The following is a 102,329-nucleotide window of genomic DNA, read 5'->3' as shown; positions in this document are numbered from 1 at the left end:
CCTATTTTGACGCCATAGGGGAGGGGTGATACCTCACCCCATCTCCTCACCTCATGTGAGCCTCATGTTTAACTCATGTGGCGGAAGTATGATGTAGCAGAATAATATAAAACTGTGGTCTGTGAGAGGGAGGGCAGCTCTCTCTTGCAGACGCTCTTGAGTGTGTGTAACTGAGATCTCTGGATCGATCCATCTTTCTATTTTTCTATCTTTTGTGCTATAATAAACTTTGTATTTTACTTTGATACTATACCCAACTGCTGTTGACTGTTCTTTGCTCACCATTAAGGTTCAAATTTCCACGACACCCAACTGTCTCTGAAGGCAGATAAACAGACTGAGGTGGTGTTTAGCTGTTGTGGTAGTTGAGGGGTGGTTTGGCATTTTTAAAAATGCTGACAATAGTAATAAATGATGTTAAATGCTGTTTAGATGTAAAAATTAAACTCTGAAATATGGTTAAAATTTGTAAACAGAAAAATACACAGAATAATAAGAAGAAAGAGAAGAATATAATGTTATCTTTGTCAAACTAATGTTTGAAACAAGTAGGGACCGTCGGGCTGGGCCAGGCAGGAGTGTTGCCTAGCAGGGGCAGAGCTATATCACAGGTCTCCTGCCTGTTCTTTCAAACTTTGGCAGTACAGAATTATGGAACTTTGAAGGGAGCCGTATTTTTTGGCTTCGTTCCTTTTAAAGAGCGGTTCTTTCTTCTTTTCAGACAGCAAGAGGCATTATACTGTGTATACTGGTGCATGTCAGTAAATTAGAATATCATCAAAAAGTTAATTTATTTCAGTAATTCAATACAAAAAGTGAAACTCAAGGCCTATGCTGTTCTCACTAAAGGTTGTTGCAGGCAACATATTTTTAGCTATACAGCTAGCTTAACATTATATTCTCCAGCCATGCATCCTCCAAGGAACAGACACGTTGTTGAATTCGATTGTCAGAGCGATTGTCAGAGAGGACTGAACCTGTGTCACCGCCATTTTGAGAGCTTTTTACTATGTCTTCAGCTGGAATCTCTACTGACTTGACTGTGGTTTCCATGGAGATAAAGTGCACTGAAGCTTGTCTACGTTAAAATCCTTCTTAAGTTCCACAGCGAATGGTCGTCTTTTTACTATGCTGTTCTCACTAAAGGTTGTTGCAGGCAACATATTTTTAGCTATACAGCTAGCTTAACATTATATTCTCCAGCCATGCATCCTCCAAGGAACAGACACGTTGTTGAATTCGGCAGGATTTTATGTAGGAAAATATGTAATTTGTAAAACTGCAAAAAAGGACGCAAAATACAAACTGGTAAGTATCTGAGTAAATACTAAGACAACTAAACACCAATACACCTATATGAATCGACAGCAAACTGACTATTTCCAAAAGCTGTACTCAACTCAAATATTAACATAAACAGGTTAATATTAGTGTAAACAAAGTAAAACTTACAGACGAAGCCGTTTTGTGGGCTTTAAGGCACAGGATTGAAAGGATTGCAGAGCTGAACTGGTCACGCTAAGAGTCCACAGAGAAACAAAGGCATTCCTGACACTACTTCCTGTTCAATAAAGTTATCTGCAATCACCACTAGGTGGTGCTAAAGAGTATACAAAAGAACTACTCTAACGAATCCAATACACTCCCCGCCTGGCATGTTAAGAAATATGCCACTACACATATTGACAAATGTTCTTCAGAGTCTGTACATGAGTACATCTGCGTTGCGAGCTGATGACTGTATAAATGTCATTGTTAAGATGCCACCTCACTCAGCTACTCTGTTATTGAACCCCATACTGAAGAGGCAGTTGAATTAAAGGAGAGCCTGTTGGGGTTTCTTGTCCCCCTGGGAGAGAAGCAGAACTACCTCAGAAATGGGTCTGGAGAATATCTTGACCATCTGATTTCTTGTCACTTTTACTTCCACCTTTCTTACCAGTCCATCTTTACTGGGAATGGCCTTTACAATAATTCCCATTGGCCACTGATTTCTTTTTGCTTGATTGTCCTTCAACAGAACTATATCTCCTTCTTTGAGGTTGGGTTTTTGTGATTGCCACTTTTGTCGACTCTGAAGTGTGCTCAGATATTCTTGCCGCCACCTAGCCCAGAAGGTCTCAGCCAAAGCTTGAACTCTCTTCCACTGGTTCTTGAGCAAATCTCCTTTTGAGAACTCAATAGCTGGAGAAAGAGATGTGCCTGTTTTCTGTGTCAGCAGCATAGAAGGGGTTAGAATTAGAGGAGCCTCTGGGTCGGAAGATACGGATATTAATGGCCTCGCATTCACAATAGCACTGACCTCTGCCATAAAGGTGATGAGGACTTCATGAGTGAGTTTTTGAGGTCCAACTTGGAGGAGCATGGAATCCAGAATTCATCGTGCAACTCCAATCATGCGCTCCCAAGCGCCACCCATGTGAGAGGAGTGTGGGGGGTTGAAAACCCAGGTGCATTTTTGTTGAAGGAGGTAGTTTTCTATGCTTGAAGGACTGGGACATTGTGAATCCATTTTCAGCTCCTTAACTGCTCCAATAAAATTGGTCCCACAGTCAGATCGAAGCTGTTTGGCATAGCCTCTGATGGAGAAAAATCTCCTGAGTGCATTTATGAAACTTGAGGAATTCATGGTTTCAATTACCTCAATGTGAATAGCACGCGTAGACATACATGTAAATAAAACTGCCCACCTTTTATCCTTGGCTTGGCCACCCCTAGTACGACGCATGAGGACTTCCCATGGCCCAAACACATCAAGGCCCACATAGGAAAATGGGGGGTCTATTTGCAGGCGTTCGGTAGGTAAATCGGACATCCGTTGTTGCTCCATTCTTCCTCGCAGCTTTTTGCATGTGATGCACTTGTGAATGCAGCTGCTGATGAGACGTTTTCCTCCCATTAACCACAGACCACTGGCACGGATTGCACCTTCAGTAAAGTGTCTGCCCTGATGTTTCACACATTCATGATGGTGGCGGACGAGCAGAGTTGCTATGTGGTGACGGCTTGGGATAATGAGAGGATGAGCTTCACAGCTTTCAAGTTGTGACAGTTCGATGCGTCCACCTATTCTCAGCATGCATTCGCTGTCAATAATTGGCCGAAGTTTATGAAGAGAGCTGGTTTTGGGTATGTCAGACTTTGACTTGATGCATTTCAGCTCTTCTGAATAGCTTTCGTGTTGCACACACTTTATGATGACATGCTCTGCTTTGGCAATGTCAGCAACAGATAACCCATTCTTGCACATGTGCCAGCCATCACAACCAGGATTGCCTGATGAGAGTGAGAAGCATTGAGCAATGTGAGAAAGGCGAGCCACAGCTTTGGTAAGTGAGCTCCAACTGGAGAAATGCTCGAACCTCCCTGAACCCAGCTTGTCCTCTGTAATTTGCGTGGTGAGGGATATTACCTTGGAACGAATCTCAGCATCACAATCTGGATCTACGAGGTCATATGTCATCTCATCTCCAGTGTTGACTTCTGAACTTTCTGGCTTGGTCAAGAAGGCTGGTCCAGTAAGCCACGTAGTGCCTGCAAGCTTAGCAGCTGGAAGGGACCGGGACCCATGATCTGCTGGGTTTAGCTCAGAAGGAACATAATTCCACTGTTCTGGTCGTGTTGACCGACGGATACGTTGTACACGATTATTCACGTAGACGTAAAATCTTCTTGTCTCATTGTGTATGTATCCTAAAACAACTTTGCTGTCGGTGTTGTCGGTCAACAGCCAATACAGCTGCACACAGCTCTAACCTAGGAATTGTCAGGTCAGGCTGGGGAGCAAGCTTGGACTTGCCAAAGACAAAGCCTACCTCACCGCAACCATGCTCATTTGTGACCTTCAGATAAGCCACTGCGGATATTGCTTTGACAGAGGCATCGGAAAAGACACAGAGTTCTGTGTGCCGTCCTTTGGAGACCGGGAAAGAAACATGTACGTGGGATGTGTACCTCCTTCAGTGCTGACAATGATTCTTGCCATCTTCTCCAATCTTCAAATTTGGCCTCAGGAAGACATGTGTCCCACTCTGTGTCTTGTGTCGAAAGCTCTCTGAGGAGCAGTCTACCTTCAATAGTGACAGGAGCTAAGAAACCCAGTGGATCAAACAGACTGTTCACTGTTGATAAGACACCTCGACGTGTGAATGGTTTTTGACTCTCCGGGACATGGAAAGTGAAGGTGTCAGACATAATGTTCCAGTTGACCCCAAGGCTTCGTTGGACAGGTAGGTCATCTACAGAGAGGTTGAGATTTTTGATATTGTTTGCTCTTTCCTCTGCAGGAAATGCATTCATCACTTCCGTACGATTTGAGGCTATTTTGTGCAGCGTTATGTTTGACATAGCCAACATTTGCTGTGTTCGACGCAGAATATCAATTGCCTCAGCCTCGGTTGCGAATGATCGAAGACCATCATCAACATAAAAATCCCTTTCAACAAAGTGCCTAGCATCACTACCATAATCATCTTCTTGCTTGGTGTTTTGCTGCCCTCCTCAGGCCAAAGATTGCTACTGCAGGTGATGGGCTATTCCCAAAAACATGAACTCGCATGCGGTACTCCACTACTTCTTTGCTAAGATCATTTTCCCGGTACCACAAGAATCGTAAGAAGTCCCTGCAGTCTTCACGCACCACAAAACAGTAGAACATATGCCGTATGTCTGCTGTCACTGCAACAGATTCTCTTCTGAATCTGAGGAGCACCCCAATGAGGCTGTTGTTAAGGTCTGGTCCAGAAAGCAACACTTCATTCAGTGAGATTCCATCGTACTGCGCACTGGAATCGAACACCACACGAATCTGGTCTTGTTTTTGGGGGTGGTAAACTCCAAAGGTAGGGAGACACCAACATTCTGTCCCTTCTGTGAGTGGTGGTGCATACTCAGCATGTTCATTGTCAAGCATTTTTTGCATGAACTCGGTGAAGTGCACTTTCATTTCAGGCTTCTTCTCTAACATCCGTCGCAGTGACATCAGGCGGCTGTGAGCATAGTCTCTGTTGTTAGGGAGACGTCTCCGTGGGTGGCGAAAAGGGAGAGGAGCAAACCAAGTGTTTGTGTCATCTTGGTAGAACTCCTGTTCCATGATCTGAAGGAAGTTTAGATCCTCAATGGAGTGAGCGAGCAGGTTGTCATTCTCTGTTGTACAGAAGACTGTTTTTCCCAGGTTATCTTTGTTTGATACCACTGAGTTTCTTTGTAGGGGTCTGTGCTGTGGAGGATTTTTGCCATTACTGTCGATACTATAAATTTCTTTCACTCGTATCTGATTCTCACATGGAGTAAGGCAGGTTGGCCTTCCATTGTCAAGGATGCAGGTCTTTATGGCACTCGCTATGTTTGTTTTGTGAGCGCCTCCTATACATACATCCCCTATTATGACCCACCCAAGGTCCAGCCGTTGTGCATATGGTGCATTGTGAGGACCATTGTATTGTTTACGAACCTTATGGGCCCTAATAATGTCTCTTCCCAATAGCAGCAAGATGTCAGCGACTGGATCAATTGGTGGGATCTTGTTTGCTATCCGTCTTAGATGGTAGTGATGGTACGCAGCCCGTGGTGTCGGGATCTCCGATCTATTGTCGGGAATTTCATTACACTCAATGAGTGTAGGTAGTGGGATGTTTATTGTTTCATCTATAGATTCTACCGTGAATCCATGGGCTCTTCTGCCAGCTGTTTCCACCCTCCCCGCACAGGTTTTGAGTGTGTAAGTCACTGGTGTTCCCTTAATGCCGAATATTTCGAAAAACTCTGATCTAGCCAAAGACATGTTGCTTTGCTCATCTAAAATTGCATACATTTTTCTTTTTAGCCTGCGATTACCATTGGGGTACACATTTACGAGGCAAATCTTTGAGCAGGATTTGCCTTTGAAGTCTTCACCGCATACCTTGGTGCACCTTGATGTGACATCTGGCTGCTCCGTGTCCTCTTTCTCCCCGCCGTTCTCTGATGAAGGGGGTAAACCTGGCTGTGACTGAGGAGCAGGACCAGGGTGAAGAGCAGCAAGATGTTTATTGCTGTCACATTCCGTACATTTGATGGGCATTTCACAGGATTTTGCTTGGTGAGCAGTAGAAGCACAGCAGCGAAAGCATATACTGTTCTCTTTTAAGAACTTCTTTCTATCATCAATGCTCATTTTTCTGAACCCTCTGCATCTCTTTAGAGAGTGGGGTTTGTTATGCATGGGGCATAGTTTATCAGGATTTTCTGTTTTGCTCACTGTATCCGAAGATGATATGCTTGTTTTATGTACAGAGATAGGTTTCATTTGAACTAACTTTTCTTTCTTGTAAGAGGTTGCACAGAGAGTGGACAGGTTGAAGCTGGGGTCATTTCTCTCTTCAGCCTCCCTGCTGATGAACTCTTTAAAAAAACAGAAAGGAGGAAAGGCAACACCATATTCTCTTTTGTATCTGCACCCTTGAGACAACCACTTATCTTGGAGATGTAAAGGCAGCTTCTCGACAATAGGCTGCACTCCCCTTGCAGTGTCAAGGTAAGCTAGCCCTGGCAAGTACCCATCTTTCTTGGCAACATCCAATTCCATAAGTAGGTCTGCCAGCTCCTGAAGTTTTTTACTGTCTCTGTTATGGATCTTCGGAAAGTTCTCTATTTTACTAAACAAGACGCTTTCTATCACTTCTGGAGATCCATATGTTTTGTTCAATTTCTCCCAAATGGTTTTAAGACCAAGTGAGGGTTGTCTGACATTTACAGATCTAATTCTAAGTGCTTGTTCACTTGAATCCTTACCCAGCCATTTGATCAGCAAATCCATCTCTTCACTTGCTGACAGCTCAAGGTTCTCAATTGTGTTGATGAAGGTCTCCCTCCAGGCTTGGAAGTGTTCGGGTAAGTCATCGAACCTTGTCAATCCTGAAGAAACAAGCTGATTCTTGGCAAGGAACTTGGCAAGGTCTGCTGCTGTAGCGTTATGAATCGTGTTGGCTGAGTGAGCTGGGTTGTTGGGAACAGCACTGTGCTGATGGCCATAATTGCTCTGCTGCAATAAATCTGCGTGAAGCTGTTTTGTGTCCCTATGTTGATACATTGGTCTCCTATTGATGATCTGCGACTGGGCTCCACTCTCGCCAGCGTAGTCTTGATGGGCTGTGAGTATTGGAGGGAAGGGGCAGTAAACATTTTTCTCCTCTCTAGGTGCCTGAGTGCACGATTGAGGTGTAAGCACTGGAAGTGGAGGGTGGTAAACATCCTTCTCCTCTCTAGGTGCCTGGGCGAAGTGATGCAGGGCATGATGGGTGACAGTCATCAGTTCTTTTTAGTGAACTCTCTTGAAGGGGTAGGAACTCAAATTCTTTAATGTGATCGGAACTACTCATATCTGCTGCTGCTGCTGCTGCTGTTTCCAGCACTATAGCTTCTGCATGGGCAGCTTCAGCTTCTCGCTGAAGATTGATGTGATCAATTCTGGCTTCCAGCTTGGCTTTCTCAATCTTGAGTTCACTCTCCTTTTCTGTGAAGGCCAGCCTGGTTTTGGCTGCCTCTGCTTTAGCACGGGCTCGTGCTGCTTCCAAGCTGACTCTAGAGCTTGTTGATGAGCGTACAGAGCGTGATTTTCTGGAGCGATTGTCAGAGAGGACTGAACCTGTGTCACCGCCATTTTGAGAGCTTTTTACTTTGTCTTCAGCTGGAATCTCTACTGACTTGACTGTGGTTTCCATGGAGATAAAGTGCACTGAAGCTTGTCTACGTTAAAATCCTTCTTAAGTTCCACAGCGAATGGTCGTCTTTTTACTATGCTGTTCTCACTAAAGGTTGTTGCAGGCAACATATTTTTAGCTATACAGCTAGCTTAACATTATATTCTCCAGCCATGCATCCTCCAAGGAACAGACACGTTGTTGAATTCGGCAGGATTTTATGTAGGAAAATATGTAATTTGTAAAACTGCAAAAAAGGACGCAAAATACAAACTGGTAAGTATCTGAGTAAATACTAAGACAACTAAACACCAATACACCTATATGAATCGACAGCAAACTGACTATTTCCAAAAGCTGTACTCAACTCAAATATTAACATAAATATTAACATAAACAGGTTAATATTAGTGTAAACAATGTAAAACTTACAGACGAAGCCGTTTTGTGGGCTTTAAGGCACAGGATTGAAAGGATTGCAGAGCTGAGCTGGTCACGCTAAGAGTCCACAGAGAAACAAAGGCATTCCTGACACTACTTCCTGTTCAATAAAGTTATCTGCAATCACCACTAGGTGGTGCTAAAGAGTATACAAAAGAACTACTCTAACGAATCCAATACAAGGCCTATGTTATATAGATTCATGACAAATAGATTGATCTATTTCATGTGTTTTTTTTCTGTTAATGTCGATGATTATGGATTACAGCCATTGAAAACACAAAGTCATTATCTCAGAAAATTTGATTATATAAGACCAACTGAAATAAATATTTTTAAAATGTTGGCCTACTAAAACGTATGGCCTAATTTCACCTTTTTGTATTTAATTACTGAAAAAAATAAACTTTTTGATGATATTCTAATATACTGAGATGCACCTGCGATGGTCTTTATGCACATTATGCACATTCTGAATATTCTCTGTTGCTCGATTACATCTCTCTGCACGTGGAGGTGGGCAATACTGAAAGTGTTTCCAAATTTTTATTTCAACAATAAACAGCTCTCACTATGAATATTTCTGTTTTTCATATTGGCTGTAATCCACCCTTTCCGCTTTCACATCAGTAGAGGGAATCATATCGAAGAAAATTCGTTTTAGATTTTTTTATTTAAACTCCATTGAATTTCTAGCGCTGATTTTTTATTTTTTGCATTCAGATTATGTAGGCAAATCTATATATATATATTTGCCTCTGAAATTTTACATCTTGTGTTTTTCAATGTAAAATTAATTCAGAGTAAAAAATTTCACTTGCTGAAATTCACATGCTAAAATTAAGATGCAAAAATTTACTGTACAAAATTCAGATAACACATCCGGGACACTATGGATAAAATTGTGTACTTTTTAATCGCTGCTTATATCACGGGTAAGTTAAATGCTCTTTGCAAAACGCTATAACATTAGACCATTTTAAAAAATGACCGTCCAAGAAACTTTTGGAGGATGGAGGGATTAATGGAAGGATAGAAAGCGTAGACAGATGAGTGCTGTCGGTATGAATTAACTGTTGAATCTTTTTACCAATTTGTATGGCTATAGATTGGAAAATTGAGACTTACAATCTATGGTTTCCTATGGGGGGATGGAGGGATGAAATAAAGCATAGAAAGGGGCAATAGATGAGTGATAAGTATGAAGTGCGGTTTGGTGACAAGAAATAATAGCTCATTCATCAAATTTAGTTTTTTAGAGTTATAAAATAAATTGGTTCCTGGATAAAGGTATAAATGAAAAAAAGATTGAGTGGAGAAAAATAATAGTACGAGATGGATAGTTGAGACCCTAAATTAGGGGATATTTAGTTGAGGCCTAATTGAGTGTTATAGGTAGTTGTGGTTGAAGACCTGCTGTTGTTGCTGGTAGTCGTTGAAGGTTTTTGCTGTTGGGCTAGTTGTGACTAAGAGGCTGTGGGGTAGTTGTGGTTGATGGGTATTTAGTTGTTAGGATAGTTTTGGTTGATGGCTATTAGATTGACGAGGTCTTCATAAACATTCCGCCATTTATAACCAATGTAAAAAATTGACTTTGTGGGCCCGTCAAGGGAAAACCGGAAACCCAAACTTTCCCAAAAGCCTAATCACACTATTCCCGCATGACATCTGTGTAAACGTAAAAAAATTGCGAATATAATTAATAATAACAGTAGTAATAATAATACGAAGAAGAAGAAAAAACGAAGAACATAATGTGGGCTTTGATAAACCAACGTAACTTCGGGAGCTTTTATTGTGTAAAGCAGTTGGACGAGCGTGTTGTCAATCATCGAGTAGTGGGCGGGCCGAGAGGAAAATGGCGACCCTGTCTGTAAGCGAGCCTCAAGAGATGGAGGGTGAGATTAAAAACACTCAGTTATTACGATATTTGTTGTTGACGTGGTGGAGAGCGAGTGCTGTCTTGTTCGCGTCGCCATTGTATGTAAACTCGGGGCGTTTTTTCTGTCGCTGTCAGTGTTGAAGTAAATTTAACGCCATTCATTCGCGCGGTTGTTTACGTTCAGAGGCTAGCTAGCTAAGCCACATTAGCTACGCCAGCTACACACTGTTTAATACGGTTCAGCTGCACATATTTACAGAAACGAGACGCGCCGAATAAATTGGTTGCATTGCCGCTCAGTTAGATAACTATAGCTGTGTGCATATATATAATATAGGTTAAAGTTATAAAACTGTAGCCAGCTATATTGGGTCCACATTCTGCTAGCTAGCAGCTAGCTAATTGTCATAGCGTGGGGTAGATTTAAACGCTATATAACTAACCTGGTGCATTCAGGTCGTTTCTAGCCATAAAGAATCTTATCTTGGATTGACTTGTGAAATAAAATAAACCTCGGGACAGAAATGTGAGCTGTATGGGTTCAGTTAGTTAAAGTGTTCGCTGTTTTGATGTCAAGTTGACAGAAGGGGAGAATCCGAGGAGTCTGGAGATGATGAGACCAAGAGGAAGAGCCTTAATGGAGAGATTGACCCCCAGCAAGCCTCCACAGGTGACTACACCTTAATCCTGTGTCCGTACTGTGGGGGAATCGCCTTCTTCATGTTCTGTTATTCAACTCTTATGGCACTTCCTTAGCTCCAGAGGAGTCGCCTGTTGACATGGATACCATAACCCTTGACCCCAACGAAGAGGTAAGCTGGAAAGAAACATTAAAATTCATTTTAATAATTGAGCCTCTATTTAATATATCTATTATTAAAAATACTAGAATCTCCTACTAAGGGGATGCTGAACACTGCAAAATGTCAGATGATGAGTAGAAGAACGGAGGGAATATAGCTAAGTGTGGGTCCATTTAATAGAAAAAAGTTGTGGGTGTACAATAGGAAGAATACAAGACAATGACAAAGAAGACAATTAAAACATTTTATCCAAATAGTTATGGGTGTAACAAATTTATTCCCATAATTTCAGGATGTGGATCTGGTACACTGTCGAATTGGAAAGATTGAGGGTCTTGAAGTCTTGCAGAAGGCTAAGGTGAGTGCTTTAGTGCTGGCCAGCCATCAATTGAAGGTTCAGAAGACAGAATCTGCATTTAAAATATTTAACATGTTTGTATGTGTACACTCAATAAATTTTGTAAAAAGTTTCAATTGACTAATCAAGTAAGTTTAATAATCAAGAAAAAAACAGGATTTGAAATTTTAGGTGTATTATTTTTTGTTTCTGGTGGAAGACTCTTTCTCTTAGACAAAACCTCATAAAAAAGATTGAGAACTTGGAGAGCCTCATCTTACTCCATGAACTGGACCTCTACGACAACCAGATCCGAAAACTGGAGAATCTGCAGGCCCTGACGGAGCTTGAGTGAGTTGCTTTGCTCAACTTCATGCACAGATTTGACAGCAAGTGGGACGCACCAAATTGAGGACTTCGTTCATAACAGTATTTTACGGTATTTTGCAAAGTGTCTTTAATATTAATCTTCTGACTGCCAATGTGACAGGCAGCTAGATGTATCCTTTAACCTCATAAGAAAGATCGAAGGTTTGGAACGTCTGACGAAGATCAAGAAGCTCTTCCTGCTGCACAATAAGATAGCGAACATCAACAACCTCGAACACCTCACTGACCTTCAAATGCTGGAGCTTGGATCCAATCGCATCAGGGTGAGGAGCTTTAAAAATGGCTGCTTTTGAGCTACTTTATTTAAGCCAGTGTGGGTAAACAGGAGGTGGGGACATACCTGACTATGTCTGTGGGTGTGTGTGTGTTCTTTCTAGATTATTGAGAATCTAGATAGTCTTACCACTTTGGACAGCTTGTTTCTTGGCACCAATAAGATCACTCAGCTCCAGAATCTGGATGGGCTGCACAGTCTGACGGTCCTCAGTATTCAGGTACGGTCTGCCACTCAGAGTTACAGGGCAGCTGTGGCATTGTGAAATGTTGCTTTTTTGTTTTTCCCTGCATCTAACACCTCTTCCTGCTTCACAGAGCAATCGTATCACAAAGCTGGAGGGACTTCAAAACCTGGTTAATCTGAGGGAGCTCTATTTGAGCCATAACGGCATTGAGGTCATTGAAGGCCTGGAGAACAATGTAGGTTTAGCTTGGGCCCGCTGTGTGGCTGGATTTATGGTGAATTCGTGGAAGTTGCACTGACTTCATCTTTCTTCTTGGACACAGGGCACCCCTGACTGTAGTCATTAAAAGCTTTATTTCTGGATGATTGCACAAGATAATTGCATGTTGTCATTTATGTGTTGATAACAGATTTGTTCTAGATCTTAAACTAAAACAAAAAATATATCAAAGTTGTAAAGTAGGACACAAGGCCACCACATCTTTTCACAATTGTAATCTTTCTCTCTTATTAGAAATAATCTACAGCAACATGACTCCCAAAGGGAATTCATGTCACTTTAAACCTGTCTTCATGTCCAGAATTTTTATTATTTGGGTTCCGATTGACTATTTACAAAGTGAATGTCATTTATTTCTTCTGTGGGTGAGTTTCTCTGTTCCTGCTGCTCTTTCTCCAGAAAAAGCTGACAACTCTGGACATCGCAGCGAACCGAGTAAAGAAAATTGAGAACATAAGTCACCTCACGGAACTACAGGAATTTTGGGTGAGAATGCACTGACAGAATTGTTGTCAGGTGGAATTTCCCTGAGATTTGTATGGTTAATGGTTCTTCAGAAACATCTCTACTATCTGTGAGCCATGAGCTAGACACTTTCCTGCTACACTTCAGCAGTATTGCACTAGGCATGAGAGCCTGTTTCTCAGAGGTGGGGACTCGAGTCACATGACTTGGACTCGAGTCAGACTCGAGTCATTAATATTAAGACTTTTGACTTGACTTGAAAAAATATTCAGAGACTTAGACTTGACTTGGACTTTTACACCAATAACTTGGGACTTGAATTGGACTTGAACCTGTTTACTTGCAAAGACTTGATTTTTTTTACCCCAAATCTAAATTTTAAAATATTAATATTTATTAATACGCAGACCGGCGTTACACCAGATTCTGTGACCGGCGAGTTTTGTGACCACAGGGGGAGCTATTTCACAGTTTCTGTTCAGAGGCACAAACGCTTTACGAATGCTACGTAAACTACGCTGATGCACTTTCTTTACTCGTTTTGTTGGTGTCCACGAGCCAAAATATGACAGATGTTTATATTTACATTTATCGTCTCTTAATTACATAAATGTACTTAAACAAGATTTACCATCCCCTCACCATTGCAGCCAAAAAAGAAATCATGAATGGGATGTACAGGTGAGCCTTTTTAACTGGGGTCACCAATTCTGACGGCAGCCATCAGAATATGTGACCCCACTGAATCTCCAGGTAACTATAGTAGCCTACACCGTGACCCCACAATAACAGAAAACAATGAAAAAATAACCCTAACCTTTTATTAGTCTATATTTAAACATTTAATCCAAATGTTTAGAATAACCATTCGTAATGACAGCATCTTGCTTACGATGAAGCTTGCTATTTTCGTGTAAAATGATGTAACGAAACATTCTTGTTTAAGTACATTTATGTAATTAAGAGAAGATAAAATGTAAATGATCTGTCATCTTTTGGCTGGCGGACACCAACAAAACGAGTAAAGAAACGCATCAGCGTAGCATTCGTAAAGCGTTGGTGCCTGTAAAAAAAAAAAAAAAAAGACTCGAAAGGACTTGAAATTCCAAGTTTCAGACTTGGGACTTGACGGTTGCCTGTCTTGACTCGAGACTTGACTTGAGTTGACTGTCTTTGCTTGAGACTTGACTCGGGACTTGAGGATAAAGACTTGGACTTACTTGAGACTTGCAAAACACTGACTTGGTCCCACCTCTGCTGTTTCTAAGATACATCATTGATTAACTGAGTGTCAAGCTGGCTATTGTTCCTGATTATCTGCAGGAATCACATAAAAATCTTCAGAATGAAGGCATTTATAATGAATGTTTATAGAAGGTATCAGCGAATGATTGTGGAATAGTGTTCTGTGCATTATATGTATGGTATGTTTATGCTGAACTGCAAAAGCTGTTTCTTCTTTCGTTATCTTTGATGCCCTATTGTATTACATTGTTCATGTGTACATGGGAATTTCAAATGATTGACATCTAAAATCAGTGTTTTCTATATCTTCATATCTTTACACCCCCCCCCCCCCCCCATTCAATAATATCTTTATCTGTCTCAGATGAATGACAACCAGATTGAAAACTGGAGTGACCTAGATGAGCTGAAGAATGCCAAGAGCCTCCAGACGGTGTACCTGGAACGAAACCCCCTGCAGAAAGACCCTCAGTACAGGCGCAAGATCATGCTGGCTCTGCCCAGCGTCAGGCAGATCGACGCCACCTTCATCCGCTTCTGACCTCCTGACCTCCTGCCCTCTGGCCCCTGACACCCAGTGCCAGTACTCTCCCTCCATAAGCCTCTCGCTCCGCTCCTTGGTGTTCAGCTTCCCCTCACACACTCGCATCAGCTGATCGGCCTCTCGGTGCCCCCCTCTTCCCCCAGGTCCCTGCTTCTCTTCACATCTAGTCAAATACAACACACACAGCACGCTTATGGTGGCCCATATATGACCACGCATTGGTACCCTTTACTTACTGACAGACACACACACACACACCTTTCTTGACTTATGCTGTTTTCTGCTTGATCGTTTAATTTGGCTTCAGGGCCATGACCCTGCTCAGTATAACCTGAGCAGAGAAAGTAGCTGGTGGCTGCAGATGGTCAGAATGGTGGGCATCTTTTTCCTTGCGTGCTGGGAAACGACTACACTCTCATCGACTCTCACACATGCACCTTTGTCTTACCACACAGTTTAGCAACTACGTCTCGATTTGTCACCACAGAAGGGTTTCCTGCCGTAACTGTTCCATCAAGTTTGATGGTCTCTTTGACCAGGTTTTACAGATCAAAGAAAGGTTCATCAAGGCTTTGCTCAGTTCATGTGTAGATACATTGGATAAGAATTTAACATTGAGTGTTTTGTCTGTGTCTCTCTGCAGGCGTGTGTGAATGTGTGTATGATATCCATATGATTTGGTGGACAGTATTGTAATGTGATTGAAGATATGGGTTAAAATGTGTCACACTACATAGCTAAAAAGCACTCGCAATTGCTGTGACTCAATGGATTTGGCCAAGTTCACTAATAATTGGCTTTCATGTGAAGTCTTGCATCAGGTTTGACAAAAATGGCGTTCTTTGCTCTGGACCTGTCCAACTGTTTCTTACTTGATTCCCTAATAATTCAATAATACTGCATTAAACTGCAATGAGAATTTAAATATTTTAAAGCTACAATCAGTAACTTAGATTGTCAGGCTGGTAGCTTTTATAGTGATAATGCTGCTAGGGATGAAGTTCAGGTTTCTCACTGTAAATTGTCACAGTATTTGTGTTTGGTCCATAATTATTGAAATCATCTAGAATATTTCAGTCTCTTTTTTTCATTGTAGACTTTATAGATGTAAATACATGCAATAGTGCATATTAAATAAAAAATAGGGTCTTATTGGTCTATATAAGTCTACTTGAGAAATGTAAAATGCACTGATTGTGGCTTTAAAAATATTTGAGGTCCAAGATAGGTCTTAAGAATAATTGGTTAGGGCACATACAGTAAAATATCTTAGGAATGGAGGAATTTGTTTTTCTAGTAGATGAACACAGGAGATGTCTTCAGAGGGTAATTTCTACTCTAATGTTCCTACTGAAAATGACTCCACTGAACAAAGGGAATGATCTAAAAGGCTTGCTTATTGCTGGTGCTTTTGTAAAGATGGTCAATTAAAAAATAACTGGTTTGTTGAGTATCAAAGTTTTTTGCCAGTCTGTGCAGAATCACAGATTTGCTATGACACTGACTGATATTCTCCATGATCACAGCCTAGATTCCAGGGCCTGCAGTGTGTTACTGAAGCAAATCAGTTATGTTTAAGATTTGTTTGATTCAGCCTTTCTTTTTCTTACATTTATTTGTTTTTTTTAATTGTTTTACAGTTGCTTGTTTTGAACTGAATGTATTATAAGCAACACAATAATAAAACTTAATTTAAAAGTGCACGTAGAGGTTTCACTGAATATGATACTAATGTTAGAAATATGAAGATGGCACGGTCTGAACATGACATATTGAATAACGGGACACACATACATAAATCTATGACGGTGGTAAAGTAGTTATGTTGAAATGAATAAAGCGATATCGTAATCAACACAGTTTTTAATCACGTTTGTATGAAGTTGGTTCCTTGTATATACCTCCCGCTCTCAAAGTTGTGTCGGTTCAAACGCTGTGTGCTGAAAGGAACTGTCTGTGTTATTTGGAAACGTCTTATCGTTGAATTTAATAACCCGCCGTCGCGGCTTGTCTATGCTGGCATACGCGAAAGGTATTTTATGAAAAGCCGCATGCCCTCTTTCCTGGAATTTATAGTAAATGAGGTGGCACGGCAACCATTTTGTTACCCTATTGCAGTAGTTTAAGTTCTATTAAATCTGGGTTATTGTGTTTTTCCTGTGGGACTACGTTACCCAGAATACCATCGCGGTGACGTTGATGGGTACGTGCGCTAAGAGGCTGTCCTCATTGGTCAGCTGCCCGCCTGCGTACTGTTCTGTTGTTGACAGTGGCGGCAAGATGGCTACTCTCGGAGACGCATCAGCCCCGGGGCTGAATGGGTTAATTCAACAGTTCACTGCCATAACGGGTAAATATTGGGATTTTTTTCACTCGTCGGGATTTTATGCTTTCGTAATATTGTAGTTGTGGAGCAAAACGGTACAAAAAAATTAGTAAACAGTTGAAGGGAACCAGGAGGGGCATCAGTGCCTACTGCCCCCTCTGTCATACACGGGGAAAAATACCTGGCTGTGTAATGAAGGCAGCTAGCTAAGGCTAACAGCTAACCTACTTGATATAAATACAAGCAAGCAAACCTTATAAATAAAACGGGAAGCGAGCGACCATACGTAAAGTGTAATAGCAAAGATGTGTCTAATCCACACATTAATACATCCTTGAAACTAAACTTGGAGAGGCGTCCATTCTGGTGAAACTGACGTAGCTAGCTGTGTGTGCATCACTTTCTGAAAATACAGTTGCCGCCAAGTTAAAACACATCGGCGGCAGGTTCTGGGGGCAAGACGGTTCTGTGGCCGGCTAGATGATGCTACAGGTTGACTATGGTCGCCCTGCGCGTTGAAATCGCGTTGTGCATTTAGCAACTTCCCCCCCAACTGCAGAGATTTAGTGAGTGGGGAATGCAGCCAACGCACAACATGGCGGGTTTGTAAAGGCTGATAAATACAATCACCCAGTTTGTGTGGGCTTCCTAAACTAAAGTCTGAAGTCTATGAGCACCACGTGCCGTCTAATGTGCTCAGACGCCGTCGGCGAGGCAGTCCTGCGGATTTGCGTGCATAGAGAAACGTGTGGTTAAAAAAATAAACACAGTATGCTTCAGTTGGAACTTTCACTTGTGTTGTTGGTCCAAAAAAATATGAAGCCATGTTCTGCTACTCGCCACTTCTTTTCGAGAGGGGAAACGCTGCGGTGGTTGTGCGCATGCGCCGGGCAAAGGGGCGGGTGCTAGTCCATAGAAAGAAGAAAAAAAGGAGGCATGTGTATTTCGTCCGTGCAGGGGAGGGAGTAGGGACAGTAGTCGTTCATTTTTTCTCCTGGATTCTCCCATACTATTATAACCCTTCCAATTTATTAGTGCTATGTGAAGTGAAGAGTAAGGTGTTCTTGAAAACACCACAGCATCATGGTGGTAAACGAAACAATAATAGTAATAACATTAAAAGTTGTTATGCACATACCATTTTCCTCTTGCAGCTTTAACACCATCAGGTGAACCCAATGTGATTTTCATGTGTACGTCTGCGTTTGTTCGTAGGAGCCACAGAGAGTGTAGGAAGACACATGTTGGAGGCGTGCAACAATAACCTAGAGATGGCAGTCACCATGTTTTTAGATGGAGGGGGCATCACGGAAGAGCCCAGTACAAGCTCCAGTTCAGCTGGTTCGTCTAGCAGCAGACATCTTCCTGTAGGGTAAGGCCATCATTCACCGTATGGTACCAGCATCTGATTTTCCAGTGGTGGGTGTGTGTTTTGTGGTGAGATGCTGCTGACTGTAATCAAACGCAGTTTGAATTATGTCCCGCGTCCCAACAGGGATGATGTACGAGCACCGATCCCTCAGAAACAAGACATCTTAGTTGAGCCAGAGCCTTTATTTGGAGGTATACGTCCTCTCTGTCTCTCAGTAATAAGCCGACTTGAGGTCTACATTGTTTATTTACCTTTTTCTCTCTTACGGATGTCTTCTGAAGTACCAAAGAGGCGTAGACCGGCGCGGTCCATATTCGACGGTTTTCGGGACTTCCAGACTGAAACCAGTAAGTTCAGGAGCTGGTAAGAAAAAGCTCTCATTGACTTATTATGTAACATCAAAATGGCCTGGAGCTTGTGTGCATGTGCTAAACTGTCTGTGGAACAGACACGCACACTTCCACTCACACCGAGTTGGATCAGTGTTTAATCGTTGCTGCTGTATGTGTCACTCCAGTCAGGCAAGAACAGGAACTGAGGAACGGAGGTGCCGTGGATAAGAAGCTCAGCACCCTGGCCGACCTGTTCCGCCCCCCCATCGAGCTCATGCATAAGGGCAGCTTTGAGACGGTCAGGCAGTCATAACCGGCTTTTTCACATGCACTTGCTCATTTAGCCACCTTAAGCACACCTTTGTGTGTTAGCTCAGCATCTCAAAAGCACAAATATTAAATTGGGAATTTTCAGTGTGTTTCTGGTTCATGTGCCTTGCGGATGTTTTGTAGACTCATCAGACTCTCTTTTAGACACGTTTGTGTGTCGCGTGTTTGAGGAATGCCGTGTCATGCTCCCGATTCACGCTCGACTTTTGTAAAACCGCCAGGCGAAAGACTCTGGTCAGCTGGAGAACAAATGGCTCATGATAAACATCCAGAACGTTCAGGACTTCGCCTGCCAGTGTCTAAACAGGGACGTATGGAGCAACGAGGCGGTCAAAACCATCATCAGAGAACATTTCATCTTCTGGCAGGTATGCAGTAAATACCCAAGCACAGTCTTTAGTAGTAACTTTAACGTGGATCTTTCTCATACACCTAATCGTGATTTCACCCCACGTATCATGTGAGTAAACGGCTGCCTCATACGTCCACCAAGCTTCCATTCTGATTGGATGACTAAGGTTCCATCTCCGCATCATCATAGATAGAGTGCATAATAATGTTTCTCTTACTAGAACCTGCTAGTTCTTTTCAAAAGCCCAGATGCCATCGAGCAATTGAAATGTGGCTCAAAGTTATGTGCACCCACAATGACACCACATACACTATAAAATATTGCATTACTATGACATTCAAAATAAGATGTATGGAGATACCTGATCATAAAGAGCTTAAAAACAGTAGAATTTTAAAATCACCATGACATGAAAATAACATTTTTTTTCTGTCAGTAATGTATACAACAGATGTATGAATAATTGACATGTATATGCTCAGAATTATGTACACACGTGACTCACATGTATATACACACATACGTATCGGTCATTTCATTCCAAAACCATGCAGCCTGTCCTCTCTTTGTTGTCTGGGACGACAAAGCTTGGCTCAAAATCTCTGCTCCAGCTCTCATAAAATGTGTTCGGTGGGGTCGTCGAGGTCAGGGTCTGTGCACAACTCAGAAACTCCTCCACGCATAACCTGACAACCCATACCTTCACGGACCATCATGCTGGAACAGGAAAGGAGCCTCCCCAAACAAAATTTCCACAAGCTTGCATATAAATGCCTAAAACATTGGTAGTAACATTACCCTTCACTGGAACTAAGGATCCTAGTTCAAACCCCAGTCCATTATCATGCACCAAAGTGTCCCAGTAGCTAGAATTTGTCCATCACTGCCAAATGTTGAACCATGATTAATTTCTTCTGAGAACACGTTTCCACAGTTACAGTGATGGCACACTTCACACCCCACCTGCTGATGCCAGGCATTGTGCATCGTGATCTTAAGCATGTGTGGAACTGCTTAGCTACTTGGCCAAAGGCATATTGATACAAATTTACAAAAAAGCAAGATTTGTCCAACTGATAAATTGTTTACAATGATGAATTGTATGATGAGGGACATGAGCTAAAGGTAAATTAAAGCAGTGTTTGCCGTGGTGCGAACATGATTCCATAGTTTACTTATTATGTTTAGATGATTTGTGTTGGTAACAGATGTTTTTCCCTTATGTAGATTCGTTATTTTGGTTGCAACTCAATATTAAGTTCAGACCAAATGAGTCCAGTCTCATAATGTACATCGGTGATACAATAACAACTTCTTGCATTCATATTGATGGTCTGAATATTCAGTAGGTTTTATTTGACCACCATTTTCGCTTGTTTGTGTTAGTGTGTAATGTGAAAAACTGAACTGTTTATTTTCCAAGGTCTACCATGACAGTGAGGAGGGTCAGCGTTACATCCAGTTCTACAAGCTCAACAAGTTCCCTTACATCTCCATTTTAGACCCCCGTACAGGTGAGGCACATGATGCAAAACTGGAGGTCTGTACCGTATTACATATTACCCTGGACACGTGGGGTGTTCGTGTTTTATGCAGTACCAAGCTGGTGAAGGCCTGTATCCACTGGCTGTGTCAAGCCATTTTCATGGTTGTATTCTCTGCCCTGATCATTTTTGTGACTTGCTGTGATGAACAGGTCAGAAGATGGTGGAGTGGAACCAGCTGGACGTGTCTGCGTTCTTGGACCAAGTGACGGGGTTTTTGACAGAGCACGGGCAGTTGGACGGGTTGTCCTCTCAGCCGCCTGCCAAACGAGCCCGCTCTGTAAGTCCAAAATCACTGAACTTTGAGCTGCATCGGTGTGGGATTGCAAACGTGTGTATGGCTCGTGCTTTGATTTTAAGCAGTCTCCATCGGTGTTCAGGTTAAGCGCTCTGACTGTGGGTCCTCGATGTCTTCCCCCGACACCCATCATTGTTTCTCCTCGCAGGAGAGTTTAATTGATGCGAGTGAAGACAGTCAGCTTGAGGCCGCGATCCGAGCGTCCCTGCAGGAGACGCACTACGAGTCCACCCACGTTAAGCATGAATCGCGCTCCGACGACGAATCAGACGCCGAGGCCTTCTCCGACAGCGAAGGCCTCATCTCTGTGGACGGCTCGGACAATGAGGTTGTGGGCGGGGAGGACTCTTTGGATGGGCGTGCGTCGTCAGACCCGGCTCCTCCCATTGCTCCGCCCAGCAAGCAAGACAGCCCTGCCCACCACAGGAAGAGCCCACACAAAGAGTCGAACCACAGAAAAGAGGAGAGCAAGAAGAACCAGCTGGAACCTCCCGGGCCCAGCCACAGACAGCCAGAGGCCCAGCGACCGCAGAGCCACAACTCCACAGCGCCACACACCTCCCAGTCTGTCAGCATCAGCAGTTCAAAGGTCGAAGACAACGGTATGTGCCCTGTTCTCCTCTCCCTTAATAAGTCCAGAGCATCAAATTCTACTGATTAGGGGTTATACAGCTTCTTACTTTTGGTTGTGTTTTGACTGTAGGTCCAAAAGCCCGCCTAATGCTGAGGTATCCAGATGGCCGAAGGGAACAGATAGCATTGTCTGCTAATGCTAAGCTCTTGGTGAGTATGAGTTCAGCGTTTTTGTGCAGCGTTTTGTTGTGTGTCCTTGAGGTAACGGCTTTATGTCATGTTGTACATCATGTAGCTGTTGAATGAATTTGGGTGAGCGTGGCTTAATCTGAATCACAAAAATGATCACAACCAACAAGAAAAAAACTGGATGAGACAAAATAACCCCATTATTTGTAGAGGTCACATCACAGCTTTTGCCCTGTTTGCTGATAAGTATGTTTGTGGAGAGGGAAATGATCAAAATTTACAAACAAAAGCTGTAGTGTGACTCATCTGTACAATTCCATTGAAAAACAATCTTAAAAATTCTGAGAGTTGTACTTTTAGAGTGGAAAAATTCCTCTTCATTTTCAGCTTTTTAGCAGAGGCATGAAGGTTTTGTGCCAAACCTGACTGATATTTGGAGCTGTTTGGGGAATAATTTCCTCCACATGACGAAAGCACCAAACACAAACCCCCAAAGAGTAGCGCACCAAGCGTAACGCACCAAGCGTAAGCTTCACCGTGGGCATGGTGTTCTTTTGATGATGTGCGGTGTTGGCTTTGCGCCAAACATGCATACATGGAATTATGGCCAAAAAAGTTCAATCTTGGTCTCATCAGACCATAACGTTTTCCCACTAAACTTTGTTTTGGCAAAGCAAAGCTGGCCTTGTATGTTTTGTTTTTTTTTTTTTGGAAAATGCTTCTGTGTCTCCCGAACCAATTTTCCTCTTGTCTTTTCATCAATTTTTGAGGGACATCCAGTTCTTGGTAATGTCAGTGGTGTGCCAAAATGTAATCCACCTCTGGATTACCATCATCGCTAAGGTCCATGGTATATCTAATGCCTTGAAAATGTTTTTCTACTCTTCTCCTGACTTCTCCTCCCTTTGATGTATGTGATCTGTTGGTCTATGTGGCTTTTGCTGTGAATTGCAAGAACTGACCTTTACATGGGGTTAATCAATATCACATGCCCAATTATGAGGGAGTTCACACTTATGAAACCACATTATTTTAGTTTTGTCTTTATTTTTCCTCTCTGATTTCAGTTTGCTTGGTTATTAAAAGTCAAAATCAATATGAAATTATTCATCTTGATTTGTTTATTTATATATATATAGTGTGTGTGTGTGTTTGTGTGTCCCTGTCAAGAACTTGGCATTTTAACAGGTGTATCAATGTTTTATATACACTACATAGTGAAGCACATATTCATTGTAATATTATGAGTGGGTAATCTAGTGCTGGAGTGTGTGCAGGTGATGTATGTGCCATGTTCACGTTAGTAGGTGGCTGTGTTAATCATACATGCATCTGCAGCGTACTAGTGAGCTACAGCTCTAATTCTCTGCCTCATTCCCATGTCCTTATACACCAGAGTAAATGCCTGTCCATTCTGGTTATACTCGCCTGTCATTCAGACCTTCTGAAGGCCGCCGACACAGTTTGACCTTGTTAATTATTTTAGTGTGTCTATTACTCACTGCATTTCGTTATTGGCACAGATATTCTGCATCAGTGCATCCATTTGTCTTCCTGCTAGTCTCTCCTAGAATTCCTGAGCACTTCAGATGACCTCTAATTTCATGCCGTGTGAGGTGCATTGATGTACAAAAGTCAGACTGTCTTTGTTGCTTATAATAACTGTGGTATTCTCTCCTTGTCCCCTGTAGGCCTTGGTGAGGCATGTCCAGTCCAAGGGTTACCCAAACGAACGATTCGAGCTTGTCACCAACTTCCCTCGACGGAAACTTGCCCACTTGGACTACGAGATTACGCTGCAGGATGCAGGGCTGTGTCCACAGGAGACTGTGTTTGTGCAGGAGAGGAACTAGCCCCTCCCCCAGCTAGCCCCTCCCTCTGCTGCCCTGTCCTCGACGCTCTTCAAAGATGGGACGGACCATGCCCTCTTACCGCCGGTCCTCTTCCAAAACGTCCTGGCAAATGGCCCTCTGTAGATGGACCACAGTTCATATTTATTTGTGAATAACTCGACGCCCCCCCACTTGGTCTGTGGCTCCCCCTGCTGGTTTTCAAGCAGTGTGGAACAGGTTGAGAATCGCTCATACTGAAAGCCCAGCAAACAGGAACAGTAAAATAAAAATGTTGATGTTGCCTGGCTCCCGCACCCCCAAAGTGACTTCAGATTGATTGACAGGTGGCTATATTTGGTAGAAGAAACCCCTTGCCCTCTTTTTAAGCGTGAATACACGATTCAAGGGCTTGTGGTCTAAAGCGATGGTTTGTCTGTGACACATCAAGCTGGAGTCTTTGGAAATGGGCTCGGGTAATGTAGGGGTGGGTCTTCAGACCCTCTAATAATGTAGGGGTGGGTCTTCAGACCCTCTTAATAATGTAGGGGTGGGTCTTCAGACCCTCCGATATAAAGTCTGCACTGTGCAGGGAAGGGGTAAGGCGTTACATTTAGTTATAGTGAGTTTCTGTCTGTTTCTCTTTTTATATGCTGCATCATTTCCACACAAAAAAAATGTTGATTCTCAAATATAACCATGAAAAAAGGGACATGCACCCTGTTTGTGTGCCTGTTTGTTTAGTTCCTTCTTTTGTCATGTCTATACACAAGTTCGTAAGAATCTTGGGTGGATCCATTGAATGTCACAAAGAGGTGTGTGAATCCACAGTGGTTATGATATTGCAGTTCTGGGAGCATGTTGCTTAGTGCTTCTGGAATGGCCTGAGGGGTATTTCCCAAATTGAACAGAGCCATATGACTTTTGTCTAAAGTCAACAATGTCCAATATGAGAAGAGGCAATTGAACAATCCTATCTGGATTTAAGGGAAGTATATACACATGGATAATTATTATTATTACATTATTATTTTGACTTCTCTAACTGTGATTGAGTGAAAGTCTTGCATTTTGAATTCCCCCCATAGTTAAATTGCTACCTGTCAACTCTCTTTGCAATCTACACCAAATCCAAGTTACACTGTGCCACAGGTATCTGTTCTTAAATTGATGTGTTCACCTCCAAATGGTTTGAGAGTCATCAGCAGTCCCCCATAACTGGTGCCTTAAATAACTTGATGGCAGGCTTGACATGCCATTAAAGAAGAAATGGGTAGCTGAAATGTCACAGGTCGAAACTGGACACCAAGTGAAGCGTAGAAAAATTCGTTTGCAAGCCCTTGACTAAATTAAAACAAACAACCAAACAAATAATCGTTGTAGACCAGAGTGGCAGTGATCAACAGGATGTTACCATGTTGAACCAACATCACTGAAAGCCTCCAGAGTGCAGAAAGAATCTGCTGTTCACAACATATCTTCTACATAATTACGCATATACATTCCAAGAAATAAAATGTGATGATCTATACTTTTGCCTCATATTCATCTTTATAACTGAAATGTGACCTGCACTGTTAGGTTTCAAAGGGTTATACACATTATCATATCACTTAGGGGCCAATCTGTTGTAGATATATAGATAAATAAAATAAATAAGTGCATGTACTTGCCTGTCAAATAAGTGATGTAATCTGAGTGCCCGTCCCACAGGCCAATGACCTCAGGGGCTTGGGTCGCCCACCCTAAGGAATGTGCTTTCATTAGAAGAAACCAACCAGGCCAGGGCAGAATTGGCACTATAGCGTGATGTCTGGGACTAACTTGATTTTCATTCACCTCTGCAGCCGCTCCAGACGTTAGTGTGCAACGCGAGGAGAGTAGGATCTATTACTGGTGTAATCTAATCTGCAGGTGGTCAAGAGCAAACTGAATCTCGGCTTATGTAAAGGTGTCCCAGACCCAATTCTCTGTGCTCATTCCCAGAAGCCAGTTAATGTGTCACTTCATTTGCTTGCAGGACAGCACGGATCATTAATCACGGTATTAAACTGAAGGTAGACAGGCAAGATGGGAATAATGTCGTGTGCATTGTTTTATAAACAAATACTTTTGAGGTGCATTAATAATATTTTGGCAAATGTCCTAGAGACGTCCTATATTACAAATAGAACAGATGTGCCTGAGCTTGAGGGCTCCTATTGGGTGAACTTTAATCTCTTTAATATGTAAACATCTCCCAAATGCATGACAGTGCATAATGAAAGGATAAGCCATGTACGTTATAGGTAAACCTGATAACCCTTTACATAGGGGACATCATTCAGCAACCTCATGGTACATTATAGATTATAAAATTGCTCACATTTGTATTTCTGCAAAGGCATAGTATTTCATATATAAGCGCATATTTATTTAAATATACCTTTATACATACACTGATCAGTCACAACTTTTAAACCTTGACTGGTTATGTGAATAACAGAATACCTCATTGATGTAATGGCACCTGTGAAGTGTTAGGACATATTACACAGCAAATGTTCAGTAAGTTCTTGAATTTGTTGTATTACAAGCAGGAAACATGGGCAACTAAAATGATCTGCTAAATTTAAATGGTTAGACTATTGGAACAAAGTCCAAAATCGCAGGTCTTGTGGGGTGTTTCCGGTGTGTAGTGATTAGTACCTGTGATCCGAGGAGGAACGTCTGGAGAACTGGCGACAGGGCCGTGGTCGCCCGAGGCTTATTGATGTGCATAGGGAGTGTGAACTGGCATGTTTTAATACCACAGAAAAGCTTCTGTAGCACTAATTGCTGGAAAATGTATGGACTGCAGATTGGTAAGAGTACATGTGGACTCTCGTGCAGTGTTGGGTAAGTTACTTTGAAAAAGTAATTAGTTACAGTTACAAGTTACCTTGTTTAAAATGTAATTGTAGTGTAACTTTTCTGATTACTTTTGAAAAGTAATGTAACTAATTACTTTTGGATTACTTTTTGATTACTTTACGGTTTAAATGAGTATTGACTCATGATCAACATTTAATTTTTGAGAACTAACAGTGTGAACCTTAAAAGAGTACTAAGCTGAGAGGGAATTGCTGACAGGCAATCACAGGAGGTCCACAAGAAGAGATGCCTGCACCAGGCATGTAAGATTCTCAGACTACTGTCATCGGGCCATACTCTCTTCTGCTCCTCCCCCAGGCTCTACCATTTTCACGCAGACTAACACAAGCAGGTTCAGAAACCACTTCTTTCCCACAGCGGTCACCTTATTGAACTCTTCCCAAAGACCATACTTTCCTTCCCCTCTATCCATAACTTACCATCCACACAACATCTGTAGTGTTCCTCTTCGATCCACATCTGTATAGCCCTATCTACAGTGGTATTGGATAATCTGTAGCTATGTTATCTCTGTATGATTCCATATGTATTTATCACATTTATTTATATCATATATTTTTCTTTGCCCTGTGCATTGCCATACATTACACACACATGCATTTCCCTAGGTAATTTATCTACTCTGCACATATATATTAACCATCTTTACTTACACTAGCTGTAACTAACTGCATTGTATCTCTAAATACTGCATTCTATACAATCTGCACGTGTTGCACTTGATTAGATACCAAACTGCATTTCATTACTTCATACAAATTTTAATTTAAATGTATTGCTTGTCGAACTATAGGTCTAAGATAGGTCCAATGATACCAATTGGGTAGGTTAGGTCGTGTATTAGACATCGACAAACGTTTTTACAACACCAAACAGTCATAAATATTCATTTGATACCGTCTGTCATTGTCTATAATAGTCATGTATGATTTCAACGAATACCTGTTTAGGACTTTAAACAGCTAATTTGGTTAGCCTGTAAATCAAGCTAGCATGCTAAAGGACAAACACATTCAAGTGAATGGTAGTAGCTAGCCTAGCAGGTAGCTAACTGTGGAAACCACAGTGTGACGGTCAGCATACTTTGCTGTTAGCTCGCTTACAACCTCAATAGTGGTTGCCTTCTAGGGTTGCCACCTGTCCCGGTTTTCCCGGGACTGTCCTGGTTTTCACGTCGCTGTCTCGGTTTTCCTTCTTTTTAATATTCGGTCCAGGCAAAAAAAATCATTTAATGTCCCAGTTTTCAGTAAGTTAGTTCAAACGACTATTTAGACTGTTTCTGCACACTTTAAATCCGTCTGTTTTTTCTCGCTGTGTCCATTTTACGTTCGCCACCCCCCGTCAACAATTTACGTTCGCGTGTGACGGTGTTCTTGTTTTTTGTCAGACCTAGGTGGCAACTCTTCTGATCGGAAATAAACCTCCAAACTCCGAAATTTACACAAAGGCTTGGCATAATCACAAATAGTTGCCGATGGTGGCACATGGTTCACATTTATTGACAACACGAAAACAAAACAAATGCTCCTTAAATGTCCAGTGCTTGAAGGCGTCTGTCATTATTGCTGCTTGAGCTGAAACTGAACCGCGCGCTTGCTGCTCCAGCACAGAAACAAGCGGAAAACGGCGATATAGGGCGCAAAGCAATAAAAATATCATTAAATATTTCGCAAAGGTTTTTGTTTATATTTAAAAAATGTAACTAAAATTGCAATTTTTCATTTTTCCAGAAGTAACTGTAACTGAATTACATATTTTCTCATTGTAACTGTAACGAATTACAGTTACACTTTTTTTGTAATTAAATTACGTAACGTCGTTACATGTAATTCGTTACTCCCCAACACTGCTCTCGTGTACCACCAGTGTTGGGGAGTAACGAATTACATGTAACGACGTTACGTAATTTAATTACAAAAAAAGTGTAACTGTAATTCGTTACAGTTACAATGAGAAAATATGTAATTCAGTTACAGTTACTTCTGGAAAAATGAAAAATTGCAATTTTAGTTACATTTTTTAAATATAAACAAAAACCTTTGCGAAATATTTAATGATATTTTTATTGCTTTGCGCCCTATATCGCCGTTTTCCGCTTGTTTCTGTGCTGGAGCAGCAAGCGCGCGGTTCAGTTTCAGCTCAAGCAGCAATAATGACAGACGCCTTCAAGCACTGGACATTTAAGGAGCATTTGTTTTGTTTTCGTGTTGTCAATAAATGTGAACCATGTGCCACCATCGGCAACTATTTGTGATTATGCCAAGCCTTTGTGTAAATTTCGGAGTTTGGAGGTTTATTTCCGATCAGAAGAGTTGCCACCTAGGTCTGACAAAAAACAAGAACACCGTCACACGCGAACGTAAATTGTTGACGGGGGGTGGCGAACGTAAAATGGACACAGCGAGAAAAAACAGACGGATTTAAAGTGTGCAGAAACAGTCTAAATAGTCGTTTGAACTAACTTACTGAAAACTGGGACATTAAATGATTTTTTTTGCCTGGACCGAATATTAAAAAGAAGGAAAACCGAGACAGCGACGTGAAAACCAGGACAGTCCCGGGAAAACCGGGACAGGTGGCAACCCTAGAAGGCAACCACTATTGAGGTTGTAAGCGAGCTAACAGCAAAGTATGCTGACCGTCACACTGTGGTTTCCACAGTTAGCTACCTGCTAGGCTAGCTACTACCATTCACTTGAATGTGTTTGTCCTTTAGCATGCTAGCTTGATTTACAGGCTAACCAAATTAGCTGTTTAAAGTCCTAAACAGGTATTCGTTGAAATCATACATGACTATTATAGACAATGACAGACGGTATCAAATGAATATTTATGACTGTTTGGTGTTGTAAAAACGTTTGTCGATGTCTAATACACGACCTAACCTACCCAATTGGTATCATTGGACCTATCTTAGACCTATAGTTCGACAAGCAATACATTTAAATTAAAATTTGTATGAAGTAATGAAATGCAGTTTGGTATCTAATCAAGTGCAACACGTGCAGATTGTATAGAATGCAGTATTTAGAGATACAATGCAGTTAGTTACAGCTAGTGTAAGTAAAGATGGTTAATATATATGTGCAGAGTAGATAAATTACCTAGGGAAATGCATGTGTGTGTAATGTATGGCAATGCACAGGGCAAAGAAAAATATATGATATAAATAAATGTGATAAATACATATGGAATCATACAGAGATAACATAGCTACAGATTATCCAATACCACTGTAGATAGGGCTATACAGATGTGGATCGAAGAGGAACACTACAGATGTTGTGTGGATGGTAAGTTATGGATAGAGGGGAAGGAAAGTATGGTCTTTGGGAAGAGTTCAATAAGGTGACCGCTGTGGGAAAGAAGTGGTTTCTGAACCTGCTTGTGTTAGTCTGCGTGAAAATGGTAGAGCCTGGGGGAGGAGCAGAAGAGAGTATGGCCCGATGACAGTAGTCTGAGAATCTTACATGCCTGGTGCAGGCATCTCTTCTTGTGGACCTCCTGTGATTGCCTGTCAGCAATTCCCTCTCAGCTTAGTACTCTTTTAAGGTTCACACTGTTAGTTCTCAAAAATTAAATGTTGATCATGAGTCAATACTCATTTAAACCGTAAAGTAATCAAAAAGTAATCCAAAAGTAATTAGTTACATTACTTTTCAAAAGTAATCAGAAAAGTTACACTACAATTACATTTTAAACAAGGTAACTTGTAACTGTAACTAATTACTTTTTCAAAGTAACTTACCCAACACTGTGTACCACCAACGTTCATGTGAGCAATAGGAAGTGGACAATGGAAGCAGATGGGCCGGTTTGATAAGTCATGTTTTCTTTTACCTCCTGGAGCATTTGCATCACTTTCCTGTGGAAGAGACACACTATATAGGCAAAGTATTGGGCCGTACCTCTTAATCATCAAATTCAGTCCCACTGCCACAGGTGTGTATAATCAACCAAGTCTAAAAAGCTCACTGGATTCCGGTGTGGCAATATAATAAGCTGCCCCAGTTGCTCAGTAACTGCACAGTTCCAAACCTCTTCAGCACATTTACATCAGCACAAAAACAAGGGTTTTCATGACCAAGCAGCTCCATACAAGCCTTACCAAGCTTCACCAAGCACAATGTCAAGTATTGCATATACAGTATATACAGTGCTGCTTGAAAGTTTTTGTGAACTTTTTGAGTTTTGAGGGAAATGTGTGAGTTGCCAGTAGACTACATGAAACATGGAATCAGAGCATGTGCAAAAATTGCCCTGGTAAAGTCAGTAGGTAAACCCCTCAGGTGAAACACGTGCTCAAGTAATCAATTAAGCAGACCAATCACACTGATTCAAAGGGAGAGGAAACCAACAAACCACGGTCATGTCAAGGAGACATCCAGTGATGGAAGAAGATGGTGACAGCCCATCAGTCTGGGGAAAGCTACAAGACCATCTCCAGAAGATTCCAGCTTCATTCATCTACCGTAAGACAAATCATTTACAAATGGAGGGCGCTCAGCATCACAGAGACTCTGTCCAGATCTGGACGGCCATCAAACTTACACCAAGAAGGACCAGAAAAATAATAATTCAGGTAAGGGCCATCGCACACATCACCTCCTGAGAGTTGTAGACCTCACTGGCAGCGTCTGGGATAAATGTGCATGTGTTTACAATCAGGCGAAAAATCAATAAACATGGTAGTCATGGGAGAGTGGCTATATGGAAGCCTCTGCTCTAAAGAACGAACAAAGTTGCACATTTAATCTTTGCCGAGAGCACTTGGACAAACCAGAGGCTTTCTAGAAGTCCTTTCTCTGTACATGTGAGTCCAAAATGTAATTAATTGGCCACAATCACAGATGCCATGTTTTGAGAAAACTCAATACTGCGTATAAAGAAATAACCTCCTCCCGATAGTGAAGCATGGTGGTGGAAATGTGAAGGTCAAGGCCTGGATGACTTCATGTTATCGAGGGAACCATCAATTCCCAGGCCTATCAATAAAGTCTTCACCAGAATCTCCTGTCATCAGTCAGGGAGTTGAAGCTGGGATGGATGTGTGTTACGCAACAAGACAACGACCCAAAGCACTGCAGCAAAAACTACCAAGCAATGGCTTAAAAGAAAGAAGATTTGCACTCTGGATTGGCCCAGTCAATCTGGACCTCAACAATGTAACGATTGTTGAGCGGGCGAGGGGGCGCCATGTAGCGATTGTTGTAAAATAAATGGGTCTTATTATTTACATTGAGGGGGCGGGACACCTCGCGCGACGCCCCCCAGCCCCCCCCCCCCCCCCCCCCCCCCCCGTGGCGCCGGCCCTTAGTTTGCACATATATTTCCTCTAAAACAGACTACTGTAGTACTTTATAGTTGAGATTAATTAATCTCTTTTACAATGTTTGCAGCTTTTCAAGAATGCTGCATCCAGGTTGACTAGCACCAAGAAAAGAGATCAAATCACATCAGTCTTCCCTCGCATCGCATCATTGGCAAATGGTCCAGTAAAGAATTCAGTTTTAAAGCATTTATTTACTTTTAAAGCACTAATTGGTCTAGCCCCCTCTTATCTTGTCAGTCTGTGATCTCAGATTGTCTTCACAGAATTTTCAGTTTCTAGGACTCATCTGTAAATTAAAGGTGATCAGGCATTTGTGGTATTTGCTCCAAAAGTATGAAACGTCCCTTTTGTCTTTGTCTTGGTCTAAAAACCTACTTATATAAACCTGCATTGTTATATTTTTTGTTATCATCCTATTTATATATATATATATATATATATATATATCGGTGTTGGTGTTCGTTTATACGTTTGGCGGTGTATTCGTCTCTGTGTATTTATGTTTGTGTGTGGTTGATTGTGTGTAGGTGTACAGTAATGTTATTCGTATCACCTGTTCCTTGTCTCGCAAGTGCTATGTGTTGCACTTGTGTATGGTTTAGGTTTGGGTGTTTAAGTGTGAGTGTTGTCAGTGTTCTTCATCAGTCATTGCCTGACTATGTCCCATGCGTGTGTCTTTGTTGTCTGACTATGTCCCATGCGTGTGTCTTTGTTGTCTGACTATGTCCCATGCGTGTGTCTATGTGTTGTCTGACAACGGAGTTTGTCTAATAAATTAGCATCCTGCTTCGTCCCTCGTGTCACAGTTTTATCATGTGTGTTTACTTGTTTTACTTGTTTATTTGTTTTGTTGTATATTCTCATTTGGTAATTGTTTATAGTGTGATTTATAAATAAATCTTACTTACTAACTACAAAGTTTGGTGGAGGAGGGATAATGCTATTGGATTGTTTTTCAAGGGTTGACCAAGGCCCCTTAGTTTCAGGAAAATGTAAATTCCAACATACCAATTTGAACAATTGTATGCTTCCAAATTTGGGAACAGTTTTGAGAAGGTCTTTTTCTCTTCCCGAATGCACAACATCCATGAAGGCATGTACTGGTATGGAAGAACTTGACCAGAGGAGTCTGGGGTATTGTGTTTCAAGCCCGTGCTCATGGGATCACTTCCTCTTTCCCATTTCAGTAGGCGAGGGTGGTGCATGTCAATATTGTAGTGAGAACAGACCAGTTTTGAAGAAAGGGGGTTTGTTTTAGGGTCTGAATAAGGCCATGTGCCAGGTGATTTTGATTTTCACATGCTGGAGTTTTCTTGCACTTTCACGCAACATATAAGAACACAAAATAATCAACATACCGTTTTTCATTTACTTTACATATTTACTTTACGTGTCTGTGTGTTACTGTTTACTTCCATCTGGTATACAGCTTGACGTCATCCATGGTGGCCATATGCATCCATCATTGCTGATGAACGTTCTGCTGCTGAATCTTTACCCACACTAATTGGTGATCTCACTGAAAGGATTCAGGCCTGAATCTCATGTCATTAGTATATATGACACTTTATAGTCACTTGTGCAATTGTCTTTGATTTCGCTTCTAGCGTTTCCCTCCAGAGTTCAGAATGAAGGCCTTTATGGTCTTAATAACTTCATGCAGGGCTAGGTATGCAACTATGTATCAAATATGTGGGGCATTACGTCTTATGCTTATTGTAGTTGGATTGTCTGTCTAGAGTTGCCATTCTGAAGGACAGCTACATCTGTCAGTAGGTGGTGTTTTGAGCCTCTGGTGAGATTACTAATCCCCTTCTGCACAATGCCTGTGTACTCACACATATGCTCAGTCAGCTCGATGGCTAGAACTCTTGGCAAGGGCTTCCATGTTGGGCAAGTTATTGATCTGTAGTTTGGAAGTGTTTGGTCCTTACTGAGGTCCATAATGACTAGTACTGTCCTGCATTGTTCCTGCATGCTGACCATTTCCTGCTCTGGAAGATTGTGCTCTGGTGAACTGGAGACAGGGTCATGGATACCCATGGCTCACTGACGCATGTTGAGAGTGAAGGTTAGTCCATGTGGACTGACTCTATACAGGAGCTGCTGCAGTACGAATTGCTGACTATGATAGAACGGTGTCAGAATATGGCAGTGCTTGCTGTATATGTAGCTGTGTAGCCACAGGCCAGTCAGTATGCCCATGTGACCCCGGTCCGCTGAAAGTGCCTACATAGGGTATTTCTGACAAGCATATATTTTTATGTCTTTGTCTCATCTGTAGGCGATGAATTGATTGCTTATAAATGAATGATGCAGTCTCTGACGTCCTGGATGTTTTTGAAGTAACTACTTTTAATAGTAGGATGTTAAGTGAGCTCAAAGGAATTGTCATCTCATAATACACCACTAATCATACTTTGTCTACAGGACTTTGGTGCAAGTTACTTGGGTCCATGAAGCCATCGTGTGTGGCCAATAGCCACTGAAAAAAGTCCAAGTGGCATCCTGAACCAAAGTTGTCCTTTCATGCCTTTCATGCCTAAAGTTTATCCACACTCAGGAGGACACGTATAATAATACACCAAAGTCACTTATACTGTCACGATACAATTCCAGGAACATAAGACTGAGTTTTCTTTGCATCAGTGGTCTACATAGACCACTGTTCCATTGATCATCTTTGCAGAAGGGTAAAAAGGTCTGATTGCAACACAGTCTGCCTTCCAAACTGCACAATGCAATTGTGTCCTCACCTGTGTTTGCCCAGGGTCATAAACCTGATCAGTTCCAGTTTACCACATCCTGATAATCGTGGCACTTAATGAAGTCTTTAGTGAAACTACATTGCATTGGGAAGGGATATAAACTAACTCAGTGATGCAGTTGTTGGTTTACTTGCTCATTTTTAAGTACTTAGAGCTACAACCTTCTCTCTTTTTTGGTCTTTTAATGAATTCCAAACTGTTAGGTTAACCTATGACTGGTCCCTTATTTTATTTAGCTGCCATCCACTACTGTTGCAAGTTCTATGATTTTTACACCAAATTAAGTCCTCATAGGCCCATTATAAACGTTATTTACAGACACTGCATGAGATTCAAGACATCGGCAAAAAAGCATTCAAACATTTTTAACTAACCCATGCAAAAAGAGTTCTGCTTCTCAGAGATAGTAAGGACATTAGTATTTACATTGTAGGTTTTTCAAATGATCTGTCTGACCTGCTGCCTATTTCTGACACATGAACACTGTGCTGAAAATGTGCTGGTCCCCTATATCACTCACTGATATCAATAGGGAAAAGATTAAAGTTCATGTGATCATGTCGCCTGTGTGGGACGTGCCAAGTGACTAGCAGTCCAATCTATCCAGTTCTCCAGTTGCACGTCAACCATGTGCAGTGCAATGTGGCATTATAGCTTTACAGACCTTAATAAGGAGCAGAACATATGCACATTACCCAATTTATAATCATGTGGGAAATTATAGGCTCCAAATTTACATATCTGCAGATTTCGTGTTTTTACTTACATATCGACTTTTAGTTCATTTGTAATTAATGCTCATTTATTTTGTTGAATTGCAATTTTTACAATGCACTGCGTTCAGTCAAAAATGTTAATTACTTTTAAATGTAGTCAGTTTCTATAAAGATTTCTTTTTATGTCTGAATATTTTTGTTTTTATTATGTTTTATGTGTATGATGTAGGTAAATGTATTTATGTGCAGTATGTATCATGTAAAATTGGCCTTTTATTGATATGTTCATTTTTTCTATAATTTTTTTTTGTTAAATTAGTAGTTCTCCTTTGTAATGTTTTTAACTTCATCAAAAGGAAAATAAGTATAGTAACTGTAACATATAATAACCAGACAAAAGATCAACAGAGAGGAGAGAGGAATTTCCAGTATTCTGCACAATCTAAGCCAACACCCATTAATTCTGGGGATTCCTGACTTGCCTCATACACTATCTTGATCTCATTGTTATGCTCATGGCGCTGCCCGTCGATGTGTTACGCTGGATTTAACTTCATAGGAGGTATTACTGCGGCATGTTGGAGGTTCTAGAAGTCAAACTTTGCTTAGTGAGAATACATCAACAACATCTGAGTTTTCACAAAGTTATTTTTTGTTTTAGTGTCTTACAGTGGTACGTGCACCTCTGCGAATGGTTTCTGAGGCGTGTCCCACGGTTACTTCACTGAAGCTATCAGAGAAGAACCGGGGTTGTTGTCTTACGTTTCAGGCTGATAAAGAACCATCACTTGCTCGGTGATATTTAAATTTGTAATGAGCACTCTGTACTTTCATCTCTTAGATTGAGTAATATTGACCATGTACACAAGTCTGGGTCAGCACTGATTTTCACGCAATGTCATACACAAAAACCCCAGGACAAATATCTGCTCTCTGAATTAAATTTTTGCAAATAGGTTGTTAACAATAGTGAACTACAATTAATTTGTCAGATTGTTAACCCACATTTACCCATAAAACGCCCTGTTCTAAAGCTTTCTGTTGTCATTTTGAAACTGAAGATATAATGAAATTTCACACTCATGAAGTTTTATCAGGAGACTATCGGGAGAATAATGAGAATTCCCAATTCACCTAATTCCCAACTGCAAGCAATGTTAACCTGCTAGCGTTCACTGGGTATGCTACCGCGCATCCACTAATGATGGATATGTAACATTTTCACACTGACGAGGCATGCAGAGGCATATCTGAGCACTTTTTCAGTGAGAGATCAGCACGTTGTAATCTTTTCTATTTTACAAAGGTGCACTTGGAAAGTGCTGGTAACTGAATTATCAGTGAACTATTTAGGCTATAAATTCACTATACGTTTGTAAGGGGAAAATGGACTTGGGAATTTCCAACAACGCCAGTTCCGTCCAGTGGCGTACGCCAGCAATTGGGTAATCGTGAACAAAAGACGATTTTGTCCCCTTTACCTCTGACTCAGCCCCTTCAGGTGTGGGCGTCCTATAAAAACCGTTACTCCCCCAGACCTGCCTGCTGCGCCCATAAGTTACACGGGGAAGCCCAGCGCAAGGAGCCTCGCTATGAACATCATTCTCATCTCTGCGTTCCTAGTGTGCCTCGGTAATGTAACAACAGTCAAAACTATTGTTCGCCGTGTTTTGCATATTTTAGCTACGTTTTAGTGTTAATTTATTGTTATGTGTCATTTCTTTTCGTCTTTAGTGCATGCTGCACCTTCTGCCAATAAGATCAAATGGTGTTTAAAATCGGATCAGGAGCTAGCCAAGTGCTCTAAACTCGCATCGTCAGTGCCGGAGCTCGGATGCGTGAAGCGTGATGGATCGTATGAATGCATCAAGGCTGTGAAGGTGAAACAGTAGTGACTTTGTTAATGAATATTATCTGAAGTGCAACTTATTTACCTTTTTGACATATACGCAATACCATCGGTTTTTTTTAAACTTACGTTTTTTTATTGGCCAGTAAGCAATAAAATATTATTTATATTTCCAGGAAACCAGGAAGACTACTGTACTGACCTCTGCTCTATAATATTCTTTATCAGGACGGTGAAGCAGATGCCATCACTCTAGATGGAGGAGACATCTACACAGCTGGACTCACAAACTACGATCTTCATCCTATCATTGCAGAAGACTATGGAAAAGGTAATAATTTTTAGAATAATTCTAAAAAAAAAATCCTCTGATGATTAATTGGCTGTTTTGGCAAGTGGAATGTGGAATAGGTGATACGTGATGACAGCACCCTTGAAATTGTTTCAGATGGGGAAACCTGCTACTACGCTGTTGCTGTAGTAAAAAAAGGCACAACTTTCAAATTTAGTGAACTTAAAGGGAAGAAGTCTTGCCACACTGGTCTTGGAAAGTCTGCAGGCTGGAACATTCCCATCGGCACTCTCGTTGCACTTGATTATATTAAATGGAGTGGTGCAGCCGACTCCAGTGTGGAGAAATGTGAGTAACTGGGTTAGCAAACCTTCTAGCAGAAATAGCTTTGTCAGTGCATGTTATCATATTTTAGAGAGGCTTATTTATGCTTACATTTATAATTTCCTATTATGCAGTGAGTATCCCAGTTAAGGATCACAGTTAAATATATACTCAGCACATATTGTATTTGAAGAAATAAATGAACTGTACACAGAATTAATACATTAATTAAATAAATTATGTCCACGTTAGGGTGGTAGTGTGGTCAAGAGATACTGGCCTACGCTCAATAAATTAATCCCTCTTTGAGAAATACAGTGTTTACATAACATGCACATGTTTTACAGCGGTGATGGAATTCTTCTCAGCCAGCTGTGCACCTGGAGCAGAAAAAGGTTCCAAACTGTGTGAGCTCTGCAAAGGCGATTGCTCACGATCTCACAATGAGCCCTATTATGATTATGAAGGAGCTTTCCAGTAAGAATCTCAGCATCATCTCATAAAGATATCCTCAATTATCACTATAACTGTGTCACCTTTACTGATCTTTTGTCATGTTGACTGTTGTACACTGGAGCATGTTATGACCTGACCTGTTCTTACAGGTGTTTGAAGGATGGAACTGGAGATGTAGCATTTGTGAAGCACCTTACAGTAAAAGGTGAGATAGTATCCATATCCATGTAGATAGTGAGATAGTATCCATATCCATGTAGATAGTCAGATAGTATCCATATCCATATAGCTAGTCAGATAGTATCCATATCCATATAGTTTCTCATAATTATGACTTAGTATCTCCTAATAATGTATATGGACAGTTTTTTTATTCCAATGGCGGGAATGGGCTTCCATACTGATCTAATCTCTCAGACAAAGAGATTAAAGTGTACTTGGCAAGTTCATGTTTTTTTTCCAAGTTCTCCATCATTCAAAGCTCTTTCCTTATTTTTCTGTGCATTTATCCTTGTTTTCATGTGATCTATTTTTTTTCACATTGTTAATGTTTTCTTGGTGAGTTGTGCTTATATGTTGAGCTTCTATAAAGTAACGTTACATCATTTAGAAAGGAGCTATTTAAATAAAATAGTTTTGCTTGCTTGTTTGTTTATTTTCTTAATTATTTCTATGTTTATGTTAGATGCTGATAAGGCTGACTATGAGCTGCTGTGCAAAGATGGCACCAGGAAGAGCATCGATGAGTATAAGGACTGTCACCTGGCTAAAGTCCCTGCCCATGCTGTCGTTAGTCGCAAGGATCCAGAACTGGCCAAGCAGATCGTTGAGATTCTTACAAAACTTCAGGTATGCTATTGAAAACAGTACAACTAACTGTATTGCTTAATATCCTGTAACTATATTCCACAATTAAGAATACATTTGCCCCAAAACACTTTGAATTACAATGGTGCATGTTTAGAGAATTTGATGCTAACTAACTTTGTGCTCCACAGGGTTATAATCTCTTCTCCTCTGAGGGCTACACTGCAAAGAACCTTCTGTTCAAAGACTCGACCAAAAAGCTGGTGCCGCTGTCTGAGACCACTGACTCTTATTCATATCTCGGAGCAGAGTACATGTCCACAATCAGGTCTCTAAAGAAAGGTGAGGCCTAGTAAACTCACAGATAAAAACAACAACGTAGTGTAATCTATTCTATACCCTCATTTATGTTACAGTGAATGGTGGGGGTTATAGCAGTTTTGCTTTCTTCCTCAGAGATCAGCACAGACAGCAGTCCGGGTGCCATTAAGTGGTGTACTGTGGGCCATGCTGAAACAGTCAAGTGTGATGCGTGGTCGATCAACACAGTGGATGATCAAGGCAATGCCAAGATCGTGTGCACAAATGCCAAAAATGCTGACGATTGCTTACGCAAGATCCTGGTACTGTGGGCTCAAATGCATGGGACATGGTTTCCCACCATGAGTGCTGTTTACAAGATGTTTAACTGAAACAGGCACAGTTATCTCTCCTCTTCACGTTTTGTCTTTGCAGCGTAAAGAAGCTGATGCAGTAGCTATTGATGGAGGGCAGGTTTATACTGCTGGCAAGTGTGGTCTGGTACCAGCCATGGTGGAACAATATGATGAATGTGAGTATACATTCTTGACTTACTGTATATTAAATACTATTTTTTTATTTCAGCAAATGAATACAGTGCATGTAATATAAAGTAGCTAATTAATTTTATTTGTATCTTTCAATAGCAAAGTGTGCATCTGGAGATGGTAGGTGAAGCCTGTTGTACTTATAGTACTGTACTGTAGTACTTATGTTTTAAGTACTTTGTCAAGTGTAAAGTTTGGATCATACCAAACCAATTTATATCCATTATATCCCATCAGCCTCAGATGCTTCCTCATACTACGCTGTGGCTGTAGTGCACAAAGCCTCTGGTCTGACCTGGGAGACACTGAAAGGCAAAAAATCCTGCCACACTGGCTTGGGCCGCACCGCAGGCTGGAACGTTCCCATGGGTCTCATCCACAAGGAAACCAAAGATTGTGACCTCTGTGAGCATTACTGTCATCTTCTGGTCTTACAGTTGCTTGGACTTTCATTTTACTTTTTTTCAGGGTTTTTATTATGTTTTACTGCTAGTGCATCAAATCCATAGTTAGCAATGTCACATCATATTGTTTTTGCATTGGCCCTGAATGAAATAGAATAGATTTCACTTCACATTTAAATGACAAGAAGAGCAGAATAAAACACTGGTGTAATAAATAATAACATACACTGAGCAAAAACTGCCTGACATAATTTAGGTCTACCTGACATGCATTTACATGTTACACATACAATGGCCTTTATTTTGTTTCTTCATACATTTTTTGTTCCACAGCTAAGTTCTTCAGTGAGAGCTGTGTTCCTGGTGCAGACCCCACGTCCAGCCTGTGTGCACAGTGTGCAGGCAGTGGCAAAGGAGTTGGGGGAGATGCGGCCAAATGCAAAGCCAGCTCAGAGGAGCTTTACTTCGGCTATGCTGGGGCATTCCGGTATGGTTCCCATGAAACCAGTAGCACTTTATGTGCTATTATGTGAAGAAACATTCTGGTCAGGTCCAATTATATGTCATGTGTAGATTCTGAAATGGTATTCAGTTAAAGTGTTTGTGACTGTTCTCTCACAGGTGTCTGGCTAAAGGCACTGGTGATGTGGCCTTTGTTAAACATACTACTGTACAGGAAAATACAGATGGTAAGTCTGCCACTCTGGTAATAATAATGTTAGATTATAAGATTAGTCCTTTCTACTTGTGACAGCGAGGGGGTCCTTCTCCTTCTGCTCCTCCTGCTCCACCCCAGGGGGGGTCGCCTGGCCTCGGTCAGGGCGACCACACGCACCCTTGTCAAAGTGCCTCTTTGTATTGGAGGACCGCACCTTGGAGTGAGCACGGCCCCACGGGGGGAAGGGGGGAAGGGGGAGGAGGCACTATTGTCCTTATCCACCTCCATCTCCGAGTTGGCAGGCTCCTCCCTGTCAGAGGCACCCGAAAGGTTCTCCATGTCCTGGTCTCCTGGGAGTGGGGACTCCCCGCTGTAACCACTGCCCTCTTCCAGGGATTCTACCTCCTTTGCGACGAACAGAGTCTCGGAAGAGGACTCAGAATAGTCCCCTATAGTGTCTTCAGTGGCAGACTTAGCAATTTGGGGGCTCAAGGCGAATTTAGCTAGGGGGCCCATCAACATTAATATGCGAGAAATAAGTCAGCTAATCAGGGGGCCCCTACAGTGGGTTGCAGTGGGAGGGGCCCAAGGCAGTTGCCTAGCCACGCCTCTATGCAAACACCGCCTCTGAGTGTGTTGAGACTGATCATCCTCTCCCTCTGACTCCAAGAGGGAGTCAGCTCCGGTGCAGTGAGCCCCCCTATGACCAGGAACAGAGCCTCATTGGTCCTGGTGGAGACTGTTCCCACTCTGCATCCTGGATGGGGTCCAACTCATAGTTGGAGAACCACCCCAAGACCAGGACTGGAGCTGTCTACTCTGAGGACACCCTCTCAGTTCCTCCTCCTCTCTTGATGTCAGCCATGGGGGGAGGACTTGCACCAGAAGTGCTGGCAGACACTATGTATCAAATGACTCGCATAACTTCAATGATCTATATTTTAAGTTAATTAAACATGCCCTTCCACACATTCTGCACTTCCTCTCTAGGAAAAGGTCCAGAGTGGGCTAAATCTCTGAAATCAGCAGACTTTAAGCTGATCTGTCCTGGTAGCTCTGCTGACATCTCCAGCTACAGCACCTGTAACCTTGCCAAGGTGCCAGCCCACGCCATCGTGACTCGACCAGAGAAACGCAATGATGTGGTGTCTGTGCTCAAGGAGCTGCAGGTAAGTGCAGAGCTTTGTGCAAAGAAGATGGAATTAGTCACCCAATGGTAAGATGGTGGTAGTCAACATTACCTTTTCATATAACTCTATTAATTGGCTCCCTTGTTCATGTAGTTCACAGTCCCCACAGTATTACCACTTGACATTGCAGGGGCTCAGTAGATCTTGGAAAAACAATACATATCACGACACCTTCATTTTCTGCTCACTGAAGATGAGTGACTTTGTGCTTTCATTAACTAAATTTCAGGTCAAGTTAGGAGCTACCGCCTCAGAAGCTCCCTTCAAGATGTTCCAGTCAGAAGATGGTTCAAACCTACTCTTCAAAGATTCCACTAAGTGTCTCCAAGAAGTTTCCTCAGCAAATTCCTATAAGGACTTTCTGGGCTCAACCTACGTAGAAACCATGGACTCTCTTCGCGTTTGTTCTGATTATGTCCCAGGTAAAAAAGCTTACAAATGCACATTAAATTGTGTTTGGTCTATACATGTTCCTAGAACAAAGTATCAGTCAATTTTCTTTGCTTTGGTTTTCACAGACTTGGAGAAGGACTGCACATTCAATGAAGGCTGTGGTTCTTCCATCGCTGGCTAGAGCAAATTTTTGTTTTTTCTTCCACCTGTTTCAATGTTATTCTGATGTTACTGGAAAAGGAAGCCTTGGTACTCTTGGTGTTTGTGTTTTTTTTTTTTACAAAGCTGTCACAATTATGTTTTGATTGTTTAGAAACAATCTGTGCTTTCATGTCAGAAAATCATTAAACAGTGGCATATGTAAGTATTTTCATTTGTTGAGTGATATACTATTTTTTATTCATACTTCTATTACAACTGTAATAAACAGCCATATCGTTTAATGTCACAGTGACATATATGCAAAACATCGTCCATTTATCACTTTGTTAAAAATAAGATACATAAGGAAATCAATTGGAATCAGTACCACTGATTTGACTTTCATCAGATATAAACATTGCTAACAGCTCAGTTATGACTTGCTTAATACAAATACAAATGACATTTTTTTAATTTAATGTGGGGTTTTATTAATATTTAAAAGTAAATAGAAAGAAACTAGAATACATTTCTGCAATTGTGGAACCAACTATTGAATAATATGCACTTGACAATTCTCAGTTATACTTGATCTTACTGTGAGATTTATATTTTACTTATCATTTGTCAAGAGAACAATGCTAAAGTTAAAGTGTGAGCAGCTTAATCCAAGAAGTTTCCTGGCCATTGGAGCTAATCGGAAATTACACCATGCATTCAGCAATAAGGAAGTAAAATTTATAGTATTTTTAGACTGAAAAAACCTGAGCTTAAAAAGCACAATTAATATTTTCACCAAATGAGGTGGAAATAATATAATTTTTTTACCAATTAGTAATAAATTAATAATTTATTATCTTAATATAGTATTCACATTGTTTATGTAACCTATTAAGAGTGCTATAGCAGAGCCATATAGAGAGAGAGAGTCGCGACAACGGAAGTTCAAAACGCTTGATGGTCACGTGATTCACGGAGGCTTCAGATAGTTCCATTTGAGCGCATAAACACAGAGACAGAACTGAGATTTGAGGATTATTGTGAACATATAGCGACCAACTTTAGACTAATGTTAGAGCACATTACTGTTTAATGCTTTGATTGTTTTATAATTGTTATATATTACGTTCATTTATATATTTAGAGGGACAGGAAGGGATGAGAAATTCAGATTAGATTAATTTTCTAACATTAACATATCTTTAAATCATGGTGATTTCTGTAATCCCATGGTTTTGGGGACCTAAGTAATCTAAATGACTAATGTAGATTTTCTGACAGAAGGAAATTTTTCTTTGAATTCATTGTGCAGAAATATGCTTTAAAAGGGTACATTAAAACACATTACATTTACATCCAGACAGTATATGACATATTAAAATACATTGATAAATAATATATATCTTGTCTTTTTAATACACTTATTTACAGCAATTAATTCATTAAATAAATCTCTAATAATCTCAAATATGAATGTCAAGCAGTTTTTCTGTGTCCTTTCCTCCGTATTGTTTGTGTAGTGTCCACCATGGTTTGCTGTGCTGCATGGGGATGCTCCAATCGATCAGAGAAAGGAGCAAAAATGTATGGTTTCCCCACTGATACTGAGAGGAGAAAAAAAAATGGTTGTCTCAACTTAGCAGGAGCAATCTTACCCTCACTAAAGATTACAACAGCAAATATATATGTGAGGTAATCATCAAACACTGCATTTGAATTTTCACAATAAACAAACTATTGGAAAGCTTAATGCCTGATTTATTAAAATACAGAATAGTGAACAAAAAAATCAAAGACTCCAGACAGACAGGTGCAGGGTGAGGGTGCTATCTAGTTGCAGGCTCCATTGAATCCCCTATGGTTCTTTGGCTTAAAGAGAGAGAGGAGAAAAAGACAGGAGAAAATGATTATTATGAGTATTGATGTGATATGAATTTGAATTTGTTGCACATCCTTGGTTGTTTTTTATATGTGTAATGAGTGTATACGTATCCAGTAAGTGTTCTCTAATACTGTGTATTCACCCACTATGGGATATGTATATGGGTAGACAAAACTGAGTTGTCATGTGTGAGGAGTAAACTCACATCTGTCAGGGCTGACTCGGCTGCCACTCCCTCTACCACCAGGAGGGGCACCCGAGTCAGTCCTAGACTTGCTGCACGTAATCAGCAATGATTCGTTTCAGCTGTTCTAAGGCTTCTTAAGGAAGCTTTGGGAAACGGATCATTGCTGATTCGTTGTGGTTTCCATGCGCTTTCAGCCGGTATCCTCGGCCTCTGTGGTATTCTTCACACGAGTTACAAGGTGTCTCATCATCTCTCTCTCTCTCTCTTTGTTTGTCTCCTGCTCTCCTTCGAGATTTCTCTCCTGCGTCGCTCCCTGACCTTCCTCAAGTTTTCACAAGCCTTTCTCTTCCTGTCATTTGTTTGTCTTTGTTTTTGTGAAGGGTTTTGTTTTGTTTGCGGCGTTTTCTGCCTGCTGGCCAGCTTCCTTCACTGGCATTTTCAGTTTCGTTTTCGCGTCGCTTTCATCCGCGCTATTTCAGTTACGTTTGTTTTATTTTTTCTCCCGTCTCCTTACGGTTGAGCTTTTGTCACGCGTCGAGTTTTTCCGCGTTCGTTTTGTTTCATTGTTTTTACCGTGCTATCACAGTTTATATTGTTTCCCTTTTCACGCGTTGAGTTTTCCGCGTTTGTTTTGTTTGTTTGGTTCAGCGTGATTACTTTCTTGTGTTTTGTTTTTACATACGCTGGCGTGGTGTTAGACGGCACTTGGGTCCTCCTATTCACACTCACTATACGCGGTGGGTACTTCCCTGTACTCCCGCGTTACAACATCACTCTGCAGGCACATTTTGAGGCAGAGCAGTTCATCAGAACCAAACAGGGCAAGACTAGGCTGAGAGCAGATGCTGTTCCCACCATTTTTGTGCATCGCCCCGCTCTCAGAAAGAGGAAGCCCCCTGCACTACGATGCACCACTGGACCTGTAAAGACAGGGCCCATAGCTGCTGATCACAGCTATAGTGTTGACACAGGTATAATAAGTATGAACTCCTAATAATTATATTATTTCTTTAAGTGATAGAATATTTAAAACTTAATTAAATCTTAATCTTTTATATCCAGCAGTTTCAAAAACTGAGGAAATACATTAATAAAATAAAAAAGAATGAAACAAAATAAAAAGGAAAATAAAATAAATAAAAGGATAAATAAAAGCAAATAAAACGTTAGTTGGTACTCCAAAATGGATATCCTCATTTCACCTCCTCGACCCAACACACTCTACAATCACACTCAAATGTTATATTTAACCAATACTTAGCTACCCTGCAAAAACATCGCGTTTAGGTGAAATGGCATTAAGAGAGGAATTTACAATTAATAAGCTGTCGGTCGTTAATGTGAAATCTCGCTAACCGTTTTTGCGTTGTCTTAGCATAGATTTAGTTCCCTAAATCTGCTTATTAAGAGGTGGATAATTCACTAAAATGCTTTAATGCACATTTTAATGCACATGTTAATTTGATTCTGATGTCCTTATAATACACAATCTGATTTTTTAAGCGTACTAACCTGTAAAAGTGTATCACAGATGGTCCACTGCTCCAGCTTGACTGCGCTGCTAGTATTTGCTGCTAACTTCCGGGAACTATTGACAGGCTCCACGATCCGCCATTGCTGTAAAAAAACTGGTCCATTGGAGTGACCGGAGATGTCGCGACTCTCTCTCTATATGGCTCTGATGTAAACAAATTTGCACGGAAACCCAATGGCCAATTATCGACATCAGCAAAAATGATCGCGATTAAAAAAATTATTGTACGATAAGTCGATAATGTAATTATTGCGACAGGCCTACTACTAGTATAAATAAATGTATACATAAGAATTAAGAGTTGTAAGAATTAAGTGTTGTAGAAGAAATACTTTGAATATTTTGCTGGGCAATCCCAAAATTACCTGTGTTGATGAAGTTTGCAAATAAGGCAGCCTTGCTTGGTTGTATCGGTACTTTGCAAGCTGTTCTTGCATAAAAAGTGTGAGGTAGAATTCTTTTCCACAATCAACTCTTACCGTGTCCCATAACCCAAAGGAGAGAACCACTGGTCTATAACACAACACTTAGGCCTATATTTAGCTGACAAATATATATTTAAATTAAATTCCAGACTGTTGGTTAATAATGCATTGTTCATAATTAACCACATAATGCTCATTACCTGTAGACTTGTCCGTATATTGTTAGGTTATTCTTTACAGGCATTGTAGAATACACCACAATTTTGCTGCTGTATCCATCAACTGCAAGCACATGAGTCACCCCAAACATCACAAGCTTTTCATTTAGGTCCAAATGCATTTTGTGTCCCATGTATTCAGCATTATAGGGCACTGGGCTGAGGTTTCTTGCACCCTGAGTAATAAAGAATGAGGAAGTGTGACATGTCTACTTTTCTCAGGAGGCACGAATGAAGTAAACATCCAAAATCACATGGACATGCCCACATGCACCTTTACCATTCCTAATGCTTGTCAAGTGCTGCATGGAGTTCAAGTGCTGCATGGAGATCCTTCCCGGTTAAAATTATATATAATGTTCATTAGAAACAGTACAAATGTATTGACATCTTGAAAGGTAAGAGTAGGTACAGTTGTGGTCAAAAGTTTACATACACTTGTAAAAAACATAATGTTATGGCTGTCTTGAGTTTTCAATAAGTTCTACAACTCTTATTTTTCTGTGATAGAGTGATCGGAACACATACATGTTTGTCACAAAAAACAGTCATAAAATTTGGTTCTTTCATAAATTTATTATGGGTCTGCTGAAAATGTCACCAAATCTGCTGGGTCAAAAATATACATACAGCAACAAAATTTGTCAATTTTGGTGATGTAGCGAGTTGTCAATCAAATTAGCTTCATGTCATGGCCTCTTCACTTCTTGTAAGTGATTCTGATTGACTACAGCTGTTGACTTCTCATGAGCCCATTTAAATAGGGCTCATTTGACCCAGTGATTAGACTCAGCTACAAAAGCTACAATGGGAAAGTCAAAGGAACTCAGTGTGGATCTGAAAAAGCGAATTATTGACTTGAACAAGTCAGGGAAGTCACTTGGAGCCATTTCAAAGCAGCTACAGGTCCCAAGAGCAACTGTGCAGACAATTATACGCAAGTACAAAGTGCATGGAACAGTTGTGTCACTGCCACGATCAGGAAGAAAACGCAAGCTATCACATGCTGCCGAGAGGAGATTGGTCAGGATGGTCAAGAGTCAACCAAGAATCACCAAGAAGCAGGTCTGCAAGGATTTGGAAGCTGATGGAACACAGGTGTCAGTCTCCACAGTCAAGCGTGTTTTACATCGCCATGGACTGAGAGGCTGCCGTGCAAGAAAGAAGCCCTTGCTCCAGAAAAGGCACCTTAAGACTCGGCTGAAGTTTGCTGCTGATCACATGGACAAAGATAAAACCTTCTGGAGGAAAGTTCTCTGGTCAGACGAAACAAAAATTGAGCTGTTTGGCCACAACACCCAGCAATATGTTTGGAGGAGAAAAGGTGAGGCCTTTAATCCCAGGAACACCATGCCTACTGTCAAGCATGGTGGTGGTAGTATTATGCTCTGGGGATGTTTTGCTGCCAGTGGAACTGGTTCTTTGCAGAAAGTAAATGGGATAATGAAGAAGGAGGATTACCTCCAAATTCTGCAGGAAAACTTAAAACCATCAGCCCGAAGGTTGGGTCTTGGGCGCAGTTGGGTGTTCCAACAAGACAATGACCCAAAACACACATCAAAAGTGGTAAAGGAATGGCTAAACCAGGCTAGAATTAAGGTTTTAGAATGGCCTTCCCAAAGTCCTGACTTAAACCCCATTGAGAACATGTGGACAGTGCTAAAGAAACAGGTTCATGCAAGAAAACCATCACATTTAGCTGAACTGCACCAATTCTGTCAAGAAGAGTGGTCAAACATTCGACCTGAAGCTTGCCAGGAGCTTGTGGATGGCTACCAAAAGCGCCTAGTTGCCGTGAAAATGGCCAAGGGACATGTAACCAAATACTAATGTTGCTGTATGTATATTTTTGACCCAGCAGATTTGGTGACATTTTCAGCAGACCCATAATAAATTTATGAAAGAACCAAATTTTATTTTTTGTGACAAACATGTATGTGTTCCGATCACTCTATCACAGAAAAATAAGAGTTGTAGAACTTATTGAAAACTCAAGACAGCCATAACATTGTTTTTTACAAGTGTATGTAAACTTTTGACCACAACTGTATTTCAAGGACATGTTGTTCCAAATCCTCACTCTCTCTCAAACTCCTATAGAGGGTTGAATTGTAGCAACCTACCAACAACTTTAAACATGGCGAATGGCCAAGACTGGCCTTTAAGAAATATCAAGGGCAGAAGTATCATTTGGGTATGCTGAACGAGTTGTTTAGACTGGCAGGCAGCTCACTTGGCACCGTGCTTCATGATAAGGCTGATGCGTAGCTCGCGGTATTCTCCCCACTCTCCCCTCTGATGCAGGCCTTTAGATGACAGATATCCTGTCATTAATTTGCTGCCAAAAGTTGATCCCGTCTGTGTAAAACAATACAAGAAACCATATCGATGTAAGGACATCAACATGGCTATTTTGTCATAAATGTATGGAACCGACGAAATGAATCATGATTAATCTAACGGTTTCCTCTCTAACAGCTGATACTACGGCCAGCTCAAGAATAAGATGCTTATCTGTGACCGTCCTCTTCATTAAGCCATGCTCTGAATGAAATCTTCGTATACTCATTTCCGACGCTCCGTTACAAACACCTTCAGAACGTAAACGGCGCGTTATTTCTGCGTCTGTTGCTCCGCTTTCGGACATATTTCGGATAACCTCATAGTAACGTTAGGCTCTAACGTTGGAGAATCCATGTTTGAAAGATACCGCTCTGCAAGTTCGCGTTTAGAACGATTCAAACTTGTTTACGTATATCTGGTTTATGAGAAAACTTTTCAGAATCATTTTCAAAATCAGTTCGTTTTTAAATTATCTATTGAGACTTTATTTTATAATTTCATTTTTCATACAGAACATAATTCTGGATAATATAATATGTCATTTTGCAAACACACTACAAAGTGAAGGAAACAATAAAATCCAGTCAACTCGCCCCCTCCAAATACTTAATTAAAAAACGAAAATGCTTTGGACGGAACGTACACGGACCTTCCATATACTTGCTCGGTGATATTTAAATTTGTAATGAGCACTCTGTACTTTCATCTCTTGGATTGAGTAATATTGACCATGTACACAAATCTGGGTCAGCACTCATTTTCACGCAATGTCATACACAAAAAAAACCCAGGACAAATAACCCAAATTCACCCATAAAACGCCCTGTTGTAAAATACGCCAGCAATTGGGTAATCGTGAACAAAAGACGATTTTGTCCCCTTTACCTCTGACTCAGCCCCTTCAGGTGTGGGCGTCCTATAAAAACCGTTACTCCCCCAGACCTGCCTGCTGCGCCCATAAGTTACACGGGGAAGCCCAGCGCAAGGAGCCTCGCTCGCTATGAACATCATTCTCATCTCTGCGTTCCTAGTGTGCCTCGGTAATGTAACAACAGTCAAAACTATTGTTCACCGTGTTTTGCATATTTTAGCTACGATCTAGTGTTCATATATTATTATGTGTCATGACCTTCCGTCTTTAGTGCGTTCTGCACCTTCTGCCAACAAGATCAAATGGTGTTTAAAATCTGATCAGGAGCTAGCCAAGTGCTCCAAACTCGCATCGTCAGTGCCGGAGCTCGGATGCGTGAAGCATGATGGATCGTATGAATGCATCAAGGCTGTCAAGGTGAAACAGTAGTGACTTTGTTAATGATTATTATCCGAACTGCAACTTATTTACCTTTTGGACGTAAATAGCACGTATGATAACAAGGAACTTCAAGCTATTTCCTAACGTCTGCTGCAGATTAGGCTACAATTTTGTTTTCAATACCATAGGTTTTTTTAACCTTACGTTTTTATTTGATACAGGACAGTGAGCAATAAAATATTCCCTATATTTCCAGGAAGCCAGGAAGACTACTATACTACTGACCTCTATTCTATAATCTTCTTTATCAGGAAGGGGAAGCAGATGCCATCACTTTAGATGGAGGAGACATCTACACAGCTGGACTCAAAAACTATGACCTTCATCCTATCATTGCAGAAGACTATGGAAAAGGTCATTTTTAGAAGAATTCTCTGATGATTAATTGGCTGTTTTTGCAACTGGAATGTGGAATAGGTGATACGTGATGGCACCTTGAAATTGTTTCAGTTGGGGAAACCTGCTACTACGCTGTTGCTGTAGTAAAAAAAGGCACATATTTCAACTTCAGTGAACTTAAAGGGAAGAAGTCTTGCCACACTGGTCTTGGAAAGTCTGCAGGCTGGAACATTCCCATCGGCACTCTTGTTGCACTTGATTATATTAAATGGAGTGGTGCAGCCGACTCCAGTGTGGAGAAATGTGAGTAACTGGGTTAGCAAACCTTCTAGCAGAAATAGCTTTGTCAGTGCATGTTATCATATTTTAGAGAGGCTTATTTATGCTTACATTTATAATTTCCTATTATGCAGTGAGTATCCCAGTTAAGGATCACAGTTAAATATATACTCAGCATATATTGTATTTGAAGAAATAAATGAACTGTACACAGAATTAATACATTAATTAAATAAATTATGTCCCCGTTAGGGTGGTAGTGTGGTCAAGAGATACTGGCCTATGCTCAATAAATTAATCCCTCTTTGAGAAATACAGTGTTTACATAACATGCACATGTTTTACAGCGGTGATGGAATTCTTCTCAGCCAGCTGTGCACCTGGAGCAGAAAAAGGTTCCAAACTGTGTGAGCTCTGCAAAGGCGATTGCTCACAATCTCACAATGAGCCCTATTATGATTATGAAGGAGCTTTCCAGTAAGAATCTCAGCATCATCTCATAAAGATATCCTCAATTATCACTATAACTGTGTCACCTTTACTGTTATTTTGTCATGTTGACTGTTGTACACTGGAGCATGTTGTGACCTGATCTGTTCTTACAGGTGTTTGAAGGATGGAACTGGAGATGTAGCATTTGTGAAGCACCTTACAGTAAAAGGTGAGATAGTATCCATATCCATGTAGATAGTCAGATAGTATCCATATCCATATAGATAGTGAGATAGTATCCATATCCATATAGTATCTCATAATTATGACTTGGTATCTCCTAATAATGTATTATATATACTATAACATACTATATGGACTGTTTTTTTATTCCAATGGCGGGAATGGGCGTCCATACTGATCTAATCTCTCAGACAAAGAGGTTAAAATGTACTTGGCAAGTTCATGTTTTTTTTCCAAGTTCATCATTCAAAGCTCTTTCCTTATTTTTTTGTGCATTTATCCTTGTTTTCATGTGATCTATTTTTTTTTTCACATTGTTAATGTTTTCTTGGTGAGTTGTGCTTATATGTTGAGCTTCTATAAAGTAACGTTACATCGTTTAGAAAGGAACTATTTAAATAAAATAGTTTTGCTTGCTTGTTTGTTTATTTTCTTAATTATTTCTATGTTTATGTTAGATGCTGATAAGGATGACTATGAGCTGCTGTGCAAAGATGGCACCAGGATGAGCATCGATGAGTATAAGGACTGTCACCTGGCTAAAGTCCCTGCCCATGCTGTCGTTAGTCGCAAGAATCCAGAACTGGCCAAGCAGATCATTGAGATTCTTACAAAACTTCAGGTATGCTATTGAAAACAGTACAACTAACTGTATTGCTTAACATCCTGTAACAATATTCCACAATTAAGAATACATTTGCCTCGCAAGCCATACGAAACACTTTGAATTACAATGGTGCATGGAGAATTTGATGGTGACTAACTTTGTGCTCCACAGGGTTATAATCTCTTCTCCTCTGAGGGCTACACTGCAAAGAACCTTCTGTTCAAAGACTCGACCAAAAAGCTGGTGCCGCTGTCTGAGACCACTGACTCTTATTCATATCTCGGAGCAGAGTACATGTCCACAATCAGGTCTCTAAAGAAAGGTGAGGCCTAATAAACTCACAGATAAAAACAACAACATAGTGTAATCTATTCTATACCCTCATTTATGTTACAGTGAATGGTGGGGGTTATAGCAGTTTTGCTTCCTTCCTCAGAGATCAGCACAGACAGCAGTCCGGGTGCCATTAAGTGGTGTACTGTGGGCCATGCTGAAACAGTCAAGTGTGATGCGTGGTCGATCAACACAGTGGATGATCAAGGCAATGCCAAGATCTCGTGCACAAATGCCAAAAACGCTGACGATTGCTTACGCAAGATCCTGGTACTGTGGGCTCATATGCATGGGACATGGTTTCCCACCATAAGTGCTGTTTATAAGATGTTTAACTGAAACAGGCACAGTCATCTCTCCTCTTCACATTTTGTCTTTGCAGCGTAACGAAGCTGATGCAGTAGCTATTGATGGAGGGCAGGTTTATACCGCTGGCAAGTGTGGTCTGGTACCAGCCATGGTCGAACAATATGATGAATGTGAGGAATACCAACTTACTGTATATTAAATACTGTATTTTTTATTTCAGCAAATGAATACAGTGCATGTAATATAAAGTAGCTAATTAATTTTATTTGTATCTTTCCATAGCAAAGTGTGCATCTGGAGATGGTAGGTGAAACCTATTGTACAAATCATACTTTGTCAAGTGTAAATTTTGGACAATACCAAACCAATTTATGTCCGTCATTCTCCCATCAGACTCAGATGCTTCCTCATACTACGCTGTGGCTGTAGTGCGCAAAGACTCTGGTCTGACCTGCCAGACACTGAGAGGCAAAAAATCCTGCCACACTGGCCTGGGCCGCAACGCAGGCTGGAACATTCCCATGGGTCTCTTCCACAAGGAATATAAAGAATGTGACTTGTGTGAGCATTACTGTCATCTTCTGGTCTTACAGTTGCTTGGACTTTCATTTCATTTCATTTCATTTCATTATTTTTCAGGGTTTTATCGTGCTTTACTGCTAGTGTATCGAATCCTTAGTTAGCAATGTCACATCATATTGTTTTTGCATTGGCCCTGAATGAAATAGAATAGATTTCACTTTACATTTAAATGACAAGAAGAGCAGAATAAAACACTGGTGTAATAAATAATAACATACACTGAGCAAAAACTGCCTGACATTATTTAGGTCTACCTGACATGCATTTACATGTTACACATACAATGGCCTTTAATTTGTTTCTTCATACATTTTTTGTTCCACAGCTAAGTTCTTCAGTGAGAGCTGTGTTCCTGGTGCGGACCCCACGTCCAGCCTGTGTGCACTGTGTGCAGGCAGTGGCAAAGGAGTTGGGGGAGATGCGGCCAAATGCAAAGCCAGCTCAGAGGAGCTTTACTTCGGCTATGCTGGGGCATTCCGGTATGGTTCCCGTGAAACCAGTAGCACATTATGTGCTATTATGTGAAGAAACATTCTGGTCAGGTCCAATTATATGTCATGTGTAGATTCTGAAATGGTATTCAGTTAAAGTGTTTGTGACTGTTCTCTCACAGGTGTCTGGCTGAAGGCACTGGTGATGTAGCCTTTGTTAAACATACTACTGTACAGGAAAATACAGATGGTAAGTCTGCCACTCTGGTAATAATATTGTTAGATTATAAGATTAGTCCTTTCTACTTGTGACAGCGAGGGGGTCCTGCTCCTCCCTTCGGGGGGGGGGGGGGGTCGCCTGGCCTCAGTCAGGGTGGCCACACGCACCCTTGGCAAACTGCCTCTTTGTCTTGGAGGACTGCACCTTGGAGTGAGCACGGCCCCAGGGGGGAAGGGGAGAAGGGGGAGGAGGCACTATTGTCCTCATCCACCTCCATCTCTGAGTCGGCAGCCATCTCCCTGTCAGAGGTACCGGAGAAGTCCTCCATGTCCTGGTCTCCTGGGAGTGGGGACTCCCCGCTGTAACCACTGCCCTCTTCCAGGGATTCTACCTCCTTTGCGAAGAACAGAGTCTTGGAAGAGGACTCAGAAGAGTCCCCTCTAGTGTGTTGAGACTGATCATCCTCTCCCTCTGACTCCAAGAGGGAGTCAGCTCAAGTGCAGTGAGTGCTATGACCAGGAACAGAGCCTTATTGGTTAGCTTCCCTTATCAGTGAGGAGACAGGGAGAGGTTATACCAGTCCTGGTCAATAGACTGTTCCCACTCTCCACCCGGGATGGGGTCCGACTCATGGTTGGAGAATCACTCCAAGACCAGGACTGGAGCTGTCTACTCTGAGGACACCCTCCCAGTTCCCCCTCCTCTCTCGATGCCAGCCATGGAGGGAGGACTTGCACAGGAAGTGCTGGCAGACACTAGGCAGTCCCAGAGAGAGCTGGAGCACAGTGGGGAAAGAGCCCCAGCTGCTTTTTTCAGTTCTGCGGGGAGGATATTCCCCGAAAAAATTGGGGGCAGATCTACAGTATTCGCCCTGGGGATGGCTGGTGCTAGCTGTTCATTTTAGCTAAGAGACCTTCATATTTTGACTCTAATGACTCACATAACTTCAATGATCTATATTTTCAATTAAATAAACATGGCCTTCCACACATTCTGCACTTCCTCTCTAGGAAAAGGTCCAGAGTGGGCTAAATCTCTGAAATCAGCAGACTTTATGCTGCTCTGTTCTGGTAGCTCTGCTGACATCTCCAGCTACAGCACCTGTAACCTTGCCAAAGTGCCAGCCCACACCATCGTGACTCGACCGGAGAAACGCAATGATGTGGTGTCTGTGCTCAAGGAGCTGCAGGTAAGTGCAGAGCTTTGTGCAAAGGAGATGGAATTAGTCACCCAATGGTAAGATGGTGGTAGTCAACATCACCTTTTCATATAACTCAATTAATTGGCTCCCTTGTTCATGTAGTTCACAGTCCCCACAGTATTACCACTTGACATTGCAGGGGCTCAGTAGATCTTGGAAAAACAATACATATCACGACACCGTCATTTTCTGCTCACTGAAGATGAGTGACTTTGTGCTTTCATTAACTTCATTTCAGGTTAAATTTGGTGCTACCGCCTCAGAAGCTCCCTTCAAGATGTTCCAGTCAGAAGATGGTTCAAACCTACTCTTCAAAGATTCCACTAAGTGTCTCCAAGAAGTTTCCTCAGCAAATTCCTATAAGGACTTTCTGGGCTCAACCTACGTAGAAACCATGGACTCTCTTCGCGTTTGTTCTGATTATGTCCCAGGTAAAAAAGCTTACAAATGCACATTAAATTGTGTTTGGTCTATACATGTTCCTAGAACAAAGTATCAGTCAATTTTCTTTGCTTTGGTTTTCACAGACTTGGAGAAGGACTGCACATTCAATGAAGGCTGTGGTTCTTCCATCGCTGGCTAGAGCAAATTTTTGTTTTTTCTTCCACCTGTTTCAATGTTATTCTGATGTTACTGGAAAAGGAAGCCTTGGTACTCTTGGTGTTTGTGTTTTTTTTTTTTACAAAGCTGTCACAATTATGTTTTGATTGTTTAGAAATAATCTGTGCTTTCATGTCAGTAAATCAATAAACTGTCACGTTGAGGACCCCGGCCCCTCCCCTTTGGGCGTGTGTATACGTAGTCCACGTGCTTTGTCTGCGTCAGTGGAACTCCGTGGTGATGGCTATGTCGTGTGAATAATGTGAATTGTCTCGTAATCACGTGGGGCTAATGTGGTTTGTCTATTTAATGTGCGCTCGCGCAGTGTCCTGTGCTCGTTGTTGTCTAGAGTCTACACGTTTCTGTGTGTACGTCAAATGTTTCTTGTGCGCTATTGCGCAATCTGTGTAGTACAATTAAAAGTGACGTCTGTAGCAAGGATTCTGTGTCTCGTCCTTCGCTCCACCCCGTTCGTCACAGAACGACGAGCTGACAAGAGACACAAAAATGCCAAGCTACAAAGGAAAGCCGAAGAAGGGCAAGAAGCCCAGTAAGCGGCATCACCGCTCTTCATCTTCTCCCCCACGCCTCGAAGTTTCGCCAACTCTGGCTCAGCCCGAAGAGGACCCGGTGTGTGCCCACCAGCTGGCCGCCGTCCGGGGGCTGGAGAACAGGGACCCCGAGCTGGCCGAGATCTTCCGCCAGGTTGCGGTAAGGATCTGGAGGGAGAGACACGCTCCTCCAGCCCGTGCTCTCTCGCCTCTGAGGGTGGGCTCGTGCGTCATGGGTGCTACCGAGTCCACCCCAGAGAGCGAGTTTGGGGAGGAGGACTCCGAGGAGGAGCAGGAAGAGGAGGAAGACTACCCCCCCTCGCTGAACGACACGTCTACCGTGGACTACGGTGGAGACGGAGAGGGCTACCCCCTGTCAGCGGACGACGCATCCACCGTTGACTACGGGGAAGAGGAGGAGGAGGAGTCCGAAGAAGAGGACTACCTCCCTCCGCCCGTGGGTCCCTCTACCACCATGGAGAAAGGTGGGGAGGAGTACGACGAGGGAGATTATCCTCCGTCCTAAGGCTCCTATACGGAGGAGGAGGAGACTCCGCCCTCCGTAGAAAGAGCAGCTGGGACTACGAGGAGTCGTCCACCCTCCGATCGCTCTGGCGAGAGTATGATGGACTGCTCCCGGGGTGGCAGCCCGGAGCAGTCCATGGTGTGGAGCCAGGGGTTAGAGGAGGAAATGGACACAGCGGAGGAGCTCCCTCGCGCTGCACCCGACGCGTACGACAGCGGCGCTGCACCCGACGCGTACGACAGCGACGCTGCACCCTACGCGTACGACGGCCGCGCTGCACTCTACGCGTACGACGGCCGCGCTGCACCCGGCGCGTACAACGGCCGCGCTGCACCCGGTGCGTCCGCCGGCCGCGCTGCACCCGGCGCGTCCGCCGGCCGCGCTACACCCGGCGCATCCGCCGGCCGCGCTGCACCGGTCGGTGGCTTCGCAGCACAGGTCGGAGGAGGACCGTTTGCTGCAGCTCCCGATCTCTCTCCCCTTGTCGCCCTATTCCTGGCGCGTAGCCTGGCGCCTGTTTCGTGTGTGTGTGCCAGTGTTCGTAAGTCTACCCGTATGTCTACCCAATCCCTTTTTCCCATTTATTCCTCTGTGTGTAATTGTTCCTGTGTGTGTGTTCGTAAACGTCCCGTTCAACTTGTCTAACGTTTTTTTCCCCGGTCTTCCCAGGGAGGGTGTGCTATGCGATTCGTGATGGACGCTTCGCCAAGGGCAGTCACCTCCCAGACGCAGGACTGAGCGCGTCGGATCCGCCCATCGTCGTGGGTTCGGGGCATTCGGTCCTATTGGCACCCCGGGACGGGTAGGGTAGTGCCCTTGGAGGCATCTGTCACGTTGAGGACCCCGGCCCCTCCCCTTTGGGCGTGTGTATACGTAGTCCACGTGCTTTGTCTGCGTCAGTGGAACTCCGTGGTGATGGCTATGTCGTGTGAATAATGTGAATCGTCTCGTAATCACGTGGGGCTAATGTGGTTTGTCTATTTAATGTGCGCTCGCGCAGTGTCCTGTGCTCGTCATTGTCTAGAACAACACGTTCTACACGTTTCTGTGTGTACGTCAAATGTTTCTCGTGCACTATTGCGCAATCTCTGTGTAGTACAATTAAAAGTGACGTCTGTAGCAAGGATTCTGTGTCTCGTCCTTCGCTCCACCCCGTTCGTCACATAAACAGTGGCATATGTAAATCTTTTCATTTGTTGAGTGATATACTATTTTTTATTCATACTTCTATTACAACTGTAATAAACAGCCATATTGTTTAATGTCACAGTGACAGATATACAAAACATTGTCCATTTATCCCTTTGTTAAAAATAAGATACATAAGGAAATCAATTGGAATCAGTACCACTGATTCAACTTTTATAAGATATAAACTTTGCTAACAGCTCAGTTAGGACTTGCATAATACAAATACAAATGACATTTTTAATTTAATGTGGGGTTTTATTAATATTTAAAAGTAAATAGAAAGAAACTAAAATACATTTCTGCAATTGTGGAACCAACTATTGAATAATATTTACTTGACAGTTCTCAGTTATGCTTGATCTTACTGTGAGATACATATTTTACTTATCATTTGTCAAGAGAACAATGCCCTGTAACATCTGTCTAAAAACCCATTCTCTACTAATTAATTTTAACTAATTACTAACTTGTCACATATGGCCTCGCCCCCTCCCTTAGCTGTCACTCCGGGTTCCCTCGTGTCTGTGTTCCTTGCCCGTTAGCCCCACCCTGCTTGTCTGTCTGCCTGGTTTCTGTCTGTCTGTCACTCCCGTGTCGTAATCGTGCTCAGCTGTGTCTTGTTAGTTCCGTGTACTTATAGTCCCTGTGTTTCCCTAGCCCCTTGTCGGTTATTCGTTCTCCCGTGGATGTTACCTGGTGGTTCTATGTTCGGTTGTGTTTTGATTCTCCGTGATCAGCTCTTTGTTCTGTGTATCCCTGCTCTGTTTTGTGTTTGTTCTGATCATGCCCCTGTACCTGTCTAATCTGGATGGCTCTCCTGTTGTGACCCCTGCCTACTACTACGACTCTGATTATGGAATGCCCTGTAATAAATCTCGCTCTTCTCAGCATTTGTGTCTGCCTCCATGCTCCGCAGCGCGAGCTGCATTACATAACTAAAATAATCCTGCAAAACACATTCAGCAGCCTCTAGATGAGTTAAAGTGTGAGCAGCTTAATCCAAGAAGGTTCCTGGCCATTGATGTGCCATGAGTATTTATGGAGCTAATCGGAAATTACACCATGCATTCAGCAATAAGGAAGTAAATTTGATAGTATTTTCAGACAGAAAAAACCTGAGCTTAAAAAGCATAATTAATATTTTCACCAAGTGAGGTGGAAAGAATACAATATGAGGTTTTACTAATTAGTAATAAATTAATAATTCATTATCTTAACATAGTATTCACATTGTTTATGTAACCTATTAAGAGTGCTATAGGTAATGTTAAAAAGTCTGTAAATGTGATACAGCTTCACAGTGAAAAAGCTTGAAATGTACACTTTATTTTATTTAGCTTTATATAGTAGCATACTAGAAGTAAAATTATCAGCAACTTCTCCCTTCTTTGCAATGGCACTGGTTTTAAAGGGTAAAGTTCATGTGGAAACTAATCAATTTGAAGCCAGGCTTCAGAGCATCTCTCTTGTTCTTGATTCCAAAACCTATTCTTAATTGAAAAACATTTCACAAAAAAACAAAACCTGCATGACATGATTTTAGACATGAATATAAAAGTAAGCAACTGAAATTAAGCATGGAAATTAGAACAAAAACAATAACATCGCATGACCAGGTTCCCCTCTCGCCAGCCATCTCTTCTATCTCCTCTGGGAGGATACAGAGGCGTTCCCAGGACAGCCGAGAGATATAATCCCTCTAGTGTGTCCTGGGTCTTCCCCGGGGTCTCCTCCCAGTTGGACATGCCTGGAGCACCTCACCAGGGAGACGCCCAGGTGGCATCCGGACCAGATGCCTGAACCACCTCAACTCAACTCTCTACGTGGAGGAGCAGCGATTCTACTCCGAGTCTCTCCCGGATTACCAAACTCTGACACCCTGCAGAGAAAACCGTTTGAAAATTCATTTCAGCTGCTTGTATTCGTGATTTCATTCTTTCAGTCACTACCCAGAACTCATGACCATAGTCATAAGTACATATACACTGTTATTCAGGTGTGTGGCAATGTAGAGACAGAGGTCCACACTGAACACATGTGATTTGACCTCTAGAATCTCTGAGCTGTGGAATACTTTTTGAGTCAGATTTATCATGGAAGATCTGCTTGAAGCTTCTCTGTCATCTTATCTCTTACTGATATTGATAGGTTAGAGGTTAAAGTTCAGGTGTGGCGTGTGGCATGTGCCGATTGACTGATAGTCTGACCTGTCCAGTTACCCAGTCATAAATGACTGTTGACTGCCATACTCATGGTACTCTCCAACATACTACAAGGGAGGCAGCAATATAAATTAAATTAAAATAGTTCAGATTCGTAGTGCACAGTGTCTTGACCATTTATTTTTGCTTTGTTTTTAGTTTTGTTTTGGGGGGTCTCATAAATTTTGTATAAGTGGAGCTGATGTAATAAAATAACAAGCACTTAGTTGTAAATATATAGTTTAAAAAGGTGGAGCGTGTAGTAGATTGTCTTAAACGTCTCAAAACTAATGCTATAAATAATTGATATGGATCCTCTTTTGCACACCAGCCATATGCAGAACTGTGTGGTTTTATTATCAAACACATTAATAAGTGACTGTATTTATGATTTTACTACACAAAAACGCTACTTATTCATAAAAAATTGAAAATATATACATTTACGATCAAAATTAATATTTCTTTATTATTACTGTGGTTCAAATAAACGATCGTTTGCTTTAACATATGCTTTAAGCTTAATGAAAGTAACATTTTATTTAATAAACATCAGTACAGACACATTTAAATTTGAATTGTGCTTCCAAGATTCTGGATATACGCACAAGCTATAGCTACGACTTTATGTTAGCGTTCCCTGGGGATTACACCAAACGACTGACACGGGGAACTAAGGCATTTGCTTGCGTATCTTAACTCCAAACTTTCTCGCTCTCTCTGTCTCTTTCTTTTAATAGTGAAATCACAAACCTGTGTAAATTCGATGTGTTTGCGAAGGGAAAACGGACTTGGGAATTTCCAGAAAGGCATAGTTCCTTCAAATGGCGCACCACAGAGCGCTGGCGAGTGCCAACGATTGGGCAATCTTAAACAAACTATGGTTATGTCCCTCTTCCATCGGACTCAGCCCTTTCAGACCCAGGCTTCACATAAAGTGTTATAACACTGAACATTTCCTGCTGCGACCGCGAGCTACACCAGAAGCTGTTTAAGGAATCCAAGTATGCATATTGTTCTTATTTCTGCCTTCCTCGGATACCTCGGTAATGCGTCTTCTCCATGACCTTTATTAACGCTTGCTGTTTAAAACATTTTCTAATATGTCAGCGCGCAAGGGAATGCTTTAAGTGTCATTAACCTTTAGTGCAGGCTGCACCCTCTGATCCGAAAATCAGATGGTGCCTAAAGTCAGACCAGGAGCTACGCAAGTGCGTCTACCTCGCATCCGAAGTGCTGCAGCTAGCTTGTGTGAAGCGCGACGGATCTGAGGAATGCATCAGGGCCATCAAAGTAGAGTATTTGATGTTTTGTTTCTAGATACGTTATACTTGCTTATTAGTGTGTACTTAAAGTGTGATTATCAATCAATTAATGAATGACCAACGCTACATCAGCTACTAAACTATTGAACTTCTACTATATAGCATTACTTTGTTGAATGCTACCTCAGTACAACATGAGGCCAGTGAGCATTATATACTACAAGAGACAGGAAATCGTGTCAGTACTGACTCAGTTATGTAACTATCAGGAAGGGGAAGCAGATGCCATCACTCTAGATGGAGGAGACATCTACAGAGCTGGACTCACCAACTATGACCTTCATCCTATAATTGCAGAAGTCTATGGTGAAGGTAATTTTTCTGAAATAATTATAAAACTCCTGTGTGTATAGCTGAGTTTTGAAATTAAGGGGACTTATTGTGCCCCAGCTGTGGATTCTGACACGTGATGTTGCTACCTTTTTTTGTGAGAATGGAAAACATTTTAATTGTTTCAGGAATAGAAACATGCTACTACGCTGTTGCTGTAGTTAAGAAAGGCACTGGCTTCAACTTTAGTGAACTTCGTGGGAAGAAGTCTTGCCACACTGGTCTGGGAAAGTCGGCAGGCTGGAACATTCCCATCGGTACTCTCCTCTCAAATGGGCGGATTCAGTGGGCTGGTATTGAGGACAAACCTTTGGAAGAAGGTAAGTAACTTTTGGATGAAGGATTAGGAATCTTTTTGTGGGTTTCAGGAACAATAGCTTCAAAATTGTTTCATATGAAACAATCCTAAGTCTCCCCATCCTTAGTCACCCCATGTTGTCATTTTTAGAGAAGAAAACTGGTAATTGATACACTATATGGCCAAGGGCCCCCCTCCTAAGCTCAACATAAACCGTCCAGTCTCCAAAGAGTCAATGTTAGTCAACAGTAAGTGTTATTACTCTGAAATGAAAGTGTTTAGAAGAAACAACAGCTCAGCCACAAAGTGTTATACCATGCAAACTCAGAGCAGGGCTGTTCATTGCTGAAACACATTACAATCAGTTACTCTATGTTGCATCACTTGCTACAGAGTTCCAAACTGCATCTAGAATTAACACCAGAAGTAACAAAAAACAGTGTGTGGAGAACTTCATGAGATGGGTTTCCTGGCCCTGGCAGTTACACACAAACCTATGTGTACTTATCAAGCATCAGCAAGAATGGTGCAATGCACATCACTGGACTCTGGAGCAGTGGGAATAAGTTCCCTGTACTGATAAATCATGCTTCACTTTTTGACGTATGTATGTGGATTTGATGGATAGACTACAAGGAAAATACTACCTACTTGAATCCATAATGCAGCAAAGTTAGGTGGAGGAGGGTTAATGTAGCTGTTTTTTATGATTTGGGATTTTAGATCCAGTGAAGGGTAATGTTATTGCTACAGCTTATAATGTTTTTTTTAGAAAATATACTTTTCAGCATTGTGAAAAAGGCCATTTCCTGTTCCAGTATAACTGTTCTGAATCTCAAACCCACCGACTAAGATTCTAACTCAGCCCGCACTTTTGCAATAAATTAAAACACAATTTGCAAAGTATGCCTTTTTATCCAACATCTTTGTGTGATCTCAAATTTACGGTGCAAAAATTCCCATAGGCAGCATCTGAAACCTTTTTCAAAGCATTCTCATGAGAGTGAAGGCTCTTATAGACACAGTGATGTCAGTTTCATATCCATATCCATGGTTTAAGAATGGGATGTCCAAAAAATGTATGTAGGTATGATAGTCAAGTGTCAGTGTGGTTTTTACATTTAACTGTCTGTTGGACCAAGGCTGTCTGTTGGAGCCAGTATGTGACATAAGCTTGACGGTTTTACAGCGGTGATGGAATTCTTCTCAGCCAGCTGTGTCCCTGGAGCATCAAAAGGTTCCAAACTGTGTCAGCTCTGCAAAGGTGACTGCTCACGATCTCATAAGGAGCCCTATTATGATTATGATGGAGCTTTCCAGTAAGAATCCCAGTATCATTTCATCACGTTATCATAAATCATCAAATTATCCTCAATTATCAGTCTTCCTATGTCATGTTTTAATTTTTACTGTCAGCTTGGCAAGTGATATGTTACATGACACATCTTACCTATTCCTACAGGTGCTTGAAGGATGGAGTTGGAGATGTTGCTTTTGTGAAGCATCTAATTGGTTACTGTTGTACCAATCCTGGTAAGCAAACTGTTGTACCAATCCTGTTTTTTTTATGAATGAAAGCAGGTGCTAATCAGACACAGACTCTGGGAGACTGTAATGTTTGGGCTAAATCCAGTTCTGTAGTATTGAGTAGTTGTGACGGGCAGGAGTGAGCAACTAAAAAGGAAGCGATCACGCCAAGTCTCAGGGAAATAGGATGGTTTAATAGAAAGTGTGCAAACCAAAAACCTGTGACATAGTTCTGAATGAAGGAAATAATAACCAGCAGTCAACTGGTACAAAGACAAGACATATATAGACAAACAAACGACCCTCAGGTGAGACGGATCACGGGTCCCGCCCACCTGAGGGACGAACATCACGTGACCAAAAACAGGACCGCTGCCGCTGTAAACGGGGGCGACCGGCAGGGGGTCCCCCCACAACGTGACAGTAGTGGTACACAATGTGCAGGCAGCAGAAGTAAATAGACACAATCCGAAATCGAGGTCGTAAACAATCGGAGTTGGTATTCCAGAAATATCATTCTGAGGTAGCAACTGGGTAATTCCAAAGAGTAAACACTAGGGGTGTCCTGCAATAGTCGCTGATTCGACTATAGTCGACTATACCCCCTAGTCGACTATGAACGTCATAGTCGAATGTACCATTCTAACTGCATGGGGGTGCCCAAGGATGCAGCTAAGCATTAGTTGTTACATGAAATGTCTTTGTTATATATAGCCTTTTGTCAAATAAAATCATCCCAATTTCTGTTAATAAATATTTTAAAATGATGTTTGCACATTAACAATAGGCATCTTCCTTATTACACATTAATAAATCACACCCTGCTGTTGCACAATCCAAACTAGCGGAGCTGAACATGGTACAGAATACGCGCAGCATCTGCCGAGATTATAATGCAGGGTTGCCAACTCTCACGCATTGAGCGTGAGACACACGCATTTGACCGTTTTCACACGCTCTCACGCCACACTTCCGATATCTCACGCCGAAAAAAAAATCCAGTTTATTTACCTCTGATCCACATATGTTTCAATGAGTTACTATCGCTCTGGCGCCATCCACCAGCGATCGATAGATCACGATATAACACTTAATTTGTGTCAATTTTACGTTCGGGATCCCGTTTAAGGTGCTCTAAAAAAAAAAAAAAAAAAAAAACCCGATTCGACTATTAGTCGACTAAAGGGAAAATCTGACGAATCAGATTCGACTATGAAAATCCTTAGTTGAATACACCCCTAGTAAACACACACACAAACCAGGGCGAACCATAAAAAGCTTTCGAAATACATGTAGGCAATACTTCATAATTAAAGAGAGACCTAGACCACTATTATATGGAGAGATAAATCAACTACAGGTGTGGATCAATAATGAGCGGAGGCGGATCTGGTTGGTTTTGATGGGAATAATGGGAATTCACAAGTCCATGGGGTCGTGCAGAATGACACAAAGATGGAAATGAAATTAGAAGTAGCTTGCTTTGTGAATCAAGTTTAAACCCTGAGGAAAGAACCACATAACTATGATATATTTAGATCATTATTTCTATTATTGCTATCTGATATTTCAGCAGAGAAGGCCAAATACGAACTGCTGTGCAAAGATGGCACCAGGAAGAGCATCGATGAGTATAAGGACTGTCACCTGGCTAAAGTCCCTGCCCATGCTGTCGTTAGTCGCAAGGATCCAGAACTGGCCCACCGCATCTTTCAGGTTCTAAACACACTCAAGGTATGAAGGTGGATGCACTCAAAATAAGCGCGTGAACATGCATGCAGTCGAACAACAATGCACATTGCTCTCTGTAAAGCTGTGTGTGGTATTTGATGCTGATTATGTTTGTGTTCCATAGGACTTTGGTCTCTTCTCCTCTGAGGGCTACTCAATGAAAAACCTTATGTTCACAGACTCCACAAAAAACCTGGTGCTGCTCCCTAAAGCCACTGACTCCTTCCTATATCTTGGGGCAGAGTACATGGCCACCATCCATGCTCTCAAGAAAGGTCATGCACAAAGTAATCTGATACAGCCCAAAAAATATTCCAAACATTCCAAACATTACATTTAAAAACGTACTGGGCAGATAATACAGTACAATTAGTTCAATAATTTCCTCTGTGCATACGATTGTGTAGCACGAATGGTGGGGACTCACAAGACGTTTGCCGTCTCTTTCTCAGACCTTAGCCCAGACAGCGCTTCTCCTGCCATTAACTGGTGTGCTGTGGGCCATGCTGAAATAGCAAAGTGTGACAAGTGGTCCATCAACAGCTTTGACGAGAAGGACGCCTTCAGGATTGAGTGCATAAGCGGCCAAAGTGTTGATGATTGCATTAGCAAGATCATGGTACTGTAGGGTCAGACGTAGACACGATTTCAGACTCATGGCACCAGCTGTGCCCTTAATGCAGTGTCTAAAATGGGCACATTCATCTGTCTTTTTCACACTTTGTCTTTGCAGCGTAAAGAAGCTGATGCAGTAGCTATTGATGGAGGGCAGGTTTATACCGCTGGCAAGTGTGGTCTGGTACCAGCCATGGTCGAACAATATGATGAAGGTCAGGAACATCATATAGGCTTGATGATCAAATATTATGTGTACACATATTTTTAATGCTATTTTTAATAGCACATGCAGTAACTGAGCATGTATGTAATATAAACAGATAATGTATTGCATGACACACTGAGTTAAAGTACAATAAACTAACTCATTTTGTTTTCCCCTAATAGCAAACTGTGCTTCTGGCGTTGGTAGGTGAAGTCTGTTCTCAGCCACGTTCCTCCTTGTAATTCCCCATCTCCTACCTAAGTCACAAAAGAAAACGGAACTTTAAAACTTAAGAACATAGTATGATAAACAAAATCCAAACATTGCTATAACTATTCAGAACCTAGTCAAGGGCAACAGTGACCAGGTTAACTGTTATATGTGTTAATGTAATGGGATTAATAATTATAGATTTAAAAACGATACCTATTTGTCTTCCTCATGCTTCTGTCAGAAGTCTCTGCCTACTACGCTGTGGCTATAGTGCGCAAAGACTCTGGTCTGACCTGGGAGAGACTGAGAGGCAAAAAATCCTGCCACACTGGCTTGGGCCGCACCGCAGGCTGGAACGTTCCCATGGGTCTCATCCACAAGGAAACCAGAGAATGTGACTTCTGTGAGCATTACTGCCATCTTCTGGTTCTGTGTAAATGTTGATGGATCTTTCTTTATATTGCAAGAAAAATTTATTAGTAGAAATGTGTCTGTGCCTCTTGTATACATCTGAAAGATTTTGTTTTGTTTTTCAATGGATTTACTTTTTATTCTACAGCTAAGTTCTTCAGTGAGAGCTGTGTTCCTGGTGCAGACCCCACATCCAGCCTGTGTGCACTGTGTGCAGGCAGTGGCAAACTTGTTGGGGGACGAGAAGCCAAATGCAAAGCCAGCTCAGAGGAGCTTTACTACGGCTATGCTGGAGCATTCCGGTATGGTTTCCATGAAACCGGTACCACCCTTTCATCTGCTTTTATTGGTTATAGAAAGAATTCTGGTCAGGTACCATTATCTGTAATGAATGAAACAAAATGAAAGATACCGAAATGGTATTCAGATTGAGGGTTTGTGACTGTTCCCTTGCAGGTGTCTGGCTGAAGGCACTGGTGATGTGGCCTTTGTTAAACATACTACTGTACAGGAAAATACAGATGGTATGTCTATATCTGTGTTAATAATAATAATAGATTATAACAATAGTCCTTTGTATTCATTCATTCATTTTAGTTAAGACCCCTTCATATTTGAGCTCTAATGAGTCACAACTTCAATCATCAGTATTTTCAGTTATATAAACGTGCCCTTCCACACATTCTGCACTTTCTCTCTAGGAAAAGGTCCACAGTGGGCTTCATCTCTGAAATCAGCAGACTTTAAGCTGATCTGTCCTGGTGGCTCTGCTGACATCTCCAGCTACAGCACCTGTAACCTTGCAGTAGTGCCAGCCCATGCCATTGTGACTCGACCAGAGAAGCGCAATGAAGTGGTGTCTGTGCTCAAGGAGCAGCAGGTAACTGCAGAGTAATGCAAATGAGATGGTATTGGTCACCCAACAAGCACAGTCCATGTAGTGTTAGATAGATAAATACTTCCAGAGAGATTCCAGAATCATCCAGTAGCAGGCAGTGTTATGCGGCGGTACGCGAACGCGCATGAACCGCGTTGTGTTATGCGGCGGTACGTGAGTGCACATACACCGCGTTAGGGCTGCTACAAACCCAAAAGCCAAAACCACAACAAAACGATAAACTGAGACCACTGCCAAAACAATCGCGGGAAAAGAGACAAAAGAAAAACGTCTTCGTGAAGGACGCACGAAGGAAAACCACAAACAGAATAAAACAAAAAAATAGATGCGGAGAAACTCAACCCGAGGAAAGTAGCCTACGAAAATACAGCACAACAAACAAAGGAAATGCGGAATGAATCAACGCGAGGTAAGTAACCAACAAAAGAAATCAGAACAATGAAACAAAAGAAACGTGGAATAAATCAACGGGAGGTAAGTTAAACCACCGGGGGAAGAACCGGCTCACCAATCTAAACAGCGAGAAAACAAAAACTTCCCTAAACGATCAGTAAGTAAAAATAGAGAAAAATACAGCGGGGGAAAAACTTTTGAGATAGACCCAAAAGGGAGCAGGAGTGAACGCACTTGAAAAAACAGCGAAAGATGAGAGAGAAAGCGAAAAACCATGAAACATTTACCAGAGTTTACCAGAGAGAATTACTGACTGACTGCTCAAGAGAAAACAAACAACTCAGCAAAGATACACTCCAGCAAGTCTCCCTAAGAAGGGAGCAAGACAGCTGCAGGTCATCTTTGCTAATTGTGTCTACGTGACGTAGATCGCGAGCGCCCTCTAGTGGTCACGGGCGGGGCAGTGCTGGGGCCTGCCCTGACAGAGTCCCACCCCCCCCCCCCCCAGGCCCGAGATCCCGCGGGCCAAGAGCAGCGGCCCTGTCGCAAAATCGGAAATCACGGATCAAGTCCGAGCACAATACGCGAAGCCGGGACCCAACTGCGCTCCTCCAGCCCATACTCCTCCCAGTCCACCAGGAACTGTTCCCACCCACGGACCCGATGGACATCCAGAAGGCGGTTAACCGTGTAGGCGGGACCCCCGTCGATGATACGTGGAGCCGGCGGCACAGGCGCCTTAGGAAGACCACACAGGACCGGCCGGAGTTTCGACATGTGGAATACCGGATGGACCCGAAGAAAAGGGGGAACCGTCAGGCGGTAAGCCTCAGGGTTAACCTGCCTCACCACCTTAAAGTAACGCAGGGCCAGCTTCCGCGTACCCCCACGGACAGGTAGGTCCTTAGTGGACAACCAGACCTGCTAGCCTAGTGATGTTGGGCAGCCGAGGCAGACAACAGGGCCCGACGAGCACCCTTCCAAGCTAGCTGGCACCGCTTGACAAGGGCCCGGGCCCCAGCCACCGTGACCTTGCTCTCCGGGTCAGCAAACATAGGAGGGGGGGTACCCGTTGAGACACTCGAACGGAGACATCCTCAGGGACGAGTGCCACAGCGTGTTGTGGGCGTACTCTGCCCAAACCAGGCGATCGGCCCAGGATGATGGACAGGCGGAGGCCAGACAACGCAAGGTCTGTTCCAGGTCCTGGTTGACTCTCTCGGTCTGGCTGTTGGACTTGGGGTGAAACCCCGAGGACAGACTGGCCTTAGCCCCCAGTAACCCGAGAAACACCAAGAACAAACAGGAAGTTTCTTGGGTGGAGGGCCACCTTGGAAAACCAGTCGACCATAACCAGGATAGCGGTGTTTCCCAGGGACGCGGGTAGACCGGTCAAGAGGTCCATGGAGATATGGGACCAAGGACGTGAAGGCACCGGAAGAGGGTACAAGAGCCCAAGGGCTTAGATCTAGGGGTCTTACTGCTAGTACACACCGTACAATCCGCCACAAAGCCTTCTATATCCTTTCCCATACCGGGCCACCAAAACTGTCTACGGATGAACTTGGTGGTCCGGCGTGACCCGGGATGAGCGGCAAACAGCTAGGCTTGCCCCCATTGCATGACCCCGTTCCTTTGGCCAGAGGCAACGTACAGCCACCCAGGTGGTCCCCCTCCTGGATCGGGTTCAGCCATGAGTGCCCGTCTGATGGCCGCTTCGACATCCCACTGGATGGGCGCTACATCCAGCCGGTAGTATAGCGCCAGGGACCAAGGGATCAGCCTGCGGTTCCCACTGGCGTGGTAGGGCATCAGGCTTGGTGTTCTTGGACCCTGGGCGATAGGACAAGGTGAAGTCAAATCTGCTAAAAAAAACAATGTCCACCTGGCCCTGGTCGTTTTGCCTTTTGGAGGTAGGCCAGGATTTTATCATCTGTCCACACCAAGAAGGGGTGCTTAGCCCCCTCCAACCAATGCCGCCATTCCTCTAGGGCTGTCTCAATGGTTAGCAACTCTTTGTCCCCGATGTCGTAATTGCGCTCGGCGGGTGTCAGACAGTGCAAAAACAAGGCACTGAGCTTAGGCGGTTCCCCTGTCCTTTGGGACAGCACAGGCCCGACCCCTTCGTCAAAGGTGTCGACCTCCACGATAAACGGGAGCTCAGGGTCGGGTATGGTGAGAACGGGGGCAGCCACCAAATGCGCCTTAAGGGTGTCAAAAGCCTTCTGTGCCTCGGGGGTCCAGGAAAACGGCCCAGGGGACTTTCTAGTTAGAGCGGCAATAGGGGCGGCTGTTTTGCTGTAGTTTTTGATGAAGCGCCGATAGATTAGCAAACCCTAGAAAGCGTTGAACCTGGTGAAGTGTTCATTGTAGCCATTGAGAATCACATATCAATAAAATTACCCAGTCCGCCTACTTTCATCTACGTAATATCAGTCGCCTTCGTCCTGCCCTTACACCACATACCTCTGCCATCCTTGTGCACAGCCTCGTCACTTCCCGCCTTGACTATTGCAATTCCCTGCTTTTTGGTCTTCCACACAAATCTCTCCATAAGCTTCAATTGGTTCAAAACTCAGCTGCCCGTATCATCACAAAAACCCCTTCATTCCACCATATCACTCCTGTACTGTCTCAGCTCCACTGGCTCCCAATCAAGTTCCGTGTAGACTAAAATTCTTCTACTCACTTTCAAAGCCATCCATAACCTTGCCCCACCCTATCTCTCTAATCTTCTCACTGTCGCTATTCCATCTCGCACTCTCAGATCTTCCTCCTCTGTTCACCTGACTGTCCCCTCTGCCCGTCTCACCACCATGGGGAGTAGAGCTTTTAGTGGCTCTGCTCCCCGGCTTTGGAATTCGCTGCCACCTGACATAAGGAACATAAACTCACTTCTACAGTTCAGATCCTCATTAAAGACTCACCTGTACAAGATTGCTTTTAATGTTTAACTGATCCATGTTTTACTGTGTCATATTTTATTGTTTCTCTTACTTGTATTTTATGTATGAGTTTATTTATTTTTTGCTGTTGTAATTGTAAAGTGTCCTTGAGTGTTAGAAAGGCGCTATTAAATAAAATGTATTATTATTATTATTATTATTATTATTGTGGGAACAGGCCACTGAGCCATGGCCTTAGTCTTGGCAGGGTCCATAGCCAGCTTATTCTGGGAAACAACAAAGCCAAGAAAGGATACTTCCCTGGCGTGGATCACCGCCTTCCTCAGTTTAATGTACAAGTGGTTCTCCAGTTGGAGAAACCAACGTACATGTTTGATGTGCTCCTGCTATGACCGGCTATAAATCAATATATCGTCAAGGTAGACGTATATGTAGCGGTCTAAGGCATCTCGCAGAACCTCATTAATACATCTTTGAAAGACTGCAGGAGTGTTCATGAGCCCAAACGGCATGACCAGGTATTCGTACTGTCCCTATGGGGTGATAAAAGCGGTCTTCCACTCATCCCCTTCTCTTACCCGAACCAAATTGTACGCACTCCGCAGGTGTAGCTTGGTGAAGACCGTGGCTTGCTGTAGGGACTCGGATGCAGAAAACTTCTGCATGTGGCACAACTCCGAGTTGTATTTGAAGTCCGATGTGTACAGGGTGAACAGACTGAGAGAGGACAATCCCTTATGGAGCTCCTGTGTTGCTCATCACTGTATCAGAGGAGCAGTCCCTGATCCTGACATGTTGTGGTCTCCCAGTAAGGTAATCAGTGATTCAGGTGACCAGGTACAAGTCCACCTCCATCTTCATCAACTTCTCTCTCAGCAGTAGGGGCAGGATGGTGTTGAAGGCACTAGAGAAGTCAAAGAACATTACCCTCACGACACCACTCTCCTTGTCCAGGTTAGAGTGAGCTCTGTGCAGGAGATGGAGGATGGTGTCTTCCACCCACACCTTCTCCTGGTAGGAAAACTGCAGTGGGTCCTCAGCATGGTGGACCCGAGGCTTCATAGTCTTCATCACGTGAGGTGTAAGAGCAACTAGCCTGTAGTCATTCAGCTCCTTCGGGTGTGCCTTCTTGGGAACTGGAATGAGGCAATGAGGGAATGAGGCTCCCCCCTAGTTGGACAGCCCATGCCTTGAGCATTCTGGGGTGAAGGTAGGGGGACTGGAGGAGCTGATTTGTCTACCAGCTGATGGTTGTGTTGATGGTGGTGATGTGAGGGTGGTGGTGGTGATGGTGACAGAGATCGTGGAGGTGAGGGTGAGGGCTGATCCGCTGGCCGGGGGGGGGGGGGGGGGGGGGGGTGGTGACAGGGTGGTGAGTGCTGGAGGAAGGTAGGGGAAGGGGGCAGCAGGAGCAGGACAGTCAAACATGTAGAAGTTGTTAAACTGGTTTGCTCTGTCCAAACACCATCTAATGAGCTGCTGCTATTGGTTTTGTACCCTGTGGTGGTTTTCATCGCACCCCAGACCTCCTTCATGTTGTTGTCCTGCAGCTTTCTTTCCACCTTTTTCCTTTAGGGCTCTTTGGCCTCTTTAAGATGAACCTTGAGTTCCCCCTGTACGCACTTCTGCTCTACCAAGTTTCCATCTTTGAACGCCCTCTTCTTCTGATTGAGGAGGTCCTTGAAGTCCCCGGTGATCCAGGGTTTGTCGTTTGGGAAGCAGCGTTCAGTCCCTGTGGGAACAGCCACATCCATACAAAAGTTCAAGTAGTCTGTAACCAGAGTTGTATAGTAACGAAGTAGAACTACTTCACTACTGTACTTAAGTACTAAAATGCAGTATCTGTACTTTACTGGAGTATTATTTTTTTCTCCTACTTCCACTTTTACTTCACTACATATTTTCAATCAGTTTAATACTTTTACTCCGATACATTTTTTACATGCTGTATAGTTACTTGTTACAATTTTAAACAAGTTAGCTGGCGCTGTTACCTGGTCAAGCGATCAGGTTGTCTCATGAGAAAACTGTGCATGTTCCGGTCGCGTCTTGTTTACTCTGCTGCTGCCTTCACTGAACACTTGAGCTTCATAATCAAGGTTCACTTGACACTTCGTGATTGTCGCAAGTGTTTGGTAACAGCAGAAGTGCTGCATAATAAGCTTGTTGGCGTTTTAATGTACATATATTAGCACCTTCCACACCATCAACATCGAGTGATTGTGGTGGTGAGGATGAGGAAGGAGACCACCCTGGCCCTACCTAGAGACAGTGTTTGCGTTTGGAGTGAAAGTAAATTCCTATAGGATGAAGTGCCATCTCTGCCTCCCTAAAGAGGGTGAAATATTGGCCTTCAAAAATTCACCTTCGAACTTGAAGAAACACATCAATGTAAGTTACAAATATAACATACAGAAGACACACCAGCTTTAGCTGTCAGTAAGCGCTAGTTAGGTTAGATATCTTATCTAACTAACCTAATTATGTTCATGACGTGCTGCAGTATTCACTTAACATTAGCTGGCAATCATAAAGGCGATGTCATGCTGAGTTGTGTTTTTAGCTACAGTAATCCGTGTCTCTTTTCATGCTGACGGATCATGTGTCCATTTTTATAGTGTAGTGTTTTTATTAGGGGTGGGCATAGATTAATTTTTTTAATCTAGATTAATCTCACTGAAAATAAATAGCTCACTATAGTGCCACGCACCAATTAGCTTTTTTTTTTTGCTATTAGAGATTGTCCACGGTTGCCGTGTGGCTACTAGCTTGTGGGCTATGTAAATAATGTATTCTCCACCCCCCCCTGCTCAACAATCGACACTCGCCGCCAACCCCCCATCCCCCCCTACAACAATCGACACTCTCCACCCCCGCTCAACAATTATAATACACCATATATGTATCAAACTGGTAGCCCTCCGCAATAATTGGTATCCAAGAGGTAGCTCCCACTTTGAAAAAGGTTGGTGACCCCTGACCTAGAACAAGGATGCAGGGTTAGCGGAGGGAACAAAGAATAACCAAAACATACCAGCATAGGGGAGAGGGACCTGAACAAAATACCTGAGAGCAAAGGAACGACACCAAGCAGGAAACATCAACAGAGAACAATGACCGACACGGGGGTGAAATACAGCAGGGATTAAACATACAGAGACTAACTGGACACAGGTGGGATCACGGACGACAGGGGCGTGACAGACAGAAGGGAAACCATGGTAACAGAAAACAAGGCGGGACTAACAGGCATGGAAAAACACTGGCACATGGAACAGGATGACAGGGAGTGACAACTAGCAGAGGGGGGCGGAGCCCTATGTGACACCGTTTTAACGTTGAGGCTACTAAGTAAGCTATTTTGTGAAAAATGAATACAGACTTATGCAACCTTCAGTGAGGCACAGACTGTTTATAATTATCACGGTACGGAGGCCCCTGCCAGCCACCCGTCAGCAGCGGCAATATTCTATGTCAGTTCAGTACTTGTGATGTTGTGTTCATTACTCAGGGAGGTGTGGTCCATTAAGAAGTTCGCCACCTGAGGGTCGTTTGTCTGTCTATTTATGTCTTGTCTTTGTACCAGCTGACTGCTGGTTATTGTATCCTTAATTTGGTTTAGTTCACAAAAGTCTTGAGTTTGTGCATTTTATCCATTAAATCTTCCATTTCCCTGAGACTGGCACAATCTTCATTCTTTCACTCCCCTCACCCGATACAATAATTGTTCTGCCTTTGTATTTCAGGCTAAATTTGGTGGTTCCAGCAATGACTTCTTTTTCAAGATGTTCCAGTCAGAGGATGGGCGAAATCTACTCTTCAAGGACTCCACAAAATGTCTTCAAGAGGTTCCACAAGCAAAGTCCTTCAAGGAGTTTCTGGGTGAATCCTATGTAGCCATCATGGACTCTCTTCATGAATGTACTGCCAGCATTCCAGGTAAAACAAACTTACAAAAATACAAACCTTTTTTGACACAATTTTGGTCACATTCCCCCTCCCCCCCGTACTAGCTGTCAAGTCTTTGTTGTCTTGCTCCATGTGCCTGTTTGTCCCTCCTTCTGATTTGTAACCCCAACTCGTTACAAATCCCTGAGTCTCCTGTGTTCCTTGTTTAGTTCCTTGTATGTTCTTGTATTTAAACCGTGTGTTTGGTCCTTTGTGCTGTTGATTATTGTTCGTATAAGTTAGTATGTTCCTTGCTCTCGCTGAGCTCCTTGTGAATCCTGTATACCGGTTTGTTCTGTGTTTCATAATTGTTATATGTGCCTGTCTTGGTTCTAGTTCCTTCCCTGTCATGTTCCCCCTAGTCCATGTCAGTATCCATATTGGGTTTGGTGGCTAATTTCCCTCATTGTGTTAGAAGTTGTGTTCAGGTTCTGTTTGGATATGCTTCCTTTTGTCAGAGCTGGTTCGGATGCCATTCCTCCAGCCACCACTAGGGGCACCCGAGTCAGTCCTAGACTCAGTCAGCGCAATCAGCAGTGATTCGCCTCAGCTGTTTTCTTGGCTTCTTAAGGAAGCTTGTTGAGACGAATCACTGCTGAATCGTTTTGGTTATGCTGTCACACTTTCCGCCTTTCTCTGCTTTCTCTAGTGTTGCGTATCGTTGCAAGGTGTCTCGCCACCTATCTCTCTCTTACTTACCTGTCACTTATTCGAGTCTCTATCTCCTGTGCTGCTTCCTAGCCATTCTCAAGTTTTCCCTCATCTGTCTTAGCCATTTATACCTTTGGTTTTGGGAAGGTTTTGTTTTTTGCTGCATGTTTTGCCCGCAGCCGTTACGTTTTTCTGCGTCCTTTTGGTTGCCTTTATTATTATTCTCCAGTCTCTCGGTTCTGTTTGGTTTTGCACGCATTGATTTTTCTGCATTGTTTATTTTCTCTATCACACTGACAATAGGTTCTGCCTATCTTATCATCAGTGTGAACTGGCACTTGGGTCCACCTCTCTCACTGTTTTTACACGCAGTGTGTACTCATTGATACCACCGCGTTACACCTTTTGTCAATGTCTCCCGTTAGCATTTTGCTTCGTGTGTTTAGTTCGTCTGTTAGCTGTGTGTGTTTCTATGATTTTGTTTATTTTTATATCTCCCATCATCAGTATTATTTTGGTTTTATTATTGCTATTAAATCCTTAGTCTCCTGCACTTGCGTCCAGTCTGGCCTCTTGTTCCGTTACAGTCCAGTCTATTGTAAGTTATAGGCCAGGCCATATTGCACATATGTGGAAGAGCTGAGAAGTTGACATCCTTTTTCCTATAAGTAGCATGGGTTATTTAAACATATCTTTAATAAAGATATAGCAATGTAAGATTGTGTGTGATGTCTGAGAAATTAGATAATGTACATTATGACTGAAAGATAAAGCCACATTATTTGATGATATATTTATAATTCATAAGATATATTCAGGCTATGTTTCCTGTATAAATCCAACCGCTTCAAAGGGTTCACAAACTTACTTTTTATGTATGCTTTGGCAATCTGTATACTGATTACATTGTTTGATATTATATTGTTGTACTTTTTTCTTCAAAACAGTGCTGAATATTTGTTTCTAGTCATGAACCAATTTTCTTTTGTTTTCACAGAGCTGGAGCAGGCTTGCACCTTGCATACATGCCAACAGCAATAGTTCATTGTTTGCAGAAAATAGAACTATTGTCCAAAAAGAAATTGCATTATGGCAGATGAAACTGCAGAGTTGCAGGACTCTGGAAGTCTGGATTAATGCAAGGAAAAAGTAAAAAAAAATTGGCAAGGAACATAAAAAAAAATAAAATATTGTGCCAACATTCTTTGTAGTGGAGGAACGATAAATTGGCTATATAAAGTGATGTCATTGTTTGCAAGATATGTTCATTGTAACATGGGTTCACAGATGGAACATTTCCCAGCAATCTTAGTAATCTCGAAGTATTTACCAATTCTATTCCTGTATAGCAAAATGTGTCTAAATGTAGGTTTACATGTAAACGTGCAGTGTCTTGCTAGTCACTGAATGCCAGATTTCATACATTTGTTTTCATATATTTACATGATGTAGAAAAGAGAACAATTTCATATGAAATATCTTCCAGTATTTCTAATGTCAGTCTAATAAAGGAAATGTAAGAGACCAAACATGTCTTGCCTGATTATGATTTTGGAGAAAGGAGTAAATTCTGTAAATTAGATTTTCTGATGATACATTGCTTTAAAGCCAATGGCAGTATATATGGATGGCAGTACAGTGAGTCCCCGCTTAATGATGGGGTTAGAGACTAAAAAGTTTATCGAAAAGCAGTTTTTGTTGTTAAGCGTGACCCTAGAGGGACTCACTGTATATGCTGATATTATAAAAGAGGTTGCTTTGTAACTTTCAAGGCCCCAGGAATGGTCAGCCTGTTGTTCTTTCAGGTACCTTTGCTGACCATCTAAAGGTGATCTGTATCTCGCACTCTCCAGCAAAGGTGGGCATTCCAGTTTCAGAAAGTAAAACTCCTTCCCAGGATTTTACTCAAGCTTGTTGGATTTTCTAATTAGTGCAAGCCGGTAAAATTAGTGGAATAAACACAATCCAGGAACCCTGAGCAAAATTTTCGCGAGGACTTTTACTTTCTGAACCTGGAATGCCCACCTCTGGTAATGGTAGTCCAGGGCCAAAGAGATACATCCATAGAAGGGGAGAATTTGGGGTGGTGAGAGGGGCCAGGGCAGTGGGTTGTGTCTTCTTCCACAGCTGGTTATGCAGGAGGTGGCTGGCCCAGGGTGGATATCAGGAAAGGCACGTCTCTCCTCGTCTCAGTACTTCTCGGGTAGGCGGGCAGCCATTTGGGAAAAAAGAGGGGAAATTAGCTCTGTATGGGATCATATGCGGGACAAAGGAAATTTTAACATCTCTGGAATATCTAAGGTTATTTCATAGTTGTGGGGCCTTATAAGAAAAAGCTCTTCTCCCTGCTGTTACCTTATTAATTGTTGGAATTAAAAAGAGGCCAGCAACCTGTGATCTTAGTGGACGTGGGGGTTCATAATAGGAGATAAGTTCCTGGAGGTAATCAGGAGCAAGCCCGTGCAGTACTTTATAAGTCAATTTTTTATTTTAAAATCAATACGGAATTTAACTGTGAGCCAATGCAGGGCTGATAGGACTGGCCTGATATGATTGAATTTTCTAGTTCTAGTCAGAACTCTGGCTGCAGCATTTTGAACTATTTGAAGTTTATTGAGTTTCCTATTTGAGCATCCTGACAGTAAAGAGTTACAGTAGTCTAATCTGGAGCTAACAAAGGCGTGTACCAATGTTCTGCATCATGATGTGATGATGCATTTCTTAGCTTGGCAATGTTGCAGGGATGTAGAAAATCTATCCTAGTAGTATTATCTATGTATTTATCAAATGATAGGTCTTAGTCGAGTATGACGCCAAGATTTTTGACTACTGAGCCAGGTGTAATGGGGTAGTCTGCCAGATTTAGCATTAGATCTGGTATTTTCTGTCTTGCGTCCTTTGGGCCCAGAAGGAGAACCTCCATTTTGTCACGATTAAGTTGGAGGAAGTTTAGTGACATCCAGCATTTGCCATCTTTTACGCAGGCCTTAATTTTTTCTAAACTGAATTTATCATCATGTTTGGCTGATATGTAAAGTTGGGTGTCATCTTCATATTAATGAAAGTTGACACCATTTTTTGTTTATAAGTATGCCCAGTGGTAGCATGTATAATGTAAATAATAGTGGTCCTAAGATGGAGCCTTGTGGGACTCCGTATTTCACTTTTGTGTGTTTGGACGGAATATTATTGAGCTCTACACACTGCTAGCGATTAGTTAAGTAAGAATAAAACCATGAAAGGGCTGTGCCCGAGGTTCCAACCTAGTTTTCTAACTGGCTGAAGTGGTACCACGTTTCCCCTTTGCACCTTTTGTCGGACGGCATGTGACCTCGAACAGACCGGTCCACATGGGCTCCAACCACTTCCTTTTGATGACCTTCAACAGGACCCACTTGGTGACGGGAAGGTCTGCTCGTGGCATTTGTTCCGACTCCCCGGGTGGGTCTGCTTGTGGTGTTGATTCTGCCTCTTCTCCTCGCGCCTGGACAGAGTAAGCTTCACAAATTGCTTTTAATGCATTGTAGCATTCTTTGTACGACCTGTATAAAGGTTTTGCCTGCACGCTTTGGGGCCCCGGAAAACTTCTCCCTGTCATGAGCTCAAACAGAGGGGAACCTGTTGCAGAATTCACTGAAGATCTTATGGCCAACAATACCAAATGTAGGGATTCCACCCAATTCATCCCTGTTTGTGCATTGCAGTTATATTCTTTGTTACCATTCATCCTTTTCACTTTACCCTGAGATTGAGGATGATAAACTGACCTCTACTGGTGTCTCAGACCCTTAACTTTGTTCCACAAATTTTAGCTCCTTGCTAGTGAAATGCGTCCCATTATACAAATGCACTTTTTCATAGTTTTAGGAAAATCATGGTGCGGTATCCAGTGATTTATCAACATTTTGCAGATGGACCTAAGAGTCCTCTGCCCTGGTGGGAAATGCTTCTACCCAACATGAGAATTTGTCCACGACCATTAACAAATACCTTAATCCCCGTATTGGTATTAACATGTCTGTGTAGTCAATCTGGATCTCCTCTCCTGGCTCCTGGCCCCTGGCCCAGGAAAATTGCCTGGACCTGGTTTTAAAACACGAGAGCTGTTATGTGCATTACAGATGTCACATTTCTCAGTCCAATCTGCTATTAAGTCAGTAAAGTATGTGTGGCACCAGTAACACAAATTTTCCTTCATTTGTTTTCTACCCACATGTGCTACCTCGTGTGCCTCAGTTAACACTGGTTTGATCAACTGACTAGGTAAAATTTCTTTCCCATTTGGTCCTTCCCAGACTTCCTTACCTCTTTTATCACCTTTGTTCAACCATGCTGTTTTTTCCTCTGGGGTAGATTTTTCCTGTACTTTAAGTAGCTCTGGACCCTGCAAACCATCTGATGGGCTTCTTTCATATCTGATGGGTTTCCCTGAATGTACTACCCAGAACTCATCTGCCTCTCCCTGAGCTTCCATCACTACTGCAAATCCTGATGCAACTGTCCCATCTTGACTCCTAAACCCACACCCATTTGTCCACATGTTCTCTGCCCCAGGGATGGGTTTCACTTCTAAATCCAGTCTCCGTTTGGCTGCTTTTGCTACCTCGGTTACAAACTCATGTGCCGGACCCTGTAACATACCATCAGCCATATTAATTCCTTCATGTGTGAACAGTAGTTTTGGTGCTATCAAAACCTTCGGTATTCTTCTCTATCTCAGTGGGGTAAGTGTGAACATTTGTGAGTTTACATAGGCCGTGATGCTGTGACTGGTCAAAATATGTAATGGATGTCTTGTGATTGTGTGCTATGTTTTACAACTCCTGCTACATGCTGTGTGCATGGTGGATGTCGTTTTTCTGTGCTGTCTAACAGGATGCAGCACCTCCCCCCCCCCCCCTTTTTTTATGAAACAGCACTTCGTTCACGCAGGATGTTTCAGAAACATATAAGGAAAAGGGGAAGTGATAATCGGGAACTGCTAAGTCCACCGCTTGTGCTAATGCCTGTTTTAGTTTAATTAATTGTCTTTCTGCCTCCACCGTCCAGTTTAATTTAGCTGACAAATTTCTCATGCCCAGCTGTCTGACCATGTCTCTTAATGGTTGAGTCAAGTCCACATAGTCTGGTACATAATGTCTGCTGTACCCAGTCAGTCCCAGACATGACAACATGTCTTTAACTGTTTCTGGCTTGGGATGGTGCAGAATAGTTGTTCTGTGTAATGGGGAAATACCAGTCAAACCACCTGAGACCATACAGCCTAAGAACTGGACTCTGGGTCTGGAGCATTGCAATTTTTCCCATGACACTCGGTAGCCTGTCTCCCACAATTTAAGAAGGACATGTCTGGTGGCCTCCAGACAAGATTCAGCTGTGTCCACTGCCCACAAAATATCAACATACTGAATCAAAATAGATCATTCTGGCATGTGACAGGTTTCCAGGGATACAGACAAAGTTTTATTAAACAGCCCAGGCGACAGGCTGAACCCCTGTGGTAGTCTGGTGTACTGGTACTACCTGCCTTTGAAGGTAAATGCGCTGAAGTCTCTGCATTCTTCAGCTAATGGTACACAAAAGAATGCATTAGCCAGATCAATACAGGTAAACAATTTCATCTCAGGTGATAGGGAGGATAAGGCTACTTATGGGTTTGGAACAGGAATAGTGGGGGTTCTCAAAATTTCATTAATGACCCTCAGGTCATGTGCCATACGATATTTACCGGTGCCTTTTTTCTCCTCTAGTAGAATGGGGGTGTTCCAGTCAGAGTGGGCATGTTCTAAAACCCCTGCTGCCCACAGACTACCTATAGTCTCTTCCATGCTTGCCTGTGCAGCTGGCCTGTGTGGGTATTGTCTCACCCACCTGGGATATTCTGCCTATATATTTAAGTCCTGCAATACATTTAAGTATAACAGTTTATTACTGGTCATATTCATCTGTTCCTCTAAAGCCGAGGTCACTAACAGGCAGACCGCGGTCCGGATCCGGACCCGAACGCAGTCCTGTCCGGATCCAATCTCATTCCTGATTAACTGGATACGGACCCAAATGCCTGGACCCAGAATAAATTGTTAAAAATATTTAATTTTGACGGGAGAATTAATTTTAAACCGTAGGATTTAGTGTTGTCAAAAAATTCGATATATCGATACGTATCGATACTGAACATTCTGAAACGGTACAATACTCGTTTCCCTTAAGTATCGATTCTTTTTACATAAAATGCGCTTTCGTTTGACCGACCCAAGCTGCAGTAATGCACAGGACAGTTTGTAATGTTAATATGGCAGCTAAAGCAAACGCAGTGCTGTTGGATTCGAAGCAGATACAGATGGAAAACCGAAGGATATGAACAAGCCCGTTTGCAAGCGGTGCTTTTGGAACATTTCAACGAAGGGCGCTAAAGCCTGGTTGAGTGACCACAGCGCTCGACTCCGCGCGCACCTCGCGCGAACCTCCGCGAGCGTTGGAGGCTTTATACTTTCCGCTTTGCAGTGTTGTCCGAAACTATATGTGGTAGTATAAAAGAAACACCCCTCAAAACAGGGGAATGAACACTTACCTGACGAATTTTAAAGCTGCTTTGTGTTTCAGTGTGTTTCAGGTTTGAAAAGTGCTGCAATTTAGGCTAAAGTACTTGAAAATGTTGAAATTGTAACTACTTCGTTTCACAACAAATATCTGTCTGACTGGACATATTTCTTGTATTACATTAACAAATACGAGCCTCTTGTAATTCCAGGATGAAACATGAGAGAACGTGAAGACGTTAAGAAAAATGCACGTTACGTTATTACGTTAACTCTTGTAATTCCAGGACGAAACATGAGAGAACGTGAAGACGTTACGATTGGGCGTTTTGAAAATAAACAACCATTGGTCATAAAACCATCCTGGAATTACAAGATGCTGGTATTTAACACAAAAGAACTGTTCAGTCAGACAGATATTTGTTGTGAAATGAAGTTACAATTTCAAGCATTTTCAAACACAAAGCAACATTCATTTGTTTGTTTATAAAAAAAAATAAAAAGGCTTTAAAACGGAAATTAGCACTGTATCTGACTTTGGTATCGAAAATGGTATCGAATTTCTATATTTTTTTAAGTATCGTATCGAAGTTGTAATTCTTAGTATCGTGACAAGCCTAGTAGGATTTATTTCAGCGCTATTGAAAAAACCACTCCGTCACAAGTGTTACGTTCGCCGCAAACCCCCCCCCCGGCTCAACAACTTAGGTTCGACCCCCCCGCTCAACAACTTACGTTCGTCACCCCCCCTCCCGTCCCCCGGACCGCTGGTCCAAATTTATCTGTCAAATTTGGCCCGCGGAACAATATAGTTGATTACCCCTGCTCTAAAGTATTCCACTCCCAACGACCAACACCTCATTTTACATCAAACTGTTTGTATAACTTCTGCATTTCCTCACCAGTCATGTTGATAAAAAACTGATACTCACCTGAAGTCGTTTTCAACCTTAATTACTAGACTGAGGGTTCTGTTGACATCAATCAATTCAGGTTCTTTTGTGCGAATTTGGTGATTTGGGGGTACCTCACTTCCCCGGGGCCTCCAACCTAGCTGACACAGGACGCCACCCGGCCTTACCATCGTCTCGTCAGATGAACGGTGAGGTTTGCCACACCCAGGAAACAATCACTTATCAGTACAAATATACATTATGCAATTTTCCTTATTTTATTTCTTATTCCTTATTTCTTTTAAACCATATATTTTCCTTGTTTACTTTTTTAGACAAAAGATGGTATTTAATTTTGAATCGTCCAAGTACCATTAGTTCATCACAATTTAGTGGTATACAATAGGCAGAACTTGCTGTAACAGGTTTCTTTACCTTTGGTTTTTTGACGATGAGTTCCAAAACTTCTTTTGCATAACATGGGGGTCACCAATTTGTTGCGCCCTTGATCCTCTCCCACCAAGAAAACATGACCAGTCTTGTCTTTTAACCTTTTATTAAAGCCAAGCTGAAATACAGAGCGCTCTGGAGAGAACACAACAAAATCCTAACTACTCTACTCTGTCTCCAAACAGACATTTTTCACCTCTTCTTTATAGTTCACCTGGGTATGGCCCCCACCTTTACAGTAATTTTCCCTACCATCTATGGAGTTGTTTTTCAAACTTGTATGACATCACATCATTTGATGTTTTAACACCTCGTGCTGATTTGACTGTCATAATCCAGGCTCTGCTCAATAGTTAAGGAAGAGCATACTTTCTGCGCCTTACCCACCAGTTTGCATTGTAGCAGTAATAATAATAATAATAATAATCTTTATTTGTATAGCACCTTTCATACATACATGCAACTCAACGTGCTTTACAGAATAAATAAAAAAGAAACATTAAAAGAAAGCAAAGATAAGAAGACAAAAATAAAATATTAAAAGAAATTAAAGATAAAAAGGAAACAAACACAATAAAAGAATGAAAAAGTGATAAATTATAAAATAATAGACAACATAATGTAATAAAGTAAATAAGATTGAGAGTTTCTTAACTAAAAGCAGATCTAAACAGGAATGTTTTGAGACTCTTCTTGAAACTATGCAGGGATGAAATGCCTCTGAGTTCTTCAGGAAGAGAGTTCCAGAGCTTTGGGCCATTGTGGCTAAAAGCACCCTCGCCAATCTTTAATCGGCTTTTAGGAATCACCAGTAGATTACTGTTTGAAGACCTGAGAGACCTGATGAACATATCTAACCATAATTTCACTGAGGTAAAGAGGAGCAAGACCATGGAGACATTTAAAAACCATGACTAGAACCTTAAAATCTATTCTAAAGCTGACAAGTAACCAGTGCAGTGAGTGGAGTGCAGGTGTAATATGATCTCTCTTTCTCCTGCGGGTCAGAACCCTTGCAGCCGCATTCTGAACACGCTCTAGGTGAGAAATAGAGCTCTTTGGAAGAGAACAGCGTTACAATAATCTACCCTTGATGTGATAAATGCATGGACAAGTTTTTCACTGTCAGCAGGAGAGAGCATATCTCGGACCTTAGTGATGTTTCAAAGGTGAAAATAAGCTGTCTTGCATGTAGTCATGATGTGTGATTTGAAGCTGAGCTTATTATCAAAATTGACGCCCAGGTTCTTAACACATTGCCTGGCATTCAGATTCATTTGATTTAAATAAGTCTGGACATCATTCCTTTGTGAATCACTGCCAAGAACAAGAACCTCTGTCTTCTCTTTATTTAATTGCAGAAAATTGTCAGACATCCATGTCTGTATATCATCTATGCAGTCAAACAGTGAGCAAATTATATTATTATATATTATATATACAATACAAATTATATATAGTAGCCCTGAAATAAATGCTTCGGTTTAAAATTTAGTCTCCCGTAAAAATAAAAAAATATTTTTGGCATTTGGGTCCGTATCCAGTTAATCAGGAATGTGATTGGGTCCGGACGGGACGGCGTTCGGGTCCGGATCCGGACCGCGGTCCGCCATTTGGTGACCCCTGTTCTAGAGAAATATAAAGTTGAGTGTCATCTGCATATTGATGATAACTAATACCATGTTTATTAATGATATGTGGTAATGGAAGCATATATAGGTTGAATAGTAACGGCCCAAGAATTGATCCTTGGGGGACGCCACAAGTTATTTTTTGATGTGTGCAGGAAGAGGTACCTAATGCTACATAGTAATCACACCCAGTTAGATATGATCTAAACCAGTCTAAGACTAAGCCAATAAGGCCTACCCAGCTCTGTAGTCGGTCAAGTAGTATTTTATGATCAACAATGTTAAAAGCGGCGCTTAAATCTAGCAGAAAAAGGACTGAGAGTTTGCCTGCATCCTTATTCAATCTCAAGTAATTTACTACCTTAACTAGGGCTGTTTCAGTGCTGTGGAGAGCTCTGAAACCAGATTGAAAAGTGTCATTTATTTGATTTACATTGACAATCATTCAACTGGATTGACACAACTTTTTCAATGATTTAGCTAAGAAAGGAAAGGTTAGATATAGGTAGATAATTATTGAGAATTGTGGGATTAAGATTTCTGTTCTTTAATAGTGGTTTAACCATTGCAGTTTTAAAAATGTTAGGGAATTCTCCCAATTGCAGAGACTGATTAACAATCGTTAGAACTTCATTAACTAATGAGCTCAGAAGCTGCTTGAAAAAGCATGTTGGTAAAGGGTCCAGTTCACAAGTTGAGGATTTTAGTGATGAAATCACATCAAGTAGTGTTACCATGTCAACGTCTTGGAAATAAGACACATTAAAGTTAGGCTGAGTAACTGATATAAGGGTTGATAGTGTATTAGTGCTTGTTGCTATGTTCTGCCTTATACTAGTAATCTTGTCCCTAAAAAATATTGCAAACTCATCACATTTTTCAACTGAAACAGTCTCAGGGAAGACACAGGAGGTGGGGTTTACTAGCTGATCTATACTTCTGAACAAGACAGCCGTGTTATTATTGGATGAATTGATTAAGTTAGAGAAATAGTTTTTCCTTGCTGATTTCACTTCACTGTTGTACTTCTGCAATGTTGTTTTATAAATATCAAAATGTACTTGCAATTTTGACCTTCGCCAACGTCTCTCAGCCTGCCTACAATCTTGCCTAAATTTTACAATAGATGGAGTATTTCTCCAGGGCATCTTAATTTTACCAGAGATAATTTGTTACCTTTGGTGCCACAGGTTATTGTTATTGGTTATTGTGCGCTTTTCACTGAGTGTTCTAGTAGATAATGACATATTGAAAAAATACACCAAAATGGTCAAAGATTGCAACATCAGTAATTTCAGTATTATTAACTTCTATGTGTTTAGAAATGATCAAATCTAAAATGTGACCATGCTTATGAGTTGGGCCTGATACATGCTGTATGAAAAAGTTAAGCATCCTCATGAATTCTGAAGTGATAGGATTTGTGGATATATCCATGTGAATATTAAAATCCCCAGCAATTAAAACAATCAAAATCAATTAAAATTCTTGAAAGCATTTCTGCAAAATCTTCAAGAAAATCTGTATGTAGTCTGGGAGGATGATAACAATCAAAAGAACTGAATAAGTACTGTTTAGTTGTACTGCCAGATATTCAAACGTAGGATGTTCCCCTAATGAGATCTGCTTACAGCGGAATGCTTTATGGTAAAAACATGCAACACCACCACCTCTCTTATTTACTCTAGAAACATTAAAATAGTTAAAGTCAGGAGGCAAAGCTTCATTTAGCACTATTACTCCATTGCTATCAAGCCAAGTCTCTGTTAGAAAAAGAAAGTCCAAACAATAATCTTCAATTAATTTAGCTATTATAAAAGACTTGTTTGTGAGTGAGCGGACGTTTAGTAAGGAGACTTTGAATTCAAATTTTGTTTGAATCAAATTTTGTTTGTTTTCTTCTGATTACATTTTTATTTTGATTCTGAGAGCCATGCCACTGGCTATTTAAAAGAACTGGAATGTAACACTGACTAGGAGCATGGGTTGCAGTGTGTCAGACCTGAGAGTGTGCAGGAGAAGTAGGCGAAGTAGGAGAAGTCTTCCTACAAGACTGCAGACTGTAGTGTTGCAGAACCTCTTCAATCTCCTGGAGTTTACCTCTGAGACGGTGGATAGATTCTCTGAGAGGAGATGGTGGGCTCCTTTGACTGACATTACTCACGTTACTGCTGGCGGTTGGGTGCAGGTTCCGCATGTGAGTGATTCCATACATTAGATTATCCACAAGCATTTGAGTCCCAGCCTTGTTAGGGTGAAGCTGATCAGGTTTTAAAAGCTCAGGACGACTCCAAAAGATGTTGAAATTGTCAATGAAGTTTACCTTCCGATGTGCACAGGCTGTAGTGAGCCAGTTGTTTAGAGCCAGCAGTCTGGTAAAGTGACCACTGCCTCGACGTGCAGTTGGTATCGGTCCAGAAATGAACACTTCAGATGGTTAAAATCCTGTTTCAGAATCTCAGACTGTTGTTTGTAAACATTGCTAGAGCCGACATGTACAATCAGTCTTTCCATAGCTGGATGATCATGCAATAGGCGTGGAATCATGGGTATCACTTCATAGACAGTAACACGAGGAAAGCAAAAGGCCTTAATACTGTTGCTCTATACATCTCTGATGACCGAGTCCCCAATCGGCAGCGTTTTGGGCTGTGGTGGTGTTCCTCGTCTCCTTTCACCGTTAATGCCTCAGTGGCTAACATGGTTAGCACCTCGATGGCTAACATGGTTAGCACCCCGATGGCTAACATGGTCAGGGTTGCCAACTCTCACGCATTGAGCGTGAGACACACGCATTTAGCGTGAGACACCCGCGTTTGAACGTTTTCACACGCTCTCACACCACACTTCCGATATCTCACACCGGAAAAAAAATCTAGTTTATTTACCTCTGATCCACATCTATGATTCAATGAGTTACTAGTTCGCTCTGGCGCCAACCACCGGCGTAAGTTGTTGACGCCAGACTGTAGTTGGATCTCTGATGCTGATTGGGGAGTGCTTGATGTCCTGGAGAGGGAGGCAGTATGTTGTGAGACTGCTCAATTGCTATTTCAGTTGAGGCGAGAGCTTCATATCTGTTATCTAAAAGAATGTTCTGTTCTGAAGATGGTTGCTTGCCGCCGCTGCTGTGCTGGTTTGTGCTACGTTCCTTCCCCCGAACAAGAGTCCAGCCATTATCATTGTTGTTGTTAACGGGATTAGGAGTTGAGGCCAAGATGAGATTAGGCTTTGCCCCCAGCACATCCCAGCGACAATGCAGAGAGACATCTTTTTCTTTGCCAGTCACCGGGACTGTTTTATCAGCAGTTTGCATGGCAAGAATGTAGTCCAGATATTCTTCATCCTCCCTTATAGAGTGTAAGGTATGGATTCTTTCCTGAAGTTCCGCAACCCTCTGAGACAGTTTGATGCACTCAAAGCAAAGAGATGACGTGGAAGAATGAGCCATAATCAAAACAATATCAAAAGCACCAGGCACACAAGGCTCAAATACCCAAATTAAAATTCCAAAGGGCAAAATTAACACCCAAGAAGTTCTGGCAGGTATTTCACAGCTGGGAACAATATCGGCCGCTGCAAAAAACAGTTCACTCGCAGTGTCGGACTGTCGGAATGTCAAATATGCTAAATTATCCTTTATAGATGAATGTAAAAAAGCTTACTAAGTGAAGTAATGAGTGATGGATGCCTTTAACTTGTAAAAATAGCTTTAACTTGAAGATATACACTACCGTTCAAAAGTTTGGGGTCACTTAGAAATGTTCTTATTTTTGAAAGAAAAGCAGTTTTTTTTCAATTTAGCTAACATTAAATGCATCAAAAATACACTCTATACATTATTAATGTGGTAAATTACTATTCTAGCTGTAAACGTCTGGTTTTTAATGCAATATCTACATAGATGTATGGAGACCCATTTCCAACAACCATCACTCCAGTGTTCTAATGGTACATTGTGTTTGCTAACTGTGTAAGGAGGCTATTGGATATTTAGAAAACCCTTGTGCAAGTAGGTTAGCACAGCTAATTTGCTGATTAGAGAAGCTATAAAACTGACCTTCCTTTAAGCTAGTTGAGAATCTGGAGCATTACAATTGTTGGTTCGATTAAACTCACAAAATGGCCAGAAAAAGACAACTTTCAATTGAAACTCGACAGTCTATTCTTGTTCTGAGGAATGAAGGCTATTCCATGCGAGACATTGCCAAGAAACTGAAGATTTCCAACAAAGATGTGTACTGCTCCCTTCAGAGGAGAGCACAGACAGGCTCTAACCAGAGTAGAAGGAGAAGTGGAAGGCTCCGCTGCACAACTGAGCAAGAAGACAAGTACATTAGAGTCTCAAGTTTGAGAAATCGGTGCCTCACAGGTCCTCAACTGGCAGCTTCATTAAATAGTACCCGCAAAATGCCAGTGTCAACGTCTACAGCAGGGGTCGGCAACCTATGGCACGCGTGCCACCGTACGCTGAGGCATAGGGGAGAGTGGGGTGATTTGTGCCAGGGGGGAAGTTGTGCCACCCCTTGTTTATAGTGAACCAGAGAAGAAATTGGTTATGTGACCATTAATTTTTGAAAAAACATTCATTTTACTCATCCTGCAAAGAAGAGATCCTCATTGCATGAGAGGAAAGCACTTTTAAGTTCAAAAACTGTTTTTTGCCTTTCAAAGTAAAATTCCTATGATCAAGGATTTTTGATTGTTGTGTCCAAACAGTTATAGAGAAGTATGAAAACATTTTACACATGTTTTAGTACTTTGGTAAGCTACACTATGAGTCTATGCAGCTAGCATGATGTTAGCCCAAAACTACTGGATGATGCATTTTTTCCCAAATGGTGGGGTTGGGGTGATTTGTGCCATAGGGCCTGGGGTAAGTTGTGCCAGTGGCACAACTCACACCCACTTATGAATATTTTAAACATATTGTTTTTTTTTGTAGTTGTACATTGTATTCTTATATTTAATCACTTAAACTATGTGACATTCTTAATTTGAGACCCAAAATAGAAATAGACCATCATGCCACAGAGTGATAAGAGGAAGACATGCAGGGCTTCCACTCCTCTAGAGGACATGGACAGAGTAGTGAAGAGGTGGAGAAGGGAAGTCTATTGGTCAGGTGGCGAGGGAGATGAGCATATGCAAAACATATGTAAAACATGGAGAAGAAAAAGATAGATGGAAAAGAAATAGGATATAAAAGAACTGGACTTATTTAAAGCGTATAGCTTCAACTTATGTAAATGTAAACTGCAATGGATCAATAAGGGAAAAATTAAGATATATGCTAATTATGCTAAAAAAAACAATATTTGCTACTGTTTTTGTTTCATTTTGAACTGAACTTTGTTCTGAAGTGTTAGGCCTTGTTTAAGAAAATTTATCTTTTGTGTGCTCATGTGGCACAATAGGCTTGTAGAAAATTAGCCTTTGATGTTGTAAAGTAACTTTAAATAAACCTTAAATTAGTAATTTTGTATTGAATTTGTCTAGCTTTTATATAGCATTCCAGTTCTTGTGATCAAAATATATTATTTTACTTCAGTAATCAATGGCACAATTTACCCCAATGTATTCTCTCCAATGGCACAACTTACCCCGCACTGGGGGCAAGTTGTGCCACGAGACCACTTTTTTTCAAAAAGCTGTATTTCGTAAATACTATATTTCACATCTAAAGTGACTGATTCCAGGGATGCCCCACATCCTGAAATATATGTACATATTTTAGTTGGAAGCATTACTGTCATAGTCTCACTTTAAAATCACTTTAAGTAAAAACTGGCACAACTCTCCCCTAATCACTGGCACGCGACACGCTGGACCAGCATCAGCAAAAAAAATTTTTAAATCTCAGACAGAGAGCACGATCCTCCAATTGAAATCGCTCCTCAACGCTCTGCACTCAGCTCCCACCACAGACCCATGTTTAAATTTGTTTAAATAACCCTAACGACCGCACGGTGCTGCGTGTGACATAAGCCGCGTCAAGGATGGATTATTTATTATGGATTATACTTTCGTATACTTTGACCGTAGCGCGCGACTCCGCACACATCGCGCGAACTTGCGTTTATACTTTGCGATCGATCGCGATATAATACTTAATTTGTGTCAATTTACACCTCCCCTCCGCTAACAATTTACACTCGCTTCCTTGCCCCCCCCCCCCCCCCCCCCCCCCCCTCCACTTTTATTTGTTGATAGCGGCACACTCATTGACTAGAAATGTTAAAGTTGGCACTCCATATCTCAAAGGTTGCCGACCCCTGGTCTACAGTGAAGAGGCGATTCCGGGATGCTGGCCTTCAGGGCAGAGTGGCAAAGAAAAAGCCATATCTGAGACTGGCTAATAAAAGAAAAGGCTTAATATGGGCAAAAGAACACAGACATTGGACAGAGGAAGATTGGAAAAAAGTGTTATGGACAGACGAATCAAAGTTTGAGGTGTTTGGATCACACAGACGAACATTTGTGAGACACAGAACAACTGAAAAGATGCTGGATGAGTGCCTGACACCATCTGTCAAACATGGTGGAGGTAATGTGATGGTCTGGGGTTGCTTTGGTGCTGGTAAAGTGGGAGATTTGTACAAGGTAAAAGGGATTTTGAATAAGGGAGGCTATCACTCCATTTTGCAACACCATGCCATACCCTGTGTCCAGCGCCAATTTCATCCTACAACAGGACAATGACCCAAAGCACACCTCCAAATTATGCACAAACTATTTAGAGAAGAAGCAGGCAGCTGGTGTTTTATCGGTAATGGAGTGGCCAGCGCAGTCACCAGATCTCAACCCCATTGAGCTGTTGTGGGAGCAGCTTGACCGAATGGTACGAAAAAAGTGCCCATCAACCCAATCAAACTTGTGGGAGCGGCTTCTGGAAGCATGGTACAAAGCGGGGGGGGGGGGGGGGGGTATTGGTGCTGGGCCCAAACCCAGCATCATCAGGTGAAGGCAGGGTACAATAAATCATCTCACTGAGGATTAAACAAATAACACGTCTTCTTTACTGAGCTCGGTCACAGGTCCCTTGAGCAAGCGGCATGCTGCTCATTTCTTGTCTCTCTTACGTGAGCCACTAATCACTCCAATTATTAAACATTCACTACATCACAGGGAGGAAACCAGAATACCTGGAGAAAACCCACCGAGGCACAGGGAGAACATGCAAACTCCACACAGAACCTAGACTGCCTTGCTGTGAAGTGACGTTAACCAGCATGGAAATTAACTATTTATCGTACTGCATTAACGTCCATTTTTACATATTGCGTATTTCCTGTCTCTTATCGCCAAAACAACGATAACCGGAAAAGCTTGATAATAGAACACTTGGTATGCTGGACAATAACATGACAATACTTTGTGTTGGCTAGGTGAGTATAGCGGATTTTAATAGGGAGGTGGACATGTGATGGAAATCAATAATCAGGGGATGTGGGAGGTTGGAGGATACAAATTTTTGCTTAGTGAAAATACTTAGAGAGTTCTTTATCATTTGAGTGTGTCACAGTGGGATATATTTCCCCACATATGCTTTTTAAGGCATGTACCACAGAAACTTCACTCAAGGCTCAAGCTATCAGAGACCAAAGTTTATGTTTGAATATTTTGTTTTCAAGCTGCCTGACAGCAATAAGGCTGATAAAGACCCATCACTTAGTCAGGGATATTTAAATGTGTACTCTGTACTTTCTTCTCTTACATTGAGTAATATTGACCATGCTGTGTCAGCACTAATCAACATTTATGCAATGTCATATAACAAAATCCCCAGCTGGAGATTTGCCATTTTTTCCTTTAGTGAAATTGATTATAATTACAATGTTAGCTGTACTTAACTTGGTAGATTTTTTTTACAGGATTTCAGTGAATATCAGGACATGCAGAAAGTGCTGGTAACTGACTTATCAGTGAAATATTTGTAAATTTGCTGTATGTAAAGAGAAAATGGACTTTAGAATTTTCAATAATAGCTGTTCCGTCCAGTGGCACACACCACCTTTTTGGAAATGGTGAACAAACAGTGGTTCTGTATACTTTGCCTCTGACTCAGCCCCTTCAGGTGTGGGCTTTCTATAAAAACCGTTACTCCCTCCAGACAGGCCTGCTGCACCCTCAAGGAGCCTCGCTATGAACATAATTTTCATCTCTGCGTTCCTAGTGTGCCTGTCTTTAGTGCACGCTGCACCTTCTGGCAACAAGATCAAATGGTGTTTAAAATCTGATCAGGAGCTAGCCAAGTGCTCTAAACTCGCATCGTCAGTGCCGGAGCTCGGATGCTTGAAGCGTGATGGATCGTATGAGTGCATCAAGGCTATCAAGGTGAAACAGTTGTAACTTTGTGAATGATTATTATCTGAACTGCAACTAATTTACCTTTTTGATGTATACGTGAATCTTAAGTATCAACAGGGTAACGAAGGATCAATCTATTACCTACCGTCTGCTGCAGATTACAGTGTACAGTGTCTGCTGCAGTGTACTTTTTTATAATACCATGACATTTTAAAACCTAGGATCCAAAGATATAGAATATTTAAATATTTGATAAAGGCCAATGAGCAAAAAAAGTCTAATATTTGGTAGAGACAACCAGAAAGACTCTATTCTATAATCTTCTTTATCAGGAAGGGGAAGCAGATGCCATCACTCTAGATGGAGGAGACATCTACAGAGCTGGACTCACCAACTATGACCTTCATCCTATCATTGCAGAAGACTATGGTAAAGGTAATCATTTTTAGAAGAATTCTTTAAAAATCCTCTGATGATTAATTGGCTGTTTTTGCAAATGGAATGTGGAATAGGTGATACGTGATGGCAGCACATTTTTTTTTTGTGAAAACCCTTGAAATTGTTTCAGATGGGGAAACCTGCTCCTATGCTGTTGCTGTAGTAAAAAAGGGCACTAAATTCAACTTTAGTGAACTTAAAGGGAAGAAGTCTTGCCACACTGGTCTTGGAAAGTCTGCAGGCTGGAACATTCCCATCGGCACTCTTGTTGCACTTGATTATATTAAATGGAGTGGTGCAGCCGACTCCAATGTGGAGAAATGTGAGTAACTGGGTTAGCAGCCCTTGTGTGGTTTGGTGGTGAGAAGATATATAGTTTAATATAGTTCAATATAGTTTGAAATGACACAGAAATATATCTGTTAGTGCAAGTTATCAGATTTCAGAGATGAACTCTGATGAACTCTGATTATTTTATTTACATTTATAAATTCAGTGCATGCTAATCAGAAAGTATATCCAGTGATAATGGTGCAAACCTGGTTATGGTGTAAAATTATTGTTAATAGGGATCCTCCTATTTGTTAAGGATCATAGTTTAACTACATACTATACTCAGAAAACACTGTATTTGAAGAGTTGAATGAACTGTACACAGAATGAATAGATCAATTAAATAAATTATGTCCCCATATGGGTGATAGTGTGTCCAAGAGATACTGGCCCACTTATTTATTAATTTACACTTAAATTAATCCCTCTTTGAGAAATACAGTGTTTACATAACATGTACATGTTTTACAGCGGTGATGGAATTCTTCTCAGCCAGCTGTGCACCTGGAGCAGAAAAAGGTTCCAAACTGTGTGAGCTCTGCAAAGGCGATTGCTCACGATCTCACAATGAGCCCTATTATGATTATGATGGAGCTTTCCAGTAAGAATCTCAGCATCATCTCATAAAGATATCCTCAATTATCACTATAACTATGTCATGTTCACTGTTATTTTGTCAGGGCTGGGTCCAGAGTCACTCCACCTGTCGCCACAGGAGGGGACTCACAGATCAGCTCTCGACGGAGTAAGCGTAATCAACAGTGATGACCTGCAGCTGCCATCCTTCCTATTTTAGGAAGACAGGTGCAGTGTCTAACTGCTGAGATGTTTGTAGCCCCATGCTCTGCGCTTGTAGCCAGCCCTCTTTTGCAGTACTGTGTTGCGTTTCATTGGTATCTTGTCACCACTCTCTCTCTGTTTCGCTTGACAAGTGGTTCTCCTTGTTTTATTTAATGCACTTCCTGATTTCAGCTTAATGGCTCTTATTTTGATATCGCTAGTTTAGGTTACGTCATTACGTATGCCTCCATCTTGGTTAGTTCGGAAGCCTTGTTTATGTCACCTAACTTCGGAAAGTTTTGCTCCTTCGTCCGATTAATCCTGGTGTTTGTGTGCATAAATGACCCACGTAAGTAACCAAGTATTGTCATTTAAGTTGATTTAAAAAGCAAAACACACAACATGAGTATAAAAGTCTATTAACAGCATCAGTACTCTTGTGTGCTGTACTCATCAGTGCTCTTGAACAAGTGTAAACCAAAGCTTTAAAAAAAAGTGCAAATATTGTAAACTATTTAAAAGCAAAATGCCTTCTCCTCCCCAATCTCCTCCACACTTTGCTGCTCCATCCCCATCTACACACTCCCTTCAATTCCAACTGTTTGCCCTGCCTGCAGTCCGAGCATGATGGGGAGATTCTTTTTTACAAAAAGATGAGCATTTCAATATGGAATTCAAGTCTTTGGTTTTCTTTAGAAACTCGTGTTGTTTATGGTGGTATTTCGCTAAATGCTTGATTAGATTGGTTGTATTAAAAGTTCTTGTCATCCTTTAAGGTAAAATAATCCCACAAAACTGACATTTTTACCAATAACTTTAAATGTACATGGCCGTCTTAATGGCTAGGAGATGCCGCTGAGCTAAATTGGGGAGATGCTATGCTCGTGTGCTGAAGGTGTGCTGGAAAATGCGGACCGGATTTTACTCTCATTGGTGAAAACACAGCAAAAACTGGAATGGATTATCTAAATTGGTGCGCTGGAAAACCTGGATCGGACTTAAAAAAAAACTGGATCGGCATTTTCTCATGCCTGCCGATCCAATACAATACGCATTTTTTGCAAATATCGGCAGCCGATTCGATCCAAATATCAGATCAGGACAAGCCTACTCCATAGGATTGATTTCTTAGCTTTAAGAAGACGAAGTTTGTCGGGGAAGCAGTCTTGCTGGGCCTTTCGAAGCAGGTGAGTCTCTGCATAGCGGTAATTCTCTGCACTAGCGCGTCCATCCTTAGCAGCCGCCCCATGAAGCTCCTGGGCTGTGGCCTGCAGCAGCTCCCTCCAGGTGTTGTACTGGTTCAGCTCTGGGTCGGCTTGAATCACAGCCGTGGAGGTGGCACCACAGAAGGTCTCTTTACAAAGTCAACATACCGCCATGTGTGTTGCTGAGTGAAATCTTGAATTTCAGCGACACAGGTTGTCTTTCCTTCAAGCAGGCTGATGGCTAGGTTGTCCTGTATGGAGCGGGTCACCACTTTGCTGGCCCTGAGTGGTATGAGGTTAGCTTGCCACAGCTTCTCAACAGGCTTCATTAACTCGGTCATTTGAAGGGGGGCTGAAGTGAAGAGGCACTGCTGTGGACTGGAGAGCTGGCCCATAACACTGGAGGGGGCCTGCAAGGCCCAGCCCAACCTAGTGTGGACTGCTGCTGGACCACCTGGGGGACCCAGTCGTACTGGCTGGGTAGGAGTCACCAGGTGGGGGTGGTCACTGCCTATGAGCAGGAGTGGTTTGACGCTCTTAAAGGGCTGAAGGGGCAGTCCTGAGAGGTGCTTGTACTTCCTTCGCAACTGCTCCAGAGGGTAAGTATGGTCGGCGAGATCGATGGAGGCCGAGGTGAAGGCATTAGTGATCTGGTTCTTAGTATTGGGCCTCGCCTTGGAGGCGATGGTGAAGGACACGCTGGCACCTCGGAGGGTTCGGACATCCTGTCTGATTGTACGTAGAGGTAAGGATTCAGGAGTTCCTTGGAGACCCAATGCCTCAGTGGCAGCTGGCAGCAGCATCGTTCTCTCTGACCCATCGTCTAGTACAGCATAGGTGTCCAGAGTGCGGTTGCCATGGTTCAGGAGCACTCGAACCACTTTAAACAGCACCCTGCTGCCATCAGCTGGCCGATCGAAGTATAACACCTCGGTTAAGGTTGTGCCTCCGTCTGTAGGGGGCGCTGTTGCTTGGGTGGGGCCTCTCTGGTTTGCTGCATTGACGTCGTGTAGGACCTGTAGGTGGCAACATTGACACAGGTTGCAGGTCTTCTTTAAGGTGCACTGTGCTGCCTGGTGTGAGCGCGCGCAGCGCCAACATCTCCTATTGGTTTTAATCCACTCAGTTAGCTGTTCTTTGCTAAGCTTGCGGATGGCTGTGCACTGACTCAGGTGGTGTTCTCTGTTGTCGCAGAATGCACAGTAAGGTGCTGGCTTGACCTTGGCTTGACTGTCACTGGTAGGTTTGCCCTCCCTAGGTGTACTGTCTGTTCCATGCAGCACAGTGATGGAGGACCTCTTTGGGTGGGTACTAGGCTTAGCACTGGGCTTGGCTTTCACTCCTCTGGAAGACAACTGGGCATCAAAGTCCTGACACCAGGCTTCATGCTTCAGCCACTGAGCTAGGTCATAAAGTATGTAGCTCCTCTTAGACTGGCTGAACATGCATCTGCAGAAATCTGCTCGCTGTTCTGGTGGCAGCTTGCCGAGCAGGCGTGCCACATGGGTGCCGCATAGGAGCTCCACCTCACCATCAGGGCCAAGCGTCTACAACATTCCCACCAGTGACTGTATCTGAAGTGAGAACTGGTCAAAGACTACTGCATCGCCCCGTCTGATATCAGGTGTGTCCATCACCTCTGTAATACGCTTAATGGTAAGCTGATGCGGCTGTCCGAACTTCTCATTGAGGGCCATCATTGTGTCTGTGAATGGTGTCTGGGAATAGATGTAGGCATCAGCTATCAGTTTGGCCTTCTCTAGCTTTAGATGATCAACTAGGACTTGGTACTTGAACATTTCAGTGCTATCAGCAGGTAGCAGGTTCTCTTGGGCAATCTTGAGATGAGTAAACTCACTAGGGTCTCGATGAGAGAAGTTAGGTATGGTAGCACGGGGGCCACGATATGCTGACTACAATGGTGGTGGTCATATGATGGCCTGGAGTAGGTTGGAGCCTGCCGGGTTGCATATAGCAGACCCTGAGGAGGTGGTGGACGTTGCCTTGGCAGAGGGCGGAGTGCTGTGTGGTTTAGAGGCACACCGTATGGTGTGGATGTGGGCTGTGGTGGAGGAGTAGGCAAGCTAGACCACGCAGGGCGGTTTCGCGGGGTAATGGTGAGGCCGTGGCTATTGCTGAGGTAGGTGGGCCTGGTTGTTGGACTAACTGGTGGTGCTGACAGCGTCTGGTGTTTGGGACACACAGCAGGGAATTCAACATCTTCCATATCCTGAATGCAATGCTATTCGGCTCGAAGGACCATTAATGAAGGGGAGATAGCAGGTGGTAGGGCTGTAATTTAAACTAAAAGGTTGCACTGTTCAGTTTTCCATCGGACACAATCAAGGAATGCCGGCCAGAGCACTACTTAAGGTGTGAAGATGTTGAATGGTCAGAAAGGGTGACGCCAGTAGGGTTGAATTAAACTTTGCTCTCTTCTATTTACACGTTATACAATTTACAGGGGTTCTGATCTGCATTGATATGTTTGCATGATCCTGAACACAACAGAAATAAATACAATAAATTAAATGTTACACTGTTACATACTAAATCACTGATACTCATACCTGAGAGAAATGAACTGGAATTACACCAATTACATAGGCAACGTGTGTAGGCAGCGTGTGAGTTAAATAGGTTCACCACAATCGACTAAATAAAGTCAGGATAAACAAAATGTACAAAATATGCCCTAATACTGACTTAAATACAATTTACAATATTATTTGCACTTATGGCTTTTAAGCCTTGGTTTACTGATGCCATTTCTGTTTATTTATTATTTTGTCTATTTTGAGTTTATTCATTGCTAAATTAACAGGTCAGTTTCAAACACACCTAATTCAGCTGGCTACTTGTTATCAACATGCTTTCAACATGAGTTTGACAACAAAGTAAGTTGGCTAAATAACAAACTTTAATACATGCTGGGATAGATCGGTATTGGATCGGAAGTGCAATTAAATATTGATATCGGATCGGAAGTTCAAAAAGCTGGATCGGGACGTCCCTACTATGGAGCAGCCGTCTCTGTAACCTCTCTCCAGAACTCGATGAAAGCAGCGACCTTATCAGAGTTTGTGCTCGACTCCACCGGTCAGAGGACCTGGACTACACCAGTCTACACCCAGTGGTGTCAGACCCCTCACATCCAGTGACCCGCCTGCTTATTCAGGACTTCGATAGACGCTTGAAACACCCCGGGCCGGAGCGTGTCTTTGCAGAGATCCGGCACTCCCGCTGGATTCTGCGAGGCCGAGAGGCAGTATGTCGCTTCCAGAAGACGTGTGCAGACTGCAGTCGCTGGAAGGCTAAGCCTACTGTCCCTCGGATGTCTGACCAGCCCTTAGTCCGCCTATGCCTGTTTAACCTGCCTTCCACTCTACAGATATAGACTGCTTCGGGCCGTTGGAACTCAATGTGCGAAGGCGTCTGGAGCAGAGGTGGGGGATCATATTCAAATGCCTTACTGTCAGAGCAGTGCACCTCGATCTACTTACCTCCATCGACACTGACTCCTTTCTTATGGCCCTCTGAAGATTTATCGCCCATAGAGGGACCCCGGCTGAGCTCTACTCAGACCAGGGGACCAACTTCAAAGCCGGTACCAAAGAGCTACAGGAGGCACACCACTGTAGGCGCTCAACCCCTTCAGGAGGAGGTCCTCCGCACTGTCCTCACCGAAGTGGATGGGATTCTGAACTCCAAACCGTTGGGGTACGTTCCCTCCGATGTCAGTGACCCAGACCCGGTCACTCACAACTGTCTGCTGATGGGGCGGCTCGACGGGTCTCTCCTACAAGTTGTCTACCCCAGAGACAAGCTCCTCAGCCAGCAGAGGTGGAAGCACGCTCAGGTGCTGACAGACCACTTCTGGGCTCGCTTCATCCATCTGTACTTACCTGGGCTGCAGCTCAGACAGAAGTGGCAGTCCTCCTCAGCCAATGTCACTGAAGACTGTGGCAATGATCGTGGACCCTCAGCTCCCTAGGGCCATGTTGCCTATTGGGTGCATAGTCAAGGTCCACCCCAGCCCTGATGGTCATATCTGATCTGAGACCGCACCTACACCCGACCTGTCGCCCGGCTGGTGATTCTGCCAGCCCTTCCAGTCGGCAAAGAGAGTTGTCCCTCTTGAGTAGCCTTTCCTTTGTTGCAAATGTACCACGTACATTTGGGGTGGCTGTAGAAAAGGCTATGGACTTTTCACTTGACAAGTGGTTCTCCTTGTTTTATTTAATGCACTTCCTGATTTCAGCTTAATGGCTCTTATTTTGACATCGCTATGTTAGGTTACGTCATTACGTATGCCTCCATCTTGGTTAGTTTGGAAGCCTTGTTTGTCACCTAACTTCGGAAAGTTTTACTCCTTCGTCCGATTAATCCTGGTGTTTGTGTGCATAAATGACCCACGTAAGTAACCAAGTATTGTCATTTAAGTTGATTTAAGTCAGTATTAGGGCATATTTTGTACATTTTGTTTATCCTGACTTTATTTAGTCGATTGTGGTGAACCTGTTTAACTCACACGCTGCCTACACACGTTGCCTATGTAATTGGTGTAATTCCAGTTCATTTCTCTCAGGTATGTGTATCAGTGATTTAGTATGTAACAGTGTGGTGTGTATGTTAGAGTAACGTCATGGACAACATTTAATTTATTGTAGTTATTTCTGTTGTGTTCAGGATCATGCAAACATATCAATGCAGATCAGAACCCCTGTAAATTGTATAACCTTGAAGTGTAAATAGAAGAGAGCAAAGTTTAATTCAACCCGTCTGGCGTCGCCCTTTCTGACCATTCAACATCTTCACACCTTAAGTAGTGCTCTGGTCAGCATTCCTTGATAGTGTCTGATGGAAAACTGAACAGTGCAACCTTTTAGTTTAAAATACAGCTCTACCACCTGCTATATCCCCTACAGTGTTTTTGTTTGAGTTTGCTTGCATCTGGCCACCAGTTACTTCCCCTGGCATTCTTGTTTTCTCTAGTGATTTTTGTTTCTTATTTGCCTGGCTCAATGAGTTTCTGTCTCGTATTTATTGTTTCTCGTTTTGCTATTTTTCAACGTGTTTCTTTGTCTCTTTTCCCATGTAGTTTTACGAAGGTCTTGGTTTATTGGTTTATTTTTTTTTCTGTTGGCTTTGCATTTGAGTCCGCCCATATTGAAACTCCGAGATTCTTCCTTCACTGGAAGGATCGCGTTACGTCTTTGTCATGTTCTTTGTACACTGGAGCATGTTATGACCTGACTTGTTCTTATAGGTGCTTGACAGACGGAGCTGGAGATGTAGCCTTTGTGGACCACCTTACAGTAAAAGGTGAGATGTTTGCAAGATGTTTTTCTTTCCTTTTTCTAAATTCTTTGTGAGAGTAAAGTGTAATTTGCAAGTTCATGTTTTTGTTCTTCTCAAGGTGACTTTTTTTTTGTTCTGGTCAGGTGACTATGCAGCAAACGAGTGCATATATCTTGAATATATAGCAATATTTATCTTGGATTTGCACGCTAGTACCCAGTCCAATATACTTTATATAAATATACTTTAATCTCATAAATTGAACAGTTCGAGCCAAGCGTAAACAT

At 42.3% G+C, this 102,329-nt stretch overlaps 7 protein-coding genes and 1 long non-coding RNA gene across 14 annotated transcripts in view; 7 read left to right on the top strand and 1 right to left on the bottom strand.

Annotated features, from left to right (window-relative positions):
* Positions 1–9,884: 9,884 nt before the first annotated feature.
* On the top strand, positions 9,885–16,227 carry ppp1r7 (protein phosphatase 1, regulatory (inhibitor) subunit 7). Its single transcript, XM_076981498.1, has 10 exons — positions 9,885–10,018; positions 10,580–10,672; positions 10,759–10,814; positions 11,098–11,163; positions 11,363–11,493; positions 11,633–11,795; positions 11,910–12,026; positions 12,124–12,228; positions 12,672–12,758; positions 14,347–16,227. Exons 1-10 carry the CDS (start codon positions 9,979–9,981, stop codon positions 14,521–14,523), a joined length of 1,035 nt encoding a protein of 344 aa, XP_076837613.1. The 5' UTR covers positions 9,885–9,978; the 3' UTR covers positions 14,524–16,227.
* Positions 16,228–16,725: 498 nt separating this feature from the next.
* Positions 16,726–24,389, top strand: ubxn7 (UBX domain protein 7). Its single transcript, XM_076981618.1, has 11 exons — positions 16,726–16,876; positions 18,068–18,224; positions 18,348–18,415; positions 18,506–18,571; positions 18,742–18,854; positions 19,108–19,254; positions 20,662–20,752; positions 20,935–21,062; positions 21,229–21,682; positions 21,784–21,863; positions 23,534–24,389. The coding sequence occupies exons 1-11, from the start codon at positions 16,726–16,728 to the stop codon at positions 23,693–23,695; spliced, it is 1,617 nt and encodes a 538-aa protein (XP_076837733.1). The 3' UTR covers positions 23,696–24,389.
* Positions 24,390–36,873: 12,484 nt separating this feature from the next.
* Positions 36,874–42,988, top strand: LOC143482988 (serotransferrin-2-like). The gene is made up of 17 exons (XM_076981638.1): positions 36,874–37,032; positions 37,135–37,280; positions 37,478–37,580; positions 37,698–37,889; positions 38,213–38,342; positions 38,471–38,526; positions 39,007–39,170; positions 39,320–39,470; positions 39,585–39,751; positions 39,864–39,960; positions 40,076–40,096; positions 40,214–40,381; positions 40,714–40,867; positions 41,002–41,069; positions 42,029–42,207; positions 42,458–42,650; positions 42,747–42,988. Exons 1-17 carry the CDS (start codon positions 36,993–36,995, stop codon positions 42,800–42,802), a joined length of 2,085 nt encoding a protein of 694 aa, XP_076837753.1. The 5' UTR covers positions 36,874–36,992; the 3' UTR covers positions 42,803–42,988.
* Positions 42,989–46,032: 3,044 nt separating this feature from the next.
* On the bottom strand, positions 46,033–49,685 carry LOC143483398 (uncharacterized). Its single transcript, XR_013122488.1, has 3 exons — positions 49,242–49,685; positions 46,731–47,184; positions 46,033–46,509 (listed from the first exon to the last, which is right to left on the bottom strand). It is a non-coding gene; the product is annotated as an uncharacterized LOC143483398 (long non-coding RNA).
* Positions 49,686–50,254: 569 nt separating this feature from the next.
* Positions 50,255–56,349, top strand: LOC143483396 (serotransferrin-2-like). The gene is made up of 17 exons (XM_076982242.1): positions 50,255–50,391; positions 50,494–50,639; positions 50,915–51,017; positions 51,114–51,305; positions 51,629–51,758; positions 51,887–51,942; positions 52,415–52,578; positions 52,735–52,885; positions 53,000–53,166; positions 53,279–53,375; positions 53,488–53,508; positions 53,599–53,766; positions 54,113–54,266; positions 54,401–54,468; positions 55,449–55,627; positions 55,878–56,070; positions 56,167–56,349. Exons 1-17 carry the CDS (start codon positions 50,352–50,354, stop codon positions 56,220–56,222), a joined length of 2,085 nt encoding a protein of 694 aa, XP_076838357.1. The 5' UTR covers positions 50,255–50,351; the 3' UTR covers positions 56,223–56,349.
* Positions 56,350–61,559: 5,210 nt separating this feature from the next.
* Positions 61,560–77,682, top strand: LOC143483394 (serotransferrin-2-like). 5 transcript variants are annotated; one of them, XM_076982239.1, is made up of 17 exons: positions 61,560–61,754; positions 61,856–62,001; positions 62,243–62,345; positions 62,492–62,683; positions 63,851–63,980; positions 64,124–64,194; positions 65,765–65,922; positions 66,044–66,206; positions 66,372–66,538; positions 66,653–66,749; positions 66,925–66,945; positions 67,197–67,358; positions 67,515–67,668; positions 67,823–67,890; positions 68,068–68,246; positions 75,310–75,502; positions 77,160–77,682. In XM_076982239.1, exons 1-17 carry the CDS (start codon positions 61,715–61,717, stop codon positions 77,201–77,203), a joined length of 2,088 nt encoding a protein of 695 aa, XP_076838354.1. In that variant the 5' UTR covers positions 61,560–61,714; the 3' UTR covers positions 77,204–77,682. The 5 variants fall into 5 exon arrangements, with proteins under 5 accessions (XP_076838354.1, XP_076838353.1, XP_076838352.1 ...); XM_076982238.1 differs by having other exon boundaries at positions 61,561–61,754; positions 65,762–65,922; positions 67,200–67,358; XM_076982237.1 differs by having other exon boundaries at positions 61,562–61,754; positions 65,762–65,922.
* A 16,123-nt stretch (positions 77,683–93,805) lies between these two features.
* Positions 93,806–95,369, top strand: LOC143483397 (serotransferrin-1-like). Its single transcript, XM_076982243.1, has 4 exons — positions 93,806–94,012; positions 94,318–94,420; positions 94,554–94,745; positions 95,228–95,369. Exons 1-4 carry the CDS (start codon positions 93,821–93,823, stop codon positions 95,359–95,361), a joined length of 621 nt encoding a protein of 206 aa, XP_076838358.1. The 5' UTR covers positions 93,806–93,820; the 3' UTR covers positions 95,362–95,369.
* A 6,276-nt stretch (positions 95,370–101,645) lies between these two features.
* Positions 101,646–102,329, top strand: part of LOC143483393 (saxiphilin-like) — a 32,645-nt gene continuing 31,961 nt past the window's right edge. For all 3 annotated transcript variants that reach the window (XR_013122486.1, XM_076982235.1, XM_076982236.1), the window contains exon 1: positions 101,646–102,066. Coding sequence is in view for 2 of the 3 variants with exons in the window: in XM_076982235.1 (XP_076838350.1) it covers positions 101,766–102,066 (301 nt within the window). In the remaining variant the exon portion in view is untranslated. The remainder of the gene's footprint in view (positions 102,067–102,329) is intronic.

The sequence above is a fragment of the Brachyhypopomus gauderio genome, chromosome 19 (assembly GCF_052324685.1).
Source record: "Brachyhypopomus gauderio isolate BG-103 chromosome 19, BGAUD_0.2, whole genome shotgun sequence".
NCBI lineage: Eukaryota > Metazoa > Chordata > Actinopteri > Gymnotiformes > Hypopomidae > Brachyhypopomus > Brachyhypopomus gauderio.
The sequence above is the reverse complement of the archived record's forward strand: the minus strand, read 5'-3'. Positions and strand labels throughout refer to the sequence as shown.

Bases quoted from the DNA above. Each gene is read 5' to 3' on its own strand.
- LOC143483396 (XM_076982242.1), top strand. From the start codon at position 50,352: ATGAACATCATTCTCATCTCTGCGTTCCTAGTGTGCCTCG. The intron at 52,579-52,734 runs GTATGCTATTGA...TGTGCTCCACAG, and splicing joins AGATTCTTACAAAACTTCAG to GGTTATAATCTCTTCTCCTC. The intron at 54,469-55,448 runs GTAAGTCTGCCA...CTTCCTCTCTAG, and splicing joins TGTACAGGAAAATACAGATG to GAAAAGGTCCAGAGTGGGCT.
- LOC143483397 (XM_076982243.1), top strand. From the start codon at position 93,821: ATGAACATAATTTTCATCTCTGCGTTCCTAGTGTGCCTGTCTTTAGTG. The intron at 94,421-94,553 runs GTAATCATTTTT...AAATTGTTTCAG, and splicing joins TGCAGAAGACTATGGTAAAG to ATGGGGAAACCTGCTCCTAT. The intron at 94,746-95,227 runs GTGAGTAACTGG...CATGTTTTACAG, and splicing joins CGACTCCAATGTGGAGAAAT to CGGTGATGGAATTCTTCTCA.
- ppp1r7 (XM_076981498.1), top strand. From the start codon at position 9,979: ATGGCGACCCTGTCTGTAAGCGAGCCTCAAGAGATGGAGG. The intron at 10,673-10,758 runs GTGACTACACCT...GCACTTCCTTAG, and splicing joins CCCCCAGCAAGCCTCCACAG to CTCCAGAGGAGTCGCCTGTT. The intron at 12,027-12,123 runs GTACGGTCTGCC...CCTGCTTCACAG, and splicing joins TGACGGTCCTCAGTATTCAG to AGCAATCGTATCACAAAGCT.
- ubxn7 (XM_076981618.1), top strand. From the start codon at position 16,726: ATGGGTACGTGCGCTAAGAGGCTGTCCTCATTGGTCAGCTGCCCGCCT. The intron at 18,855-19,107 runs GTCAGGCAGTCA...TAAAACCGCCAG, and splicing joins ATAAGGGCAGCTTTGAGACG to GCGAAAGACTCTGGTCAGCT. The intron at 19,255-20,661 runs GTATGCAGTAAA...TTATTTTCCAAG, and splicing joins AACATTTCATCTTCTGGCAG to GTCTACCATGACAGTGAGGA.
- LOC143482988 (XM_076981638.1), top strand. From the start codon at position 36,993: ATGAACATCATTCTCATCTCTGCGTTCCTAGTGTGCCTCG. The intron at 37,033-37,134 runs GTAATGTAACAA...TTTCGTCTTTAG, and splicing joins TGCGTTCCTAGTGTGCCTCG to TGCATGCTGCACCTTCTGCC. The intron at 40,868-41,001 runs GTATGGTTCCCA...GTTCTCTCACAG, and splicing joins GGCTATGCTGGGGCATTCCG to GTGTCTGGCTAAAGGCACTG.
- LOC143483394 (XM_076982237.1), top strand. From the start codon at position 61,715: ATGCATATTGTTCTTATTTCTGCCTTCCTCGGATACCTCG. The intron at 61,755-61,855 runs GTAATGCGTCTT...ATTAACCTTTAG, and splicing joins TGCCTTCCTCGGATACCTCG to TGCAGGCTGCACCCTCTGAT. The intron at 66,946-67,196 runs GTAGGTGAAGTC...TGCTTCTGTCAG, and splicing joins AAACTGTGCTTCTGGCGTTG to AAGTCTCTGCCTACTACGCT.